Source organism: Salmo salar, chromosome 03, assembly GCF_965601325.2.
Source record: "Salmo salar chromosome 03, fSalSal1, whole genome shotgun sequence".
Classification (NCBI taxonomy): domain Eukaryota; kingdom Metazoa; phylum Chordata; class Actinopteri; order Salmoniformes; family Salmonidae; genus Salmo; species Salmo salar.
This window is the reverse complement of record NC_138293.1, coordinates 52823928-52968106: the sequence shown is the minus strand read 5'-3', so window position 1 is coordinate 52968106 and position 144179 is coordinate 52823928. Positions and strand designations below refer to the sequence as shown.

Sequence of the window (144179 nt, the reverse complement as noted above, 5' to 3'; positions counted from 1 at the left end):
CGGGGGCCACAGGGGACCCGTATGCTGACAGGCAGGGTTTAGGAGGAGGCTGCTGGGCCGGGGCGGAGGAGACTGGAGGGGGAGGTGGGGGAGGGGGCGCAGACTGAGTTGGGGGCTGCTGTCTGGATGGGGCTGACGAGGAGCTGGAGGAAGGGTTAGGGTTGGAGTTTGAGGAGGACGAGGAAGCTGAGGGCGGGGTGTGGGGGGTTCGGGACGACGAGGAGCCCGAGGAGGAGTAGCCGCTACTGGAGCTGGAGTTCTTAGCCCCCTTCCCTAGACCTCCACCTGATCCTGACGAGGAGGCGGCTGAGGAGGTGTACGGGGTCTGGATGATGGGGCGGTACACTTGGTCTGACCGGGGGGAGGGTTTGGGGTCTGCTGAAGGGCTCTGCTCTCCCAGCGGACTGCAGGACACCCCTCCATGCCGGTGGTGGGAGATCTGCTGGTACCCCGATGCCCCACAGCTGAGGTAGTGCTGCAGGGGGTGGGGGGCTGAGGAGGAGAGCTGGGACTGAGCCGGAGAAGAGCGCTGGTAGTGCTTGATCACACTGTCCTGCCGGGGGATGGCCCTTTCCTGGGGTGGCTGGGGCGGTGGGGGGGCGGGTGCCGATGAGAACACAGAGGCGTTGTACAACTGGGAGGACTGGTCCTGGAGCTGGGAGGACAGCAGGTTAAACTGGGGAGGGGGTAGGTGGCGGCCGGAGGAGGAGGAGGAGGAGGTTTGCGGCGGGCCTGTGGGGTCCTGCGACCCTCGGTAGGTGGCGCCCTGTGAGGAGAGTAAGCGGTCGAATCCCAGGCTGGACTGCGAGGGCGTCTTGATGTGCAGCAGGGGGTCATGGGGGGACAGGAGGCCGTTGGACGTGGGGCTGAAGGTGGGGGAGTCCTGGAGGGAGAGCGAGGCGCCAGGAAAGGACCGGCCAGAGAAGGAGGCTGGGTGCTGGTAGGCCGAGATGGAGGAGGAGGGGAAGGAGCCAGACCCGATGAAGAGCTCTGGCTGAGTGTGCATCGCTACGGGAAATGGAGATGGAGAGAAAGACAAGTAACAGATATTATTATAAATGTGCTGCTGTCCTTCATAACACTTAGAAAATGATGAACACCACTCAGTTGTACTTGAGCATGACTCAAGACTGGCTCCTGCACTCACCAGTCTGCCAGGAGGGTGTTCGAAACTGGGAGAGGAGGGAGGAGGCTGAGGGGGGAGGCTGCCGACCCTGGGACTCCAGTGCTGAAATCAGGTTCATGACAGATGGGTCTGGACCAGAGGGACTGGCATGGTGTAGCCCAGTATCAAACAGCCCAGATAAGCCTAGAGGACATAGACACAAAAGCATTTACTCAACCACACACATTTTTCTGTTTATAGTGACTCATCTAAACAACAGTCTAGTGTAAACAAAAACACTTTGATAGAGAGAAAAATGTACATGCTCTCTGACTGTGTGTATAGGACAGGACAATATTGTACTGTAATAACAGGTAATCTAACATTCTATATGACAACCTTTTGGCATCATGCAGAGACCTCAATTTCACATTTCAATCAAGGTTCATATTAGCCCGGCCCCTTACCTAGACTCCGCCCAGCCCCCCATGCCCCGCCCTGTCCAGAGCTGCCAGGATGGTGATTGGTTGCGTAGCCCTGCAGAGGGTGGGGGGTGCCATAAGCCTGGCGATGGAGCAGCTCTGAGTTCGGATGGGAGGACCTAGAACTCCCATACACCAGGCTGAGGAAAGAAGGGAGGAAGGGGTGAGAAATCATGAATTAATGAAAAGTTGGATTATTCTTCTATATCGGGGTTATCTAAATCGAGATCTGCAGTACAGCTGTTTTTTCCCAACCAAAACAACTGTAAACATCCAACAAAATAGTAGTAGTGTGAGGGAAATCAGCAAATGCAAGGCTCTCTGCACAGATAAAATCCTGTTCTAACCACAAAGCCTAAACAACAACAATGCATTCTAGTCCGGTTGACAGTGTCTCCCAGGCTTTGGTGATGGATGACCTTTCTAATCTACCTATACTCTCTTGTAGAGTTGTTTACTTAGGCATACCATACTGTATAAGGTCAATATCGCCCTTTCCAGCCCACACCATAAAATATGAGCCAGTCTTACACTTTACACAGGGTAACCTAACACTCAAAATAAGGTATTGTTCATCAATATCAGCCGCTAAATAGAACTGGGAGCAACATTCACATGAAAGTCTGAATGAAAAGAAAGGTTTTGAACAATCACTCCCACTTCCAATCACTTACTTGCACAGAGGGGAAAAACAACACCCAAACAGAGACGGTGTCCCAAATGGCCTGGTCAAAAGTAGGGCACTATGTAGGAATAGGGTGACATTTGGGATGCAGCAGGGTACCTTTTAGGATGCAGTCAGTCTCAGAGAACAGAAAATCTCCATAGAGTCAAGAAATCAAAGGTTGGGCATTTTCATGAAGTCACCACACTACAGTGCAGTGTAGTCTCTACATTTAAATTCTATTACTTCCTTCATTCATTAATGTGGAATACACTCAAAACTATTATGCATAAAGATATTTATTATTAACTGTTTACTTATGAAGTCCTGTGGTTGTATTTTTGAACTGCCTGATAAACATAGCCTTTTATCAATTAGATGTGCTCACCTCCTGCGTCCTCTCTCATCGGTCCTCTCTCGCCTCCTTTTGAAAAAGGCCAAAAGTAATTGAGGAGAGGCGGCGAGGAGATGGAAAGTGGACGAAAATGGCTCGTATGAAATGAGACTCTCCTTCTCCAATCGCACGTCAACAGGCAAATTAAGTTTACAGGGTGGAATCCGGAATCCCAAATTAAATGTATAAACTGATCAAAACGATTAAGCTAGTGCACAACCTTTTATCAATAAAAGGATAAGTATCATATTATTTTTAAATGTTTGCATGCTTTTTCTTAAAGGGGGTTTGGCAGATTTCAAAACTCTTCCATGAAGGACTCAGGTAGGATACACTTGTGCTTCCTCGCCAAAAGGAGGACATCAAGGAAGGGAGGACTGGATTCTGTTTGCCTGCTAACGAATTTACACACTCTTCGACCACTCATCGGTTTCCGGGCCACGGAGGAGAGAGGACGGAGGAGAGAGGACAGTCTTTTGCTCCAACGAGAAAACCGGAATATCACCCTTCGGTTCTCTTCAGTGTAATGTGATGTTGATTGGCCACCACTCTGTCACCATTCAACCAATCATGTGACTGTGACTAGCCACCTTAGCTGATTGGAATTGCTGTTCCCCAGTCATGCATAGAAAGCTAGCAGCAGAGGCGAGCGGTTATGACTGGACAACAAAGTGATGAGGCGAGACCCATAGTGGTTTCATTGATAAAAGTGTGGTGACTGTCTGAGTGTGTCAGTCGCTGACTCCTCCTCCTCCTCTGCAGCCGTGCTAAGTTTAGCCACGGCTCGGTTAGCATACGCCACTATCTGACTCAGGAATCAGGGGTAATTTTCTCTGAATATGACACGTCACTGTGTTCAGTATTCTTGAGTTTGGCACATCCATATATTCTACTGAAATCTTACTAATATGTTAATTAACAATATAAATATTTATGGCTAAATGCTAAAATAACAAACTGAATCCTAATCCCTAAATGTCGATTTCTATGTTTAAGAAATTGGTTCCATTGAAATGAATGGTTCTGGAACTAGACACTATATACTAGAACCAGACGCGGTCAGGTTCAGTACTTCCACTTTCCCAGAATATATGTACATTGAGAATTCAATGGGCTAAGAAAATGAATCAATAGTATGTATTTAGTTGAGAGCTAATCTCTTGTACTGCTCAGATGCAATTTTCAAATGAGTGCACAACCTCTCCACCTCTTCCCATCCTGTTCTCTCTACATCATCTCCTCTCCTCCTTCAACCTGTCATCTTTTCTCCTCTCCTCCCTACATCTCCTCTCCTCCAAATTCAACCATTCCTTCTTTCTTTTCTTCTCTCCTCTACATCTCTTCTCCCACCCCCTCCAACTCTGTGTCGGGCCATATAACCATGATGGAGTGAGCTGCAGTCCTCAAGATTGTGAAAGAGGGGATGAATAAAGGAGGGGGAGCTATTAATCCTTCATTAAGACTGCTTTCGCAATCAACCCCTGTTCATTTCACTGTGCCGTTCCGTCCAGGCAGGTGTATGATGATAATAGGCTCACTAGTTTAATACACTAGACATTTGTCTTCTACAGACATGCCTGGTACTAGTAAGAGCTGGTAAGAGCTTGGTATGGAGATTCTGAGCTAAACAAATGTATTCTACTGGTATTATTACTATGGTTAGTTGAGTGCAGCAGAAGGCATTTTTTGGAACTCTGCTGTATTTACAATACAATATGATTCAGACTACCAATGGGCCAGACGACCAAAATGTTGTCACGGCTACCTGCAAGCATGTACAGGTATGATACCAAAATAGATGTAACCACTATACAGTCTCATACAATCAATGAACTGATTAAATGACTCATACATATTGGAATATGTTCATTAATTGCACATTAAAATAAAAGGTTTCTATAAACATATTCACTTCAATCTAAATGGCTGAAGATAAAATATTTTGTAACTGCCATCCAATGTTGGTTAGGTTCATTACCCTAGAACAGTAGTAGAACAGTAAAGTAGTAGTAGTTTCTGTTCCTTTACCTTTTTCAATAAAGGCAGCCAGACAATCCCACATTAGGGAGCATGAGGTCATCATAAGAACACCAGGACTACATCAATCTGCCTGTGGGCTTGGAGATGCCCTTGACTCTGGGATTCAGCCATCAAAAAAGAAACTGCTGGCTAGGCTAGATCAGCTGACCCGCAAAAGAACACACACACACACACACACACACATATATATATATATATATATATATATATATATAATTAATATATATACATATATAATTTTGGGGCCTAAATACTCCTTGGTTCAAAGATAGGATACAGTAGTAGGCTACATACAACACTGTCAGTTACCAAGGTTACATGCAACAGCCTATTCTGCATAAGCAATTACTATAGCTTTGAAATTGTTTGTGCAGTGATTTAATCATTTGCATCTTTGATGAACCAATGAGTATTCAGGCCCAAAATAGAAAATATGGTAACACATTATAAGGACAATATAATAAGTGGCACTACCAGTGAATGACACTGTAATAGAGGGCACGATTAGGGCTTTATGCAATTACTCCATGCACACGATCAGTCGGAACGCAACATTTATTTGCCTGTGGGACTAATACTTGAGAATTATGTTACTTACAACCATTATGCAATGGTATTTTGCTCATATTAAATCTTATCGCCAATCTGGAATTTCACAGTATCTGCGTTTAAAAAAAAAAAAATTGTGTTTACTGCGAGCTACACTGTTGGTACATGTAACGTACGCTCTGTAGCAAGATTGATTTGGTTGTCCCGGCGACGACTGGTAATGTGCGTAGCCTTTGAAATGTAAGTAGGCCCCAATTCATTAAAACACAGAGACGAGGAATTTTAAAAGACACACAATGTGAAACATTGTAACATTTCGTTACATTAATAACGTTCTTACAATATATCATTCCCGTTTTAATTCATGCGTTAACGGAAATGAAAAGATGATTGAGATATTTTACCAGTACGCCCGTAAACTTAGCTAACGCGTTAATGTTAGCTGGCTAACGTTCGGTGGTTAGAGTTAAGCAACTGTCTCTCAATACCGCATAACATGAGTTAGCTTAGCTGGGTAGTGAGTTCTAGCAAACATCACACAAGCCATCGTTTTGGCTAATGACATTTGTTGGTGTTTATGATCGATTCTTGTACATTTTACTTTGTAGCCAAAGACCTGCAGCATTGAGTCAATGCAGAATAATTTAACTTGAACAGAACAACTAACGTTAGATAGCAAGGACAACAGTTAGCTGTAACCTTTAAGCTAGCTAACTTTACCCCAAAATGGCTATAGCTAGTAGATGTTTTTCTCGCATGAATGAAAATGCAGTTGGTGCACACAAAAAAGTAATACACCTATCGTTGCACCTGTTAATGATACGCCTATCATCTAAACTTGAGAGTGAAGTTAGGCAGTTACTGTATTACACACGGTGTACCGTTACCAATTTAGCCAAGTTTCCATCAATACAATTTCTAGGCTTAAAGCTATCTATGGGTTATTATCCCAATATAGAAAAACACTTGCACTAACATCCATGCTGCAACTGCTGCTGCTTTAATAATGGGATTTAAGGTACTCGTGGTTGCAGTGAGTTAATTAAAATACCTTACAATTCACTAGCTAGCTGTCACTAAATTGTCACTGTTGTTAGCTAAGTTATGGAAAGTGTTTACTCTAATTGTTTGAGGATAGCTGCATATCTTGATTTGAATTAGCCTACACTCATCATACAGTGTATTAGCGAGAATGCGAGACGATGAAAAAGCAACCCTGCAGCACCACCATTTCTAGCGATTTCATTTGTAGACAGTGTGCTAGCTACAGTAATCTGCCGACAGTAGCCTAGCTACAAACATTGCATTTTGCATCGTCAAATACATTTGGTTTGTATATCTAATTAGCACCAAGCGTTGCTTTGTAAACGTATTACGCAATCAATGCATTAGTAAAGACAACCCAGTATGCATTCATATAATTATGGAATATTGTGAAAAATGCAAATGTTCTTTGCAAATATCATTACATGATTTTTTTTCTTCATGTCTGATTATACACTAGCCAGCTAAAGCTAGCTGTATCCTCCCAAGTCCAACCCATCCCCCCTCTTTTCGCCCCTCTCCCCCTCTTTTTTTCTGTCTCGGTCTACCTTCCGTATCACGTATTAACTCTCAATCGCGTTCCTTGCATTTTCAAGACCCCCCCCAATCTTGCTAATGACAATACTGATAGCCTTGCTATAGCCTACCTGGCGCTTGCAAACAATGTAATCTATATATATAATCGGAGCGATAGAGGGAGCACAGATTGCATTGCCTCTATCGGCATGGGCATTGTTACAGCAAGCTAAGCATATTTATGCATCCAATGTATGAGGGCGCACATGTACGGGTACAAATGCTTACCTTGCCTTGGCCGATCTCTCGTAACTCCATCCCGTACCAGCGCCCAAATCACCGAACCCTGTACCAGGATAATTTCTTTCCATTAAAGAAAAGACGAGAGATGAAGATGGAGAGATAGTGAGGGGGTAGGGGAGGGAGGAGATGTCTTAAATTCTCGCACGCTATCACTCCCTGTGTCCTTTTTTACCCCCTCTGCTCAGTGTCTGTTTATTTCTCCCGATTCACTAGCAAGTCCTCAAGACTGAGACCAGCACGGAGGGGGAGAGGAATGGAGGGGAGGAGAAGGAGGAGGGGGATATGGAGGATACAGAGAGGGGAGGAGGGGGTGGATGGGGGGGTCACACCAACCACCACCACAAAAATCCGGTTTCTTCCTTCCCTCCCCTCTTCAGCTCGCTATATATTTCAATGTCTATTGTCCTTCTAGGCACCACCAGCGATTCAGCTGATGCTAGCACGTAGCCTAAACCAGTCTGTGCACAGCAAAATATTTGGTGCCCATTTATCACTCTAGAATGAAGTACGCTCTCTTACCATCCCGTTCCCTACGTTGTTGAAGTATTGCATTTCTAAATGTATTTGGAATATATATATAAAATGTGGCGATTCTATTATAGCGACAGTGTCTATTGTTTATATTTTTGGCTTGCCAGTTCCCTCTCCAAAATACATTTACACACACCCCCTCCCTAATATTGGTAGCCTAGGCAGCCGATAGTGGGCGCTAGAACTGCACTATTGTGTAGAATTGATGTTCCCAATACACTCGTATCCACCGTGCTTGCCTGACGAATCAAACTGAATTATTTGACTGGTCTCTGTTCGCAGCATACTTCAGTCGGAGATGCCAGGGGTGATGGACGAAAAGTAATCAGCGATTGGATAATCTCTAACCGGCTCAGAAATGAGCTAGCTAGCACGCATAAGGGATTCCATTCCAAGCACAGAGAAGTTATTCTATTTGATGGAACAACATTGTTAGTTTCCCTACAAGCCTTTCATTCTAATATTCTTGAGCTTCAACAGATGCACAGCCTTTGGCAGGGAAATAAAAGTCAGTTGGGAGAGTAGTCTCCCAAATTGAAGTTGTGAGCACAAAGACATATGAATGCCACCATGGAAAAGATAGACAAACAAAAGCCAAATATAAATATGCTGCTGAAACGAACATGAAGGCAATAAGTTCAAAGACCGAGCCACTGTAATTTATACCATACACTTTTACATCATTAATTTCATTTTAATAATGTTAAAGTACCAACCAACAATGGAGTGTACCTCAATAAAATGTAAGATGGGGCTTTATGTAATGAGTACCATTTTATGTGTAATGTGTATATAAAACTGTATTCCTATCATGTAATACTGTGTATAAAATTACCATGTATGTAAAGTTTATGAATAATGTACAGTATATGAAAGAATCTGTCAAATTAAAGTACAATTAAAAAGGAAAACAAGGTTACCTTTGTCCTCCAAAGAGGGGAGTGGATGGGCCAATAAAATAAATACAAATGAAGAGTATGTACAGTGCCTTTAGAAAATATTCACACCCCTTGACTTTTTCCACATTTTGTTGTGTTACAAACTGAATTTAAAATGGTTTAAATTTAGATTGTGACACTGGCCTACACACAATACCTCATAATGTCAAAGTGGATTATTATTATTTTATTTTTTTTACAAATTAATAAAAAATGAAAAGCTGAAATGTCGAGTCAATAAGTATTCAACCCCTTGATTATGGTAAGCCTAAATAATCTCAGGAGTAACAATGTGCCTCACAAGTCACATAATAAGTTGCATGGACTCACGCTGAATGCAATAACAGTGTTTAACATGATTTTTGAATGACTACCTCTTCTCTGTACACCACATATACAATTATCTGTAAGGTCACTCAGTCGAGCAGTGAATTTCAAACACAGATTCAACCGCAAAGACCAGGGAGGTTTTCCAAAGCCTCGCAAAGAAGGGCACCTGTTAGTAGATGGGTATAAAAAAAAAGCACAACAAAATGTGGAATAAGTCAAGGGGTATTAATACTTTCTGAAGGCACCAAGTGGGGTTACACTGTAAAGAGCTTTGGGTGTCTAAAGTGCTATTTAAAGTTCAATTAATCATAATTATTATTAAATGTTTTGCCTTCTTCCATAACTTTTTTTTTTACCTTTATTTAACTAGGCAAGTCAGTTAAGAACAAATTCTTATTTTCAATGACAGCCTAGGAACAGTGGGTTAACTGCCTTGTTCAGGGGCAGAATGACAGGCAGGTAGGTACCTTGTCAGCTCGGGGATTTGAATTTGCAAACTTTTAGTTACTAGTCCAACACTCTAACCACTAGGGTACGCTGCCACCCCCAACTTGAAGACCATGCATTTGTACTGAGACAGAAATTGGTACAAAATACCAAAAAGGTGTACTGTCAAGTTAAATACATTTCTATAGTAAGTTCCTAGGTACCAAATAAAGTAAAAGGGTTGAAGTTTATCTTAAATCAGACAAAAATAAACACATTTAAAATGAAAATAAACTATTCTGTGAACATTTCTGTGAAACTGTGTACGTTTTCAAGATGTGTGTCTACATGTCATTTTAAAAACAATGCCGATATTGGAGTAAACCTATTTTGGGTTAAAACAAGTAACTGAGTAAGGGAAGGCATAATGATAAACTTTCAAGCTGAGTTTGAAAAAGACATCCGATTACCACTTTACATTTATAACGGTTGGTTTTATTATAGCTAATAAAGAAATCATTGATGAGATAGAAATGGTGCCGCGTTGACTTACTAGTCGGAACTAGGAAACTCTAGAATTTCCGACTTCGTTGAACGCGGCACGTGCATAACTACAAACATTTAGCAAGCCAGAAATGTCAGTTTCCTAGATCCGACTACCATTTGAACGCAGCATAAATGCATGTCTCTCGTCTGCCCCTGCAAACTGGTCAGCATACGCGTGATCCAGTCCCTCATCTGATTGGTCAAGTAGGCGGGCCTTCTGACTTTGGCAACGACTACAATATTCGTACCGCGCATCAACATATATTGTAGTAGTCCTCGCGTTCTTTTGTAAAACCAATTATAAATAGACCTGAGAGAATTGAAGAGAGGTTTCGCGGCCATACTAGAATCTTGATGTGAGTGTTACGCGTAATTTTATTCTGAAGACGCCATTTTTTAGAGCGGCTGGTTGGATCGCACGTTAGCACACTCCCTCCCTCTTCCCACTCACTCGCTTTCTCTCCCTCTCCAGTGCGCACACACATACGCATTATCTGCTAATCCAACTCTTTATTAAAGCCTATTTATGTTTCATCTGAAATGTGGTCAGACGGGTGTGACGCAATTGCGGAGCCACCAGAGCAATGCAGAGGCCAAATCATGCGCTGTACCGCATCGCCGTGCGCTTCTCAAATTTTGTAACAAAGCGGAGGGCTCTGTATAGCTCCGCATTGACATGATTGGTTGAGGGTAGGTCCAGTATAAACACTAACTCACTTCCTTGACAAATTCCTTCACAATAGCTCTGCTCAGCTAAGCACAAGAAGTATGGAAGCCCTGATGTCTGCGGAGGCTGCATCGTAGTAAATTCTATACGGCCACCTCAGATGCAGACTGACCATGTACAGCCTTTAGTCATATACACAGAGACCATTCTCAGACAGAATACAGTGTAGCACAGGCCAAAAGGGTACATTTGGGAGCAATGCAAGATACATTTCGATTAAAGAGTGCAGATATATGCAGGGTTGGGCGGATTACATGAAAAATGTAACCGTTACTGATTACGGTTAAACAAAAAATAAAGTAATCAGTACCGTAAAACTTTGGATTACTCATAATGAGTAACGTAATCCGATTACTTTTGGATTACTTTCACTTCTAAAGGCATATTTGAAAACGTTTTTGAAAACGTGCAACTCTATGGAATCTAGATGACTGTCTGATTGACCAGTGGGCTAGGTGCAAAACGTTTTATTCAAATGTTTTGAATAAGAAATGTGTATAAATATAGACTTAAATTCAGAGCGGTCTGTCATGTACCAATGCAGATAGAAACAACGGAGACAAAAACAAACATTAGCCAACATGTTAACCTAAATACTATACCATCTGCTAGTTCATACATATTAAAGGAAATTCCATTAGCCCATTGTTGAAATAGTCCCAAAATGTTTTGCTTGTCATCAATCAAGTTGTCAAGATATGTAACTTTCAAAATACAGAAATCATCCCCGTATGATGCATTTTGTAATCATGGGATTGCTTCTCTTTCTCACGGGTAACCTCTTAACAAGTCTTCATCCCATTCCCTTAATTTCTCTATCTATAACATCCTTCAGCCTTGCCCCCCTATGAACTCCCCTCTTCCCCCGAATAAAAAAAAAGTCCTAAAAACTAGAACTGAGTCAATTACATCTCAATTTCAATCAGTACAGGGATTGAAATGCTCTCCTATTATATGGACATATACCATGTCTATTTCAACAACTCACAGGAATTGAAATGTTCACAGCTGTGCTCACTTATAACTGTCCAGAACTCCAATTGAAGCTTGTAACACACACACACACACTCTTCATGAATGCCCCTTTTTAAAATGTCCTTCCCTCCTTTTCACTGGGTGTCCTCAGTATTCGCAGTAATCTCAGTATTGTCAGATGGGTCAAGAGGTGCTGATGGCGCCCCCCTGTGGAAAAAAGATAGAAAGAAAAAAAACGAGAAATAGGTTGTGACATGAATGAAAGATGCAGACAGACCAGTGATCTAAAGTACTTTAAAGTAAAGTACCCCTTAATTTGTTTTTTTGGGGGGGTGTCTGTACTTTACTATTTATATTTTTGGCAACTTTTACTTCACTACATTCCTAAAGAAAATAAATTTACTTTTTACTCCATACATTTTCCCTGACACCCAAAAGTACTTGTTACATTTTGATAGGAAAATGGTCCAATTCACATGAGAGAACATCCCTGGTCATCCCTACTGCCTCTGACATCGCAGACTCACTAAACACAAATGCTTTGTTTGTAAATTATGTCTGAGTGTTGTAGTGTGCCCCTGGCTATCCATCAATAAACATTTTTTAAATTGTGCAGTCTGGTTTGCTTAATATGAGGAATTTGAAATTATTTTTACTTTTGATACTTAAGTACATTTTAGCAATTCCATTTACTTTTCATACTTAAGTATATTTAAAACTAAATACTTTCAGACTCAATTAGTATTTTACTGGGTGACTTTTACTTGTCATTTTCTATTAAGGTATCTTTACTTTTACTCAAATATGTCAATTGGGTACTTTTTCCACCACTGAGACAGACACACAGTTGACAGACATGCATATTACACATAGTACACAAACCTGGAATACATTCACGCACAGTACACATTCTTAAACTATGGTGGCACATACATACACACCAGTGGAGGCTGCTGAGGGGAGGATGGCTCGATAATGGCTGGAACGGAGTAAATGGAATGGCACCAAACACATAGAAACCATGTGTTTGATACCCATTCCACTCATTCTGCTCCAGCCATTACCATGAGCCCGGCCTCCCTAATTATGGTGCCACCAACCTCCTGTGATACACACACACAGGCCTACCCAGAGTAAGGTGGCGGGGGCGCGTCATGCTGCCCACTGCGGGTCAGGGCTTCGCCGTAGGAGGGCAGACCTGGAGCGATGATCCCAGCCAGAGGCACTGTCTCTGGGGCAGGCTGGCCATCCACAACCATCCTCACTGGAGCACTGAAACAGATGACAGAAAAGTCATACTAGCTTAGGCTACACACAAGTAATGTTGCCCACACACACAACAAATTATGGGAAGACTCAGGGTCCATTGCTTATTTCTGAAATATTGTTGCTGCTATGTAGGGCTATCCGGGATTACATAGGCCTATTTTATCATGTTGCTACTACCTTATATATGCTACTGTAATTCAAAAATAATAAAATACAATGTACTTTATCATATATGTTGCTACAATGTAGGGCTACCAGGGATTACATAGGCCTACTTTATCATATGAAATTTGCTGACAGGTAGGGCAACCAGGCAATAGATGCCTTAGGTTAGGTAGGCTATACTATACAGACTTACACTCTAAGATCGGATACACTAACATACATAGACACAACACACACACTCAATCTTACCTGCCTGCCGTTCTACCAGCTTGTTTCTTGTAACAGTAGCAGCCCAGCACCGTGGCTATGACAGTAGACCCAAGAACAGCCAAGATTCCTGCCACTAGACCCGACACATCCACTCTGGGAGCTGTACCTAAAGAACCAACACAATAAATACATTTGCAATGTACGTTATATTAATATTATAGCCTGTGCGATGATAAATCATCAATGCTAGCATCATCCATAGAAAAACATGAGGACAGTAGTGAGAATGATTTACATTGACATAGTATAGGTTTATAAAGCCCCCCCCAAAAAATATCTTACTGTGACTGCTGGAATATGTGTTCCAAAATACATTCTGGGGAAAATAGAAAATTAAATTAGTCAATTAATTGAACAAGCTTACAGTATTCTTAATGTGTGTAAATAAAACATAATTTCCAACAGACTTTCATGAAAGGTACCAACACATTCACAGCTCCCTTCCCTCACCGTTTGGTCTGTGTCCTCAAACACCTCCCTGGCCTCCTCGTAGGTGCACACCTCCTCTATGCACTCCCTCTCAAGGCTGTCTGGCGTCACCAGCTCCAGGTCCCATTTGTTCCAGAGCAGCGAGCGAGACAGGTACGAGGACGCAGACTGTTGTCCCAGGAACACTGGACCCAGAAAGAGAGAGAAAAGGAGAGACAGACAGCGTGCGAGAGACAGAGAGGGAATAAGACAGACCGAGAGAGAGTGGATATTCATGGGCATGAGATTGAGGTTGATATAATCGCATTGGTGTCAGAGATAGAGGCAGAGCCTCTTTCTCACACACACACTAGCAATCATTTATCACAAGTCTGACCTCGACAGACAAGAGAAAAGTCAGTATTGAAAAGTCAGTATTGAATGGATAACCTCACAATCAGATAGAAATAGAAAGAGTGAAGCAAAAGAACAATTGCCTAACATAGTGGTTCCCAAACTTTTGCACTCTTCTATCATTGGGGAACACCCCTTGCCCTACACTGTCCATGACACAAACTGGTCACACCCCTCTTGTTGGAGGAGAGAATTTTGCACGTTTCAAACTTATTTCCTGCAATTCTATACATTTTTACATGGGGTGGTGACTTTTTGGACATTTTAAAGCACATTCTTGCAATTCTACACATTTTGCGATGTCTTGTATGTGTTCATGTGATAACTGAGTGACAAACATTACAACAAAATCAATGGGCTAAAAAAACGTTTCTGACAAGTTATAAATAGCGCTCTAAAGGTCTGCAATGACAATAGGAAAATTGCTGATTCACTATCCAATCACAAAATTGCACATTGTGCATCCTACCATTACAACTTTCAAGAGAAGTTGAAAGCCCAACATAGTTCCTTAATGCCTCACAGCTTGGGAACCACTGGCCTAATATGACCCTACATGAAAATAAGGTGAACAGACACATTCTCTCCCTCTCAGTGCTAGTGTGCACACTTGAGAGTGTAAGGACAAACAGACTCAGTGGCATGTATTCATGGATGCCAAGGGAAGACAGGCTTCCCCCCCCAAAAAAAATTGACTAAATAAATAAATAACATTAAATAATTAATCTTTAGTCTCTCTGTGTTTCATAATTTTCCTTCAATTTGCAAGAAGAGGCTGAATGTATGTCATCGGAGAAAGCATCAGAAACAGTGCTCCTTTGTCTCTATATGTGATGCCCATCTATTTGATGATGTCGGGTCAAAAAGAGTATGACATTGTTGCCGCCCGTAGCATTGAAAGTAAGGGAAGCCAGCAAACATTTGGCCTCCCTTGAAAAAAAATGATGTATAAAACAATAGCAAATTAGCGCTAAACTAAACTGAGTGAGCTCAACTGTGAATGGTCCTGGCACACAAAAAAAAGTGTCAAGGGAAGCCAGTTTGGATTTGGCTTCACACCAATCAGACAGAAAAATGTGAATTGTTGTCATTGTCCTCCGGTGGCTAGCTAGCTAGCTAAAATTGGCCCTTTCCTAACTTACCCATGGATGGAGAAAGGGATTTGGACTTGTGGTTTTACTTCATTCTCCGTACTGGCCAATGATTATAACAGAGATTCTGATCCAACTATAAATTCATACATTGTGCCCCTGGTCCGAGAGGATGAAAGTTCAATACCTGGCTAGATGTAGTAGGCTAATGTTAACTAGCTCGCTCATTGTTGCCCATGAAGTTAGCGAGCAAGCATTTTAGCCAGGTAGCCTAGAACAACAAAAACTAAAAGACACACACACACACACACACACACACACACACACACACACACACACACACACACACACACACACACACACACACACACACACACACACACACACACACACACACACACACACACACACACACACACACACACACACACAGACAGAGAGAAATCAGAACCATGGACAGCCACATCATATTTAGCTTACGTTGATTGAACTAAATTGTTTTTTGTTATCTTTTAGTTGTCACTGTATTAGACTAAGTATAGGTGATTTGATGATGTTGAAATGTTGAAGTTGAAAGGGTGCTGGAATAGTGGAGGCAGCTCCTGCTTCTTTGCAACTTGCGGTAACTGTCCGTGGTTCTAAATCAATAGTTGTTTTGTAGTCAGAAAATGTCGGAAACATTAACTTACTTGACGATGCTGTAGGTCATGTAACTGTTTGTTACATGCAATATGCTTTGTGGACTTCAGACAGAGGTTACTCTCCGGTTTGTGATGAAACAAAGGTGTGGTTGAATTTATTCTGCCACTGTCTCGGCCTTAGGCCTATATATCACGGTGGCAAGGCATATGAACTAACAGGTTATACAGCAAACAACTCAATTATCACAACACATAGGTTGTAATATGGATTTTTTTTGTCCTGGCTTGGCTTCCCCAGGGATTTTACCCACACACCGCTACTCAACAGATGTGTGCTTACCTTCATTGTGGCTGTAGACAACTCTGGCCCAAGCCAGGGGGAGCAGCGACAGCATGCCAATACATATCTCTGCCAAGCCTGGCATTTCTCAAGCAGGAGGGACAACTGCAACAAAATGTATTTATTAATTATTGCTCAAAATAAATATCCAATACTCAACACATTATTCAGTGATTTTTTTTATGTAAAAAGGGCACCCACACACACCCACACACAACAGAAAAAGGTGATACTGAAAATCAGCCATTTTGTTTGACTATGTCGCCCTCTAGAGGCGCAGGTTTTAGAACGTTTCTATGTAACAAAATTTAATCACATAGGAACAAATACCTACATTGTAGCCCTACTTATAGTAGGTAGGCCTACTGTCTTGTAAATAATAAGGAATATAAAGAAATCACATTTTATTTTTCTATTTTAACAAAATATTTGTTCGGTTGCATTGGGAAAAGAGAAAGCACAATTAACGATAATTAATTAGCATAGCTGTAGTCATATCGATAATAAACAAATGGCCAGTGATTCCAGCCCAATAGTTTTGGTCGAAAATAATTGATCGTTTAACCTAATTCATTAAAACAAGAAAATATTATCCTTACCTTGTGTCCTCGGTGTTTCTGCCTCGAAAATTGTGAAAAACTGAATATTTAATTAATCCTCTATTTACAACTCGCTCACCCAGGCTTTCCTTAACTTAAACAATTACTATGAGCTATTATATACTAATGCAATTGTTGATATTCTAAAAAAGAAACTGTGCTAATTTACGACAGGCAAAACATCTACCCAAATGTACCTGTTAGGCAAACACACTGCCAAAACGTCACTAGACATACCTGTTTTACAACATGCCTTATGCTCATGGGGGTGTGTTGGCAGAAAGAGGGAGTTTACTGAAATCGTGTGCATGTCGGTGTGTGAAAGAGAGGAAGAGAGATCAACCAGGATCCTGGGTACACATATCCCACATGCAAACAGTTGCTATCAAATCACCTTAGCCTAGTAAGTGCCATGATAAAACTAGAATTTTCTGTAAATTAAAACGTTACAGATTTGTTATGTTACGACATTCAATACTATGCTATAGCCACAGGCAGGGGGCTAAGGTGAGGAATGTATGACCCCTGGGCCCTGTCATTGAAACAGGAGCCTTATCGTCCATTCATGGGTATGATGGTAAAATAGATAACCCTTAGAGCAGTGGACTTTGGTATTGTATACTTAATACTTAGATGTTGACTTATATAAATTACAAGCAATATAGACAGCATACATGGTTAATTTTTGACATTTACCTCTGCTTGATCACATTTATCAATAAAAGCGGCCCCTAAATGTTATAAGCTGCTCATCAACAGTAACGTTGGGCCCAGGGTTGTAAAACAGGGGAAGGCGGTCCACCCACTTGTCCCACACTGACCTGATTGCAGCGAGCTTGTATCTCTGCCGCCGAGCTGGTCCGGTGTCTCGGTTATCGAAGCAGATAATCCTGGAAATAATGTGGAAGTTTTCCAGAGACATTGTTGCACAGAAAAGTTCTCTGCCAGTTTCTGCATCCCACAGGGTTTCTGTGGATTCCCCATTGGATCTGAAAACACCAGCAAGGATAAGAACCCCAAAGTATGCATGTAAATGGTCCATCTCCTTTCATCTCTTTCCAAAAACATGCCTTCCCTCCATATTAGTGCAGTCCAGAATGATTTTCTGGATGGTGTCTGACAGTTCAAAAGAAGATTATGTCCTGCACACGAGTAACCGCCATCCGCATCGGCCCTGGTTGCATCCTTATCACATTGGCAGCCATGCGGGTGGCTCATTCCTTGGGCAAAAAGACCATTCAATTTCACAATTTTTTGACATCCATATTTTTCCTCCTGCAGGCTGCTGATGAGCTGGTCCTGGGGCTGGCTGAGGGTCAATCTCATCCTCTCCTTCCAACTCACTGTCAGACTCCAAATTGACAGAGACAAGATCCTCATATTTCTGAAAATTCTTCATCTTCCAAAGTGGAAGACACTCTTTCCATGCTAGTCTCTCGAAAATTCTTCATCTTCCAAAGTGGAAGACACTCTTTCCACGCTAGTCTCTCTCTCTCTCTCTCTCTCTCTCTCTCTCTCTCTCTCTCTCTCTCTCTCTCTCTCTCTCTCTCTCTCTCTCTCTCTCTCTCTCTCTCTCTCTCTCTCTCTCTCTCAAATGATTTCTAAGGCCCTCTGAACAGAGATTATTTTTGCCATGCTGATGTAACAGGGTTATATTGGTGATTCCCCTTGCCACTTTATTGTTAAGCCAATGGGGTTTTGGTTTTATTTTTGTCTTGCCTTCACCTACTCAACATGGCATCTTATTGGCTGGTTTGCGTGGCTTGCTTACGAGGGAGGATGTTTCAGTTAGAATCGTCCCAGTGAACATGCGCCAAACCAGCGGTAAATTGTTGGTTGCAAAGCACTGTAAGTCAAAAGTGATTTTTATACTCCCAGGTGATGATTTTAATGTACAATTTACATCACTTTGTTTGTAAATGTTATTCGAACATCACACATAAGATGCAGCGTTTTTTGGTGAATAATGGTTGTGCATTTTGTTGTAGAGAATTTCAGCTAATACTAGCTAGCAACTTACTGTGTGTGGTGGAGGGGGTTTGTATATTTTGTACAGTGCGTGAGTGCAGAGTTGGATGGTGAGCCGTGCATTGCATGACGTGCAATTTGGTGCTGTTCCTATCAGGTACATTGTTAAAGATATTATATTGTATATTGTAATTGTATTATTTTGGTATAATTTTGTGCTGTTCCTATCAGAATAAAGCTCCATGACTGGTGTTACAAGTTGGAGTTCGTATCGATGATTGATTGTACACAACGCAAGAAGAGTACTGTTACAGTGGTGCCGTGACCGTTCTTCTGGATCGGATCATCCTTCGCTGGATTTCCATCTCAGAACTTCGCCGTGGTTGCCGTTGAAGAATCAGATTAAGACGTTGCTGATGCAGTTTATGGCAATATCGCATTTCGCCACAAGAGGGCGCTACTGCGACGTTTTACTATCGAAATGGATGATTTCTCTGGTTGAGACTTTCTTCACAGATAAACGATAACTTTTGTGTTACTTGTTTATTTGCAATTCTAACGTATATAAGTAGGGTGAGTTTTACCAGTGTACTAGATATAGGTTAGATTTTGACGAGGTAAAAAATATATATATATATATATATATATATATATATATATTTCCATTTTTATTAATGTGTTGATTTCCCATTGTTAAGATGGAAGGTGTTGGGAGAGGTAGGGATTTCCTGACATTTAATCTGTCACCATCTGTTGGTAGGGGTTCAGCCAAAATTTCCGGTTGCTTCTACACCTATGCCTAAACTGGAGGGTTTTGATGATAGTTTATCCATGGAAACGCCCAAGGATGTGTATGAAAGAGTTTTGCCAAATACAGGGAGTGGGGAGGTCTCCATGAATTTCATAGCAGACATAGTACAGCAGATTGGTCATTCCATTGGGGAGAACATTGCCTCCTGTTTGGAGTCAAAGGCAATTGTTGGACATGTTGGGGACAATGTTATGGGGAATGCATGCAGCTCTAGGGGTATGGATGTGTCAGGCCTGAACCTGGTATTGAAGTCTGATATCAGGGAACCAGTGTACTTTCGGGGGGATGGCTCTGAAACGTGCACAGTGCATGAGTGGGAGGATATGGTCATGGTTTACATGCGTAAGAGGGGCGTATCTGGGATGGACCAAGCAGATGAGGTTATGGGTAGGCTTATGGGAAGGGCCCACGTTGATTTATCTAAAGGCCCGAGTCCCATCTTTGACATATTGAAACAACATTTTAGTGACACTGCTTTTTCAAGCATGCCCCTCGCTGACTTTTATGCCACATTACCTCTGACTGATGAACAACCATTCGACTATTGGCTCAGACTGAACAGGGCTATGGAGGTTGCTGAAGATTGTCTAAAGAGACAGAACAAAAGTGTTGAAGTCCCATCTCGTGAGCTCACAGTCATGTTCATCAGACATTGCCCTAACGCTGAACTGCCGCTTATCTTTAAGTGCAAGCCATTACAGCAGTGGACCGCTGCAGATGTTCATGAGAGGTTGGATGAATACAGGAGGGAGCAGAGGTACTCTCACTGATCTAAGGTGACCCCAGCCATCGCAACAATGAAGCAGGAAGTTGGTGCTGTCATGCCAATCACCATGCCTGCTGTGAGTCCCCACATGGAAGTGCATAATGTGTTGCCTCCCCCAGCCCAGACTATTCAGGGCTCAGCTGAGCCGATGGAACGTATCCTTGCAATGCTGGAGCGTGTGCTGGAGCAGATGCCACAACAGTCGGACCGTAAGTTCCAAAAAGGGAATAGGAGCAAATTGAAGTCTAATGGGCCATGTAACGTGTGCGGGGACACTGGACATGATACTTACTTTCACTGCAGGGCCAATCACCTCTGCTTTCTTTGTCATGTAGCTGGCCACGCACGCTCTCAGTGCCCCAAGGCCGCAGCTCTGAGCACAGCTGGTGGAGTCCCTACAGTAATCACTGCTCAGCTCCCGGGAAACTAGTAGGCCTGCATGTAGAAGGGGAGAGTGTTGGGCCTTTTGTAGAGTCCCCATCGGTGAGAGCTGTTGATTTGGAGTCTGTATATAAGTGTTTGTGACGAAATGGAGACTGAGAAGAGTATCATAATGCCGAACACACAGACTTTCCCCATATGATGATTTATTCTATGGCAAGGTGTTAATTGGAGAAGTAGAAGTGAGAGCTATGCTTGACAATGGGTCCATGGCTTATACCTTGAGCTCTAGGGTCTTACCTGAACTGTTGCATGCAGGAGTGTTGAAAAGTCCATCATTGAGTCCTACAGAGGTAGTCTTGGTTGGTTGTGGTGGGTTGAAGACGAGGCCTTTGGGAGTATGTGAGCTGGAGATGGAGGTGTACGGCTGTAGAGTTGCCGTGCCTACACTGGTGGTTGAAGGCCAGAGTGATGAGCTCATCTTGGGCAGCAATCTCCTAAAGCACTTGATTCGCCACCTGAAGACTAATGGAGATCTCTGGAAGAGGGTTTATACTCCTGTGTGTGACGGGGGTGAGGAGAGCAAGCTAATCAACATGATGGCTAATGTGGAGAGATGGAGAGACAGTGAAGTTCCTGACAAAGTTGGAACTGGAATCCTCATCTCTCCCAAGTGGACATTCTCTCTTTCTCCCCTGACCCATCTGTCTATCTCCTCATTTGAATTCCATGCTGTCACAGTTACCAGCCCTTTCAAGCTTAACATCCTTATCATTTATCGCCCTCCAGGTTCCCTTGGAGAGTTCATCAATGAGCTTGACGCCTTGATAAGTTCCTTTCCTGAGGATGGCTCACCTCTCACAGTTCTGGGTGACTTTAACCTCCCCACGTCTACCTTTGACTCATTCCTCTCTGCCTCCTTCTTTCCACTCCTCTCCTCCTTTGACCTCACCCTCTCACCTTCCCCCCCTACTCACAAGGCAGGCAATACGCTTGACCTCATCTTTACTAGATGCTGTTCTTCCACTAATCTCATTGCAACTCCCCTCCAAGTCTCCGACCACTACCTTGTATCCTTTTCCCTCTCGCTCTCATCCAACACTTCTCACTCTGCCCCTACTCGGATGGTATTGCGCCGTCCCAACCTTCGCTCTCTCTCTCCCGCTACTCTCTCCTCTTCCATCCTATCATCTCTTCCCTCTGCTCAAACCTTCTCCAACCTATCTCCTGATTCTGCCTCCTCAACCCTCCTCTCCTCCCTCTCTGCATCCTTTGATTTCCTCTGTCCCCTATCCTCCAGGCCGGCTCGGTCCTCCCCTCCTGCTCCGTGGCTCGACGACTCACTGCGAGCTCACAGAACAGGGCTCCGGGCAGCCGAGCGGAAATGGAGGAAAACTCGCCTCCCTGCGGACCTGGCATCCTTTCACTCCCTCCTCTCTACATTTTCCTCTTCTGTCTCTGCAGCTAAAGCCACTTTCTACCACTCTAAACTCCAAGCATCTGCCTCTAACCCTAGGAAGCTCTTTGCTACCTTCTCCTCCCTCCTGAATCCTCCTCCCCCCCCCCTCCTCCCTCTCTGAGGATGACTTCGTCAACCATTTTGAAAAGAAGGTTGACGACATCCGATCCTCGTTTGCTAAGTCAAACGACACCGCTGGTCCTGCTCACACTGCCCTACCCTGTGCTTTGACCTCTTTCTCCCCTCTCTCTCCAGATGAAATCTCGCGTCTTGTGACGGCCGGCCGCCCAACAACCTGCCCACTTGACCCTATCCCCTCCTCTCTTCTCCAGACCATTTCCGGAGACCTTCTCCCCTACCTCACCTCGCTCATCAACTCATCCTTGACCGCTGGCTACGTCCCTTCCGTCTTCAAGAGAGCGAGAGTTGCACCCCTTCTGAAAAAACCTACACTCGATCCCTCCGATGTCAACAACTACAGACCAGTATCCCTTCTTTCCTTTCTCTCCAAAACTCTTGAACGTGCCGTCCTTGGCCAGCTCTCTTGCTATCTCTCTCAGAATGACCTTCTTGATCCTAATCAGTCAGGTTTCAAGACTGGGCATTCAACTGAGACTGCTCTTCTCTGTGTCACGGAGGCTCTCCGCACTGCTAAAGCTAACTCTCTCTCCTCTGCTCTCATCCTTCTAGACCTATCTGCTGCCTTTGATACCGTGAACCATCAGATCCTCCTCTCCACCCTCTCCGAGCTGGGCATCTCCGGCGCGGCCCACGCTTGGATTGCGTCCTACCTGACAGGTCGCTCCTACCAGGTGGCGTGGCGAGAATCTGTCTCCGCACCACGTGCTCTCACCACTGGTGTCCCCCAGGGCTCTGTTCTAGGCCCACTCCTATTCTCGCTATACACCAAGTCACTTGGCTCTGTCATATCCTCACATGGTCTCTCATATCATTGCTATGCAGATGACACACAATTAATCTTCTCCTTTCCCCCTTCTGACAACCAGGTGGCGAATCGCATCTCTGCATGTCTGGCAGACATATCATTGTGGATGACGGATCACCACCTCAAGCTGAACCTCGGCAAGACGGAGCTGCTCTTCCTCCTGGGGAAGGACTGCCCGTTCCATGATCTCGCCATCACGGTTGACAACTCCCTTGTGTCCTCCTCCCAGAGTGCTAAGAGCCTCGGCGTGACCCTGGACAACACCCTGTCGTTCTCCACTAACATCAAGGCGGTGACCCGATCCTGTAGGTTCATGCTCTACAACATTCGCAGAATACGACCCTGCCTCACACAGGAAGCGGCGCAGGTCCTAATCCAGGCACTTGTCATCTCCCGTCTGGATTACTGCAACTCGTTGTTGGCTGGGCTCCCTGCCTGTGCCATTAACCTGTTAGGGCTAGGGGGCAGTATTGACACGGCTGGATAAAAAACATACCCGATTTAATCTGGTTACCACTCCTACCCAGTAACTAGAATATGCATATACTTATTACATATGGATAGAAAACACCCTAAAGTTTCTAAAACTGTTTGAATGGTGTCTGTGAGTATAACAGAACTCAAATGGCAGGTCAAAACCTGAGAGATTCCTTTACAGGAAGTGGCCTGTCTGACCATTTCTTGAACTTCTTTTCCATCTCTATCTTTTACTAAGGATCTCTGCTCTAACGTGACACTTCCTACGTCGTCCATAGGCGCTCAGAGCCCGGGAAAAAACAGAATGTCGTCATCCCAGCCCCAGGCTGAAACACATTATCGCCTTTCTCAAGTGGCCGATCAAGGGACTCTGGGCTTATGCGCGTGACCCGACCGCCCCCGCCTTTGTGATTTTTTCCTCTGTTTGCTGAAAAGGAGATTCCCTGTCGGAATATTATCGCTTTTCTACGAGAAAAATGGCGTAAAAATTGATTTTAAACAGCGGTTGACATGCTTCGAAGTACGGTAATGGAATATTTAGAATTTTTTGGTCACGAATTGCGCCATGCGCACGACCCTTCTTTACCATTTCGGATAGTGTCTGGAACGCACGAACAAAACGCCGCTATTCGGATATAACGATGGATTATTTTGGACCAAACCAACATTTGTTATTGAAGTAGCAGTCCTGGGAGTGCATTCTGACGAAGACAACAAAAGGTAATCAAACTTTTATAATAGTAAATATGATTATGGTGAGTGCTAAACTTGCCGGGTGTCTAAATAGCTAGCCCGTGATGCCTGGGCTATGAACTTAGAATATTGCAAAATGTGCTTTCACCAAAAAGCTATTTTAAAATCGGACATATCGAGTGCATAGAGGAGGTCTGTATCTATAATTCTTAAAATTATTTATGCTTTTTGTGAACGTTTATAGTGAGTAATTTAGTAAAATGTTAGCGAATTCCCCGGAAGTTTGCGGGGGGTATGCTAGTTCTGAACGTCACATGCTAATGTAAAAAGCTGGTTTTTGATATAAATATGAACTTGATTGAACAAAACATGCATGTATTGTATAACATAATGTCCTAGGGTTGTCATCTGATGAAGATCATCAAAGGTGAGTGCTGCATTTAGCTGTCTTCTGGGTTTTGGTGACATTATATGCTAGCTTGAAAAATGGGTGTCTGATTATTTCTGGCTTGGTACTCTGCTGACATAATCTAATGTTTTGCTTTCGTTGTAAAGCCTTTTTGAAATCGGACAGTGTGGTTAGATTAACGAGAGTCTTGTCTTTAACCTCTCTAGGCTAGGCGGGACGAATTCGTCCCACCTACGTAACAGCCACTGCTATCCTGTGGCGCGATTTTCAAAACCTTAAAAATCCTATTACTTCAATTTCTCAAACATATGACTATTTTACAGCCATTTAAAGACAAGACTCTCGTTAATCTAACCACACTGTCCGATTTCAAAAAGGCTTTACAACGAAAGCAAAACATTAGATTATGTCAGCAGAGTACCAAGCCAGAAATAATCAGACACCCATTTTTCAAGCCAGCATATAATGTCACCAAAACCCAGAAGACAGCTAAATGCAGCACTCACCTTTGATGATCTTCATCAGATGACAACCCTAGGACATTATGTTATACAATACATGCATGTTTTGTTCAATCAAGTTCATATTTATATCAAAAACCAGCTTTTTACATTAGCATGTGACGTTCAGAACTAGCATACCCCCCGCAAACTTCCGGGGAATTCGCTAACATTTTACTAAATTACTCACGATAAACGTTCACAAAAAGCATAACAATTATTTTAAGAATTATAGATACAGACCTCCTCTATGCACTCGATATGTCCGATTTTAAAATAGCTTTTTGGTGAAAGCACATTTTGCAATATTCTAAGTACATAGCCCAGGCATCACGGGCTCGCTATTTAGACACCCGGCAAGTTTAGCACTCACCATAATCATATTTACTATTATAAAAGTTTCATTACCTTTTGTTGTCTTCGTCAGAATACACACCCAGGACTGCTACTTCAATAACAAATGTTGGTTTGGTCCAAAATAATCCATCGTTATATCCGAATAGCGGCGTTTTGTTCGTGCGTTCCAGACACTATCCGAAATAGTAAAGAAGTGTCACGCGCATGGCGCAATTCGTGACAATAAAATTCTAAGTATTCCATTACCGTACTTCGAAGCATGTCAACCGCTGTTTAAAATCAATTTTTACGACATTTTTCTCGTAGAAAAGCGATAATATTCCGACAGGGAATCTCCTTTTCGGCAAACAGAGGAAAAAATCCCAAAGGCGGGGGCGGTCGGGGTCACGCGCATAAGCCAGTGTCTCTTGATCGGCCACTTGAGAAAGGCGATAATGTGTTTCAGCCTGGGGCTGGAATGACGACATTCTGTTTTTTCCCGGGCTCTGAGAGCCTATGGAAGACGTGGGAAGTGTCACGTTAGAGCAGAGATCCTTAGTAAATGATAGAGATGGAAAAGAAGTTCAACAAATGGTCAGACAGGCCACTTCCTGTAAAGGAATCTCTCAGGTTTTGACCTGCCATTTGAGTTCTGTTATACTCACAGACACCATTCAAACAGTTTTAGAAAATGTAGGGTGTTTTCTATCCATATGTAATAAGTATATGCATATTCTAGTTACTGGGTAGGAGTGGTAACCAGATTAAATCGGGTATGTTTTTTATCCAGCCGTGTCAATGCTGCCCCCTAGCCCTAACAGGTTAAATAGCTGTAAAATAGTCATATGTTTGAGAAATTGAAGTAATAGGATTTTTAAGGTTTTGAAAATCGCGCCACAGGCTTCAAGTGGCTGTTACGTAGGTGGGACGAATTCATCCCGCCTAGCCCATAGAGGTTAAACCCCTACAACTCATCCAGAACGCCGCAGCCCGTCTGGTGTTCAACCTTCCCAAGTTCTCTCACGTCACCCCGCTCCTCCGCTCTCTCCACTGGCTTCCAGTCGAAGCTCGCATCCGCTACAAGACCATGGTGCTTGCCTACGGAGCTGTGAGGGGAACGGCACCTCCGTACCTTCAGGCTCTGATCAGGCCCTACACCCAAACAAGGGCACTGCGTTCATCCACCTCTGGCCTGCTCGCCTCCCTACCTCTGAGGAAGCACAGCTCCCGCTCAGCCCAGTCAAAACTGTTCGCTGCTCTGGCACCCCAATGGTGGAACAAGCTCCCTCACGACGCCAGGACAGCGGAGTCAATCACCACCTTCCGGAGACACCTGAAACCCCACCTCTTTAAGGAATACCTGGGATAGGATAAAGTAATCCTTCTAACCCCCCCTTAAAAGATTTAGATGCACTATTGTAAAGTGGTTGTTCCACTGGATATTATAAGGTGAATGCACCAATTTGTAAGTCGCTCTGGATAAGAGCGTCTGCTAAATGACTTAAATGTAAATGTACTAAAAGGGGCTGTGACTCTAGAGCCTATGCAGGAGCACTTAGTCTGGGGCAGACTACGAAACACTCAGAATCTATCAGCTGGCAGTGCTGTTCTCATTGAGCCCAGCAGTTCAAGGTCAACACCAAGGTCAATCCTGGTAGGGAGGACAGTAGCTCTATTGAGGGGGGGATGGGTGGCTCCCTGTTAGAGTGATAAACCCTTCTCAGAAGACACTGACATTGAGACGAAACGCCACTCTAGCCGATGTCTTTCCTTGCATGGCTCTGGAGGACTTTGACTCTTCGTGTGTGAATGATGATTCATCAGCAGCTTTTCAGCAGCAAGTGCAGAGAACGGCTGATATACTCACTGACTGCCAAGATGACTTGACACTGACTGATGACGGTTCCAGCCAACTTCACGATACTGACGGACCTGACAGTTCAAGCATTCCTGAGGTCTTACGTGACTTAGGTTTGACTGATATTGATGTCGACTCCTGTCAAGTGTCTCCTGCTGGTAAGAAGAAAATCATCCAGCTCATAGCTGAGTACCAGTCCATTTTTTCCAGGCACAAGTTGGATTGTGGAAAAGCTTATGGATGTCTTCACCGCATTCAACTGAGTGATGAGAAACCCTTTCGGATGCCCTACCGACGCCTTTCACCAAATCATTATGAGAAGCTCAAGCAAGCATTGAATGAGATGGAAGAACGTGAAATCATAAGGAAGTCTAGTAGTGAGTTCGCATCTCCCCTTGTCCTTGTATGGAAGAAGTCTGGAGACCTGAGATTCTACTGATTTTCGTTTGCTCAATGCTCGCACCATCAAAGACGCACACCCACTCCCTCACCAGGCTGACGCGCTGGCTGCTTTAGGTGGAAATGCCTTTTTCTCGACAATGGACCTTACCTCTGGCTACTACAATGTGGAAGTGCATGAGGATGACCGGAGATTCACAGCTTTTACGTCGCCATTTGGATTGTATGAATACAATCGTATGCCACAGGGGTTATGTAATAGTCCTGCAACCTTTATGAGGATGATGCTAAACATCTTTGGGGATCAGAACTTTCTTAGCCTGCTGTGTTACTTTGACGATGTCTTGGTCTATGCGCCCACTGAAGATCTGGCTATACAGCGCCTGGAAATGGTTTTTGAACGTCTCAAGGCTCACAACCTGAAGTTGGTGCCAAAAAAGTGTAACTTTCTGCAGAGGTCTGTGAGGTTTCTGGGGCATATCATTAGTGCGGATGGTGTAGCTACAGACCCTGAGAAGGTGAGGGCCATTACAGGAGTAACAGAAGCTGATCTGATGGAAGATGGCACTGACATTCCATCTCAGAAGAAATTGAGGTCATTCCTTGGGATCGTGGTGTATTATCAACAGTTCATTGAAAGTTGCTCGACCATCGCAAAGCCTCTCTTTGGATTGACTACTGGACACAAGGCTCCACGCTGGAAAAAGAAGCGACGCTCACCTGTCAGGAAGTTGACGGCTGCCGACTGGACAACAGAATGCAGACAGGCCTTATTCCAGCTAAAGCAAGCCTTACTGGACCAAGTTTTGTTGGCCCACCCCAACTTCGACAAACCCTTTCTACTCTCGGTGGATGCGTCCAGCAACGGCTTAGGTGCTGTGCTGTCCCAGGTGCAGGAACAGGGAGCTACAGCGAGACCTATAGCCTTCGCGAGCAAGTCCCTCAGTTATGCGCAGTCGAGGTGTCCTGCGCACAGGCTCGAGTTCTTTGCCATGAAATGGGCTATCTGTGACAAGTTCCACCACTGGCTACGGGGACAGCAGTTCACGGTATGGACGGATAATAATCCCTTGACATACATTCTGACCAAAGCTTGATGCTTGTGAACAGAGATGGGTCGCCAAGCTGGCACCGTATGAGTTTGACATCAAGTACATCCCTGGAAAAATAAATGTTGTTGCAGATGCTTTGAGCAGAGAGCCCTTCGTACGACCCAGTGCACTCCATCGCCTGACAAGGGTCCCGTACGAGACCTTACTAGCTGAAGCTAACGCTGTACGCACAGACAGAGTGCAAGATGTGTTTCGCTGGTCCAGCCACCCCTTTGACAAAGCCTCTGACTCCAATGAAGTGTTCATTAGCTGTCAGGCTACTGTTGACCCCCCCATCTGGTGCTTTATCGAGACATGAAGTTGCAGCTGTTCTTCATTCACACAGATCTTCTTTGTGGAGAGGGGGAGAAGACCGTCCCGGAGAGAGCGTGCCCATGAGAGTGTTGAGGTTTTGTGTCTTCTCAGAAGTTGGGACAAGTTGACCATGAAGATGGGTGTACTGTATCGTGTTTCGAAGAATGTGGTCACAAAGAAGAAAACATATCTGTATGTGGTTCCAGCCACCATGAAAGCAATGGTGTTGAAGGGTGTCCATGATGAAGCTGGCCACCAGGGCCAAAAGAGAACAGTCTACCTGACAAGACAGAGGTTCTTCTGGCATGGCCTGGAGAGGGAGGTTAAAGCATATGTGAAGTGCTGCAGGAGATGCGTCGTGAGCAAGACTCCTGATCCGGAAGCAAGAGCTCCTCTTGAGAGCATAATAACAGCTGAGCCTCTTGAACTAGTGTGCATAGACTTTTGGTCTGCAGAAGATTCTTCAAACAAGTCCTTGGATGTGCTCGTTGTTACTGACCACTTTACCAAATTGGCTCATGCCTTCTTGTGTCCGAACCAGTCTGCTAAGTCAGTAGCTCATCAGTTGTGGAACAACTATTTCTGTGTCTACGGGATGCCTCGCCGTATACACTCAGACCAGGGAGCCAACTTTGAGAGCGCTTTAATAGCCGAACTGTTGAGTGTTGCAGGTGTTCAGAAGTCTCACATCACGCCGTACCATCCGATGGGGAACGGGTCCTGCGAAAGGATGAATAGGACGTTGGGAAACATGATCCAAGCCCTGCCGACGAGAGCAGAGCACAGATGGCCTCAGGCGCTGAAGTCCCTCACATTTGCGTACAATTGTACAATCCACGAGACCACAGGCTTTGCCCCTTTCCTGCTAATGTTTGGGAGGACGCCAAGACTGCCTGTTGACATAGTCTTTGGCTCTGTCACAGAGAACCCAGAAGTTGTCGACTATGTTCAGTCTTTGAGAGATCTGAAAGAAGCCATGAATACAGCACAGGCATCTGCAGCAAAGCAGTTGAAGAGGCATGCTGACCTTTATGACAGAAGAGTCAGAGGAGCACCAGTGGAGATTGGGGATCGAGTTTTGCTGGCTAACAAGGGGGAGCGAGGAAAGCGGAAGCTCGCTGACCGTTGGGAGGATACTGTCTACCTTGTCACTGGATTGAATGCTGACAGTCACACTTTTAAGATTCAGAACAGCTCCACTGGACAGGAGAAGACGGTACATCGCAACCTGATAATGCCAGTCAACTTTCTTCCTCTTCCCCATGCTGCCGTTGATGAGGGAACCGACATGTCTGGATTAACAGAGTCTGAGGAAATGAGTGACAGCTTTGTGGTCTCAGCTGCCATGGACACTGCAGTGGATGATGATGCTGAGTACAGAACAAGAGTGTGGGTGTCAGAGTTGCCTTGTGAAGGAACAGGTGACACAAGCCTGGAGGGTGATGTGCGATCCTTGGATGCTCAGGATATTCCACCTTTGGATTATGTGGAAGATATACTGCAGCTGGAAGGTCTGCCTCGATCAGAGTGTCTTCAAGAATCTGACCGAGACCGTAACAGTGTAGTGAGTGAGATAATTGACCAGTCTGCTTACGATATCCGTAGTGACTTACCAAACTCGGACCATTCCTTAACTGATCAGTTACGCACTAACTGTGTTGACAGACCCACTATTGCAACAGTACACAACACTGTCACTCCTTTGCAGTTGAAGGTACTCGGGGTCGTATTAGGTCAAGGGCAGGAAGACTATTTAACCTGTTATAGATAGGGGGCAGTATTTTCACGGCCGGATAAAAAACGTACCCGATTTAATCTGATTATTACTCCTGCCCAGAAACTAGAATATGCATATAATTATTAGCTTTGGATAGAAAACACTCCAAAGTTTCTAAAACTGTTTGAATGGTGTCTGTGAGTATAACAGAACTCATTTGGCAGGCCAAAACCTGAGAAGATTCTGTACAGGAAGTACCCTGTCTGACCATTTCTTGGCCTTCTTGATTATCTCTATCCAAAACAGGGGATCTCTGCTGTTACGTGACACTTCCTACGGCTCCCATGGGCTCTCAGAAGGCGGAAAAAAGCGGAATCGTGGCTTTGCAGGCCCTGGCTGAAAAACATTAGGGCGTTTGGATAGTGGCCGGTCAGAGTACTATGAGACTGAGGCTCGTGCACGAGTCGACTCCATGTTTACTTTCTCTCTCTTTGAACGAAAACAACTACTCCCAGTCGGAATATTATCGCTTTTTTACGAGAAAAATGGCATAAAAATTGATTTTAAACAGCGGTTGACATGCTTCGAGGTACGGTAATGGAATACACGAAACGCGTCGGGCGCATAACCCTTCGTCACCCTTGGATAGTGTTGAACGCACGAACAAAACGCCGCTATTTGGATATAACTATGGATTATTTTGAACCAAACCAACATTTGTTATTGAAGTAGCAGTCCTGGGAGTGCTTTCTGACGAAGAACACCAAAGGTAATCAAACTTCTCTAATAGTAAATCGGAGTTTGGTGAGGGTCAAACTTGGTGGGTGTCAAAATAGCTAGCCGTGATGGCTGGGCTATCTACTCAGAATATTGCAAAATGTGCTTTCACCGAAAAGCTATTTTAAAATCGGACACCTCGATTGCACAAAGGAGTTCTGTATCTATAATTCTTAAAATAATTGTTATGTTTCTTTGTGAACGTTTATCGTGAGTAATTTAGTAAATTCACCGGAAGTGTTAGGTGGGAATGCTAGTTCTGAACGTCACATGCTAATGTAAAAAGCTGGTTTTTGATATAAATATGAACTTGATTGAACAAAACATGCATGTATTGTATAACATAATGTCCTAGGGTTGTCATCTGATGAAGATCATCAAAGGTTAGTGCTGCATTTAGCTGTGGTTTTGTTTTTTGTGACATTATATGCTAGCTTGAAAAATGGGTGTCTGATTATTTCTGGCTGGGTACTCTGCTGACATAATCTAATGTTTTGCTTTCGCTGTAAAGCCTTTTTGAAATCGGACAGTATGGTTAGATAAAGGAGAGTATTGTCTTTAAAATGGTGTAAAATAGTCATATGTTTGAAAAATTGAAGTTTTGGGATTTTTGAGGAATTTGTAATTCGCGCCACGCCTATCATTGGATATTGGAGCAGGTGTTCCGCTAGCGGAACGTCTAGATGTAAGAGGTTAAACCAGTGTCAAGACTGATTGAGATTATGAATCAGCAGAAAGTTGGCTCTTGAAGGTTAATATGTGAATAGAGAGGGTCAATGGTATTGACATGTTTTGTTTTTACATCATTGTGACCATGATTAGAGGTTGCAGGATGATAATGTGACGGATATGATAAAGTCTCTTATGGTAGTTTATTTTATTACTTGGATGTTTTAAAGTCACTGAGTGTACTTAACATGTAACAGGCATGTTTACCTATGAGGGCTAAGGGGATTGATCAACCACTTTTCACTCTAATTCTCAAGGAGAATAGTCTAATGACTGGAATATTTAGTGACTGTTTTAAAGCAGGGTCTGCGTCCTCGATATACACAGCTTTACCTTTTAGTTTTCTCTATTAGGTCGTATAAAAATATCAAAAAAAAAAATGTCTTCTCTGGATTATTCTGTACATATGTTGAGTGTCTCTGTACCTGGTATGTTTGCACAGTGTGGTTTTGTATTTTATTATTTTTGTTTGCAAGTGGAATTCAGTAAGGGGGAGTGTAACAGGGTTATATTGGTGATTCCCCTTGCCACTTTATTGTTAAAACCAAAACCCCATTGGCTTATTTTTGTCTTGCCTTCACCTACTCAACATGGCATCTTATTGGCTGGTTTGCGTGGCTTGCTTACAAGGGAGGATGTTTCAGTTAGAATCGTCCCAGTGAACAAGCGCCAAACCAGCGGTAAGTTGTTGGTTGCAAAGCACTGTATGTCAAAAGTGATTTTTATACTCCCAAGTGATGATTTAAATGTACAATTTATATCAATTTGTTTGTAAATGTTATTCGAACATCACACATAAGATGCAGCGTTTTTTGGTGCATAATGGTTGTGCATTTTGTTGTAGAGAATTTCAGCTAATACTAGCTAGCAACTTACTGTGTGTGGTGGAGGGGGTTTGTATATTTTGTACAGTGCGTGAGTGCAGAGTTGGATGGTGAGCCGTGCATTGCATGACGTGCAATTTGGTGCTGTTCCTATCAGGTACATTGTTAAAGATATTATATTGTATATTGTAATTGTATTATTTTGGTATAATTTTGTGCTGTTCCTATCAGAATAAAGCTCCATGACTGGTGTTACAAGTTGGAGTTCATGTCGATGATTGATTGTACACAACACAAGAAGAGTACTGCTACACTGATTGATTGTGGTAAGGAGCCACACATGCAAAGCTATTTATTTATGTCCCTCACCCAATTTGCACCTGGCTGGGGTAGTGTGGGAAAATACTGCATTTTTTACAATGTATCAAAATAATGTGATGTAATAACATTGTGTAGTTTCACACACTACAAAGGGTACGGAGTGTGAGAAAAGCGGGAGACAGACAGGTTCTTGGTGCTATGTTGAAACAGCAGTGGACCCGAACACCACATTTTCATTACCCTCAGGTCCAGTGGACCCGAACACCACATGTAATATAAATGTGCAGGGGGTGCACTCAATGAAAATGTGTTATTTTGCATGTTCTTCACAGAAAATGAGCCAAGGCCAATGAGTCTCAGATTACTAATTGTATCATTTACATTTTTTCAAACATTGAAAATTGGTCCCACAGACCCAAACACTACAAAAGGGTTAAAAGTATTTTATATATTTGTTTAGCTTTTATTTAAGCATAGAAAAATGTTGGAAAGGACAGTGGGCCGGATTCGAACCCATGCCGGCTGTAACCACACATAATATTTCTGAGGATGAACATCAGATAAGCGCATGTTTGAGTACATTGAATTGTCACAATCCCAATTCAAACAGTCATTTTTATTGATCTGTACATTTACATGCGCCTTTTCTGCATTCATCAGTTTAAAAAAAATTCATATTTGACCTCGGCCAAACTGCTTTCCTCTCGCTACTTTGCGTTCACCAATACTGTTGATGAGAAATAGTAAAGTAGAGTGTGTCCAGACAGCCCGTTGCCCTAATTCATTCTGACACATTCTGAGCAAAAACTCAAGATTTGAGTAATAATGTATAAAAAGTGTAACGTGTACAAAAGGTATTTGGTTTATTTCAATACAAAATACACATGGCGGATACTGGTAGATTACAAGGTGCAAGTTTGAGATTCATTGGTATAAGAATACAAACGACTTTCTGCAATACTTTTTTGTGGCTTACTACACTGCATTATTTTATAATTAGGTAAAGAACAATGTGGATCCAACAAACACGGTTCTATTTCACAAATTAAATAAGATAGCCAGCTTTGAGAACCAATCGTCACTAACTCAAATTATTAATCAAAACATCGCAAATATTTTAGGGTCAGTTTTGAGTCCGATTCAACTCACAACATTTGGAGCAGATTAAGAATCTTTCATAACGTTAGATGGTTATCCTGCTTTGTGTGAAATATCGCCCAAGGGATAAGTAGGCTAACTGTTAGTCATATGTTAATTACGTCTATATGAAGGTTTGCAAGACCAGTGCTACATATCCTCTCTAAACAAACAACTTATTTCATGACAGACAAATGTAGTTTACGGAAGTTAAATCAGGAAGGCTGGTCTGACATCTCGGTTAACTTCAAGCATAACAATTTACTTAGCTTCCTATTGTATGGGCATAGTGGGAATGAATACGAACGTATTATCAGCATATCGTCTTCTCTTTCCTATTAGCCACGTCCGGAATGTAATTCACCCATTTACCGTATAGCCTATAAGCACCGCACAATACCCATGCCTCATGCTTGCTGTTCAGCCTATGGGCTCACTCTTGCAATTATCACCGTCATCTCTCTCAACCAATGGGCGTAAATCTTGGGACGTATTTATATGTCAACTTACCCATGGTCTCTCATCAACAGTTCTCAACAGTCTGAAGCTTTTCAACAGATCTTCATTAGCTGAGACGCATTCATTTAATACAATTCAAAAACGAACTCCTTGATGTACATGGCTGGTAGCGGTGTGACATTTAAACATTTGCAAAGAGCATAACAATAAAAATGACTTAAAAAGCAGGCCTACACCTGTATGCATAGATAAAAGTACCTAGACATGCCTAAACATCTACCCAGTCATTTTAATATAAACAATAGCACTTTAGTGTCAAACTACTTTTGCCTACCAGTCCATACATTGAAGTTGTGCAACAAAAATATATATTCTGTGGTCATGGATCCTACACTGTGAAAAAGTACCAGTCTTTCAAACACATCGTTTCACTCTCATTCTGCTTCAGCTCTCACTCTTTTAAAAATCTAATTTGTCGATTCAGTTTAACTGGGCTCCTTTCATTTTCTGTTGTAGGTATGAATGATAGCGCCCTCTAGTTCCTAAATTATCCGTTCCTTCCAGCAATGTCAAATCAGTGACTTCCATCAGGTTGACCCAATGTAGGAAGCTACCCCAAAACACAGTATCTGAGATCTCACTCTTTACCATCCCTACTCTTTCTTTCTTCAGTCTGTAGACTCATCTCTCGCTCTCTTCTCATCTAGCCCAAGGCCTCTCCCTTTACATCCTCAATAATGAAATAACAATACCACAAATACAAAAAAAGTATATAAAAAAAGTTTGAAGATGCTAATTTCTAAGTGTGAATGAAACCATTAAAAAAAATGTATCACTCCACCACTTTGCCCACCATTGCCGTATGCAACCTCTCCCACACACATCCCTACCCAATTCCCCAAACCTCACCATACAGTTTTTTGCATTTCCAAGTGTATATCTCTCCCCTCCCTTGCCAAATCTTCTCATTTCCCTCCAGGTAAGTCAGACAAGACTTGCATCAGTGGTGAGATGAGGGGGTTTTGGTCTCTGTGACAACAGTGCTATGCCATGGGAGGGGGCAGTTAAAGGAGGGTGCAGGGGCAGCCACCGCTCTTCCGTTTTCCTGTGTGGTTTGCAGGTAGAGGGGGACTCTCAGTCTCCTGAAACTTTCTGTTTTTAAAAGAAAGAAAGCATTGGATACTTCGACTCAGGAGTAGGCTATAATGGACACTAAAATGTCTGTCCCTCAACTCTGCCTCTGGTCACCAACTCTTCTAATCATCTAGCTATAAACATGACCTATAATAAAGTAGCTTTCTAGCTGTTAGCTAGCTGTTAACATTACCTTTCTAGCTGTTAGCTAGCTGTTAACGTTACCTTATAGCTTTCTAGTTGTTAGCTAGCTGTTAACGTTACCTTATAGCTTTCTAGCTGTTAGCTAGCTGTTAACGTTACCTTATAGCTTTCTAGCTGTTAGCTAGCTGTTAACGTTACCTTATAGCTCGCACAACCTCCAGGAAGGCTTCGTCTACATTGTAGCGGTTCTTAGCCGAGGCCTCCATGTAATGGATCCTGTTCTCTCTGGCAAAGCCATGGGCCTCCTCTCTGGAGATCTACAGACAGGACAGAGAGAGGTACATGCACTCAGGTTAAAAAGCACCCGCCAGGCCAGCAGCAGTTTCATTTCCTTATTCCGGTAAACTGAGTAAGAGTAAGGTGGTGGTATTAGATCTAGCCAAAGAAACACTTGTAGCCACTCGCCACCTGTTGGCAACTCAAAAGTATTTTCGAGGCCTGAGAATTAGAACCAGTAGGATCTAAATTGGCATTATTATAGCTAGCAGAAGATCTCCTTTAACATGACATTGAGAGTGAGAGTGAAAGCCAGTACCACTCTCGACTGGTCCAGGTCAGCCTTGTTCCCCACCAGCACCATGGGGAAGTCATCCCGGTCCTTCACTCTCAGTATCTGGGTGTGGAACTTGTGGATCTCATTGTAACTGAAAAAAGGGAAGGAAATTGGCCGAAACGAGAACACATTAGGAACTGATCATAAGTGCTTTATGTCCTTAAAAAGGTGCAATCCATTAGTTTAATATATATATATATATATATTTTTTTAAAGCAGCCTTGTGGAGGACTGTCAGGTGAGACTCTTTGCGAGTGTAAATGCCCCTTTAAAGCAAAGAGGCATCTTCATTGGCATAAATCCAACTACTTAGTTGTTTTATTGTATACTCTTATTTTAAATGTACAAAGACAACAGCACAGTGACAAACCTTCATTCAAACATGACAACAAACAATAGAAGTGAGTGGGGTAGACTGGGTCCTACCAGGACACAAAGGACACCCATCGAGCCCTACCAAAGCAAGCCAGGCATCCTGTATAATCTGGCAGGAGTCAAGTCTTGGGGTACAGTTCATAAATAAATAAGGACAATTGTTATATTAGGCCATGCTCTATGGTTTACGCATGTTCTCAGAATGTGAAATCTGTTTAGGTACAATTGCACCAATCCACCTTTCAACTCAGAGGACTACTACAGCAGCTCATTATGCTGCCTGTATTTGACACCATGTCATGAATGCAACTCTTATGAGAGGTGAACCCCTATAACAAGTCTCACTTCCCCTAGTTACTGTAGCGTCACTCTGTGATTAGGGTTGCACAGCCGCAATCAGAAAACACAGTATAGTGTAATACTGACCATGGCTTGAAGGCCTCGACACTTGAAGGAATGAATGATCACGAGTGTACTGCGTTTGCGTCGCAAATAGGGATGTTAACGGTTAACCGTTAAATCGGTTAGCTGCCAAAAATTCATTTGACAAGTCATGCTTATCAGTCTATAGCAGGGATCACCAATTTCATCTTGAGTGGATGGACGAGGGGACAGAACATAATAAAACATTTTAAAAAGTTAGACTGCAAATTCATCACAAGAAGCCAAAACAGATATGTTTGACTAAAATAATAATTTCAAACCTTGATTATATTTGGGAACATTGCCCTGCATAGGGTGCTGTCTTTTGGATGGGAAGTTAAACGCATGTCCTGACTCTGTGGTTGTTCAAAATCCCATGGCGCTTATTGTAGGAGTAGGGGTGTTCACCCCAGTGTCATGGCAAAATGTTCTACCTGGCAACACTCCATCATGGCCACCTAATCATCCCCTCATTCCTAATTGGCATACATCACTCCTCACCTCGCCACCTGATGTGTAGTGAGAGTTCTTGTACAAAAAATGGTCGCCGTGCATCACTGAGGTGGGTGAGTTTCCCCCTACTATATAAAGCACTTTGAGTACCTCAGTTGGTAGAAAAGTGCTATATAAATCCAATCAATTGTTAGTCATTATTATTATTTGAATACGATCATGTCTCTCTATAATGCAATAGATTTCCAAAATTAAAAATCACTTGGAGCTGATTTCCTGGTGTTTTTACAGTCTTATGTCCAAAAATGACAATTCATTTTTTTTAATGTATTTTTTGCTCAGAAAACTTGGGGGTGGGCAAATAAAAACACCCACAGGCCAAATTCAGGCCGCCAGTTAGGGAACCCGGGTGTATAGGTTACTTTGCATAATTTTTCTACATTGAAATTGCCGCATGTGCATTTTCATTAGTCGTCACGCATTCTATTTATTACAAGTGCACAGCATACAGAGAGCATACTTTGAGGAGAGGAATAGCCTATCAGACAGCGCGAGTGTAACTCCTCAAAAAGCCTGTAGGCTACTGGAGTGAAACCTGCTTTGAGAGTCCAGTCAATGCGCAACAAATAACATTTCTAAATGCAACTGCGTGTTAAAAACTTGTGGCCACGATTAAAAAGGAGCTATTTTTATTTCTCAATCTCAACTTGTAAAGCCTCCCATTTGACATAAGTTCTTAATGAAAAATGCCCGGTTCTTGTATGCATGCATGGTATCAGAGAGGAAGAGGCGAAGCGCCAAAATCTGTCCAAAATATTGTCCAGTGCATTTCTATGGGCTTATTTTGGGCCTAAGCTTGTCGCCTGCCTCCTGGCTATGGGACGACTCCCCTTGTTAAAACAGAAACATATGCATCTCGCCATTATATACATATCTCTGATAGTTTCTGTTGGTCACGTCATTTTACTGTTTGGAAAAAATGTCCAAAATGTCTCTGTTAGGGCTAGGGGGCAGTATTTACACGGCCGGATAAAAAAACGCACCCGATTTAATCTGGTTATTACTACTGCCCAGAAACTAGAATATGCATATAATTATTGGCTTTGGATAGAAAACACCCTAAAGTTTCTAAAACGGTTTGAATGGTGTCTGTGAGTATAACAGAACACATATGGCAGGCAAAAACCTGAGAAGATTCCTTACAGGAAGTGGCCTGTCTGACAATTTCTTGGGCTTCTTGTCTCTCTTTATTGAAAACTGAGGATCTTTGCTGTAACGTGACACTTCCTACGGCTCCCATAGGCTCTCAGAACCCGGGAAAAAGCTGAATGATGTAATTCCAGCCCCTGGCTGAAAAACATTAGCGTGTTTGGATAGTGGTCGGTCAGAGTACTATGAGACTGAGGCACGTGCACGAGGCGACCCCATGTTTTTATTTTCTCTCTCTTTGTACTAAAACACAGATTCCCGGTCGGAATATTATCGCTTTTTTACGAGAAAAATTGCATAAAAATTGATTTTAAACAGCGGTTGACATGCTTCGAAGTACGGTAATGGAATATTTAGAAATTGTTTGTCACGAAACGCGTCGGGCGCGTCACCCTTCTTTACACTTCAGATAGTGTCTCGAACGCACGAACAAAACAGAACATAACTATGGATTATTTTGAACCAAACCAACATTTGTTATTGAAGTAGAAGTCCTGGGAGTGCATTCTGACGAAGAACAGCAAAGGTAATAACATTTTTCTTATAGTAAATCTGACTTTGGTGAGGGCTAAACTTGGTGGGTGGATAAATAGCTAGCCCTGTGATGCCGGGCTATCTACTGAGAATATTGCAAAATGTGCTTTCACCGAAAAGCTATTTTAAAATCGGACATAGCGAGTGCATAGAGGAGTTCTGTATCTATAATTCTTAAAATAATTATGTTTTTGTGAACGTTTATCATGAGTAATTTAGTAAATTCACCGGAAGTTTGCGGGGGGTATGCTAGTTCTGAACGTCACATGCTAATGTAAAAAGCTGGTTTTTGATATAAATATGAACTTGATTGAACAAAACATGCATGTATTGTATAACATAATGTCCTAGGGTTGTCATCTGATGAAGATAAAAGGTTAGTGCTGCATTTAGCTGTGGTTTGGGTTTATGTGACATTATATGCTAGCTTGAAAAATGGGTGTCTGATTATTTCTGTCTGGGTACTCTGCTGACATAATCTAATGTTTTGCTTTCGTTGTAAAACCTTTTTGAAATCGGACAGTGTGGTTAGATTAACGAGAGTCTTATCTTTAAAATGGTGTAAAATAGTCATATGTTTGAGAAATTGAAATAATAGCATTTCTAAGGTATTTGAATAACGCGCCACAGGATTCCACTGGCTGTTACGTAGGTGGGACGATTTCGTCCCACCGACCCTAGAGAGGTTAATGAGGGTCAGTTAGTCGGCAGCTACATTTATCAAAATGTGCATCCCTAATGACAAACAGTGACGTTGCCTTCCTGAAACCTTGAGTACTGTAGCCCTGACAAATACTTTAGCTCTGAGGACTTCAGAGTATGTTGTGTAGTTGGGAACACTGGTTTGAATCTACAGTTTGCCTGTGACTTGAGAAACTGTGTACATGCATCCACCCAAACAGACACACCAAACTCTTACCTGCCAGTGTCATTCAGAGCGAACACCAGCAAGAAGCCTTCTCCTGAGCGCATGTACTGCTCCCTCATTGCACCAAACTCCTCCTGACCTGCTGTGTCCAAGACTGACACACACAAAGAGAGTCAGATGTACATACATATGGATAAATATGGATAGTGCATTCGGAAAGTATTCAGACCTTTTCAACATTTTGTGTTCCTCAATCTACACACAATAAACCATAATGACAAAGCAAAAACAGTTTTTTTGTTGTCCTGTTGGACGGTGAACCTTCGCCCCATTCTGAGGTCCAAAGCAGGTTTTGATCTAGGATCTCTGTACTTTGCTCCATTCATCTTTCCCTTGATCCTGACTAGTCTCCCAGTCCCTGCCACTGAAAAACATCCCCACAGCATGATGCTGCCACCACCATGCTTCACCTTAGTGCCAGGTTTCCTCCAGATGTGACGCTTGGCATTCAGGCCAAAGAGTTCAATCTCGGTTTCATCAGACCAGAGAATCTTGTTTCTTATGGTCTGAGAGTTCTTTAGGTGCCTTTTGGCAAACTCCAAGCAGGCTGTCATGTGCCTTTTACTAAGGAGTGGCTTCCGTCGGGCCACTCTACCATAAAGACCTGATTGGTGGAGTGCTGCATGGTTGTCCTTCTAGAAGGTTATCCCATCTCCACAGAGGAACACTGGAGATCTGTCAGTGAATTTTGGGTTCTTGGTCACCTCCCTGACCAAGGCCCTTCTCCCCCGATTGCTCAGTTTGGCCGGACGGCCAGCTCTAGGAAGAGTTTTGGTGGTTCCAAACCTCTTCCACTTAAGAAAGATGAAGGCTACTGTGTTCTTGGGGACCTTCAATGCTGCAGAGATTTTTTGGTACTCTTCCCCAGATATGTGCCTCGACACAAACCTGTCTTGGAGCTCTACGTACAATTCCTTCGACCTCATGGCTTGGTTTTTTCTCTGACACGCACTGTCAACTGTGGGACCTTATATAGAAAGGTGTGCCTCTTACCAAATCATGTCCAATCAATTGAATTTACCACAGGTGGACTCCAATCAAGTTGAAGAAACATCTCAAGGATGACCAATGGAAACAGGATGCACCTGAGCTCAATTTCGAGTCTAATAGCAAAGGGTCTGAATATTTATAAAGTATTTCGGTTTTAAAAAACAGTTAATACATTTGCATAAATTTCTGAAACCTGTTTTTGCTTTGTCATAATGGGGTATTGTGTGTAGATTGATGAGGAAACAAAATAACTTAATACATTTTAGAATAAGGCTGTAATATAACAAAATGTGGAAAAGGTCAGGGGGTTTGAATACTTTCCGAATGCACTATAGATGCAACATAGTAAAAAATGCAGAAGGGGTGCAGTGAAGGCTCACTGACAAGTGCAACCCCCCCCCCCTTTATGCCAGTAGAAATTACGCTTTGACTCAGATTTTCACTTTAAAATGTATGCCAAACAAAAGCCATTGATTTCAAAGTTCAAACAATACAACTCTATGCACAATTTACACATAACATTTCACAAAAACACATTCACTGAAAGAACTGTGCGGATGCAAAGTTTCTAAAACAATTATGGTAAATTGGTTTTATTATGCGACCACGTTATCCAAAAACTTAAATATCTGCTCCCAATTAAGATTCAAAGAGGTGTGCTGAAAGAGTGGGGTGTCAAGTTATGACATGACGCCTTGAGTTTAAAATAAAGTATTTTGGTTATTGAACTACAGTAGAAGTGGATTTACATGTTTTAAATTGAACCTTTACTTAACTAGGCAAGTCAGTTAAGAACAAATTCTTATTTACAATGACGGCCTACACCGGCCAAACTCAGACGACGCTGGGGCAATTGTGCGCCGCCCTATAGAACTCCCAATCATGGCTGGTTGTGATACAGCCTGGAATCGAACCAGGGCGTCTGTAGTGACAATTTTAGCACTGAGATGCAGTGCCTTAGACCACTGCACCACTTTGGAGCCCTGGTCTGTACCATACAGAAATACATAATTATGGATATAAATATCATTCTCTTCATAATGATGTATCCTGGACCATTCAGAGGTGTGGGGAACAAATATAGAACAAAGTGAGGATAAAACAACAGAAGAGGACATGGAGCGACAAAGAACAGTTCAAAAGAGGAAGAGCTTGCATGCAGTGGTGGAAAAAGTACCCAATTGACATACTTGAGTAAAAGTAAAGATATCTTAACTTTCTAGTGACGGGGCAGTATTCGGAAATTCAGATGAATGACGTGCCCAAATTAAACTGCCTGCTTCTCGGGCCCATAACGTAGGATATGCATATTATTAGTAGATTTGGATAGAAAACGCTCTGAAATTTCATAAACTGTTTGAATGATGTCTGAGTATAACAGAAATCATATGGCAGGCAAACACCTGAGAAAAATCCAACCAGGAAGTGTGGAAATCTGAGGTTTGTAGTTTCCAGTTTCCCTATCCAGTATACAGTAACTTAGGGTTAATTTTGCACATCCTAAGGCTTCCACTAGATGTCAGTATTTAGAACATTGTTTCATGCTTCTACTGTGAATAGGGAGAGAATAAGAGCTCCTGGAAGTAGATGAGTGAGAAAATGACATGAGCTCAGTGGCGTGCGCTCCCGTGAGAGTTAGCTGTGTTCCTTTTCTTTTTTGAAGACAAAGGAATCGTCCGGTTGGAATATTATGGAAGAATTATGATAAAAACATCCTAAAGATTGATTCTATACATCGTCTGTAATATAACTGTTTTGAATTTTCGTCTGAACTTAAGGAGAAGTGTATCTATAATTCTTTGAATAACAGTTTAATATTTTATCGTTTATGATGAGTATTTCTGTAAATTGATGTGCTCATTCACCAGAAGTTTTGGGAGGCAAAACATTTCTGAACATTACACGCCAATGTAAAATGGGGTTTTTGGATATAAATATGAACTTTATCGAGCAAAACATACATGTATTGTGTAACATGAAGTCCTATGAGTGCCATCTGATGAAAATCAAAGGTTAGCGATTAATTTTAGCTGTATTTCTGGTTTTTGTGACGCCCCTCCTTGCTTGGAAAATGGCAGTGTGGTTTTTCAAATGCTATGCTTTCGCCGTAAAGCCTTTTTGAAATCGGAAAATGTGGTTGGATTAACGAGAAGTTCATCTTTAAAATGGTGTAAAATTGTTGTATGTTTGAGAAATTTGAATTGAGATTTTTGTTGTTTTGAATTTGGCGCCCTGCTATTTCACTGGCTGTTGAATAGTGTGTCCCGCGGGTGGGAAGCTAGTGTCCCACATTTCCCAGAGAGGTTAATAGAAAATGACTCAAGTAAAAGTCACCCAGTAAAATACTACTTGAGTAAAGTCTAAAAGTCTTTGGGTTTTAAATATACTTAAGTATCAAAAGTAAATGTAATTGCTAATATACGCAAGTATAAAAAGTAAAAATCATTTCAAATTCCTTATATTAAGCTAACAGCACAATTTTCATGTAAAAATAAATAAAACGTATAGAGTGCCCCTGGCTCTCTCCAACACTCTGACATAATTTACAAACGAGGCATTCATGTTTAGTGAATCCGCCAGATCAGAGGCAGTAGGGATGACATGGGGTGTTCATGATAAGTAGGTCAATTTAAAAAATGTTCCTCTTCTGCTAAGCATTCAAAATGTAATGAGTACTTTTGGGTGTCAGGAAAAATGTATGGAGTAAAAAGTACATTATTTAAAAGTAGTCAAAAATATAAATAGTAAAGTACAGATACCCCCAAAAACTACTTAAGTAGTACTTTCAAGTATTTTTACTTAAGTACTTTACACCACTGCTTGCGTGAGTGATTCCCGTAGCAGTGAGCCAAAGCTAATTTGGTGATTTTCAAAAGGATCTTTGGTTTGTAAGTGTAGTGCTCTGAACCAGGCTTGGATTTTGTTGTTTCGGCAGAGCGCCATTCGATGAACATTAAATATAATTTTGATTTTTGCAACTTAAAAAGACAACTCTTCCTCTGTTTACACCACCCCTCGCTACCGCATAGATCGGAACCCCACTGGACCGATCACAGTGGTGGAGAATGTGGGCATCAGAAGTGGTGACAAATTGTTAAAATGGTTGGCTATGTGCACCATTGCGCAAAAGAAAAGCACAGACCTCGAGCATTTAAGTGGCCATGCTGGCTCAGGCAGGGAAGGACAGTAAGCCCAGAGTGGGGACTCATATACCTAGGCTACAAGAACAGGATGATGACATTGAGGCCTATCTGCTTTCATTCAAGAGGTCAGCAGTAAGAGGACTATGGGCCCCGGAGCGGTGGGCAGGAACGCTGGCCCCCTTTCTGTCCGGGTGTGCGCAGGCTGTGTATTTCAACCTGGATCCTGCAGAAGCAGAGGACTAAGAAACTAAAAGCCAAAGTCTTATCCCGGGTACTGTCAAAATCCACAGGCCAAGCGTTTCTACAAGTGGACCGTCGATAGCAACGAATCAGCAATAGCCCAAATGTACCAACTAATATGGCTGACCAAGGGTTGGCGAAAGACGGTGTTGCCGGTGCTGGGATCTTGGGTATGTCATGGCAGTGACCATTTAATGACGAACCCATGCCCACCGAGCCTTCCTCCGGATCAAGGGGCGCACATCCATGTAATCTATCCCCGCAGTGTTGTACCGTAGAGGGAGCCCCGGCCATAAAAGTCCAAGGAGAGGATGCAGAAGCGATGCTCGACTCAGGTAGTAAGATTACCCTAGTTCCGTCACACTTCGTGCAGGAGGGAGATGTGTCAGGAACAGATGTCAGTCTCCTGTATCCATGGGGACACAGTGGCGCAAGTTAAGTTAGTTACGCCGAGGCAAGTAGACTATGAAGGTGTGGGTGGTGAATCACTTACCGGTATCGGTACAGCTAAGGAGAGACTAATCTGTTCGAGAGTTCGTTGCGGATTAAACAGAACCGCCCCAAGCCCGCACCGGTGAGCATAAGCAATGCGAAGCAGTCACTGGCACACACATAGAAAACACATCCCCAAAAGGTGCATACCCGCCGTGCCCCACTGACACTACAGGGAGAAGTCTCTTTTTCACCCAGATCGAGTGCAGGGGAGGAAGAAAAGAAAAATCTAAATCAGAGGCTCAGGCAGCTGTTTCAAGAAAAGACAGGATACATGCTCAGGTCTCTCAACGGAGAGTGGAGGAGACCAAGGGCCTGCACAGGCCCTTGTAAGAATAGATAGCCAAGACTAATTTACCCGATGAGTTGACAGGACAGTTTGGCACCACACAGCTGCAGGACCCGGACATGGTCTCAGCGCAGCGCAGAGTGAAGGTGACGGACGGGAAGCACATGGAGGACATCAATCCCCCTTATTACTGCATAGAGGGCTTACTATACTGGTGGTTAAGAGAAGGGGCGAAGTGCTAGAGCTAAGGTACTGTACCTGGGACATTCACATGTGTTGAGAGGCCACTTGGCAGTAGACAAAACTAAAAAGAGCACATTATGAGTAGATTCTACTGGCCCCGCATTACCAGTGATGTAGAGAAGTACTGCAAGTCATGTGACAAGTGCCAAAAGAATGCCCCCAAAGCCAATTACAGAAACACACTCATCCCACTCCCCATCATTGAAACGCCCTTTGAGCGGATAGCCATGGATATGGTAGGTCCTATTCCGAAATTAGCCCGAGGGCACGATTATATACTAGTGGTAATTGATTTTGCCACATGCTACCCCAAAGCCATACCCCTGCATAATATGTTTTGTTTAACTTTGAGTCTGCAGGTAGTCTAGAGTTAGAGCGTTGGGCAAGGAACCGAAAGGCTGCTGGATCGAATTCACGAGCTGACAAGGTTAATAAATAAATAAATAAATAAATAAAAAATATATATATATTTTTTTAAGTTGTTCTACCCCTGAACAAGGCAGTTAACCCACTGTTCCCCGGTAGGCCGTCATTGTAAATTAGAATTTGTTCCTAACTGACTTGCCTAGTTAAATAAAAAGGTTAAATATATATATATTTTTATGTTTAAATATGTCTACTAAAAGGTATTGCTAAAGAGTTGTTATGTTTTCCCGAGTCGGCATACCCTCTATTTTGACCGACCAGGGATTGCGTTTATGTCCCGCATAATGAAAGACTTTTGTGCCTTGTACCAGGTTAAACAGATACACACGAGCATATCACATCCTCAGACAGATGATTTATGCGAACGCTTGAATAAAACTGTCGATTTATAAAGAAGGTTGTGGAACGGGACGGGAGGAAATGGGACATATTATTACCTCACTTGTTTGCTCTTAGGGAGGTGCCCCAGTCGCCAACGGGCTTCCCCCTGTTTTAACTGTTATATGGGAGGCCGTGCCGAGGGATTCTGGACCTTGCCAAGGAGGCGTGGGAAGCCCATCCGTGTCCCCACAGAACTGATTGAGCATGTCATCCTAATACGAGAACGGATGGCCGCGGTGTAGCCAATAGTGGAGGAACACATGGAGAGCGCGCAGCAAGCGCAACAAAAGCCTGCAACAGGACTGGCCAGACCCAAAGTTTTAATGTAGGAGATAAGGTACTTTTAATTCTGACAGCGGAACATCGGCTCTTAGCGCACTTGAGGGTTCCATACGAAGTAATGGCAAGAGTATCCCCTGTAAACAACAGTTAGGCAGCCAGGTAGGAGAAAACCTGTACAGCCATACCACATCAACCCTGAGTACCATGAGAGAAATTAAGATGTGATGTTCTGCTCTCTACCCGCAGCCCAACAAGATCAACCCCCGCTCGACATGCAGGTAGTGAAGTCGCTGACACACCAGCAAGCGCACGACCTACGGACCCTAGTGGTCTGACACCGGGAAGTATTCTCTTCCCTCACGGAGAATACAAATCTCATCCAGCATCATATATACACAGAGCCAGGCAAGAGTGAACTTAAGGCCTTACAAAATCCATGCTGCGGGACAAACAATAGTCAGAGGTGGTGAGAAAGATGCTGTGTTGGGGAGTTAGAGGCGTCTCACAGTGCCTGGTCAAGTCTGTTAGTTCTCGTTCTGAAGCCAGACGTAGGGGTGAAATTCTGTAATCTGTAACGACTTCCGAAGCCTGAACATCTCCAAATTTGAACCCAATGCCCAGGGTAGATGAGCTGATAGAACGATTGGAAAAGGCAAGCTACATAACTACGCTAGATCTCACATAAGGCTATTGGCAGGTGCCTCTGGCCACAGAAGACAGGGAGAAAAAGGTGCTCTATGCCAGATGGACTTTGCCATTACATGAAATTACTCATCGGGTTTCATGTTGAGGCCGCCACGTCACTGAGGTTAATGGACCAGTTACTCAGACCCCACCAAGCCTAGTGGCCACTTACATCGACGACATGGTGATCCATAGTAAAGAATGGGAGACACCTACATCGGGTACGGGCCGTACTGGGGAGCCTAAGGAGAGCAGGCTTGACAGCTAACCCTAAGAAATGCAGGTTCGGGTTAAGTGAGGCAGAATATCTGGGGTACACTATTGGGAGTGGTGTCATACACTCCCAGACAAAGAAAGTGGAGTCTATTCGGGAGTGGCGAACGCCGGTGCGTAAAAAGTAGGTGTGATCCTTCTTAGGGCTCACAAGTTACTATCGGAGCTTTATACCCAACTATGTCTTTATAGCCGCTCCATTGTCCAACCTGACCAAGAAAGACCTACCCACACAGGTGAGACGGACTCAAGCAGCAGAGATGGCTTTCCAAAAGCTAAAAGAAGCCCTGTTCGCAAAACCAGGGCTAAGAGCACCAGACTTTGGACTTCATTGTCCAGACAGACGCCTATGAGTTGGCATCGGAGCGGTCCTCTCCCAGGGAGTGGGAAAGGTCAAACACCCTTTAGACTACATCAGCTGTAAGCTCTCAGAGAGGGAAAATAAATATGCCACAGTTGACCGAGAAGGGCTGGCTATAAAATGGGCACTCACCTACCTCAGATATTTTCTTCCCAACAGATAATTCACTCTCGCGACTGATCATGCGCACTCACCTGGATGGCAAGAAACAAAGAGAATAACAGTAGGGTATCTAGGTGGTTCTTGAGCTTGCAACCCTGTAACTTCATCATCCACAGATCCGGGGTCCATCACGGAAATGCATGCACGCTATCCCGCCGAGACGCAGTGGATTTTGTTTCCCCTTTCTTGAACCGGCCGAGTGCCATTCGGGGAACATTAAATATATATTTACGAATTTTGCAACTTACAAAGCCAAGTCTTTCTCCGTTCCGCATAGATCGGAACTCCACTGGACCGATCACCGTACACAAAAGGTAGAAATATGCAATATCCTTATTTTGCATAGTTGGGTATTATACTACACACTGGGTATTATTCTAATGAGCTCTGCCCCCAAACAAGAACAGATTTGGTTGGTCCGGACCAGACCAAATCTGAACCAATCATAGACGTCTATGTTTCTCAAGTTTGGACATTACGGTACGGCACAGTAGATATGTTCAGTACAGTACTCTAGTGTGCTCTGCTGTACTAACTTTACTGTTAAAACTTGTGAAACATAGACGTCTATGATTCATTCAGATTTGGTCTGGCCAGGGTGGACTGACCAAATTTCAATTACTTTTCAACATCCATGGAGGTCCAATGTCAGTTGGTGTTCAGTGGTTGAGGATGCTTGTTACAGTATATGGAAAGAGGGTAGGTGGTTAGGTGTCATGGTAGGTGTCAGTAACATGCAGACCAGACCGGACACGTCGCGTGTGCGACCATTGCAAAATAAATGTACACATACATGTTATTCAATCATTGCACCCACACTGCTCGCGGGCGTCTGGGTGGCCAGGCTCCAAAATAGAAATTGGTTCCATTTGTGATGCTCCGGCCTCTCCCATCTCCTCATTGGCATTTAGAAGCATATACCCACGTGCCATCTTCTCATAGGTTTTTAGGAGCAAATACCCATGTAGGTGATTGAAAGATGAACTTAGGTCCACACTCTGGTAGGTTGTAGTAATGCTGTAAAGTTGGTTGCCAACCGCGATATTAAGTCCAAAATAAGAAGAAGCCTGAGGAAAGAGGAGAGATGACGAGAAAGGAATTTGGTTTACTGTTTTATCTGTGGACTAATTGTGGGAGTAGAGGACCTTGTGCATTTCGGCTAAAATAACAACCCAATGTTTATATCCCTGGACAAATTAGCTAGCAACAGCAAGCTAGCTAGCTAAATTGGCATAATTGTTTAATGCTTTTCGACCTGTCCCCAAATTAATATAATTGGTTCAGAGTTTGTTTTGATATTTCAACCGGTGTGTCCTGATCGCTTCTGGTGTGTGTGGACAAAATCAACATGCGTGCGACGGCGGACGTACGCGCAAGCCCAGTTTGGTCAGCATGTAAGAGTTGTGAGAGGTGACATTAACTGTAGAGAAAGAAGAGAGAGTGTGGCAGAAAGATAGAGAGGGAGAGCGAGGGGTTGTCCAGACTGTTTACACAGTCTTGCTTTGACCACCAGACAACAGAAAGAGAAATAAAACAGTTGAGAAATAAAACATGAGCTGAAGATAACAGTATGCCAGTGGAAGGGAGGACAGTAGCAGGTGACCCAACTGTGGACCCAAATGTCCCATATGGCTCAGTTGGTAGAGCATGGCGCTTGCAACGCCAGGATTGTGGGTTTGATTCCCACAGGGGACCAGTATGGGAAAGGGTAAAGAACGTCTGCTAAATGATTCAAATGTAAAAGGTTTGTGAATTCTATGACTTCCCATTTTAGCCAATTCAATCGCAGTACTTCCGTTACTGATTGTTCGGATTTGGTAACAGAATTACACGTTTTTATCACTTAATTCATAAACAAACTTGGTAGCGGTAAAACCCCTATAACTAATTATTAGGTCTACCTTTGCTTGTTACTTACGTGAACTTTCATTATCCTCCTTAGAAAATATCTTAAAGATGTGGGTTTCTGGTAACGGAATTACAAGTCAAGGCAAATAATTTATCGTGAACTAAATATAAAAGTGTTGATATCAATTGGCAGGGGTCTTTACTTCAACATTATTGTGTTTTGATGTATCAATAATACCTTAAATCTGGTAGATGTTGTCTAAGACCCCTTTTCCATCTGTTCGACCAGAAACCAAAGGCTTGATTATTCCTCATTTTTAGGATGGAAAATGGTTAAATGTATACGTCTTCATTTAAAAAAAAATATTGACTTAGCTTTCATTTGAAACTCAATTTGACATGCTCCTATTAACTTCACATTGGTCTTCATAGGTCCTTTTAGGTGTAAATGCCCACGGTTAACCGACTCGACAGAGGCCAACAGGCCATAGTACACTTACATATCCCTTGAATATGAACACAGAAACACTTTTGCTATGGCATAGTGAAAAGACTACACCTTGGCTTAGAGCATAAACATCTGCCAACTGCAAGTTATAACAGAGCAGATGTGGGTGAATCATACAGACAGATTTGGCCTTGCTCACTCACTGGCTCAAGTCGTTTACGCTTTCCCTCTATTCTTGGAGCAAAGAATGTCAGTAAACCTACAGTATGACTTACTGTCTAATCGTGTCTCTTTCCCATCCACTATGCACATTTTGGTGTAGGAGTCCTCGATGGTGGGGTCATAATCCGATACAAAGTATGACTGCGAAAGAGATAGGAGAGCATGGGTGAATACTGTGTGTATTTGTTGTCTGGTAAAATTTGCGATTATCGCTTTGGTGGTTGAGGAAAGAAATGTTTTTTTTTTTAACCAAATAGCCTACACAGCCAGAGAGAGGATAGTTTACACTATTTGGCCTATATGGGTTAATATGCACATATTCAATTACCACTACAACATACTCGTCATGTCAGAAGATATGACAAATTCGAGACAAACAAACACACGGTTGACAATGTTCAAATAGTTGGGGGATTCTCTCACCTGAATGAATTGTATGGTCAAGGCGCTTTTCCCCACACCGCCCCCGCCCACGACGACCAGTTTGAATCTCTCCTCCTCAGCAGACATGATTAGTTTCGTAAAATACTTAACGGTTGTCTATCTTTTGAAAAATGAAATGATAAAACTGACTAGCTGATAGGATATATTGATGACGTGCAATTTTGTAATCCACAGGGGGGAAAAAAATGAAGGTCCACTTCAACGATTGAGCAAACTACTTTTATCAAAGTAGCTCAAAGAAAAACTCGAGAAGGAAGCAGAGTTGGGTTTTTACCTCGGTATTACGCCAATATATTTCACTTAAATTACCTACGATAGGTTATCAATATCTCAAATATAAAAATGTATAGTTCGTTTTCTGATACTATTTCATAACATTGAAAAGCTTACGGTTTTGGTCTGGCCCAGTGTTGTAAACCATCCACAAAAGTAGTCTAACCCCAATAGAGTTTCGTATCACTGCTCCTAAAATGTATAGGTCGCTACATAACCCGGTAAAATAGAAATTAAGTATTATTGTTAAAAATCGAACGGTTTATCGGCCCATCTCTCATAATTTTTGTCGGGTGAAAAGCCTTCCGCACCCGCCTCAAGTAAATTAGGCTATCGATGCCAACTTTGACTCCAGAAGGGAAAAAAAATGAGCTTGATTATCAACTACCCCGTCAAACTTCAACGCGCTTGTCTAAGTTTCATTATCTCTAGATTGATTCATCTACATATCTCTGCAGGAGCATTATATAACAACTTTTGTGATATCTAAGTTACTGGTTTTTTCTTGGCGATGTCTTCATTTTTTCCTCGTCTTCACTGACTTATTTTTTCATCGCTCCAAGGCAACTTTTTTTTCTCAACCAAGAAGGGTTTCTCGAAATCTCATGCGTATGTACAAAATGGGCGTGTCTTAACGACACCGTTTCCTCATTGTATAAATTCTCACGCTTCTCCCTCTTTTCATTAATTAACAAAGGCTCTATTAGAATGAGATACATTCTAAAATGTTTCTTTAATCAACACTGCACGTTTATTCATTAAACTGAAACAATATGGCTTAACCAGATTTTGAATGAGTGAACAATAGTATTCACACATTATGTGTACTACCTTATTTGGCCATTGAGCCCAGTTGTATGTAGGTCTAGCCAGTCATTTGTTTAGTGGGGAATTTTACAACAGAGTGTACATATAGCTAGAGCAGGGGAGTAGACCTAAAAATATCTTTTTGCAATGTATTGGGGGGGGTGTATTGTTCCTTAGCACATGGAATGTTTTATAACCATGTATTTATTTTTTTGTTTCACGTTTAGTACTTTAGCTTATGCATTTGAGCGTATTGTATGATTACCCTCAAACGACTTTAGCCTACCTGTTGAGAATATGAGGAGATATTGGAGGGAAAACTCCTAGCATACAGTATTTTATACTAATAGTTTATGACAGGTAAAGATTTCTTGTCTTCCTTTCCCTCCCTGATTTGCCCATCCCCTCAACCGGATGTGACTCATTTACATGGGCATGTTGCTCATTTTTACCACACCCACATTCACCCACAACCCCTCCTTATTAACCCAAACAATTTGTTGATGTTCAAGGGCAGACTGTCATCTGAAAGTTAAAATAATCCTAACTTTATTTTCAAGACTGCATTCTTGTAATATTTTATAAAATAATTGAATAACCATATCAGTCTGAATTATGAATCAGATGTTTTCCTCATAGGCCTAAATTATTGTAAATGTATGGTGAAATACATGGGAGATTAGTCAGAATAGAAAAGCCAGGAGAGAACAGGTGTAAAATATGTAATCTTTAATGAACACTATGATCCCATTACAAACAACAGTGCCAAAATACCATCCTCAAAATATTAATTTGATAAATAACAACAATAAACTGATCACTTTATTCACATCAATCAATAAATAAAAATCAACATAATCAAGCCTTAATCCATGAGCATTGTGTTGGAGGCATAAACTGCTCCTATATGTAATATATATAGTGCTTTTGAAGGAAGTCAACAATAAATTGGCATTTATAGGACAAAGCATTCACACAGAGCTCTGTGAACATGGTATGGGCAGACAAATATTTTACATGCAGTTATGTTCTTCAGTTCCTCACATGCACACACACACACACACAAATCAATCTCCTGGCATTTATCAGCCCTCTCTCTGTCCTCGCCAGTGGTCTCTTACCGCATCAGCACCTATAGGGCAGAACAGCCTGTCCCACTTTGATCCGGGGGCCGAGCAGAACCCCCAACAGCATCTTCTCCCCCCAGCCCAGCAGCTTGTTGACAGTCAGGTTGAGAGGAGACAGGAGGCCCTGTTCAGCATCCACTCCTTCCTCAGCTTCCACTGCAGATGCAGACAGTTTAGCTGCTGGCAACACCTGCTGGTCAACTATGATACTGTGCTGGTTCAAAACAGAACTGCTGCTCAGGCTCCCAGTTAGTGTCTCCCTCTCTGCTCTTCCCTTGCTGTGGTCCTTCCCTGTTTTTGGAGTTGAGTTAGGCCTCCGCTTCTCCATGCTCTGACAGCGGCTGGGCTCTCTTTTACCCTGGCCTCTTCCCTCTCTCTCTACCTTCACCTGGGTTCGGGAGGAGCAGCGATTGGGCCGACCTGCTGCTTTGACGCAGGATGTGCTCCTCTCTCTCTGTTGTACGTCTGTCTGTGAGGAGGAAAGGGCCACCGCCGAAGGCTTTCTACCGTGCCTTTTTGAACCACTGGTGCCTTCTGACTCCCTCTTGTGGATGGTGTTGGAAGCGCTGGAGCGTGTTGGCTTGTGGCTAATGCTGTGCCTGTTGTTGCTTTCTGGCTCATTCTGGTGGGGAGTTGGGGGAATTGCACCAACGGGAGACAAGGAGAGGGTGAGGCTCTTGCGCTTCTCAGAGAGAGACGCAATGCCTGTTGGGATTTGTAGTGTGTTGGGCTTTGGTGTTGGTGTCGCTGGTTCGTTGGGGCTTGGAGTCATTGCTCCACACGGGCTCTGGGCCTCCCTCTGGTTCTGGTTCTGGTTCAGGTTGAGAGTGAGCGTTCTGAGTTTGCTGGAGAGAGACAGCGTCAGTTGTGACGGCACACTCCTCTGGTCTTGCTGTAGCTTCTCTGATAGACTCTGAGTTTCACATGAATATGAGCACCTTTGCTCTATGTTCTCTGTGTTACAAGTGGAATTCTCATTGTACATATTATGCACTTTAGCAACCTCTAAAAAGTCCTTAGCAACATAGCCATTGTCCTGAATATTCATGATCTGATTGGCTGACAGGGGGACAGAGGAACCGCAGCTAATGTTTTCATTGCTTGACTGCAGGCATGTGTCCAGTGATCTGATTGGCTGGATAGTGGGGTTGCCATTAGAGGCCTTCTGAGCGAGGGTTCCCTGGAAGTGTTGTAGCTGACCCAGAAAATTGAAGTTAGGGGAGATTGAAGGCCTGCGCTCTTTCACAAACCTGAAAGTGAGGAACAGACAAGATTAGATGTGGATGCTTTATATATGCACACACACACACACACACACACACACACACACACACACACACACACACACACACACACACACACACACACACACACACACACACACACACACACACACACACACACACACACTCATTAAAATGCATGAATACATATAGCACAGACAAACACACCTGTAGGCATGGTCAAGGTCCATCCCCAGATTGTACATAATGTAGGCCACAGCCAGGGCAGGGGAGCGAGAGATTCCTGCAGCACAATGAACTAACACAGATCCACCTGATGACATAGCCCCATCTGAGAGAGCGAGAAGAGATAGATAAGTATTTATTTTTATTTTTGTTGAAATCATCCATACTGTACTGCATGACATCATTAAGCCAGACTGCAAACTGTGCAAAGGACACACAGCTTATATCAACTGTCATGAATGGGCTTCCTGCAACAGTAGGCTTGTATCAATTGTCCATGATACTGAATGGGCTGTAACAGCATTCAATATTTCTGAAACCATAGGAGCCTAACTGGCCTGCATGAAACCCTGATCAATAACTTCTCATCACTTGAACTGAGTCATCTGTGTTTCTTCCAGACAGACAGTCGCCAGTGTGTAATGCATCCATGATGATGCAGACTGTGGCATAATGATGACATGCAGAAATGTCCTATCACCTAACCTGTAGGATTTGCCCTGGTCAAATCTCCAATGATGCCTATATGTTCCCCTTATAGTGCACTTTCCCCTTATAGTGCACTAGCTCTATAGTGCACTAGCTCTCTGTCTTGTCGAAAATAGTGCAGTTGCACTATATGGGGAATAGGGTGACATCCATTTGACACATAACTAACCCAATCTCATCATTATTCTCACCGATAAAGCGCAGTGCCTCCGGGATATGGGGCAGCAGGTCATCTCGAAGAGAGTCGTCGATTGGGATGCGAAGGTACTGGGAACCGGGAAGGAAAGTAGGCTGCGGGCTGCAGCGGCTCACGCTTAGCACGTAGGAGATCCCGCGAGCGCCGAGGCAATCCTGCAGCCGAGCAGGGAGAGCACGGGGAAAAGAGAGACAGAGAACAGGCAATATGAACACATTCTAGTCTTCTGGAAGAGCTGCCTTTTCGGTGCATTGTGAAAATACAACGCTTTGGCCAATGACGAGTGCTAGGCTATCAATTCTATTGACTGACCAACTGAATGAAAACATTATTACCTGCGTAACGTCCGTCTCTGCACCTAGGTAAAGATGCGGTAGGATGAGAGACAGCGGTGGACGTTCGCGTGTCCCGTTCTCTCTCTCCCTGTAGAACACCATCTCTGTTCTTTGTGTCTGGAACCGAAACATGAGAGAAAACTTTGTTCATTTCAATATCAAGGGATTACAATTATGTATTAGTCTACAATACATAGGAATCGAAAATAGAATGCATGGAACTTTGACAATAATTTTAACAGTTGCATGAAATATATTAGCATTATTATTGCCATGAATGTTAATTAAGAAAACATTACTTTGGTCTATTGCTGCTGCAGAATGATGTTATCTTTGCATTACGTCATGGATTTTGCAAGTTCACATACATTAGATGATCATAAGAGAATATAAGATCAGACATAAATGATGCAAGCAATATGCAAAAAATATTACATTGTACTTACAGTGACGATTTTCAATCCAAACAAAGATACTGGAAATATCGCACAAATCAACTTGCACACCAAATAATATAATCAAACGAATGGTCTCAAAGCAAATGGATGAAGAATCCAAAAGGATATGTTATGCTTAATTAATAGTATAGCTCTCTCTCTCTCGACTTCTACTCTCGTCCTCGTCCTGTCTGCGACTGTAACATTATTTGTTGTTGTATGTCTATACCTGCGCGAGGGGGAAAGGATGAGGTAATGCGTTTTCTACAAGCTAAGAATAGTACAATTGTATGTGATGTCATTTTCAACCAATCAGCGCCCATGCCGGACTTTGACGCGTGCGCGCGCACGCGCTCCATTTGTTCATCATCATCAATTCGCCTGAAGACCTTGGCTTTTTATTGTGATGAATCGTACCTTTTCTGACGCTATTGTTGCAGAGCCGTTGTAAAAAAACACGCAGCTGCAATACCCCGTGTGCGAAAAGCATTTATTTGTGCAAAATCCAATAATCTCATCCAGTGGCGAATTTAGCATGTAAATCTTGGTGTGGCAAAAAACAAAAAAAAGAATTGGGATGCATGCCAGCACAGCCGCTACACAACACTAAACAATAAATTAATTGCGCTATAACGGTGACAAACGGTGCCCACAAACTGTTAGGTCCTACATAATAAAGCTGTCCCAACAGCAATCCCAACACGTCCACTGCTACACCTGGCTATCAGCGGAGCCTTACTTGTCTGGTAGCGAAACAGTTTATGCAGCCTTATTTACTGCCTTTAAAAAAAACTGCTGATATGGCTGACTTGCTTAAACAAATGCGCTTTCTAATGACAATTGAGATGTACAAACTGTGGCATAAGGGTACGACAAGCAGATAAGGGGAAATCCGTAATTTCGATTAAGACCTTAATGAGCATCTAGGACGGACGCAGTCGATATAACTAGTTGTTCAGCACTTATGAAATGTACAGCAACATAATTCAGAACATGGACGATCTTAGAATGTGCTCCCTGTATACCAAGTCAGAACCGTAGGATAAATAAAGGGGACACATAAGCAGACAATGAAAGCTCTTACAATATTCAATGATTACATTTCTCAAAAACAGGTTATAGGCTAAATGTGCACCAAGTCAGAACAGTAGGCGAAATTAAGAGGTGAAAATATACCAAATTATTAGGGTGAGGCACATGGGCTAATAACAGCTTACTACACAACATACACTTAGTATTACTTTCTTTGTGGGCACCGTTTGTTACCATTATAGTGCAATTCATGTATTGTTTAGTGTTGTGCTGTGTAGTGGCTTTGTTGGCATGCATTCCACTTTTTTTTTTTGCCCCACCAAGATTTACATGCTAAAATTGCCACTGCTTTTAGAACTGCCCCAGTCAATTGTAAGTGCTGTTATTGTGAAATGGAAACGACTAGGAGCAACAACGGCTCAGCCGTGAAGTGGTAGGCCACACAAGCTCAAGCTCACAGAACTGGCGGATGCCAGGAGAATGCTACCTGCCCGAATGCATAGGTGTCAACTGTAAAGCTAGGTTGAGGAAGAATAATGGTCTGGGGCTGTTTTTCATGGTTCAGGCTAGGGCCCTTAATTCCAGCGAAGGAAAATCTTAACGCTACGGCATGCAATGACATTGGACGATTCTCTGCTTCCAACTTTGTGGCAACAGTTTGGGGAAGGCCCTTTCCTGTTTCAGCATGACAATGCCCCCAGTGCAAAAAGCGAAGTCCAAACAGAAATGGTTTGTCGAGATCGGTGAGGAAGAACTTGACTGGCCTGCAGAGAGCCCTGACCTTAACCCCATCAAATCTTTGGGATGAATTGGAACGCCGACTGCGAGTCAGGCCCCAATCGCCCAACATCAGTGCCGACCTCGCTAATGCTCTTATGGCTGAATGGAAGCAAGTCCCGCAGCAATGTTGCAAGATCTAGTGCAGGGCTGCCCAACGCTCTTCCTGGAGATCTACTGTCCTGTAGGTTTTCAGCCCAAGCCTAATTTAGCATATCTGATTCAGCTAGTTAAGGTCTTGTTGAGCAGATAATTAGTAGAATCAGGTGTGTTAAATTAGGAAGAGTGGAGGCTGTTATAGCAGCAAAGGGGGGGAGGGGGCAACTCCATATTAATGCCCATGATTTTGGAATGAGATGTTCGACGAGCAGGTGTCCACATACTTTTGGTCATGTAGTGTATGTGCGAAATGTATGATAATGTATGTGATATCAACAGAAAGGTATATTTTTCTGGGTGACCTTAATATTGACTGGCTTCCATCAAGCTTCCCACTTGAAAAAAAGCTTCAAACTGTAACCAGTGCCTGCAATCTGGTTCAGGTTATCAGTCAACCTACCAGGGTATTTACAAACAGCACAGGAATTAAATCATCAACATGTATTGATCATATATTTACTAAAGCTGCAGAAATCTGCTTTCAAGCTGTATCCAAATCCATTGTATGTAGTGATCACAATATAGTAGCCATATGTTGGATAACCAAAGTTCCAAAGGCTGGGCCTAATATAGTTTATTAGAGGTCCTACAATATGTTTTGTAGTGATTGCTATGTTGATGATGTAAATAATATTTGATGGTCTGTGGTGTGTAATGAGGAGCAAGCAGACACTGCACTAGACACATACAGTGCATTTGGAAAGTATTCAGACCACTTGACTTTTTCCACATTTTGTTAGGTTACAGCCTTCTTCTAAAATGTATTAAATAGTTTTTTTCCCTCATCAATCTACACACAATACATCATAATGACAAACAAAAAACAGGTTTTATACATTTTTGCTCATTTGTAAAAAAAAAAAAAAAATGGAAATATCACATTTGCATGAGTTTCAGATGCTTTACTCAGTACTTTGTTGAAGCACCTTTGGCAGCAATTACAGCCTCGAGTCTTTTTGGGTATGACGCTACAAGCTTGGCACAGCTGTATTTGGGGAGTTTCTCCCATTCTTCTCTGCAGATCCTCTCAGCTCTGTCAGCTTGACAGTTGCTGCACAGCTATTTTCAGGTCTCTCCAGAGATGTTTGATCGGGTTCAAATCCGGGCTCTAGCTGGGCCACTCAAGGACATTCAGAGACTTGTCCTGAAGCCAGTCCTGCATTGTCTTGGCTGTGTGCCTTCGCCCCAGGCTGAGGTCCAGAGCACCCTGGAGCAGGTTTTCATCAAGGATCTCTCTGTAATTTGAGAATCTTGTTTCTGAGAGTCTTTAGGTGCCTTTTGGCAAACTCCAAGCGGGCTGTCATGTACCTTATACTGAGGAGTGGATTCTGTCTGGCCACTCTACCATAAAGGCCTGATTGGTGGAGTGCTGCAGAGATGGTTGTCCTTCTGTAAGTTTCTCTCATCTCCACAGAGGAACTCTGGAGCTCGGTCAGAGTGACCATCGGTCACCTCCCTGACCAAGGCCCTTCTCCCCCGATTGCTCAGTTTGGCCGGGCGGCCAGCTCTAGGAAGAGTCTTGGTGGTTCCAAACTTCTTCCATTTAAGAATGATGGAGGCCACTGTGTTCTTGGGGACCTTCAATGCTGCAGAAATGTTTTGGTACCCTTCCCCAGATCTGAGCTCTACTGAGAATTCCTTCGGCCTCATGGCCTGGTTTTTGCTCTGCCATGCACTGTCAACTGTGGGACCTTATATAGACAGGTGTGTGCCATTCCAAATTATGTCCAATCAATGATCAATGGAAACAGGATGCACCTGAGCTCCTTTTTGAGACTCATAGCAAAGGGTCTGAATACTTATGTAAAGAAGGTATTTCTGTATTTTTTTTATACATTTGCAAACATTTCTAAAAACCTGTTTTTGCTTTGTCATTATGGGATATTGTGTGTATATTGCTGACAATTTTTCTTTATTTAATTCATTTTAGAATAAGGCTATAAGGTAACAACATGTCGAAAAAGTTAAGGGTTCAGAATATTTTCAGAAGGCACTGTACATGAAATTGCTTATTCCAGTTACTAATAAGCATGCACCCATTCAGAAAATGACAAATAACTGCAAAATCCCTGTGGATTAATGAGAAATTGAAAAATTATATGGTGGAGACGGATGAGGCAAAAGGAATGGCAAATAAGTCTGGCTGCTTGACCGTTTGGCAAATGTACTGCAAATTGAGAAAATATGTGACTAAACTGAATAAAAAGAAGAGCGTCACATCTGGAGGAAACCTGGCACCATCCATACGGTGAAGCATGGTGGTGGTAGCATCATGCTGTGGGGATGTTTTTCAGCGGCAGGGACTGAGAGACTTGTCAGGATCGAGGGAAAGATGAACAGAGCAAAGTACAGAGAGATCCTTGATGAAAATCTGATCCAGAGTTCACCTTCCAACAGGACAATGACCCTAAGCACACAGCCAAGACAATGCAGGAGTGGCTTCAGGACAAGTCTCTGGATGTCCTTGAGTAGCCCAGCCAGAGCCCGAACTTGAACCTTTTTATTTTTACAAAATGTATTTCACCCTTATTTAACCAGGTAAGTCAGTTGAGAACAAGTTCTCATTTACAACTGCGACCTGGCCAAGATAAAGCAAAGCAGTGCGACACAAACAACAACACAGAGTTACACATGGAATGAACAAACATACAGTCAATAACACAATAGAACAATCTATATGCAGTGTGTGCAAATGAAGTAATATTAGGCAGGTAAGGCAATAAATAGGCCATAGTGGAGAAATAATTACAATTTAGCAAATAAACAGGAGTGAAAGATGTGCAGAAGATGAATGTGCAAGTAGAGATACTGGGGTGCAAAGGAGCAAAAAAATATATATAAATAAAATCAATAACAATACGGGATGAGGTAGTTGGATGGGCTATTTACAGATGGGCTATGTACAGGTGCAATGATCTGTAAGCTGCTCTGACAGCTGATGCTTAAAATTAGTGAGGGAGATATGAGTCTCCAGCTACAGTGATTTTTGCAATTTGTTCCAGTCATTGGCAGCAGAGAACTGGAAGGAAAGGCGGCCAAACGAGGAATTGGCTTTGGGGGTGACCAGTGCAATATACCTGCTGGGGCGCGTGCTATGGGTGGGTGCTGCTATGGTGACCAGTGACCTGAGATAAGGCGGAGCTTTACCTAGCAAAGACTTATAGATGACCTGGAGCCAGTGAGTTTGGCGACGAATATGAAGCGAGGGTCAGCCAACATGAGCATACAGGTCGAAGTGGTGGGCTGTATATGGGGCTTTGGTGACAAAACGGATGGCACTGTGATAGACTGCATCCAATTTGCTGAGTAGAGTGTTGGAGGCTATTTTGTGAATGACATCGCCGAAGTCAAGGATTGGTAGGATAGTCAGTTTTACGAGGGTATGTTTGGCAGCATGAGTGAAGGATGCTTTGATGCAAAATAGATTTAATTTTGGATTGGAGATTACAAGCACTTCATAAGTGTCAAAGGCTTTTATTGACAATTACATGAAGTTGATGCAAAGAGTCAATATTTGCAGTGTTGACCCTTCTTTTTCAAGACCTCTGCAATCCGCCCTGGCATGCTGTCAATTAACTTCTGGGCCACATCCTGACTGATGGCAGCCCATTCTTGCATAATCAATGCTTGGAGTTTGTCAGAATTTGTGGGGTTTTGTTTGTCCACCCGCCTCTTGAGGATTGACCACAAGTTCTCAATGGGATTAAGGTCTGGGGAGATTCCTGGCCATGGACCCAAAATATCGATGTTTTGTTCCCCAAGCCACTTTGTTATCACTTCTGCCTTATGGCAAGGTGCTCCATCATGCTGGAAAAGGCATTGTTCGTCACCAAACTGTTCCTGGATGGTTTGGAGAAGTTGCTCTCGGAGGATATGTTGGTACCATTCTTTATTCATGGCTGTGTTCTTAGGCAAAATTGTGAGTGGGCCCACTCCCTTGGCTGAGAAGCAACCCCACACATGAATGGTCTCAGGATGCTTTACTGTTGGCATGACACAGGACTGATGGTAGCGCTCACCTTGTCTTCTCTGGACAAGCTTTTTTCCGGATGCCCCAAACAATCGGAAAGGGGATTCATCAGAGAAAATAACTTTACCCCAGTCCTCAGCAGTCCAATCCCTGTACCTTTTGCAGAATATCAGTCTGTCCCTAATGTTTTTCCTGGAGAGAAGTGGCTTCTTTGCTGCCCTTCTTGACACCAGGCCATCCTTCAAAAGTCTTCCCCTCACTGTGCGTGCAGATGCACTCACAAGTGCCTGCTGCCATTCCTGAGCAAGCTTTGTACTGGTGGTGCCCCGATCCCGCAGCTGAATCAACTTTAGGAGACGGTCCTGGCGCTTGCTGGACTTTCTTGGGCGCCCTGAAGCCTTCTTCACAACAATTGAACCGCTCTCCTTGAAGTTCTTGATGATCCGATAAATGGTTGATTTAGGTGCAATCTTACTGGCAGCAATATCCTTGCCTGTGAAGCCCTTTTTGTGCAAAGCAAAGATGACGGCACGTGTTTCCTTGCAGGTAACCATGGTCGACAGAGGAAGAACAATGATTCCAAGCACCACCCTCCTTTTGAAGCTTCCAGTCTGTTATTTCGAACTCATTCAGCATGACAGAGTGATCTCCAGCCTTGTCCTCGTCAACACTCACACCTGTGTTAACGAGAGAATCACTGACATGATGTCAGCTGGTCCTTTTGTGGCAAGGCTGAAATGCAGTGGAAATGTTTTTGGGGGGATTCAGTTCATTTGCATGGCAAAGAGGGACTTTGCAAATAATTGCAATTCATCTGATCACTCTTCATAACATTCTGGAGTATATGCAAATTGCCTTCATACAAACTGCGGCAGCAGACTTTGTTAAAATTAATGTGTGTCATTCTCAAAAGTTTTGGCCACGACTGTACACACACATAGATTTTGTATTGTAGATATGTGGTAGAGTAGTTGCCTGAGGGTACACACTTAATGTATTGTGAAAAGTGTTATGAAGTGTAATGTCATGTAATATTTAAAATTGTATATAACTGCCTTGGAAGCTGCTAATAGGGATCATAATAAATACAATTACAAATAACGTAATCATTCAATCATAGCCTATATTTAGTGACCCACAGTTGCAAGAGGGGAGAAAACACATAATATTGCACAACTCAAGATATATGGGTTAACATGGAAAGTACATGGATAATTTATATTTAGTTAATGTTTTATTTCTGCATCAAGGCTGATCTTTGCTTTGCACAGGGCACACGTTTGCATGTTCACTGTAGCCTAGGAGATGGCCTAGTTCATCCCATTGGGGCATCATGACAAGTTACTCCTCTCCCTGAAGCCCTATATTCTCATTCGGGTCAAATTAAGAATAAGAAAGAATTAATCTAATCTGATCTCAATCCAGTTCTGCGTTTACCCCTGTTAACAGTACAGGTTTATGACTGGGGGAAGATTTGCTAATCCTAAACCTGTGCTTGAAGGCCATTTTAACATGGTGTTGAATTAAGAAAATAGAAATATGACTCTAGAACTTGTCTGTTGTTGTTTTGATTATTGAGGGATAAAAACGCATGCAGGTGCCACTTTCTTCGGCAGAAGCTCGTAATATCAAATCAAATATTTTTATAAAGCCCTTCTTACATCAGCTGATATCTCAAAGTGCTGTACAGAAACCCAGCCTAAAACCCCAAACAGCAAGCAATGCAGGTGTAGAAGCATGGTGGCTAGGAAAAACTCCCTAGAAAGGCCAAAACCTAGGAAGAAACCTAGAGAGGAACCAGGCTATGAGAGGTGGCCAGTCCTCTTCTGGCTGTGCCGGGTGGAGATTATAACAGAACATGGCCAAGATGTTCAAATGTTCATAAGTGACCAGCAGGGTCAAATAATAATAATCACAGTGGATGTCGAGCGTGCAACAGGTCAGCACCTCAGGAGTAAATGTCAGTTGGCTTTTCATAGCCGATCATTCAGAGTATTTCTACCGCTCCTGCTGTCTCTAGAGAGTTGAAAACAGCAGGTCTGGGACAAGGTAGCACGTCCGGTGAACAGGTCAGGATTCCATAGCTGCAGGCAGAACAGTTGAAACTAGAGCAGCAGCACGGTCAGGTGGACTGGGGACAGCAAGGAGTCATCAGGCCAGGTAGTCCTGAGGCATGGTCCTAGGGCTCAGGTCCTCTGAGAGAGAGAAAGAAAGAAAGAGAGAGTTAGAGAGAGCATACTTAAATTCACACAGGACACCAGATAAGACAGGAGAAATACTCCAGATATAAGCCCCCCAACACATAAACTACTGCAGCATAAATACTGGAGGCTGAGACAGGAGGGGTCGGGAGACACTGTGGACCCGTCCGACGATACCCTCGGACAGGGCCAACCAGGCAGGATATAACCCCACCCACTTTGCCAAAGCACAGCCCCCACACCACTAGAGGGATACCTTCAACCACCAACTTACCATCCTGAGACAAGGTCGAGTATAGCCCACAAAGATCTCCGCCACGGCACAACCGAAGGGGGGGCACCAACCCAGACAGGGAGATCATGTCAATGACTCAACCCACTCAAGTGACGCACACCTCCCAGGGACAGCATGGAAGAGCACCAGTAAGCCAGTGATTCAGCCCCTGTAATAGGGTTAGAGGCAGAGAATCCCAGTGGAGAGAGGAGAACTGGCAAGGCAGAGACAACAAGGCCGGTTCATTGCTCCAGTGCCTTTCGGTTCACATTCACACTACAGGGCCAGCCTACACTCAATCATAGGACCCACTGAAGAGATGAGTCTTCAATAAAGACTTAAAGGTTGAGACCGAGTCTGCGTCTCTCACATGGGTAGGCGACCATTTCATAAAAATTTAGCTCTATAGGAGAAAGCCCTGCCTCCAGCTGTTTGTTTAGAAATTCTAGGGACAGTAAGGAGGCCTGCGTCTTGTGACCGTAGCATACGTGTAGGTATGTATGGCAGGACCAAATCGGAAAGATAGGTAGGAGCAAGCCCATGTAATGCTTTGTAGGTTAGCAGTAAAACCTTGAAATCAGCCCTTGCCTTAACAGGAAGCCAATTTAGAGAGGCTAGCACTGGAGTAATATGATCAACTTTTTGGTCTAGTCAAGATTCTAGCAGCCGTGTTTAGCACTAAATTAAGTTTATTTAGTGCTTTATCCGGGTAGCCGGAAAGTAGAGCATTGCAGTAGTCTAATCTAGCAGTGACAAAAGCATGGATACATTTTTCTGCATCATTTTTGGACAGAAAGTTTCAGATTTTTGCAATGTTACGTAGATGGAAAAAAGCTGTCCTTGGAACAGTCTTAATATGTTCATCAAAAGAGAGATCAGGGTCCAGAGTAACGCCGAGGTCCTTCACAGTTTTATTTGAGACGACTGTACAACCTTGAAGATTCATTGTCAGATTCAACAGAAGATCTCTTTGTTTCTTGGGACCTAGAACAAGCATCTCTGTTTTGTCCGAGTTTAAAAGTAGAACATTTGCAGCCATCCACTTCCTTATGTCTGAAACACAGGCTTCCAGCAAGGGCAATTTTGGGGTTTCACCATGTTTTATCGAAATGTACAGCTGTGTGTCATCCGCATAGCAGTGAAAATTAACATTATGTTTCCGAATGACATCACCAAGAGGTAAAATATATAGTGAAAACAATAGTGGTCCTAAAACGGAACCTTGAGGAACACCGAAATTTACAGTTGATTTGTCAGAGAACAAACCATCCACAGAGACAAACTGATATCTTTCCGACAGATAAGATCTAAACCAGGCCAGAACTTGTCCGTGTAGACCAATTTGGGTTTCCAATCTCTCCAAAAGAATGTGGTGATCGATGGTATCAAAAGCAGCACCAAGGTCTAGGAACACGAGGACAGATGCAGAGCCTCGGTCTGATGCCATTAAAAGGTAATTTACCACATTCACAAGTGCAGTCTCAGTGCTATGATGGGGTCTAAAACCAGACTGAAGTGTTTCGTATACATTGTTTGTTTTCAGCAAGACAGTGAGTTGCTGCGTAACAGCTTATTTTTTTTGTTGTTGAGAGGAATGGGAGATTCGTTGTAGGCCAATAGTTCTTTTATATTTTCTGGGTCAGGTTTGGCTTTTTCAAGAGAGGCTTTATTACTGCCACTTTTAGTGAGTTTGGTACACATCCGGTAGATAGAGAGCCGTTTATTATGTTCAACAAAGGAGGGCCAAGCACAGGAAGCAGCTCTTTCAGTAGTTTAGTTGGAATAGGGTCCAGTATGCAGCTTGAAGGTTTAGAGGCCATGATTATTTTCATCATTGTGTCAAGAGATATAGTACTAAAACACTTGAGTGTCTCCCTTGATCCTAGGTCCTGGCAGAGTTGTGCAGACTCAGGACAACTGAGCTTTGGAGGAATATGCAGATTTAAAGAGGAGTCCGTAATTTCCTTTCTAATGATCATGATCTTTTCCTCAAAGAAGTTCATGAATTCATCACTGCTGAAGTGAAAGCCATCCTTTCTTGGGGAATGCTTCTTTTTAGTTAGCTTTGCGACAGTATCAAAAATAAATGCTGGATTGTTCTTATTTTCCTCAATTAAGTTGGAAAAATAGGATGATCGAGCAGCAGTGAGGGCTCTTCGATACTGTCTTTCCAAGCTAGTCGGAAGACTTCCAGTTTGGTGTGGCGCCATTTCCGTTCCCATTTTCTGGAAGCTTGCTTCAGAGCTCGGGTATTTTCTGTATACCAGGGAGCTAGTTTCTTATGACAAACATTTTTTGTTTTTAGGTGTGCGACTGCATCTAGGGTATTGCGCAAGGTTAAATTGAGTTCCTCAGTTAGGTGGTTAACTGATTTTTGTACTTTGACGTCCTTGGGTAGGTGGAGGGAGTCTGGAAGGGCATCTAGGAATCTTTGGGCTGTTGAGAATTTATAGCACGACTTTTGATGATCCTTGGTTTGGGTCTGAGCAGATTATTTGTTGCGATTGCAAACGTAATAAAATGGTGGTCCGATAATCCAGGATTATGAGGAAAAACATTAAGATCCACAACATTTATTCAATGGTACAAACTAGGTCCAGAGTATGACTGTGGCAGTGAGTAGGTCCGGAGACATGTTGGACAAAACCCACTGAGTCGATGATGGCTCCGAAAGCCTTTTGGAGTGGGTCTGTGGACTTTTCCATGTGAATATTAAAGTCACCAAAAATTAGAATATTATCTGCCATGACTACAAGGTCCGACAGGAATTCAGGGAACTCCGTGAGGAACGCTGTATATGGCCCAGGAGGCCTGTAAACAGTAGCTATAAAAAGTGATTGAGTAGGCTGCATAGATTTCATGACTAGAAGCTCAAAAGATGAAAACGTTTTTTTTTTTGGTAAATTGTAATTTGCTATCATAAATGTTAGCAACACCTCCTTCTTTGCGGGATGCGCGGGGGATATGGTCACTAGTGTAACCAGGAGGTGAGGCCTCATTTAACACAGTAAATTCATCAGGCTTAAGCCATGTTTCAGTCAGGCCAATCACATCAAGATTATGATCAGTGATTAGTTCATTGACTATAACTGCCTTGGAAGTGAGGGATCTAACATTAAATAGCCCTATTTTGAGATGTGAGGTATCACTATCTCTTTCAATAATGGCAGGAATGGAGGAGGTCTTTATTCCAGTGAGATGGCTAAGGCGACCACCGCCATGTTTAGTTTTGCCCAACCTAAGTCGAGGTCAATTTGTCAGAACTAATGGTGGGAGGCTTCGGCGTCTCAGACCCCGTAACGGGAGGAGTAGAGACCAGAGAAGGCTCGGCCTCTGACTCCGACTCGCTGCTTAATGGGGAGAACCGGTTGAAAGCTTCTGTCGGCTGAATGAGCGACACCGGTTGAGCATTCCTACAGCATTACCCTCCAGAAGCCATGAGAAAGTTGCCCGGCTGCGGGGACTGTGCGAGCGGATTTATACTACTATCTGTACTTACTGGTGGCACAGACGCTGTTTCGTCCTTTCCTACACTGAAATTACCCTTGCCTAATGATTGCGTCTGAAGCTGGGCTTGCAGCACAGCTATCCTCGCCGTAAGGCAATCGTTCTCCTGTATATTATGAGTACAGCGACTGCAATTAGAAGGCATCATGTTAATGTTACTACTTAGCTTCGGCTGGTGGAGGTCCTGACGAACCACGTCCAGATAAAGTGTCCGGAGTGGAAAAAATAGATGTGATCAGCACAACAATGGACATCGGGAACAGGTGAATAATGTGTTTGGGTATAGGTCACTTTCCCTCCCCCTCTGACCTGTTCATAGAGGAGGATGTAATACCAAATCAGGAGTTCCTTTCTGATTAATCAGGAAAAATCACATCTCATCTCACACTTGAAGACAAAAATGTAATTTATATGTGGATCGAGGGTCGGTTTCCCAAACACATCCCCATTGATCATGTTTTTTAGTCAAGGACTAGGATTAATCTGGGTCCAGGAAAAAGGCTCTATTATGTCGAGATGACAGTGAGTATGGAATCTGTTATCTTTGCATACTTGAGCTGCGTTTACACAGGCAGCCGAATTCTGAATTGGGCAAAATATCTGATGGGTCAAAATACCAATAATTGGGCTGCCTGTGTAAACGCTGCCTAAATTATCTGTAAAGGCCCCCTCTGTGATCTGTTAAGGCCCACTGTGACATACTCCCTTTCATCACTGCGTCAAAGTAATCTTCAACCATTAGGTTGAAGGTACAGGTTGGCAACATGCAGTGTTTGGGAAGCTACTCTGAAAATATAGTTTACCAAGCTACCAATTACTTCACACTGGAAGTTAAGCTACACTAATGCTACCCTCAATAAAAATATAGTTTACTTGACTAAAGTTACTTTGGATGTAGTGAACTACTTCTTCAAACTACTTCATGAAAAAGCATCATATGCAAATCCAATATGTCAGACTATAAATTGCAAGAACAGTTCACTTTGGGGTCATATGTTAACTGTGTTATTTAGCCAATTAAACATAAACAGTTTCAAGTGAGAGTTAGGCAAGTCTGATGCCGAAAAAAAGAACTTATTGCCTACTTCACCCACATTCTATTTTAGCAAAATCATAAGTGTCTAGTTCCAGTAGTTAGCTACACCGCTACATGGCAAACAAGTTAAAACACTACCTAGATTTGAATTTAGTTCAACTACCACCAAGCTACCGGAATATATAATTAAAGTACTAGCTGAACGACAACAGGATCTTTATTTAATATTCAATGTTTATTCAATTATTCAAATTCCATCTACTACTTAGTCAATGTGATGAGTTCTTATTGATAGGACTATGCGATACATCCAACTACGGTTCTGGAGAGCTGCTGTGTGTACAGGCTTTTGGACGTGGAACTGTGGTGCGCTTTGGAAAGAATTTCCTCTTGACGGACATCATAATCACCATCACACACAAACACACTTTCCCATCAAGAAAAAGAGAGCCAGTGGTAGAGTATATGGCATAGTTTTACTTTCACATTATTCAGTACAGAGTAAATCTTAAATCTAACACAGGTATCTCACAGGTTTAACACCGATACACGGGGCTGCATTAGCTAGCGGATACTGCATAGACGTGCACACACACACACACACACACACACACACACACACACACAATGATTCTACAGTTTCCACTACAATGATCAGACTGTGCCACCAATGCTGCATGGGTTAGACGTATAAGTGACTCCTGTTGAAACTAATATGACCATGTCTCATAAAGATAATTTAGGATATTTTTATCACGTGGTACACCAACACACACACGCGATGCCCACCCCTGATGACTCGATCCCGGTAGTTGTGACTGACAGTTGGTCTTTTGAGTTCTCTCCTCCTCCCTCATCTCTAAGAATGGACATGTGGGTGCGTATGTCTGAAATGTGCGTTTACAGATAAGTGCTGTCCAGTGTCTTTGTGGTTGGTTGTGTTTTCAAAGATTAGAATCAATCTATTTGCAGATTGCAATCTTCTCCCAGGTAATACCATAAGGTAAGTATTTGTGACGTGTGTGTGCACAAGCCTGTGCGTGTTTAGAGATCAAGTTCTGAGGTACTCCTCTTTTTTCGGTCAATCCCGGTATCAAGCAGCACTCTACTCTCCAATCCCATCCCTCTTTTCAACACGGAAAAATGAAAAATAACAAATACTAGGCCTCTGCTCTGCCACTTCACTCTTCATGTGAACACGGACTGGCCCACTGCCCTCTAACTCCTTCCAACTACCACCTGACCTCCCCATCAATGGGGCTTGCTCAATGCTGACTTATGCACGACATAAACATTTCATAAGCCATCGTAAAACACCCCATGTCAGCTCTCAACCAATGTTCCCTGCCTCAAGTGTCAAAAAACATTGCTGATCTGAAATAAACAGTTTCCACGACATCTTATAATTCCTTATGTTGTCATACTTACGGTGGTGGTAAGTAGTATTTATGACAGGTTTAAGTCAAGTATCCACCTTATCGCTGTCTGATTAACACTGTAAACAAGACCAGCTACCCTGCTACTCTTCTTCCATCTCGCTCTCCTTTTAGCTGACCCCTCTATCCTATTCGCAGGGTACACACTGCTGGCCCTACTTTCTCACACTACCTTTCACATTCTCACACACACACACACACACACACACACACACACACACACACACACACACACACAACAGAAGCAACACAACATTACATCATTAAAGTAACATACAAAAACTTCAATAACTCCACTACTAATAAAAGGAAAGATGAGACCAAAAAAAAAAAGAGACAAAGGGGTAATTCATATTCCACGAACAGGTACAGAATCATTTGAGTTTATATATAAAGTATGGTTACAAGCCAGAAAGATGGGGTAAGTGTGAGGGGGGTGGTGTGTTTATGTGTTTGAGGGGTATTGATGGACTGAGGTCTCTTGGAACCACCTAAAGTGCACTGGCCATTTCCACTGGAATAAAGAGGGAACTGTAGACTTGGGAATGTGCCGGAATTCTTTTATGGAATATTATATCTCAGGGATTATACGAGAGGCCCTTGGGATGTATGGGGGGGGGGGGGGGGGGGGGGTCTGGGACAGCAGAGGGTGGAGAAGAGATGGGTTTGGGGTGAAGGTGGGGGTTTAGAGTGTCGATTTGGACCTTTACACAGAAGAGTCCCATTTCCTTAGTGATTTAGTTTTACCGGACCCTATTCAGATACTTTACACAGACACTTAAGCATGTACAAATATACGCATGTATGTGCCTACATGTGAGAGTATCTGGGTGTGTATTACACATGAATGCGTGTGTGTGTGTATGTGTATGTAGAACTGGTCCTCCCATGCAACTCTCAGGAATAGTCTAAGGTTGAAATGTCGCGGAATCGATGCACAGAATTTTCCACCCTCCCCATGCATCACACACGCCCCAAGTCCATGAGCCCCCGGGGCTTAAATAGACAGGACGGAGAAAAACAGGACACACACACCAGCACGATTCTGAAACACACACAGTCATACACTTACGTTCACAGGTAAACACAGAAAAAAAACAAGAATTGTAGCGCCGATGATAATAAACAGTAATAATAATAAGAATCGGAATTATAATCCTGACAATAATAATAAATGTCAATGATAGGGCAGTCGTGTAAGTGGCAACGGCTGCTTTTCTTTCCCTTATGTAGGTATTTTTCCTTCTCGTTGATTCTTTGTTCTTGGCAACCTCAGGATCGGGGAGTGGGAGGGAATGAAGTGGATGGGGTGAGGGGAGTTGAAACGCTGGTCTCGGTGTGTTGGGTGTCTAGAGCGTGATGATGATGATGGCCTGGGTCGCGTTGGGTGGGTTCTAGACTCAGGGTTTTAGAACTGTTCTGCCAGGAGGTCACAGACGCGCTGGGAGACAGTGTCCTTGCTGCTGCGCAGAGTCAGCCGGTACATCTGACAGAGAGAGCAGACACAGATTTAACATGGGTAAACGTAAACACACACACACACACACACCCTTAAACATGAATTAACATACAGGGTGGTCAGTAAAGTTCAAACCACATAATATATATATATATATATATATATATATATATATATATATATATACACAGTGCCTTCAGAAAGCATTCATACCCCTTGACTTACTCCACATTTTGTTGTGTTACAGCCTGAATTCAAAATTGATTAAATATTGTTTTTTCAAACCTATCTACACACAATACCCCATAATGAAGTTGTATTTTTTTTTTTTATGTTTGCAAATTGATAGAAAATGAAATCTCTCACTTATATAAGTATTCACACCCCTTTGCGATGACACTCCAAATTGAGCTCAGGTGCATTCAATTTCCTTTGATCATCCTTGATGTCGCGACAACTTGGTTGGAGTCCACCTGTGGCCAACTCAGTTTGGACATGATTTAGAAAGAAACACTCTATACAAGGTCCCACAGTTGACAGTGCATGTCAGAACATAAACTATACCATGAAGTCCAAGGAACTGTCCGTAGATCTCCGAGACTGTGATGAGGTATATATCTGGGGAAACGGCATACAACTATTTCTAGGGTGTTGAAAGTTTGCAAGAGCAGTGGTCTCCAACATTGGGAAATGTAAAAAAAATATTGAACTACCCAGACTCTGCCTGAGCTGGCCGTCCGACCAAACTGAGCAGCTGGGCAAGGGAGGTGACCAAGAACCCAATGACCAATCTGAAAGAACTACAGAGTTCCTTAGCTGAGATGGGAGAACCTGACAGAAGGACAACGGTCTCTACAGCACTACACCAATCTGGGCTTTATAGGAGTGGCCAGAAGGAAGCCACTCCTAAGAAAAAGGCACATGACAGCACACCTGCAGTTTGCAAAAAGGCACTTGAAATACTCAGAGCATGAGGCAAAAGATGATTCTGATGAGACAAAACTGTATCTCTTTGGCTTGAATGGAAAGCGTTATGTCTGGAGAAAACCAGGCACAGCTCGTCACCCGTCTAACACCATCTCTACCGTTGAAGCATGATGGTGGCAGCATCATGCTATGCGGATGCATTTCAGCAGCATGGACTGGGAGTCTGGTAAGGATAGATGGAACAATGAATGGTGCCAAATACAGGCAAATCCTTGATGAGAACCTGCTTCAAGAGTGCAAAAGATTTTAGATCGGGGCGAAGATTTACGTTCCAACAGGACAATGACCCTAAGCATTCAGAGAAAGCAACGCTGGAATGGCTTCAGAACAAGAATGTGAAAGTCCTTGAGTGGCCCAACCAAAGCCTAGACTTGAATCCCATTGAAAAGCTGTGGAAAGACTTGAAGATTGCTGTTCACCGCAGCTCCCATTTAATTTAAGAGCTTGAGAAAATCCCCAAATCCTGATGTGCAAAGCTGATGACATACCCAAGACGACTCAAAGCTGTAATTCCTGCCAAAAGTGCTACTATAAAGTATAGACTCAGGGGTGTGAATACTTGTGTAAATGAGATATTTCTGTATAATTAAAAACCTTTTTTTTTTATTACTTTATGATTTTATGGGGCATTGTGTGTGTATATGGGTAAAAAATATATATTTAATCCATTTTGAATTCAGGCTGTAACAATAAAATGTGGGATAAGTCAAGGGGTATGAATACTTTCTGAAGGCACTGTATATATTGGATCATCTAAAAGTTTAACACGAGACGAGGGTAGAATGGAGTTACACTGAAGACACATTATGAACCTGGAGTCTAACACTGCGCACACAGAGAGAGAGAGAGAGAGAGAGAAACAGAGAGATAGATAGAGAGAGAGAATGAGGAGATTCAAGTGTTAAATTTTGGGGTGTCAGTGAGAAAGTGCGGAAGAATCAATGTGGAGGGAAAAGTGATTGAGAAAGTGTAAAAAGGGTGTGAAAGAGAGAAGAGGAAGAAAGAGAGCGAAAGAGAACAGGGCCAGTTGTGTGTTACCTGCTCGCCAGGCTTGATTTGCAGCAGCACACAGAAAGACACAGACAGCAGTGAGTGATGCAATGAGAGCAGCACAGAGAAGGACAGACGGACTCTGTGTGTGTATATGCATGTACATTTGTGTGAGTGTGTATGCATGTACATTTGTGGTGTGTGTGTGTGTATATATGCATGTACATTTGTGTGTGTGTAGTGTGTGTGTGTTTGCGCGTGCGTACCTGGGCCTGCGCATTGGGTTCCAGTCTCAGCAGGCAGCCGACCTGTTGGGCCTTGGTCTGGATGACTCCGGCACACACATAGTTCTCTGGGTTAGGATCCACATTCTCCAACAGGGCTGTCCCCAGGCCCAGCAACTAGAGACAAGAGAGGGGGGGGGAGTAGGATGTGGTAGACATTCAGCAGGAAAGGGAATTAAATGAATATGCCTCAAGTGTGTGTGTGTGTGTGTGTGTGTGTGTGTATGTATATATATATATGTGTGTGTGTGTCTACCTTGGCCTTGAGCACTTCTGTGTCCATGCCATGGCTGGCCTTGAAGATCTTTTGTGCTTCTTGCTGGGGCCTGAAAAGAGAAGAAAAGTCAGAAACACACACACACACACACACACACACACACACACACACACACACACACACAACCCCCTTACATGCTGGCACCCTACACACACAATCTCACTCACTGGCTGAGTTGTTTCCAGCGCTGGAAGAAGTCTGCGGCGGCCATCTCTGTGGGTTGGAAGAACTTGTTGATGGTGACAGGCAACTTGAGAGAGATGTTCTGCAGGGCTCCCCCATACCTGAGAGGAACACACACAACTTTATAAACTGAAGACGACAAAACAAAATGTGTGTGTGTATATGTTTGGGATACTACTGATCTTGCGTTCGTGATTGCGAGGTGTTTGTATTGTACGTCCTGTGTAATAATCTGGGTGCGCGCGTGTGTGTACCTGAACTTGATGTTGAGCAGCGGAGCATCAATAAAGTCAGTCAGACACTCGATGTTGATGACCTGCTGCACCTGTGCTCCTCCCTCCACTAGGGGTTCCACTGTTTTGGTCTGCACGTTGAGCTGTGGGAAAGCCAGTCAAGGAGCCAGGACTAGAGACCACACGGGGGACTGCATATTGAATATAGCTATGAGTGTTAAATACATGCAAGTATAGCCTGCAACCCAAGGGACACACATAGTAGTGTTGCACAGTATACTAGAACATGAAAAACAGTTCAGTACTAGAATATGTTACTTTACTGGTTAAAGAGACAGCTTATTTTATAAAAATACTTCTATGCAAATGTTGATCAGCACAATAAAATAAGTCCCAAATGTAAGGGAAACAGATTGTTTATCATCTGTAGCCTCATGAAATCAGCCAAAACAAACTCGACAACTCAATGCATGCACACACTCATATTGAATACGCATTCCCCTGTATTGTGAATATGCTACATCATGATTTACCCAGTTTATTAATCGAGATTTACCATTCAAATGAATGATTACCATTATGTTGATATGTAGTTAGATTGGTAAAAACAAAGTCACATATATTGTATGATTGTATAATTGATTCATTAAAGGGGAACGAAAACACTTAGTTAAGCTAATCAAAGAGATCCACTAATACTAAACATCTGCATTTAACATGCCTACGGAGCTGTGAAGGGAACGGCACCTCCATACCTTCAGGCTCTGATCAGGCCCTACACCCAAACAAGGGCACTGCGTTCATCCACCTCTGGCCTGCTGGCCCCCCTACCTCTGAGGAAGCACAGTTCCCGCTCAGCCCAGTCAAAACTGTTCGCTGCTCTGGCACCCCAATGGTGGAACAAGCTCCCTCACGACGCCAGCGGAGTCAATCACCACCTTCCGGAGACACCTGAAACCCCACCTCTTTAAGGAATACCTAGGATAGGATAAAGTAATCCTTCTAACCCCCCCCCCCCCTTAAAAGATTTAGATGCACTATTGTAAAGTGGTTGTTCCACTGGATATCATAAGGTGAATGCACCAATTTGTAAGTCGCTCTGGATAAGAGCGTCTGCTAAATGACTTAAATGTAAATGAAACATCTCTATTGTTAGGATTTTGACATTGAACAACGTTTATTAGAGGTATGGGTAGGCCTAGGGCTGTGGCAGTCATGACATTTTGTCAGACGGTGATTGTCAAGCAAAGAACTGCCAGTCTCATGGTAATTGACACATTTAGCACCAAAAATCTCAAATTTGGACTCATCAGACCAAAGGACAGATTTCCACCGGTCTAATGAACATTGCTCGTGTTTCTTGGCCCAAGCAAGTCTCTTCTTATTGGTGTCCTTTAGTAGTGGTTTCTTTGCAGAAATTCGACCATGAAGGCCTGATTCACGCAGTCTGCTCTGAACAGTTGATGTTGAGATGTGTCTGTTACTTGAACTCTGTGAAGCATTTATTTGGGCTGCAATTTCAGAGAGGCAGTTCATTCTAATGAAGTTATCCTCTACATTTTCCAGATTGACTGACATTCATGTCTTAAAGTAATGATGGACTGTCATTTGTCTTTTCTTATTTGAGCTGTTCTTGCCATAATATGGACTTGGTCTTTTACCAAATAGGGCTATCTTCTGTATACCACCCCTACCATGTCACAACACAACTGATTGGCTCAAACGCATTAAGGAAAGAAATTCCTCAAATTAACTTTTTACAAGGCACACCTGTTAATTGAAATGCATTCCAGGTGACTACCTCGTAAAGCTGGCCAGTAAATTCAGGAATTCCTGCCAGTGATGCAACAAATATGCCAATATGGCGATTTACAGTTACAGTTAGCTGGTGTTCTAAAGCCTGTTGTTTCCATTCCCCTTTAATGCATACATGTCTGTCTATGAAAAATGTTGATGTAAAAAAATAAAAATGTAATGACATTGATCTTAAAATTTGTCCTAATACTGAACAGAGCAGAAGCAGAGTTTATCTGTCTGCTAATATGCCTTCTTTTTTAGCTGTGGTATCATTTTGGTATTGAGTATTGTGATGGTATCGCGTATTGTGATACTAAACCTGGTATCAGTATCTAAGTCAAAATTCTGCTATCGTGACAACATTAACACATAGTGTGCAAGATAGGGGTGTGTGTGTGTGTGTGTGTGTGTGTGTGTGTGTGTGTGTGTGTGTGTGTGTGTGTGTGTGTGTGTGTGAGAACAGTATTTGAAGGATATGAGACTGCAGCTCCCCTGGGCAGCTGACTGTGGTGCTAAAGCTGACAAACTGCACCGAGGTCTTATTGCCATAGAACAGATACATCCTCCCTAGAAAAAACAAAACACACACACGTTAGAAGATATTATGTCAAGTTGACACATTTAGGTGACATTTCCAAAATAACACATACATGTTAAAATGCATTATGTATTGTTATGTATACTCCCTTATTCAGGCTATAATGCAGCATTACACACCAACTCATTCCAGTTTATAATGCATTATAATTCTTCATACCTACAGTACAACATGTATGGATATAATCGGTAACTCACCCATCCCATCAGTAAAAGCACTCTACACACACAGTAGCCAAGTTATGCATTATGCTCACTCACCCAGCATCGAATGCATTATAGAAACTGAAGCGTACCTTACCACTGAATAAAACATTCTGTATACTAAAATGGACATGACAAAGCTAGGATGTGAACACAAATACTAAATGACGCCATCTATTACATTCTGTGCACGCTCAGACGTACTTACCAAAGCTATAGAATAGTACAGACATTAGTTCAATAAGGTGACAGCATATAGGCTAATGTGTTTCACATGGGACTGATCTGCATGAAAAGGGTTAATACCTCAAGGGAAGAATCCTAACTTGAAACCCACACACAATGCAATCTCCCAGAACTCACATCAATGTGACAAAGGTGACTTAGGATTCAAGCATCTCCCCGCATTGTCTAGTAGCCCAAACTCACCCAGGTTCTGGCGGTACTCAGACTTGATGCCGATCTGAAGCAGCTGGTTCTCAAACAACACACCGTTGTTCTTACACACAAATCTGACAGGAGAGAGAGAGGGAGAAAGTGCGTGTGTGAGTGAGTGCGTGTGTGAGGGAGCGAGAATGAAAGTGTTAGGATTTATCATCATGTATCATTAGCTGTTTATAAAATGTCAATCATGTGGTGGTCCATACACTACCTATAAGTTACTGGAACTCTTCAGTCATGCCATCCTATCGCAATATCAATTCACTTTGCAGGCAAACATATACAGTTGAAGTCAGAAGTTTACATACACCTTAGCCAAATACATTTAAACTCAGTTTCACAATTCCTGACATTTAATTGTAGTAAAAATTCTCTGTCTTAGGTCAGTTAGGATCACCACTTCATTTTAAGAATGTGAAATGTCAGAATAATAGTAGAGAGAATGATTTATTTCAGCTTGTACTTCTTTCATCACATTCCCAGTGGGTCAGAAGTTTACATACACTCAATTAGTATTTGGTAGCATTGCCTTTAAATTGTTTAACTTGGGTCAAATGTTTTGGGTAGCCTTCCACAAGCTTCCCAACAATAAGTTGGGTAAATTTTGGCCCATTCCTCCTGACAGAGCTGGTGTAACTGAGTCAGGTTTGTAGGCCTCCTTGCTCGCACACGCCTTTTCAGTTCTGCTCACAAATTTTCTACAGGATTGAGGTCAGGGCTTTGTGATGGCCACTCCAATAGCTTGACTTTGTTGTCCTTAAGCCATTTTGCCACAACTTTGGAAGTATGCTTGGGGTCATTGTCCATTTGGAAGACCCATTTGCGTCCAAGCTTTAACTTCCTGACTGATGTCTTGAGATGTTGCTTCAATATATCCACATCATTTTCCTGCCTCATGAAGCCATCTATTTTGTGAAGTGCACCAGTCCCTCCTGCAGCAAAGCACCCCCACAACATGATGCAGCCACCCCCGTGCTTCACGGTTGGGATGGTGTTCTTCGGCTTGCAAGCCTCCCCCTTTCTCCTCCAAACATAACGATGGTCATTATAGTCAAACAGTTCTATTTTTGTTTCATCAGACCAGAGGACATTTCTCCAAAAAGTATGATCTGGCTTTTTTATTGCGGTTTTGGAGCAGTGGCTTCTTCCTTGCTGAGCGGTCTTTCAGGTTATGTCGATATAGGACTCGTTTTACTGTGGATATAGATACCTTTGTACCCATTTCCTCCAGCATCTTCACAAGGTCCTTTGCTGTTGTTCTGGGATTGATTTACACTTTTCGCACCAAAAGTACGTTCATCTCTAGGAGACAGAACGAGTCTCCTTCCTGAGCGGTATGACGGATGCGTGGTCCCATGGTGTTTATACTTGCGTACTATTGTTTGTACAGATGAACGTGGTACCTTCAGACATTTGGAAATTGCTCCCAAGGATGAACCAGACTTGTGGAGGTCAACACATTTTTTTTCTGAGGTCTTGGCTGATTTCTTTTGATTTCCCCATGATGTCAAGCAAAGAGGCACTGAGTTTGAAGGTAGGCCTTGAAATAAATCCACAGGTACACCTCCAATTGGCTCAAACTATGTCAATTAGCTTATCAGAAGCTTCTAAAGCCATGACATCATTTTCTGGAATTTTCCAAGCTGTTTAAAGGCACAGTCAACTTAGTGTATGTAAACTTCTGACCCACTGAAATTATGATACAGTGAATAATCTGTCTGTAAACAATTGTTGGAAAAATTACTTGTGTCATGCACAAAGTAGATGTCCTAACCGACTTGCCAAAACTATAGTTTGTTAACAAGAAATGTGTGGAGTGGTTGACAAATTTGTTTTAATGACTCCAACCTAAGTGTATGTTAACTTCCGACTTCAATTGTAGATGTATCTTACCACACGTGAATGACTTAACATAAGATGTCATTGACATCTACACAGTTTATGTTTTGTGTCAATCCTGTAGGTTGTTAGATACCTTTGCTCAAGAGTGATAGAACCAAAAACAAGGTAGACCCGCCGGAAAGAGAGAGATAGGGAGAGAGGAGGAGCGAGCGAGCTAAAGCTCTTACTTGTTGAGAAGCTCGTCTGACTCGGGCAGAGGAGGGGCAGGATCCTCAGAGGCCGCAGAAGGGGGAGCAGAGCTGAGAGGAGGAAGGAGGGATGGAGAAAGGATGAATAAGGAAAGGTGGATGAGAGCACCAAAAGAAAAGACAGGGGGTGTGAGAGAATGTAAAATGTGTTTGAAGGGGACAAAATGAATTACAGATAGAAAAAGGAATAAAGAGAGAGGGAGGAAGAAAGAGACAGTGAGTGTGTCGAGGGAGACCCAAAGCAGTAAGGCATGACAAACAAAATGGAGGAGGAAGAAGAGAAAAAGCAGAGGTGGGTTAGTATGAGCAATAAACAATGAGAAGTATTTTGCTGGTACATGTGGTACATGTAAGTTTGAAGAAACACACAGCATAGGTAGGCTACAATAACATAATCCAACAACCCACATGCAATAGAGGGTATGTGTGTCCATGTGACTAGTCTAAGGTTGAAATGCCTGTGCAGCCTCCCTAAATAGCTTTAGTTTAGATAAGAATGACAGTGTTCATGTGTGTTTGGGTGCAACATGACAGTCAGCCATCTTATTACTGGCCCCTTACTCCGAGTCACCAGGACCCTCCACCAATGGGGAGTCAGAGGCCTCGGGAGCGTGAAGAGCGCTGCCAATGTCCAATCACAATCGAAGACAAGAGACACACATTGGCGGTCCAAGCGCGCGCACACACACACACACACACACACACACACACACACACGCACGCACGCACGCACGCAAAAACACAGAGTGGGAAATAGAAAAAGGGAAGGAGAGAAAGTAAGAAAAGAGAAAGACAGTCACATACACAGCAAGATAAAAAGAGAACAGACAAGATTACACATATAAGACACAGAAGAAACAAGAAGAATGACTGATAGAAAGACCAAGACAGAGGATCCGCACATATCACAGACTGCAAGCACCACAAGAATAAAACAACAACGCTCATTTTCAAGAGCTAGCTTCATATTCAACCACAGTGCATCTGGATAACTAAGAAACATAACCACACCACAAACATCAAGTTGCCACTAATATAAGGTCAGTTTTGAACTTCTCCCCCATGGAGGGGGGGGGATCTATGGGAGTCTTCTAGTCACAGGGTGAACATTCACCTCAGGAAGCCGTCGTCATTCACGCCGGCAGAGGAGGCAGCAGGCCCTGCCTCTGAAAACACATCAACCAATAGGCTGCCTGCACTGGGAGCGGCCCCACTAACGGGAGCGGCCGAACGAAGGCCAAGCAGATCCGCTGAAGGGGATGGGGTGGACTGGAAGACAAAGAGAAAGATGGAGAGGAGAGAGAGGAGAGAGAGAGAGAGAGCGATCAAGAAACAACAATTGTATAATAGCAGTGCTTTGAGAATATATTGCTCAATATTAAACTAAATCCATTACAGTGATTGTTTTTTCTAACGCAATCACCATCTCTTTCAATTGCTGCCAGTTTTTGAATGCAAGTGATTTATGCCATTGTGCTGCGTCTTGCAATTGCTACAAACTCATTTTCCCTTCATAGTACAACAAAGATGACAAGGGTGAGGGGGTCTATTAAGATGGTCAAACCAAGGATCATTTAGCTATTTGATTTTGAATTTTAGGACCCATTTAGGTATAATTATTATTTTAAATTATTTTTATGAAACATTGAATTTGGCCTTACTGCTATTAGCCCATAGAAACACATTGAATAACAGATTCATGGATAAAAAAAAATAATAAATAAACAAAAAATGAAGTTTGTTTAAAAGTGTCTGTCTTGTATGTGAGAGATAGGTGGACACCTGCTTGTCGAACATCTCATTCCAAAATCATGGGCATTAATATGGAGTTGGTCCCCCCTTTGCTACAGCCTCCAGTCTTCTGGGAAGGCTTTCCACTAGATGTTGGAATATTGCTGCGAGGACTTGCTTCCATTCAGCCACAAACGCATTAGTGAGGTCGGGTACTGATGTTGGGCGATTCGGCCTGGATCGCAGTTGGCGTTCCAATTCATCCCAAAGGTGTATGATGGGGTTGAGGTCAGGGCTCTCTGTAGGCCTGTCAAGTTCTTCCACACCGATCCCAACAAACTATTTATGTATGGACCTTGCTTTGTGCACGGGGGTACTGTCATGCTGAAACAGGAAAGGGCCTTGCCCAAACTGTTGCCACAAAGTTGGAAGCACAGAATCATCTAGAATGTTAATGTATGCTGTAACGTTAAGATTTCCCTTCACTGGAACTAAGGGGCCTAGCCTGAACCATGAAAAACAGCCCAGACCATTAGTCCACCTCCAACAAACTTTACAGTTGGCACTATACAGTCCGGCAGCGTTCTACTGGCATCCGCCAAACCCAGATGGTGAAGCCTGATTCATCACTCCAGAGAATGTGTTTCCACCGCTCCACGGTTGGCATTGCGCACGATGATCTTAGGTTTGTGTGCGGTTGCTCGGCCATGGAAACCCATTTCATGAAGCTCCCGACGAACAGTTATTGTGCTGACGTTGCTTCCAGAGGCAGTTTGGAACCCGGAAGTGAGTGTTGCAACCGAGGGCCAACGATTAGTTAGAATTTTTTGGAGACGAACTGACTTGGAAAGATGGCATCCTATGCCGGTGCCACGTTGAAAGTCATGGAGCTCTTCAGTAAGGCCATTCTACTGCCAATGTGTGTCTATGGAGATTGCATGGCTGTGTGCTCGATTTTATACACATGTAAGCAAAGGGTGTGGCTGAAATAGCCGAATCCACTACTTTGAAGGGGTGTCCACATACTTTTCTATATATAGCGTATAAGAAAGATCAGGATTTAGTTTTTATTTATTTTGACCCATATTTAAGTCTCATCTTTCCGTAGAGTGGTTCGGACGCTACAGAGATTTTCAGGTTGTCTCATGGTCTCACAAACACCGTTGTAGCTTGGCCACCTTCCACTGCAGAAGGCCGCCATTGGCGGATGCAGTGGATTGAGACGCAGCCCATGCAAAAAACAGACGGATTTTGATCTGGATTTTTTTTAACGCTAATTCGATTTCCAGAGGGTGCGCGGACATCGACTCTAGGGGTTTAATGCACTTTTTTTTTGTAGAGAATAGGTGCCATTTGGGATGTAGATACAGTATATTGAATTGGATGCTCACAGCGTTAGAGGCTGCGATGGCAGCGTCGCCCCCCCTGTCCCCTCCACCGTTGAGCTCTCCTCTCTCCTTGCCGTCCTCCAGCTCTACCGACACGGCACCCGGACCCTTCTTCTTCTTCAGCTTGGCCAAGATGGATGACTCCCTCTCTGGGAAGGGAGGCATCTCCTCCAGCACAGTAGCCTGAAGAGGGGGAAGGAGGGAGAGGAAGAGGGGAAGGAGAGAAAGGGAGAGAAAGGGGGAAGGAGAGACAACATTCTTTGACCAGGCAAGTAAATAAACAAGGCTAATGGTAGCTGTTGTTATGTGGTTACAGTTATGACAATGTGATTAAACCAGTCACAGTTATGGTTTACATTTGGAACACAACCACAGCTGAACACTGCAAGGTTATATTGTTGCTGCTCTGTGGCCTGCAGTCAAATCGAAATGTATTCTACAGTGCCTTCAGAAAGTATTCATAACCTTTGACTTTCTCCACATTTTGTTGTGTTACAGCAACATTTTACAAAATTAATTAAAAGTGAAAAGCTGAAATAACTTGAGTCAATAAGTATTCATCCCTTTTGTTATGGCAAGCCTAATTAAGTTCAGGAGTAAAAATGTGCTTAACGAGTCACATAATAAATTGCAAGAACTCACTCTGTGTGCAATAATTGTGTTTAGCAAGATTTTTTGAATGACTACCTCATCTCTGTAACCCACGCAATTATCTCCAAGGTCCCTCAGTCGAGCAGTGAATTTCAAACCCAGATTCAACCACAAAGACCAGGGAGGTTTTCCAATATCTCGCAAAGAAGAGCACCTAATTGGTATAACTTTAAAAAGCAGGCATTAAATAAATGCATTCTGTTTGCAACAACGCACTAAAATAATACCGCAAAAAATGTGGCAAAGCCATAAACTTTTTATACAGAATACAAAATGTATTTTTGGGGGGCAAATCCAATACAACACATTACGGAGTATCACTCTCCATATTTTCAGGGATAGTAGTGGCTGCATCATGTCAGGCGTAATCATTAGAGTTTTTCAGGATTAAAAAAGAAACGGAATGGAGCTAAGCACAGGCAAAAATCAAAGAGGAAAACCTGTTTCAGTCTGCTTTCCAGTTCCACCTGACAGGACAATAACCTAAAACACAAGGCCAAATCTACTCTAGAGTTGCTTACCAAGAAGACAGTGGCTGAGTTACAGTTTTGACTTAAATCTGCTTGAAAATCTATGACCAAACTTGAAAATGGCTGTCTAGCAATGATCAACAACCAATTTGACAGAGCTTGAAGAATTTTGAAAAGAATAATAGGCAAATATGGTACAATCCAGGAGTGCAATTATCTTACAGACATACGCAGAAAGGCTCACAGTTGTAATCACTGCCAAAGGTGATTCTAAAATGTATTGACTCAGGGGTGTGAATTTGCAAAGATATATAAAAACATGTTTTCACATTGTCATTATGGGGTATTGTGTGTAAATGGGTGAGAAAATAAATTTTGAATTCAGGCTGTAACAACAAAATGCGGAATAACTGAAGGGGTATGAATACCTTCCGAAGGCACTGTAAGTGCATTTAAAATGCCAACATAATTTGCAGTAAACAATAAAAAGTGAAAGAGATCAGTAAAATAACAAAAACACATGCAGAGCTGTGGTAGCCTGACGCCTCACACTAAATTCTTCCTCTGCTCTGTTCGCTACAGAGTCTGAAACTGCTACCGTAGAAGTCGTTTGCATGACTTTAAAATGAAGGCCGTTGTACAAAACAAATTCATCAGCGATTGGATAGTGTAACAAATCTAACCAATCAGAGTATCAAAGTTGATAACGACATCTTGTAGACCGGCTCTGGCCCAACCCATCAGTTTCTGGGACCAATCAGAACGGTAAGAACGTGTTCACATTCTAGAAATCGTCGGGGAGAGTGGCAAATCCAGACTCTTTGTGGAAAATAAACGTCAGTTGGTCAGCGCGATATGGATGGGTAGCCAGGCAAGAGCTGTGTGTGCAGTGGTAACACTCCCTGGCACAGTCACATATACATCTCTCCACTGGAGACCAGGGTTCAATCCCCGTGCCCACCCTTCCAAACTGTCTCAATAAACCTGTCTCAAAATCCCCAGTCCTCACCAGGACGTCAGTGCTGGCGATGGAGGAGAGCTTGAGGTACTCTACGGCCCTCTGCTGCAGCTCCACGTCAGAGTTCCTGATCTGGCTGTCGGAGCGAAGCACCTCCTGGATGGTGGCCTTGGTCTCTGGGAACAGGTTGATGAACTTGATGTAAGCAGAGAGCAGCAGGGCGCGCGTGGGCACCGAACACAGGTGGAACTTAGAGTGGAGCAGGTTGAACTGGACCAGAGGGCTGGAGAGAGGGATGAGAAAGAGGGAGGAGAGAGAGAGGGAGGAGTGAGAGAGAGAGAAAGAGTAGAGTGAAAGTGAGAGTGAGAGGAGCGGTAAAGAGTTAAAATGATAGTGGGAAGAGAGGATGAGAATGGAGAAGAGGAAGGAGAGAGAAGGATGACAAAAAGGTAGAACCATAAAAAGAAAAGGGAAAAACCTCATTAATACATCAGAAAATAAGAGTAGCCGCATATTTGTGTGCGTCTCAGGTTGATGTCACTGGTGTGGGAGAGGCCACCACTCACCTGGAGCGGGGGTCCCCGGCAATGAGGTTTCCAAACTCTCCCAGGATGTACCCCCCCACCTTCACCATGTTCTCATGACAGGCTGGGGCCTGTAGAGCCTGGAGAGGGGGACAGTTAAAAACGTAAGTAATTTGAACAGATTTTACGATAGCCAAATGCTATGGGTCTTCAGAGCCGTGTTCATTAGGCACCAAACAAGGACAAATGACTCAAACAGGGAGGACTTATATATATATAAAAAAGGTTTTGATTTGCAATAGTTTTAAAAACATTTTCACCCTAATGTACTCAACCAGGGAATATGATTGAGGAATTTCCAAGTTGAGACAAAAAGAGCACATTGGATCCAGACGTATCCGTCTTGGGGAGCCCCTACCTCGAAGACGGTCTTGGCGGCGTAGCCCTGCACATCGTCGCGGTTGATGACAATCTGGATGACGCGGTACCACACCTCCTCACTGACGTAGTCCCCGGCAATGCGGATGAGGTTAAGGATGGTGTCAACATACCATGAGTAGTCCACCGCATACTTCTCTGCCAGGATGGCCACCTTCAACACCTGGGAGAGAAGGGAGCAGGGGTTCTCAAACCTTTTTGGCCCACGACCCCATATTGACATCTGATAATTCTCGCAGCCCCACCCATGTGATTTTTAAAAGGTTTTATTAACAGCCAAGTTTATTTATTTATTTGGAGCTATGGCAGTCAATTGAAAAACATTCCAACAGTATTTGATTGTCTTCTCAACTCACCATCACATACTTTTAATGTAGAGCAGTCAATTGCAAATTAGTCTGACAAAATGCATCTCATATCACCACCACTAATGAGATGGGTGTGCTTGTTTGTATTTGTATTTATTATGGATCCCCATAAGCTGGCTTCCATTAAAGAACACCCTCTGTGTTGCATGTCGCGTCGGAGCTTCTCAAAGTCAAGGGGCGTGGTCGACAGTGCGCACCTAATCTCTGCTTTCACATCCAACCTGGATCGATATTTGGTTTTAATGCAGACGAGAGCACTCAATCCAGCTTCACACAGATATCAGCTGGCGAAGGGTAGTCTACCATGAGTTTTATGGTGCTTTCAAGACAACTGGGAACTCGGATCATTACGTCAGTGATCTTTAGCTCAGAAAGTCAGAGCTCTAGAAAGAGGCACGAATTCCCGAGTTGGTTGACCGTTCAAAACTATTTTTCCCCAGTCGGTGCATCCAAAAGTGCTCTTCCAAGCGTTGGAGGTGAGCAGTCATCACTTGTGTGGGACACTTATTGATGCTGTTTTCTGTTATTTTATTTTCATTACACAGAAAGTCAACCGAGTCTGTTTCTTTTACATCCATTGTGAATGACAGCAGTTCCTCTCTCAATGCGAAAAATCTTTCCAACTCTTTCCCTCGATAACCACCAAGACTTGGTGTGAAATTGAACACTGTCATGCACTGATCTCATTTTTCCACATAGTTTTGTGAACAGGAGTGCAGGCATTGGATGTGGTTTGATGTAGTTCACAATCAAAGTTACCTGCTACAGTATATCTCAGAGATCTCTGCTTAGCTCTCCTGCCGCCATTTGCGCTCAGTGTACCATACAATGTGTTCATAAGGCAGAGGGAGACTCATTACTAACTAGAGTGCAGAGGCCTGCCCCCTGGTTTCCTGATAAATGAAGCCCCATCTGTGCAAAAGCTCACCATTCGATCCCATAGGGAATCTGTTTTTGGTCAAAATAGCCACGCAGCACACTGAACATCCCCTATGCTGTTTCATGCTTGGGAATTGAGACAGAAAAATATGTCCTTGTGAATAGCATCCCACGACATGTATAGCGAACAAAAGGCAATGCATGGGCATCTCGGCCCTCACAGCTAAAGTCCATTTGGAAAGCATAAGCTTTGAGTTGTTCAGTCAGAGTTTCCTCTTGATTGCTAGCAATAGCATAAATTCTTCATTTAACATTGTTATCTGACAAAGGTATTGATGTGAGTTTCTGTGCCTCCCCATACACTATTTTTACTATATCAATTGCGGACGGTACAATTGAAGTCGGAAGTTTACATACACTTAGGTTGGAGTCATTAAAACTCGTTTTTCAACCACTCCACACATTTCTTGTTAACAAACTATCGTTTTGGAAAGTCGGTTAGGACATCTACTTTGTGCATGATACAAGTCATTTTTCCAACAATTGTTTAGAGACAGATTATTTCACTTATAATTCACTGTATCACAATTCCAGTGGGTCAGAAGTTTACATACACTAAGTTGACTGTGCTTTTAAACAGCTTGGAAAATTCCAGAAAATTATGTCATGGCTTTAGAAGCTTCTGTTAGACTAATTGACATCATTTGAATCAATTGGAGTTGTACCTGTGGATGTATTTCAAGACCTACCTTCAATCTCAGTGCCTCTTTGCTTGACATAATAGGAAAATCAAAAGAAATCAGCCAAGACCTCAGAAAAAAATTGTAGACAACCACAAGTCTGGTTCATCCTTGGGAGCAATTTCCAAACGCCTCAAGGTACCACGTTCATCTGTACAAACAATAGTACGCAAGTATAAACACCATGGGACCACGCAGCCGTCATACCGCTCAGGAAGGAGACATGTTCTGTCTCCTAGAGATGAACGTACTTTGGTGCGAAAAGTGCAAATCAATCCCAGAACAACAGCAAAGGACCTTGTGAAGATGCTGGAGGAAACAGGTACAAAAGTATCTATATCCACAGTAAAACGAGTCCTATATGGACATAACCTGAAAGACCGCTCAGCAAGGAAGAAGCCACTGCTCCAAAACCGCCATAAAAAAGCCAGACTACGATTTGCAACACGGGGACAAAAATCATACTTTTTGGAAAAATGTCCTCTGGTCTGATGAAACAAAAATAGAACTGTTTGGCTATAATGACCATTGTTATATTTGGAGGAAAAAGGGGGAGGCTTGCAAGTCGAAGAACACCATCCCAACCGTGAAGCACGTGGGTGGCAGCATCATGTTGTGGGGGTGCTTTGCTGCAGGAGGGGCTGGTGCACTTCACAAAATAGATGGCTTCATGAGGGAGGAAAATTATATGGATATATTGAAGCAACATCTCAAGACATCAGTCAGGAAGTTAAAGCTTGGTCGCAAACGGGTCTTCCAAATGCACAATGACCCCAAGCATACTTCCAAAGTTGTGGCAAAATGGCTTAAGGACCACAAAGTCAAGCTATTGGAGTGGCCATCACAAATTCCTGACCTCAATCCTATAGAAAATTTGTGAGCAGAACTGAAAAAGTGTGTGCGAGCAAGGAGGCCTACAAACCTGACTCAGTTACACCAGCTCTGTCAGGAGGAATGGGCCAAAATTCACCCAACTTATTGTGGGAAGCTTATGGAAGGCTACCCCAAAAGTTTGACCCAAGTTAAACAATTTAAAGACAATGCTATCAAATACTAATTGAGTGCATGTAAACTTCTGACCCACTGGGAATGTGATGAAAGAAATAAAAGCTGAAATAAATAATTCTCTCCACTATTATTCTGACCTTTCACATTCTTAAAATAAAGCGGTGATCCTAACTGACCTAAAACAGGGAATTTTTACTAGGATTAAATGTCAGGAATTGTGAAAAACTGAGTTTAAATGTATTTGGCTAAGGTGTATGTAAACTTCCGACTTCAACTGTATGTCAGTCTCTGCAATAGTGGGGGGTTTCATAGCGTAGCGTGCCCAGCCATTCACGGTGGGAATGATTGAAGTGCAACGAGCAAGTGCGGCCTTTTCCCATGATCTAAGGGCGCTCTCTAGTTTAATTTGATCTTTTAGATTCTAATAATTTTTATTTAGATTAAGGTTAACCACATTATAATGATTTTGAGACAAAGACGATATTATATATGTATATATCTTTTTTGAATTTAGGATTTTAGAAATTCTCCCACGACACCAGTTTCACATCAGGCGACCCTGCTTTGGGACCGCTGGGTTACACACTCTAACACAGACACATAAGCGCAAAGACACATGCAGGCATAAACCCAGAGGCACTCAGAGGGGGAAAACATACAATAGACACACAAGCAGACGCGTACCATCTCCTCTCTGATGGAGTAGTCGGCTGTCTCCAGGTAGCTGAGCATCTCGGCAACGATCTGTTTGGCGTTGCTACGGTCACACATGGCGTAGAGCAGGTCAGCAGCCCTCTGGCGAACACTCACATCCCTTTCAGTCTGGAGAGAAAACGATAAGGTATAAAATTTGTTACAAACACCAGCAAAGTACTTAAAACAAAGTGTTAATTTTTTTTAAAGTAGTGTCTCGTCTGAACAGAGTGTGCGTGTAACGTGTGTTTGACAGAGACAGACCTTGAGTGCGTTGATGACGGTCTCGATGTGGGTCTTGACAGCCTCATGGGAGAACTCAGAGCTGGCCAGGGTACACATGCTCTCCAGAGCCAGGTAGCGCAGGTTGGTCTCTCTGTGCTGCAGGAACTGACCCAGCTGGTTACAGGCACGCACCAGCAGGTTGGGCTCACTGGAGAGGGGGAAGTAGGAGGAGGGAGGAATTAAGAGTAAGCCACACCACACCATAATCAAATCAAACTTTATTTGCCATATGCGCCGAATACAAGTGTAGACTTTACCGTGAAATGCTTACTTACAAGCCCTTAACCAACAGCGCAGTTCAAGAAGAAGAAAGTATTTACCAAGAAGGCTAAAATAAAAAGTAATAATAAAAAGTAACACAATAAGAATAACGAGGCTATATACAGGGGGCACGGTACTGAGTCAGGTTGCAGGGGTAAAGGCTAGTTGAGATAATCTGTACATGTAGGTAGGGGCAAAGTGACTATGCATAGGTAACAAACAAACAGCGAGTAGCAGCAGTGTACGGGGGGGGGGGGGGGGGGGGTCAATGTAAATTGTCCGGTGCCGATTTTTAATGAATTGTTCAGCAGTCTAATGGCTTTGGGGTAGAAGTTGTTGAGGAGCCTTTTGGTCCTAGACTCCGGTACCGCTTGCCATGCGGTAGCAGAGAAAACAGTCCAATTGCCATTCTTTAGGTTTAGGATGAGAAAGAGAGAAATAGAGACAGAGAGAGAGACACAGAGAGAGAGGGAAAGAGTAGAAAGAAGAATATAGTTTGTGTGTGTGTGTGTGTGTGTGTGTGTGTGTGTGTGTGTGTGTGTGTGTGTGTGTGTGTGTGTGTGTGTGTAAAAAGTTACGTTGTGTTACAGGCTGAAAATGTATAAAATATATTTCTCTCTCACCCATCTACACACAATACCCCATGAAAAACAGTATTCAATAAAGCATTCAAAACATGTTAGAATCACCTTTGGCATTGATTGCATCTGTTAGTCTTTCTGGCTAAGTCTCTAAGAGCTTTGCACACCTGGATTGTACAATATTTACACATTATTGTTTTTAAATTCTTCAAGCTCTGTCAACTTGGTTGTTGATCATCGCTAGACAGCAATTTTCAAGACTTGCCATACATTTTCAAGCCGATTTAAGGCAAAACTGTAACTAGGCAACTCAGGAACATTCAATGTCGTCTTCGTAAGCAACTCCAGTGTATATTTGGCCTTGTGTTTAGGTTATTATCCTGCTGAAAGGTGAATTTGTCTCTCAGCGTCTGTTGGAAAACTGAACCAGGTTTTCCTATAGGATTTTGCCTGTGCTTAGCTCTATTCCATTTATTTTTATCCCCCAAAAAACTCAGAGTCCTTGCCAATGACAAGCACACCCATAACATGATGCAGCCCCCACCATGCTTGAAAATATGAAGAACGGTACTCGGTAATGTTGGATTTGCCCCAAACATAACGTTTTTGTATTCAAATCAAAATGTATTGGTCACATACACGTGATTAGCAGATGTTATTGCAGGTGGAGCGAAATGCTTGTGCTTCTAGCTCAGACAGTGCAGTAATATCGAACAAATTACACAACATATACCCAATACACACAAATCTAAGTAGGAATGAATTAAGACTATATACACATTGACGAGCAATGTCACAGTGGAACGAACTAGGATACAGTCGAATAGTATAGAATACAGTATATACAGTTGAAGTCGGAAGTTTGCATACACCTTAGTCAAACACATTTAAACTCAGTTTTTCACAATTCCTGACATTTAATCCTAGTAAAAATTCCTTGTTTTAGGTCAGTTAGGATCACCACTTCATTTTAAGAATGTGAAATGACAGAATAATAGTGGAGAGAATGATTTACTTCAGCTTTTATTTCTTTCATCACATTCCCAGTGGGTCAGAAGTTTACATACACTCAATTAGTATTTCGTAGCATTGCCTTTAAATTGTTTACCGTAATTTCCGGACTATTAAGCGCACCTGAATATAAGCCGCACCCACTGAATATTTTTAAATTGTTTATTTTAAACATAAATAAGCCGCACATGTCTATAAGCCGCACCCACTGAATATTTTTTAATTTTTAATTTTAAACATAAATAAGCCGCACATGTCTATAAGCCGCAGGTGCCTACCGGTACATTGAAACAAATTAACTTTACACAGGCTTTAACGAAACACGGCTTGTAACAAAAATAAATAGGCTTTAACGAAACACGGCTTGTAACAAAAAATAAAACATTTGCAGTAAGCTTTAGTTGTCTTTTTGCACTGAGTCAATTCCTCACGCTGCTGTTTCCAACGTCTTATCATCGACTCATTAAGACCAAGCTCCCGTGCAGCAGCTCTATTTCCTTTTCCAACAGCCAGATCAATCGCCTTCAACTTGAAAGCTGCATCATATGCATTTCGCCGTGTCTTTGCCATGATGAGGGTGACAAAATGACTACCATAATCAGAATGATGGGAAGTTTGAGAGCGCTCGATTTAACCTAAACAGTAAACAAAAAAGTTGTTTGACCTTAACCAGTTTGGCAATTTCATTGGTCTAATGAAAGCTTCATGCCGCCCAAAAACTGAGCACGTCACAGAATGTGTTTTTCTGGAGAAAAAAAAATTGAAAGCGGGAAAAATCCATATATTAGCCGCGTCATTGTTTAAGCCGCGAGGTTCAAAGCCTGGGAAAAAAGTTGCAGCTTATAGTCCGGAATTTACGGTAACTTGGGTCAAAGTTTCAGGTAGCCTTCCACAAGCTTCCCACAATAAGTTGGGTGAATTTTGGCCCATTCCTCCTGACAGAGCTGGTGTAACTGAGTCAGGTTTGTTGGCATCCTTGCTCGCACACACCTTTTCAGTTCTGCCCACAATGTGATGGCCACTCCAATAGCTTGACTTTGTTGTCCTTAAGCCATTTTTCACAACTTTGGAAGTATGCTTGTGGTCATTGTCCATTAGGAAGACCCATTTGTATCCAAGCTTTAACTTCCTGACTGATGTCTTGAGATGTTGCTTCAATATATCCACATCATTTTCCTGCCTCATGAAGCCATCTATTTTGTGAAGTGCACCAGTCCCTCCTGCAGCAAAGCACCCCCACAACATGATGCTGCCACCCACGCGCTTCACGGTTGGGATGGTGTTCTTCGGCTTGCAAGCGTCCCCCTTTATCCTCCAAACATAACGATGGTCATTATAGCCAAACAGTTCTATTTTTGTTTCATCAGACCAGAGGATATTTCTCCAAAGAGTACGATCTGGCTTTTTTATGGCGGTTTTGGAGCAGTGGCTTCTTCCTTGCTGAGCGGCCTTTCAGGTTATGTCAATACAGAACTCGTTTTACTGTGGATATAGATACTTTTGTACCCGTTTCCTCAAGCATCTCCACAAGGTCCTTTGCTGTTGTTCTGGGATTGATTTGCACTTTTCGCACCAAAGTACGTTCATCTCCAGGAAACAGAACGCGTCTCCTTCCCGAGCGGTATGACGGCTGCATGGTCCCATGGTGTTTATACTTGCGTACTATTGTTTGTACAGATGAACGTGGTACCTTCAGTCATTTGGAAATTGCTCCCAAGGATGAAGACTTGTGGAGGTCTACAATTTTCTTTCTGAGGTCTTGGCTGATTTCTTTAGATTTTCCCATGATGTCAAGCAAAGAGGCACTGAGATTGAATGTAGGCCTTGAAATACATCCACAGGTACACCTCCAATTGACTCAAATGATGTCAATTAGCCTAAAAGAAGCTTCTAAAGCCATTACATAATTTTCTGGAATTTTCCAAGCTGTTTAAAGGCACAGTCAACTTAGTGTATGTAAACTTCTGACCCACTGGAAATGTGAAACAGTGAACTATAAGTGAAATAATCTGTCTGTAAACAACTGTTGGAAAAATTACTTGTGTCATGCACAAAGTAGATGCCCTAACTGACTTTCCAAAACTATAATTTCTTAACCTGTTGGGGCTAGGGGGCAGTATTTGCACGGCCGGATAAAAAAACGTACCCGATTTAATCTGGTTACGACTCTTGCCCAGAAACGAGAATATGCATATAATTAGTAGATTTGGATAGAAAACACCCTAAAGTTTCTAAAACTGTTTGAATGGTGTCTGTGAGTATAACAGAACTCATATGGCAGGCCAAAACCTGAGAAGATTCCATACAGGAAGTCCCCTGTCTGACAATTTGTTCTACTTCTAGGGCATCTCTATCAAAAATACAGCATCTCTGCTGTAACGTGACATTTTCTAAGGCTTCCATTGGCTCTCAGAAGGCGCCAGAAAGTGGAATGACGTCTCTCCAGTCTCTGGGCGAAGAACAGTAACCAGTTTAAATCGGGTACGTTTTTTATCCGGCCGTGCAAATACTGCCCCCTAGCCCCAACAGGTTAACAAGAAATTGGTGGAGTGGTTGAAAAATGAGTTTTAATGACCCCAACCTAAGTGTATGTAAACGTCCGACTTCAACTGTACATATGAGATGAGTAATGCCAGATATGTAAACATTATTAAAGTGACTAGTGTTCCATTCTTAAAAGTGATTTCTAGTCTATGCCTATAGGCAGCAGCCTCTAATGCACTAGTGATGGCTGTTTAACAGTGTGATGGCCTTGAGATATAAGCTGTTTTTCAGTCTTTTGGTCCCGGCTTTGATGCACCTGTACTTACCTCGCCTTCTGGATGATAGTGGGGTGAACAGGCAGTGGCTCGGGTGGTTCTTGCCCTTGATGATCTTTTTTGGCCTTCCTGTGACATTGGGTGCTGTAGGTGTCCTGGAGGGTGGGTAGTTTGCCCCGGAAATGCATTGGGCAGACCGAACCACCCTCTGGAGAGCCTTACGTTTGTGGGCGGTGCAGTTGCCGTACCAGGCGGTGATACAGCCTGACAGGATGCTTTCAATTGTGCATCTGTAAAAGTTTGTGAGGGTTTTAGGAGACAAGACAAATTTCTTTAGCCTCCTGAGGTTGAAGAGGCTCTGTTGTGCCTTCTTCACCACACTGTCTGTGTGGGTGGTCCATTTCAGTTTGTCAGTGATGTGTACACCAAGGAATTTGAAGTTTTCCACCTTCTCCACTGCCGTCCCGTCGATGTAGATAGGGGGGTGCACCCTCGGCTGTTTCCTGAAGTCCACAATCATCTCCTTTGTATTGTTGACGTTGATTGAGAGGTTGTTTTCCAGGCACCACACTCCCAGAGCCCTCACCTCCTCCCTGTAGGCTGTCTCGTCATCGTTGGTGATCAAGCTTACTACTGTTGTCGTCTGCAAACTTGATGATTGAGTTGGAGGCGTGTTTGGCCACACAGTCATGGGTGAACAAGGAGTACAGGAGGGGGCTGAGCACGCACCCTCGTGGGGCCCCTGTGTTGTGAGGATCAGCGAAGTGGAGGTGTTGTTTCCTACCTACACCACCCGGGGGTGGCCCGTCAGGAAGTCCAAGACCCAGTTGCACAGGTCGGGGTTCAGACCCAGGGCCTCGAGCTTAATGATGAGCTTGGAGGGTACTATGGTGTTGAATGCTGAGCTATACTCAATGAACAGCATTCTTACATAGGTATTTCTTTTGTCCAGATGGGATAAGGCAGTGTACAGAGTGATGGCGATTGCATTGTCTCTGGATCTATTGGGGCGGTAAGCAAATTGAAGAGGGTCTAGGGTGGCAGTAAGGTAGAGTTGATATGATCCTTGACTAGTCTCAAAGCACTTCATGATGACAGAGGTGAGTGCTATGGGGCAATAGTCATTAAGCACAGTTACCTTTACCTTCTTGGGTACAGGAACAATGGTGGCCATCTTGAGGGATGTGGGGACAGCAGACTGGGATAGGGAGAGATTGAATATGCCTGTAAACACACCAGCCAGCTAGTCTGCGCAAGCTCTGAGGACGCGGCTTTGAATGCCATCTGGGCCAGCAGCCTTGCGAGGGTTAACACTTTTACATGTTTTACTCATGTCGGCCACGGAGAAGGAGAGCCCACAGTCCTTGGTAGTGGGCCGCGTTGGTGGCACTGTGTTATCCTCAAAGCATGTGAAGAACGTGTTTAGCTTGTCCGGAAACAAGACGTCGGTCTCAGTGACGTGGCTGGTTTCTCTTTTGTAGTCCGTGATTGTCTGTAGACCCTGTCTGTAGTCCCTGCCACATACGTCTCGTGTCTGAGCCGTTGAATTGCGACTCCACTTTGTCTCTATACTGACGTTTAGCTTGTTTGATTGCCTTGCAGAGTGAATAACTACAGTGGCAAGAAAAAGTATATGAACCCTTTGAAATTACTTGGATTTCTGCATAAATTGGTCATCAAATTTGATCTGATCTTCATCTAAGTTACAACAATAGACAAACATAATGTGCTTAAACTAATAACATACAAAGTATTGTATTTTGCTTGTCTATATCAAATACATCATTTAAACATTCACAGTCTAGGTTGGAAAAAGTATGTGAACCCTTAGGCTAATGACTTCTCCAAAAGCTAATTGGAGTCAGGAATCAGCTCTGATAGCCTTCAGCAGTACCCTTATCCTACTCCTCCTCTGTTCCTCTGGTAATGTTGAGGTTAACCAAGGCCCTGTTGCCCCCAGCACCACACCTATTCCCAAGGTGCTCTCATTTGTTGACTTCTGTAACTGTAAAAGCCTTGGTTTCATGCATGTTAATAGCAGAAGCCTCCTCCCTAAGTTTGTTTTATTCACAGATTTAGCACCCTCCGCCAACCCTGATGTCCTAGCCGTGTCTGAATCCTGGCTTAGGAAGGCCACCAAAAATTCTGAAATTTCAATCCCCAAATACAAAATTTTCCAACAAGATAGAACTGCCAAAGGGGGCGGTGTTGCAATCTACTGCAGAGATAGCCTGCAGAGTTCTGTCATACTATCCAGGTCTGTGCCCAAACAATTTGAGCTTCTACTTTAAAAAACACCTTTCCAGAAATAAGTCTCTCACCGTTGCCGCTTGTTATAGACCCCCCTCAGCTGTGCGCTGGACACCATATGTGAATTGATTGCCCCCCATCTATCTTCAGAGTTCATACTGTTAGGTGACCTAAACTGGGATACACTTAACACCTCGGCCGTCCTACAAACTAAGCTTGATGCCCTCAATCTCACATGAATTATCAAGGAACCTACCAGGTACAACTCTAAATCTGTAACCATGGGCACCCTCATAGATATCATCCTGACCAACTTGCCCTCTAAATACACCTCTGCTGTCTTCAACCAGGATCTCAGCTATCACTGCCTCATTGCCTGCGTCCGTAATGGGTCCGCAGTCAAACAACCACCCCTCATCACTGTCAAACGCTCCCTAAAACACTTTCTAAATCGACCTGGCCTGGGTATCCTGGAAGGATATTGACCTCATCCCGTCAGTAGAGGATGCCTGGTGCTTTCCTCACCATTTTAAATAAGCATGCCCCATTAAAAAAATATAGAACTAAGAACAGATATAGCGCTTGGGTCACCCCAGACTTGACTGCCCTTCACCAGCACAAAAACATCCTGTGGCGTACTGCATTAGCATCGAATAGCCACCTCGATATGCAAGTTTTCAGTGAAGTCAGGAGCCAATATACACAGTCAGTTAGGAAAGCTAAGGCAAGCTTTTTCAAACAGAAATTTGCATCCTGTAGCTCTAATTCCAAAAAGTTTTGGGACACTGTAAAGTCCATGGAGAATAAGAGCACCTCCTCCCAGCTGCCCACTGCACTGCGGCTGGTAAACACCTTCACCACCGATAAATCTACGATAATCGATCATTTCAATAAGCATTTTTCTACGGCTGGCCATGCTTTCCACCTGGCCACTCCTACCCCGGCCACAGCTCTGCACCCCGCGCAGAAAGTTTACCAAGCCCCCCCCCCCCGGCTACTTCTTCACCCAAATCCAGACTGCTGATGTTCTGAAAGAGCTGCAAAATCTGGATCCCTACAAATCAGCTGGGCTAGACAATCTGGACTAGACAATCTGGACCGTCTCTTTCTAAAAGTATCTGAGATCCCCAAAGATTGGAAAGCTGTCGGGTTCATCCCCCCAATTCAAAGGGGGGAGACTCTAGACCCAAACTGTTATAAACCTATAGCCATCCTGCCCTGCTTTTTGAAAATCTTCGAAAGCCAAGTTAACAAACAGATCACTGACCATTTCGAATCCCACCGTACCTTCCCCACTATGCAATCTGGTTTCCGAGCTCGTCATGGGTGCACCTCAGCTAGGCTCAAGGTCCTAAACAATATCATAACCGCCATCGATAAAAGACAGCACTGTGCAGCCGTCTTCATTGACCTGGCCAAGGCTTTTGACTCTGTCAATCAACGCATTCTTATCGGCAGACTCAATAGCCTTGGCTTCTCAAATGACTGCCTCGCCTGGTTCACCAACTACTTCTCAGATATAGTTCAGTGTGTCAAATCGGAGGCCCTGTTGTCCGGACCTCTGGCAGTCTATGGGGGGGTGCCACAGGGTTCAATCCTCGGGCCGACCCTTTTCTCTGTATATATCAATGATGTCGCTCTTGCTGCTGGTGATTCTCTGATCCACCTCCACGCAGACGACATCATTCTGTATACATCTGGCCCTTCTTTGGACACTGTGTTAACAAACCTCCAAACGAGATTCGATGCCATACAACACTCCTTCCGTGGCCTCCAACTGCTCTTAAATGCTAGTAAAACTAAATGCATGCTCTTCAACCGATTGCTGCCCGCACCTGCCCACCCGACTAGCATCACTGCTCTGGACTGTTCTGACTGAATATGTAGACAACTACAAATACCTAGGTGTCTGGTTAGACTGTAAACTCTCCTTCCAGACTCACATTAAGCATCTCCAATCCAAAATTAAATCTAGAATCGGCTTCCTATTTCGCAACAAAACCTCCTTCACTCATGCTGCCAAACACACTCGTTAAACTGACTATCCTACCGATCCTTGACTTCGGCGATGTCATTTACAAAATAGCCTCCAACACTCTACCCAATAAACTGGATGCAGTCTATCACAGTGCCATCCGTTTTGTCACCAAAGCCCCATATACTACCCACCACTGCGACCTATATGCTCTCGTTGGCTGGCCCTCGCTACATATTCGTCGCCAAACCCACTGGCTCCAGGTCATCTATAGGTCTTTGCTAGGTAAAGCCCCGCCTTATCTTAGCTCACTGGTCACCATAGCAACACCCACCCGTAGAACGCAACTCCAGCAGGTGTATCTCACTGGTGATCCCCAAAGCCAACACCTCTTTGGCTACCTTTCTTTCCAGTTCTCTGCTACCAATGACTGGAACCGATTGCAAAAATCACTGAAGCTGGAGACATATCTCCCTCTCCAACTTTAAGCATCAGCTGTCAGAGCAGCTTACCGATCACTGTACCTGTACACAGCCCATCTGTAAATAGCACACCCAACTACCTCATCCCCATGTTATTTTTTGTTGTTGCTCTTTTGCACCCCAGTATCTCTACTTGCAAATCATCATCTGCACATCTATCACTCCAGTGTTAATCCTAAATTGTAATTATTTCACCTCTATGGCTTATTTATCGCCTACATGTGTTATTACTGTACGTTTGTTTATCCCATGTGTAAGTCTGTTGTTTTAATCGCACCGCTTTGATTTATCTTGGCCAGGTGGCAGATGTAAATGAGAACAACTGGCCTACCTGGTTAAATAAAGGTGAAATAAATCAAAATAAATAAATAAAACCTGGAGTCCAATCAATGAGACGAGATTGGAGACGTTGGTTAGGGCTGCCTTGCCCTATAAAAAAAACTCACAAAATTTGAGTTTGCTATTCACAAGAAGCATAGCCTGATGTGAACCATGCCTCGAATAAAAGAGATCTCAGAAGACCTGATTAACAATTGTTGACTTGCATAAAGCTGGAAAAGGTTCCAAAAGTATCTCTAAAAGAATCAGTCCACGGTAAGACAAATTGTCTAAAAAAAAAAAATTTTAGAAAGTTCAGCACTTTGCTACTCTCCCTTGGAGCCGCCACCCTGCAAAGATGACTGCAACAGCACAAAGCTCAATGAGGTTAAGAAGAATCCTAGAGTGTCAGCTAAAGAGTTACAGAAATCTCTGGGACATGCTAAGATCTCTGTTGATGAGCGAGCACGCACGCACGCACGCACGCACACACACACACACACACACACACACACACACACACACACACACACACACACACACACACACACACACACACACACACACACACACACACACACACACACACACACACACACACACACACACACACACACACACACACACACACACACACACACACACATATATATATATATATATAGGAATATCCACAAGAGCTGTTGCCAGAGAGTTTAATGTACATTTCTCTACCATAAGCCGCCTCCAACATCGTTTTAGACAATTTGGCAGTACGTCCAACCGGCCTCACAACCACAGACCACATGTAACCACGCCAGCCCAGGACCTCCACATCCAGATTCTTCACTTGCTGGATCGTCCAAGACCAGCCACCTGGACAGCTGATGAAACTGTGGGTTTGCACAAACAAAGAATTTCTGCACAAACTGTCAGAAACAGTCTCAGGGAAGCTCATCTGCGTGCTCGTTGTCCTCACCAAGGTCTTGACCTGACTGCAGTTTGGCGTCGTAACAGACTTCAGTGGGCAAATGCTCCTTTGATGGACACTGGGGAAGTGTCTTCTTTACAGAAGAATCCCGGTTTCAACTGTAACGGGCAGATGGAGGACAGCGTCTACAGCGTCGTGTGGGCGATATAAAGGTTGTGAATAGATTGCCCCATGGTGGCGGTGGGGTTGTGGTATGGGCAGGCATAAGCTACGGACAACGAACACGATGGCATTTTATCGATGGCAATTTGAATACACAGAGATACCATGACATGAACCTGAGGCCCATTGTCGTGCCATTCATCTGCTGCCATCACCTCATGTTTCAGCATGATAATGCACGTCCCCACGTCGCAAGGATCTGTACACAATTCCTGGAAGCTGAAAATATCCCAGTTCTTCCATGGCCTGCATACTCATACGTCACCCATTGAGCATATTTGGGATGCTCTGGGTAGACGTGTACAACAGCGTGTTCCAGTTCCCGCCAATATACAACAACTTCGCACAGTCATTGAAGAGCAGTGGGACAACATTCCACAATCAACAGCCCGATCAACTGAACACGAAGGAGATGTGTCGCGCTGCATGAGGCAAATGGTGGCCACACCAGATACGGACTGGTTTTCCGATCCACGCCCCTACTTTTTTTTTTAAGGTATCTGTGACCAACAGATGCATATCTGTATTCCCAGTCATGTGAAATCCTTAGATTAGGGCCTAATGAATTTATTTCAATATTTTAGTTTCCTTACATGAACTTTAAGTCAGTAAAACCTTTGAAATTGTTACATGTTGCGTTTATATTTTTGTTCAGTGTATATGTGAGAAAGAGAGAAACAGAGAGAGAGAGAATGAAAGAAGAAATATACAGAGAGAGAGAGAGCTACTGAAAGAGTGAGAGAGAAAAAGAGATACAGGAAAAAGACAGAGCGAGAAGATGAAGAAAGACACCTAGAGTGACAGACAGCCTCCTCACCTGTCGTAGTGGATGATGAGTGAGATGGCCTCGAACAGGATGGCGTTCTTGGCGTTGGAGTGCTGAACCTTTTTGGACTTGGGCGGTTCCTGGGCCTTGTTCAGGATGGTCTCCAGACACTCCACCAAGCGGCCCTTCACGGCGCCATCCTCTGGCGGGGGGTAGCACTGCAGCAGGCGCAGCAGTTTACAGGACAGCCACGGGGCCGGGACAAAGTAGTAGGTGTAGTCCTGCAGGTCAGTGGAGGCCGACGACACAATCTGGAGAAGGAGAAAGGGAGGAGGAGAAAGAGAGATGGGTTGAAATCCTGGCGATAGAGATAGTGAGGCAAAGGGAGAGTGGATCGCTGGGCTGACATACATGATTTTATAGGTATACATGAACACGTGCGCACATACGCGCGCACACACACACACACACACCCTGCTCAGACGAGAAACAGCCAGGGATACACAGGTTTTGAACTCATCTGGGTTCTTCGAGCTGAGACAGGTGATGAGGGAGATGGCTGCCGTGACAACACCCTGCGAGAGAGAGAGAGACACACGCTTATCATCAGAAACAACAGTAACACCTAAACGGCATAAACTTCAATCTTACAGTCTCAATGAAGTCAGTAGTAAGGTTCCAACATCCATGCCAGCAACCGGATGCATACAGTTTTTAGGCGAAATGGAAGAGAGCCTGTTGCGTTCAACATCAGCTTTTGGACATTAACAAGGCGACACTCCATCTTAACTCCTCCTCCACATTTACTGTATTGCTTGAACATTTTTTTTTTCTCTTCTCATCAAGACCAGTATCTGAGGCATCTATTTTCAGGCATTTACTTTACTTTAAGTTACTTTGGCTGCGTTTAGACAGGAAGCCCAACTCTACTATTTTTTTCAGCAATTTGTCTTTTGACCAATCAGATAAGCTCTGAAAAAGATCTGATGTGATTGGTAAAAAGAGTAATTAGTGGGGGGGGGGGGGGACATCTGAATTGGGCTGACTGTAAACAGAGCCTAAGAGTGGTATTCTAGACTAGTGTGGATATTGTAACAGAGCTAGCTAGCGCCACCTATTGGCCTGGAAGATAAATGCACTAGCATACCTGATAAATCAGGGGTGTATTCCTTAGTGTAACAAACTGCTTTGCAATGGAAAACGCATTACAACGAAAGCAAACATTTTGTAACGAAAGCAAATGTTTCTAATTAGACAATTCAGTTTAGTCGCTCCCCGTTTTTACTGTTGGCTTCCTAGTGAATACACCCCAGGTTTGCTAGTGTTGGGCTAGAGCAGAAATGTATGGCCCGTCTCTCACCATGTGCTGGTCGTTGAGGAGGTGCACCACCCGGGAGGTCCACTCCCCCATCAGAACCAGGTCTGGGGAGGCCTTGTACAGACGCAGAAGACACAGGGCAGCAGACTGCTTCACACTGTCCATGGTGTCGCTGGCAATCACATCACAAACACAATGCTCACTATAAAGGACTACTAGTCTCCAACAACTCGGGTCGTGGAAAGATATTGTCTGTACCGCAGATTGTATTAATATGCTATAACAGCGTGATTAGACAAAGAAAATCATGTCCTCAGTCCCCCTCCCCTTTCTTCCATTTCCTGCTCCGTTCTCCTCACCCTCCCTTCCCTTCCCTTCATCCATCCTTCTCTTCCCAACCTCTCCCTTTGACAAATGTTGTTGTAAAAAGGCCTATAAGAATACAATTTGACTGACTAATTGCTCTCTCCCTCTCCCCTTCTCCCTCATTACTCCTCCCTCGCCATTCTTACCCGGCCACCAGAATGCGTGGGATCTCTCCAGCGAAGGCCTCGGCCATCTCGCGGCTGCCCACGTTGGCGATGCAGTGCAGGGCCAGGCACATGAAGGTGGGGTTGCGGCTAGACAGGTCGTTCTTGATGGCGTTGTTGATGAGGCGGATCAGCTCGCTGTTGCTGTTCACCAGCACCGAGATGAACAGGTAGCCCTGAGAGGGGAGAGAGAGGGAAGGAGGGGGGAGGAGAGAGGGGGTGAGGCGATACATTGGAGGGATGAAGTGTAGGGGACAGAGGATGCAGGATGGAGGGAAAGGAGGGAGTTGGGTCATCGGAAGAGAGATGAATATGATGAAAAGTGGAGCGGGCAGGGGAGTGAAAGAGGAAACGTGTGTAGGGAAGCAGAGACAGAAAGAAGGGAAGGAGGGGAAGGGCGGAGAAAAAGAAGAGAGAAAGTGAGCTGTAGGGAGTGATGGCAGGACGCATTGTGGAGGGTTCATCCCTCCCTACAGTAGTCGTCTACGTCCCAAATGGCACCCTATACCCTATGGGTCCTGGTCAAAGGTAGTACACTATATAGGGACGCATTTGAGACACTCTTTCATGTGGCTGAGACTCAGAGACGGACTGGGCCATCATTACGATGCAGTCTCACGGCCTGAGCCTGAACCGTGGCTGCCTGCCACTACCTCTCACATCATATTCCTTCCATAACACACTCATTCCCTTCGGAAAGTATTCAGACCCCTTTACTTTTCCCACACTTTGTTACGTTATAGCCTTATTCTAAAATGGATTTAAAAAATAAATCCTCAGCAATCTACACACAACAGCCCATCATGACAATGCAAAATCAGAAATACCTTATTTACATAAGTATTCAGACCCTTTGCTATGAGACTCAAAATTGAGCTCAGGCGCAACCTGTTTCCACTGATCATCCTTGAGATGTTTCTACAACTTGATTGGAGTCCACCTGTGGTAAATCCAATTGATTGAACATGATTTGGAAAGGCACATACCTGTCTATATAAAGTCCCACAGTTGACAGTTCATGTCAGAGCAAAATCCAAGCCATTCGGTTGAAGGAATTGTCCGTAGAGCTCCGAGACAGGATTGTGTCGAGGCATAGATCTGAGGAAGGGTACCAAAACAATTCTGCAGAATTGAAGGTCCTCAAGAATAGTGACTTCCATCATTCTTAAATAGATGAAGTTTGGAACCACCAAGACTCTTCCTAGAGCTGGCCCCCCAGCGAAACTGAGCAATTGGGGAGAAGGGCCTTGGCCAGGGAGGTGACCAAGAACCCAATGGTCACTGATGATCTCCAGAGTTCCTCTGTGGAGATGGGAGAAAGGCACCTAAAGGACTCTCAGACCATGATAAACAAGATTATCTGGTCTGATGAAACAATGATTGAACTCTTTGGCCTGAATGCCAAGCGTCACAGCTGGAGGAAACCTGGCACCATCCCTACGGTGAAGCATGGTGGTGGCAGCATCATGCTGTAGTGATGATTTTCAGCGGCAGGGACTGGGAGATTAATCAGGATGGGGGAAAGATGAACGGAGCAAAGTATAGCGATATCCTTGATGGAAACCTGATCCAGAGCGCTCAGAACCTCAGACTGGGTCGAAGGTTCACCTTCCAACAGGACAACGACCCGAAGCACACAGCCAAGACAACGTAGGAGTGGCTTCAGGACAAGTCTCTGAATGTCCTTGAGTGGCCCCGCCAGAGCCCGGACTTGAACCGGATCAAACATCTCTGGAGAAACCTGAAAATAACTGTGCAGCAACTCTCCCCATCCAACCTGACAGAGCTTGAGAGGATCTCAAATCAAATCAGATTTTATTTGTCACATACACATGGTTAGCAGATGTTAATGCGAGTCTAGCGAAATGCTTGTGCTTCTAGTTCGGACCATGCAGTATCTAACAAGTAATCTAACCTACCAATTTCACAACATATACACACAAGTGTAAAGGAATGAATAAGAATATGTACATAAAAATATATGAATGAGCGATGGCCGAATGGCATAGGCAAGGTGCAGTAGATGGTATAGAGTACAGTATATACATATGAGATGAGTAATGTAGGGTATGTAAACATTATTTAATGTGTCATTGTTTAAAGTGGCTAGTGATACATTTATTACATACATTTTTTCATTATTAAAGTGGCTAGAGATGAGTCAGTATGTTGGCAGCAGCCGCTCAATGTTAGTGATGGCTGTTTAACAGACTGATGGCCTTGAGTAGAAGCTGTTTTTCAGTCTCTCGGTCCCCGCTTTGATGCACCTGTACTGACCTCGCCTTCTGGATGATAGCGGGGTGAACAGGCAGTGGCTCGGGTGGTTGTTGTCCTTGATGATCTTTTTGGCCTTCCTGTGACATCTGGTGGTGTAGGTGTCCTGGAGGGCAGGTAGTTTGCCCCCAGTGATCCGTTGTGCAGACCTCACTACCCTCTGGAGAGCCTTACGGTTGTGGGCGGAGCAGTTGCCGTACCAGGCGGTGATACAGCCCGACAGGATGCTCTCCATTGTGCATCTGTAACAGTTTGGGAGTATTTTTGGTGACAAGCCAAATTTCTTCAGCCTCCTGAGGTTGAAGAGGCGCTGCTGTGCCTTCTTCACCACGCTGTCTGTATGGGTGGACCATTTCAGTTTGTCTGTGATGTGTACGCCGAGGAACTTAAAACTTTCCACCTTCTCCACTACTGTCCCGTAGATGTGGATAGGGGGCTGCTCCCTCGGCTGTTTCCTGAAGTCCACGATCATCTCCTTTGTTTTGTTGACATTGAGGTTATTTTCCTGACACCACACTCCGAGGTCCGTCACCTCCTCCCTGTAGGCCGTCTCGTCGTTGTTGGTAATCAAGCCTACCACTGTAGTGTCGTCTGCAAACTTGATGATTGAGTTGGAGGCGTGCATGGCCACGCAGTCATGGGTGAACTGGGAGTACAGGAGACGGCTGAGAACGCACCCTTGTGGGGCCCCAGTGTTGAGGATCAGCGGGGTGGAGATGTTGTTACCTACCCTCACCACCTGGGGGCGGCCCGTCAGGAAGTCCAGGACCCAGTTGCACAGGGCGGGGTTGAGACCCAGGGTCTCGAGCTTAATGACGACTTTGGAGGGTACTATGGTGTTAAATGCTGAGCTGTATTCCTCTTGTCCCGATGGGTTAGGGCAGCGTGCAGTGAAGAATGGTAGAAACTCCCCAAATACAGGTGTGCCAAGCTTGTAGCATCATACCCAAGAAGACTCAATGCTGTAATCGCTGCCAAACGTGCTTCAACAAAGTACTGAGTAAAGGGTCTGAATACTTATGTAAATGTGATATTAACTTTTTTTTATTAGCAAAAATTTACCAAAACCTGTCTTTTGCTTTCACATTATGGTGCATTGTGTGTCGACTGATGAGGGGAAAACATTATTTAATCCATTTTAAACTCAGGCTGTAACGTAAGAAAATGGTCTGAATACATTCCGAAGGCACTGTATACAGCAGTTTTCAAAGGAAACAGCCTTAAACTTAAACTAACCAGTTATATAAAAGAAAACTTGTTCCCAAATGTGTTACTTGATTGTAATAGAATTAAGTATTTCTACATATCTACTCACCCATCTATCCATTCACCCGTCCCTCCCTTAATTAGCCAGACACCCTATCCTCAGACAAAAAAACACTCTCAGCAATTACACAGCAGAATAAGCTACAGAGGAGAGGCATTTCATTTTGTTGAGCAGCAGCATAGAAAGACATGACCCAGAATATTTGGAGTGTATTGTGACTGTAGGCTAATGTACTCTAATGCTAAATATGGTCCTGATTGAGTGAATTGCTATGCTGTTGGGGGCCTAATGCTCGTCTCCTGTGTCACTATGGCTACGTCCCGATTCTCCACTCTTTTCCAGAAATGTGCACTTGCACACTCCCCGTCACTGATTTAAAAGCATGGATTTGGTGTAAGCATTGGCTGGAGGGAGTTTCCACTATTGTCAAATCCATGTGAGAAACTGTGCAATTGTACACTTCGGGAGAAGGGTAGAGAATTGGGACTTAGCCACGTTTTGTTTCTAATGCTGTCAAGCCATATATTTAGAGAGTTAAAGAATTAGAATCCAAAATACTTGTCATGAATTGATCAATTTAATGTTCAATGGCGCAAACATGGAAGAACTCCCTACGGCTCTGTCGGCTAGTGTCTCCCACTGGCTGCCACTTAATGTATGTTCTACTTTGACGAGGGTGAGAAAGTTCAATAGCACTTCATTTGTAGTGATTGCTATCACAGGCTTACATAATACTGTCATTGGAATGACAGTGTGTTAGGGGCCTACATATATCGTCACTGGATTGATATTGGCCCAACCTGATGCAGATCTTATGCCTCATAAGTCTTTACATGCAACCACAAATCATCATTATCAAGGTTATTCACTTAGATTATTGATCCACTTGAGTGATGCTTTGATAAAGATTTGATAAAGTTGAGTATTGTGCACTCTAAGAAGATTCTGACTGACCTACTTGGATGCATATTGGATGTCATATTTTCCCTAGGCTATATGATGAAGTTTACATACACTTAGGTTGGAGTCATTAAAACTCGTTTTTCAAACACATCACCCATTTCTTGTTAAACTATAGTTTTGGCAAGTCGGTTAGGACATCTACTTTGTGCATGACACAAGTAATTTTTCTAACAATTGTTTACAGACAGATTGTTTCACTTGTCATTCACTGTTTCACAATTCCAGTGGGTCGGAAGTTTACATACAGTAAACTCCCAAGGATGAACCAGACATGTAGAGGTCTACAGTTTTTTTTCTGAGGTCTTAGCTGATTTTTTGGATTTTCCCATGATGCCAAGCAAAGAGGCACTGAGTTTGAAGGTAGGCCTTGAAATACATCCACAGGTACACCTCCAATTGACTCAAATGATGGCAATCAGCCTATCAGAAGCTTCTAAAGCCATGACATCATTTTCTGGAATTTTCCAAGCTGTTTAAAGGCACAGTCAACTTAGTGTATGTAAACTTCTGACCCACTGGAATTGTGATATAGTGAATTATAAGTGAAATAATCAGTCTGTAAACAACTGTTGGAAAAATGACTTGTGTCATGCACAAAGTTGATGTCCTAACCGACTTTCCAAAATGATAGTTTGTTAACAAGAAACTTGTGGAGTGGTTGAAAGTGTATGTAAACTTCCAACTTCAACTGTACACACCAGAGCACGCAACTACCTGACCAATACAAGAGTTGAAAAATTGGTGGCCATCCGGGCAAATTTGAGGCTTTTTGAGCCTGACAACGAGCCATCCTCAACAAGGTTGGAAAGTGACAGTGAAGATGAGGCCGCAGAGTCTAATGTTCAAGAGGTGGACATAGAGGAGGTCCAGGGAGAAGACATGCAAGCCTGAGAGGAAGACAACCAAAGCTTTAGTTTCTAGACTATCATTTTACAGATGTATGTTGAAAACGTTTTTGGGAGATGCAATGGATCATTGGGGATCATTCACTATTCCCTTTCTTTTGTTGTTCAGTGAAATCATCCCATGTGAAGAGTTCTCATTTAATTAAAGCTCAATTCGAAACTAAAATTGTTTTTTGTATTTCTATTGGAAGGATTTAATCATTTGCAATTATGTCTACTTATGATAAGGTAAAAGGTTTATGTTTCTGTCTCCATATGATATGGTAAATATAACCAATGCAAAAAACATCTACATTTAAATGGTATTAATATTAATTTGCATATATTTCGATTAATTCCCACAGAAAGTTTCCACCTCTGAATATTCCCCAAAATGTGCAACCCTAAACGTGGCTGTTAACTTTTGCAAATCTATGCGTGATCCAGACCACTCGTAGAGCAGCAAAAGGGCATCGTTACGCCTCGAACATACCTACAGTGTCATTGCGCAAAATGGTATGCAGCATCATCTGGATATGTGTGCAACAAAAGTTTAATATTCACCTTCTGCTGCCATTTCTGTCAAGCCGTCTACGCATACAATTTGAGTTGCCAAAGTATTTGCAATTGACAAACATGGATAATATTAAGCTTCAAATGAAAACCGAGATGACTGCATTAAGAGACAGCCTATATAGGCCCATGTAGCCCATTTCAATCATATTGAAATCAATTGAGTTCTATTTTGCGACTAGGCTACAGTCACATTTTTGGCCTCAATGTGTTTCATGATGTGTGACATTTGCACAATGATGTGACCCATTTGTGATTTAGTGCATCATTATTGGGTAAGCATAATAAAAAGGTACCTCAATAGCCTATTTGCAGTCAAAGGTGGTAAAATCTCCATAGCTGTGGGAAGTAGGGGTGTAGTAGTGCACTGGGCCTTTACTAGTCCTTTATTAGCGGACCGATATAGCAGTCTGTACTGCGGGCAAAAAAGAGAGTAGCATTGCTTTTCTTTCGGTCCTATCAGTATCGACACATGGTCTAACGACGCAGTTAGAGAACGTTCTCTATACGTGCTTGTTTGGGAAACACTTAAAAAGTTGGCTCGTAAATAACAACCTGGCCTTCACAATCACCCGACCTCAACCCAATTGAGATGGTTTGGGATGAGTTGGACCGCAGAGTGAAGGAAAAGCAGCCGACAAGAGATCAGCATATGTGGGAACGCCTTCAAGATGGTTGGAAAAGCATTACAGGTGAAGCTGGTTGAGAGAATGCCAAGAGTGTGCAAAGCTGTCATCAAGGCAAAGGGTGGCTACTTTGAATAATCTAAAATTTAGAATATATTTTGATTTGTTTAACACTTGGTTACTACATGATTCCATATGTGTTATTTCATAGTTTTGATGTATTCACAGTTATTCTACAATGTAGAAAATAGTACAAATAAAGAAAAACCCTGGTATGAAAAGGTGTGTCCATCTTTTGACTGGTACTGCATGTAATGGGGAATTGATAGACACTCAGGCAAACAATTCAAACAATGAAGGTGTACAAATTGGCAGGAGAGAGCGCATACTGGAGAGAGTCGTGCATTGTGCATTTTAGCCACACTGACCTTCTTGGACTGTGCAATCCATGCGGCCTCCGCAATGGATTAGTTCACTGAGATGGGCGTTAATCAGACAGGTGTCTCGTGTGCCATAGAAAAAAATACATATATATATTTGCTACTGCTCAACTAAAAACAAATCTCGGTCGACCAACAGCCTATCAACCAAACAATTGACCAGTCGACTAGCTGGGGTCATCCCTAAAACGTTCACACCCGTAATTTGAGACGTAAACATTGTTTTGTCTTAAGGTGCATTGGAGAGTTCCTCCACCAAACACTAAAGAGCCATGATAAAATCATTTAAATTATATCCCCCTGAACCTGGGTTGTGTGAGAGTGAATAGAGTTACAGTGACCACCTTCTGCCCCCAGCTGTGCCCTGGACACCATATGTGAATTGATCGCCCCCCCATCTATCTTCAGAGCCCGTGCTGTTAGGATATTGACCTCATTCAGTCAGTAGAAGATGCCTGGTTATTCTTTAAAAGTGCTTTCCTCACCATCTAAAATAAGCATGCCCCATTCAATTTCTTTTTTAACCAGGAACAGATATAGCCCGTGGTTCACTCCAGACCTGACTGCCCTTGACCAGCAAAAAAACATCCTGTGGCGTACAGCATTAGCATCAAATAGCCCCCGCGATATGCAACATTTCAGGGAAGTTAGGAACCAATATACACAGGCAGTTAGGAAAGCAAAGCCTAGCTTTTTCAAACAGAAATTTGCATCCTGCAGCACAAACTCCAAAAAGTTCTGGGACACAGTAACGTCCATGGAGAATAAGAGCACCTCCTCCCAGCTGCCCACTGCACTGAGGCTAGGAAACACTGTCACCACCGATAAATCCACTATAATTGATCATTTCAATAAGCATTTTTCTACAGCTGGCCAGGCTTTCCACCTGGCCACCCCAACCCTGGTCAGCCCTGCACCCCCCACAGCAACTTGCCTAAGCCTCCCCCATTTCTCCTTCACCCAAATCCAGATAGCTGATGTTCTGAAAGAGCTGCAAAATCTGGACCCCTACAAATCAGCAGGGCTAGACAATCTGGACCCTCTCTTTCTAAATGATCAGCCGAAATTGTTGCAACCCCTATTACTAGCCTGTTCAACCTCTCTTTCGTATCGTCTGAGATCCCCAAAGATCCTTCAAAGGGGGAGACACTCTAGACCCAAACTGCTACAGACCAATCTGGTTTCTGAGCTGGTCATGGGTGCACCTCAGCCACGCTCAAGGTCCTAAACGATATCATAACCGCCAACGATAAGAGACAATACCGTGCAGCTGTATTCAGCGACCTGGCCAAGACTTTCGACTTTGTAAATCACATTCTTATCGGCAGACTCAACAGGCTTCTTGGCTTCTCAAATGACTGCCTCGCCTGGTTCACCACTACCTCTCAGACAGAGTTCAGTGTGTCAAATCAGAGGGCCTGTTGTCCGGACCTCTGGCAGTCTCTATGGGGGTGCCACAGGGTTCAATTCTCGGGCCGACTCTTTTCTCTGTATACATCAATGATGTCACTCTTGCTGCTGGTGATTCTCTGATCCACCTCTACGCAGACGACACCATTCTGTATACTTCTGGCCCTTCTTTGGACACTGTGTTAACTAACCTCCAGACGAGATTCAATGCCATACAACTCTCCCTCCGTGGCCTCCAACTGCTCTTAAATGCAAGTAAAATTAAATGCATGCTCTTCAACCGATCGCTGCCTGCACCTGCCCGCCCGTCCAGTATCACTACTCTGTACTGTTCTGACTTAGAATATGAGGACAACTACAAATACCTAGGTGTCTGGCTAGACTGTAAACTCTCCTTCCAGACTCACACTAATCCACAATTAAATCTAGAATCGGCTTCCTACTTCGCAACAAAGCATCCTTCACTCATGCTGCCAAACATACCCTCGTAAAACTGACTATCCAGCCGATCCTTGACTTCGGCGATGTCATTTACAAAATAGCCACCAACACTCTACTCAGCAAATTATATGTAGTCTATCACAGTGCCATCCGTTTTGTCACCAAAGCCCCATATACTACCCACCACTGCGACCTGTATGCTCTCATTGGCTGACCCTCGCTTCGTCGCCAAACCCACTGGCTCCAGGTCATCTATAAGTCTTTGCTCGGTAAAGCTCCGCCTTATCTCAGCTCACTGGTCACCATAGCAGCAACAACCCGTAGCACGCGCTCCAGCAGGTATATTTCACTGGTCACCCCCAAAATCAACACCTACTTTGGCTGCCTTTCCTTCCAGTTCTCTGCTGCCAATGACTGGAATGAATTTCTAAAATCACTGAAGCTGGAGACCCATATCTCCCTCACTAACTTTAAGCACCAGCTGTCAGAGCAGCTCACAGATCACTGCACCTGTACATAGCCCATCCAACTACCTCATCCCCATACTGTTATTTATTTTTTTGCTCCTTTGCACCCCATTATCTCTACTTGCACATTCATCTTCTGCACATCTATAACTCCAGTGTTTAATTGCTAAATTGCAATTATTTTGCCTCTATGGCCTATTTATTGCCTTACCTCCCTTAACTTTACTCATTTGCACACACTGTATATAGATTTTTTTCTCTATTGTGTTATTGACTGTATGTTTGTTTATTCCATGTGTTGTTGTTTGTGTCGCACTGCTTTGCTTTATCTTGGCCAGGTCGCAGTTGTAAATGAGAACTTGTTCTCAACTAGCCTACCTGGTTAAATAAAGGTTAAATAAACATTAAAAAAAAAAATAGATGACATATTTCTTACTGTAAACATCAGAGGCAAGTCGCCACAGTATTTTTCTATGTGAATGTTCCACAATGTTGTACCCCACTGAATGTGCAATGTGGCATGTAAAAATGAAACCACTAATCTGACATGGCAAGATTATCAAGGAAGGAAAGTTAGGAAGGAGGACGCATTTTCAAAGTATTCAAACCAGACCAAAGGCTACCATTGTGAAAGAGTTTGTACTGAAACACACCCAAGAGTTAAATCTTTTTATATACATATCGTATAACCCAATAGTCATACATACCGTGACATATATAACACTACTTATAAGACTTTTAATAGTCTTTGATCTGGCAATTGAATGTTCCGGTCAAAATAGCTGTATACCAAAGCAGAGCTTGACCTTCCAATGAATGACACTAAGTTCAATGATCTGTTGTACTGCAAATATAGACAGAGAAGACTAGGACCCCAGAATGGGTTAAGTAAATGCACCAGTGTAGGTTTAGTATCAACATTGAAAGAACCGTTTATGAGAAAAAGAAATACAGTGGCAGGCAACCAGTACAACCAACTGACAAAACAGAGACTGGGATATCAAGAGAGAGACAAACAGACAATGAGAAACGGAGTGCCACAAACTGAAAATATACAGACAACCCACACAGGCATACATAGCCACAAGGGCACAGCACACATACATGTTTCATTCATACACACACGCACGCACACACACGCACATTCATACACTTCACTTACGATCTGTTTCTCTGTGTACTTGTTGGAGCTGAGCAGGTTGACAGCCTCCATGTGTCCAAAGTCGATGTCATGTCCCAGCAGGAAGATGAAGAGCAGCTTGCAGACATACTTCTTCTTACTATAGCCATCCAGTGCCTTGTCCCCCTTGAACTTGGAGCGGATGTTGGCCAGCTCCTTATTGATCCGCTTGATCTCCGCCTCCTTGCTCTTACCTGGGGAGGAAGTGGGGCAGCAATTTAAGTTTGGATTCAAGTTTTAATACTTTATTGCCATACCAACCAAAGTTGTAAGGAATTAGATTTAATGTGGCTCATTAAAAACAAGGACAAAAAGATGCACATATACATACCAGGGATCGACATTCAGGTAAATTTGCCAGTGGCACACCACAAGAATGTGAATGGCGCGAGTAATTTCAATAGCAGGTGATTTTAATCTTTAATTTCTGGGCTGATCAAGTAGTCTATAGAGTTCATACAGACATTGGCAAGTCAAATTGAAGGACTTTTTCAAGTGCTTCATTGTAATTTTCAAGGACCTAAATTGTATATTTAATTGTTGTAATAGACCCCCCCCCCTACTACATTCGTATGCATTACAACTAAGAATAATGCTTTTTTTTAATTAGGCCTTCCCAATGGCATTATACGTTGACATTCACATTATTTTTTATATTCTAAAATATGTCAGAATAATGTGGACATGGCCTGGCTAAAACAGTAGGGCTGACCCCATTTAGTCGACTGGCCGATTGTTTTGTCGATAGGCGGTGGGTCGAACGAGATTTCTTTAGTCGAGCAGGCCTAATTGATTTTTTAAATTGTAAAACTTTATTTCAAATTTTTTTTTTTTTATTTTTTATTTTTTTTTTTATTTTATTTTTTAAATCGGGCAGAAAATACACCGGTATGATTTGCGCCTGTCTCAGTGGACGAATCCATTGATGAGGCCACGGGGATGGCACAGTCACTCAAAGTGTGATACTGAAATCATATTTGGTTATTATGTAAAAATAATGGTGCAACACTAATCAATCTAATATTATTTTATAACAAATGTGCTTTCTCCCGAGTTGGATAGGGTCGCTGTTCGCGGTTCTGAAACAATCTTCAGTGCACCGTAGAATTGCTGCCTTTCCCTATGTTGCTATTTGCATAATAGCAAAGTTAACCATCATATTGGAATTGAGAACCATGTGTCGGAGCCAGCAGCAGCAGAGACGAGGAAACAGCCCTTGCCTTAGCCTAATTGTCTAAGAAAATTCAGGAGATAGGAAACCCCAATTGAATTAGGTCTATAATCAATAGCCTAACAGTTAAATGTGCCTGGCTTTATAAATCATCCATATACAGCGTATTTGGAAAGTATTCAGATCACTTCCCACGTCCCACAGTTGACAGTGCATGTCAGAGCAAAAACCAAGCCACGAGGTCGAAGGAAATGCCCGTAGATCTCCGAGACAGGATTGTGTTGGGGCACAGATCTGGGAAATGGTACCTAAACATTTCTGCAGCATTGAAGGTCCCCAAGAACACAGTGGCCTTCATCTTTCTTAAATTGAAGAAGTTTGGAACCACCAAGACTCTTCCTAGAGCTGGCCAACCGGCCAAACTGAGCAATCAGGGAGATGGACTTTGGTCAGGGAGGTGACCAAGAACCCGATGGTCACTCTGACAGAGCTCCAGAGTTCCTCTGTGGAGATGGGAGAACCTTCCAGAAGGACAACCATCTCTGCAGCACCCCACCAATCAGGCCTTTATGGTAGAGTGGCCAGACATTAGCCACTCCTCAGTAAAAGGCACATGACAGCCCACTTGGAGTTTGCCAAAAGGAACCTAAAGACTGAAGATTGAACTCCTTGGCCTGAATGCAAAACGTCACGTCTGGAGCAAACCTGACACCATCCCTACGGTGAAGAATGGTGGTGGCAGCATCATGCTGTGGGGATGTTTTTCAGCAGCAGGGACTGGGAGACTAGTCAGGGTCGAGGGAGAGATGAATGCAGCAAAGTACAGAGAGGTCCTTGATGAAGTCCTGAGTGCTCTGGAGCAGGTTCTCAGACTGGGGGGAAGGTTCACCTTCCAACAGAACGACAACCCTAAACACACAGCCAAGACAACACAGGAGTGGCTTCGGGACAAGTCTCTGAATGTGCTTGAGTAGCCCAACAAGAGCCCGGACTTGAACCAGATCGAACATCTCTGGAGAGACCTGAAAATAGTTGTGCAGCGACACTCCCCATCCAACCTTACAATACATTCATTAAAGAATTGACAACACACTAAGTGTGTGCCCTCAGGCCCATACTCCACTACCACATATCTACAATCCAAAATCCACGTGTACGTGTGTGTATAGTGCATATGTTATGTGTTTGTATGCATGTCTGTGCCTGTTTGTGTTACTTCACAGTCCCTGCTGTTCCATAAGGTGTATTTTTACCTGCTTTTTAAATCTGATTCTACTGCTTGCATCAGTTACCTGATGTGGAATAGAGTTCCATGTAGTAATGGCTCTATGTAGTACTGTGCGCATCCCATAGTCTGTTCTAGACTTGGGGACTGTGAAGAGACCTCTGGTGACATGCCTTGTGGGGTATGCATGGGTGTCCGAGCTGTGTGCTAGTATTTTAAAAACAGACAGCTCGGTACCTTCAGCTTGTCAACACCTCTTACAAAAAGAAGTAACGAGGAAGTCAAACTCTCTTCCACTTTCAGCCGTGGAAGATTGACATGCATGTCACTAATGTTAGCTCTCTGTGTGTACTTTTAAGGGCCAGCCGTGCTGCCCTGTTCTGAGCCAACTGCAATTTTCCCAAGTTCCTCTTTGTGGCACCTGACCACACGACTGAACAGTAGTCCAGGTGTGACAAAACCAGGGCCTATAGGACTTGCCTTGTTGATAGTGTTGTTAAGGCAGAGTAGCGCTTTATTATGGACAGACTTCTCCCCATTTTAGCTACTGTTGTATAAATATGTTTTGACCATGACAGTTTACAATCCAGGGATACTCCAAGCAGTTTAGTCACCTCGATTTACTACATTTCCACATTAAATCATTACGAGATGTAGTTGAGGTCCCAAATACAACACTTTTTAGTTTTGGAAAAATGTAGGACTAACTTATTCCTTGCTGCCCATTCCGAAACTAACTGCGGCACTTTGTTAGGTGTTGCAATCATTTCAGTTGCTGTAGTAGCTGACGTGTATAGTGTTGAGTCATCCGCATACATAGAGCCAGTTGCATGTCATTAGTACAGTAGCCTTGCATAACCACCATCGAGCTGTAGGCCTAAGAGTGCGTCCTGTTTAGTATTAATACCATAACTTACAGTAGCTTATATATTTAAATATATGCCTAAGTATCAATGAATCATTCATTTATGGTCAGAACATTTTTTTTTTATATTGTAATCTAACAGCAACTGTTTGGCACACACAATACTTTTAAACATTTCGACCTAATGATGAGGACGACTTTTTTGTTGTTGTTGGGGACATCCCTAATAGACATCTTGCTCTCAACACAGACACACTATTGAAGTCTGTCCATGTGGTGGCTAGTCAATCTCTCCATTTGAGATGTTGAAGAGTTCTTGAGGGGTTATTGTATCATGTTTTTAAATGAGAAAGCAACCAGAAATCAGATTACCTTTGTAATGGAACGCGTTGTATGGAAAACCTAGTTGAAGCCAACAAATCAAAATCAAATTTTATTTTATTGGTCACATACACATATTTAGCATATGTTACTGTGGGTGAAGCGAAATGCTTGTGTTCCTAGCGCCAACGGTGCAGTAGTATCTAACAATTCACAACAGATACACACAAATCTAAAAATAAAATAATTAAGAAATATATAAATATTAGGACGAGCAATGTCGGAGTGGCATTGACCAAAATACAGTAGAATAAAGTATATACATATATGAAATGAGTAAAACAGTATGTACACATTATTAAAGTGACTTGTCTTCATGGATTCCGATTGGTCAGACCAGCGTTGAATAGATCTTAACACTACCTGTTTGAGTTTCTGTCTATAAGAAGGGACGAGCAGAATGGATTCGTGATCTGATTTTCCCGAATGGAGGGCCTTGTAGCCACCTCGGAAGGAAGAGTAACAATGGTCCAGAGTTTTGAATGGCGAGTACTACAGGCAATGTGTTGATAGAACTTCGGTATCCTTTTCCTCAAATTTGCTTTGTTTAAAATCCCCAGCTACAATAAATGCAGCCTCAGGATATGAGGTTTCCAGTTTGCACAAAGTCCACTGTAGTTCCTTGAGGGCCGTCACGGTATTGGCTTGAGGGGGAATATACACGGCTGTGACTATTACCGAAGAGAATTCTCTTGGAAGGTAATAAGGTCGGTATTTGATTGTGAGATATTCTAGGTCGGGTGAACAAAAGGACTGGAGTTCCTGAGAGAGCCATGATTCCGTGAAACAGAGTATGTAGATCCTCGCCCTGAGCTCATCTACTTTATGGTCCAGGGACTGAACATTAGCGAGTAATATACTCGGAAGCAGTGGATGGTGTGTACGCCTCCAGAGTCAGACTAGAAGTCCACTCCGAATACCTCTTCTCCGCCGGCGGCGTCTTGGAGCAAAGGATCCAACAAAGGATCTAATTTGGGAAAGTTGTATTGAGTTACCACCGCTCTGATATCCAAAAGTATTTTGACTGTATGTTATAACACAAAAAAACTTTCAGGGCTAATAATCTAAGAAATAACACAAAAACAAAATACTGGAAAGTTGCTTAGGAGTTAGAAGCAGAGCTTCCATGTCTGTCGGCTCCATCTTCTGATGTTGTCTTGCTCAATATAACCGCACATGGCTAACGCAACAGAGTAACGCAAAAAACTCAAATTGAAATGCCTGGAAACATACGAAAGCGGCTACAGCACTCATAAAAACTGATCAGAAATGAAAATCACAAAATAATTATAGTGGAGCAGTAGAACTTCTAAATCAACTATGATAACTTCAAGGACCAAATACCATATGGAAAAGTTAGATTTTCAAGATGGGCTATTCCATGATGACAATTGCACATCGCAAATATTTAACCAAGACTTTGAACTTTTTAAATACCTGGTTTGCATACCCATTCTTGCCTTAGCATTTACTGCTAGATATCACTTGGAACATATTTCCTACCGGTGTTGGTCATCGGTGAGCTGCTCCTTGCAACAACCAGCTGTTTGAGAGCTGCGTGCGCTCTTTGTCCAACAGATTAGCTCAAACAAGGCTGTGTGTGCAGTGCATGTGTACACAATCAACATAACGAACTACCGGTTTCCGGAACTCATTATTGATTTTTTTGCTCATTGTAGAATTGCTCAGAAAGTAACTTTTTGGACCCGAATGCCAAAAAATTCAAGAGATAAATGTTATTCAAATTTTACATACCCCACCATACGATTACACATCCACGTCTTCATCACTGCAAAATATAAAAGGTTGAGACTGATCTAATTTAAAAGCCTACAAACAGGGTTGTGAAACTATTTTATAATGTCTGGATTTAAAAAAAAAATCTAAGTGAATGTCGTTTTTAACCTTTAACATCAATTATCTAAAAAAACATTTAAAAAACACATTTGCATATGTTGTAGCTTAAACCCTATTTTACATAATCTAATAGGGCTGCACGATTTGGACAGAATATCTAAAATATCAATTGCGATTACAAAATGTGACCATCAGACATGTTTAAAACAATTTAAATTATAAGTCAAAGTGCCATCACTTCTAAAATGAGATCATATGAATGAATACATATTGTGCTTACTGAATACAAAACCAAATTAAATAAAGCTTTTCCAACACTTTAATAAGCGACATATGATATATTAACAAACATACTTTTTTAACATGGTCATCAAAATATTGAGTGCTATAAGCACAGCACTTACTAATGAATTGATGAATTGCATGAGTTCCTATTTTACCATTATGAGTTCTTAAATAACCTAAGTTAATTATTTAGTCAGGCACCAATTGGCTGCAGGTTGAATAGGAAGCTTATGATTGTGTCATTATAAGTAGGCTCAATCATTATTATAATTGAAATTATAAGTCAAAGTGCCTTATTAAAATCATGTAATACCGATTGCAAGGTGCAGCCGATGTCCAAAACATTGGAGTCTGGTCCAGTCATTCAACGCAATATTTCACCTTCTCCCTTAATATATATTTTTTTTCCAGTGTTGGGATTTCGACTTGGAAGAAATATCTGCGAGATGGAATCTTCCATCGCATGGCCAGCTTGCTCATCATCTTCTTTTAGCAGTCTTTGCTGTGTGTGTAAATATGAACAATGTCTTTGGCTATCTGATAGCCTCTGATTTCTTTGACCCCGTTTTCTCCCCAATTTCGTTGTATACACTTGGTAGTTACAGTCTTGTCTCATCGCTGCAACTCCCGTACGGACTCGGGAGAGGCAAAGGTTGAGAGTCGTGCGTCCTCCGAAACATGACCCAACCAAGCCGCACTGCTTCTTGACACAATGCCCACTTAACCTGGAAGCCAGACGCACCAATGTGTCGGAGGAAACACCGTGGACCTGGCGACCATGTCAGCGTGCACTGCGCCCGGCCCACCACAGGAGTCGCTAGTGCGCGATGGGACAAGGACATCCCTGCCGGCCAAACCCTCCCGTAACCTGGGCAATGCTGGGCCAATTGTGCGCTGCCCCATGGGTCTCCCGGTCATGGCCGGCTGCAACACTGCCTGGACTCCAACAGCTTCTGTGATTTCTACGTGTGCAGAATGTTTTTCGTAGGGAGTTATACTTGAAAACACATGGGCCTGTTTAAGAGGGCAACTCCACCACTAATTTTCATTATCTCAGCACAATACCAGTGTCAACATATGCAAAAATGTTTTTTGTAGAAAAAAATATAGTTAAAAAAAGTTTGACCCAATTACATCATCAAAAGTTTAAACATTTTAAAAACAGTGATTTTCAAACACTGAGATTCGTGGTGACTTTGGGAGCAAGAAAATAGCCCCCTTGGGGTAGAAACTCGTTGCAAGTTTTGAAAATCCTACCCTGTGATGTCACAGAAGCATTTTTTTTAGGACCTCTCTGCTTATATTTTTAGCCACAGATCATAGAAACGTTTTCACAGTATGCAGACACTTGTTTGGTGCTGGAGGTGATGAATATTAGGTTGAAATGTGGCAGAATTGCCCTTTAACCTAGGTGGCTGGTTGCGGCTCTAGGGCTGCTGTCGGGCGCTTTTTCTTACCATGCAATCATCGTAAAGTAGGGGATGGTTATTCTTCAAATTATTTAATAAAAGGTGTCGTGTTGGCTCTTGTTGTCGCCACAACTCTGAAGCACTTTTTGCACAACACTTGCATTTGGGTAACATCGGTCTGCCTGTAGCCAAAATACTGCCATACCACTGAAGATGCGCCCTTTTTTGGCACCAAATCAACATTCTTGTTAGCACTAGAAGCACTCATGTTTCTGACACACCCTATGATGTAAAGCCACATAGTTTCCAAACCTCATACAGTAGTCTTTGGTAAAGCCCTTTCTCTCCTCACCAGCATGCGCTTTATGCGGGGACGCTTGTGATTGGCCAGCATGTGCATGCAGTGTCCACTTGTGATTGGTCAGCGTCCTCTGTGCATGTAGAGTCTAGCGGATGTCATTGGAGGTACCGCAGTCTAGTCTTTGTTGTATTGACATTGTCAAAGAACAGAGAAAATTGCAGATTCTTGCGATATGGTTATTGCACGTCAATATTGCAATTTCAATCTGAATTTGATGAATCATGCAGCCCTATAATCTAAGGTTGTGTTGTGCCCATAAATGTACTAACATTTGAACAAAAATGTACATTTCAACTGGTACCACAAAGATGGTTGGAGGTCCGCACATCAGAGAATGTTGACATGAATGGGAATATATGTTGTTTTGAATTATACAGTCAAGCCTCTTTAGGAATCCTATTGAAATCATAGAAATATAGATAATTGAATAGACATGACCATTAAGTTAACATTCGACGGTGGGTGGACCGGCAGTTTGTGGTTATAATAACAAGTTAAAATGTCAGTTCAATTTAAATGTCAATGGTTACCAGCTGAATTGCAGTGGTCTGAAAGGATAGGTCCATTCTATGAATTACATTTCTATGACTTGGGCCCAGTTTTTACTGATCTGGTGAATGAATGAAATTGTATTTTGTGTCAATTCGCAACCCATCCGTAATGGGACTAATTGACACAAACAAACATTACAATAATTCACTGTGGTAATTCAGTGACAATTCTTCTTCCAGTGTTCTCTGCAGTGTGCATCGCATAAAGAGTGAAAAAATGTAAGGTATAAATCAATACATTATAGTAAATAAGGCTATCCAAACAGTAATTATATCCCTAGAGCAGTAAAAGAATATACATGCATAAATAAATACAGAAAAATTAAACAGAAGGCATTTGAACTCAGTAGCCTAGTAGGCTAATCTAACCAACTCTGGACAGTAGTTGTAGCATATGTCATAGTAATAAATCAGCTGTAAAAAGTGGTTTTATATGAGCTATGATGGGACCAGATTTTTTCTAATTAGGTCATATGGTAAAACAAAAACAAAAAATGTGGACAAACTCCTGGCCCTAGGGAGGATGAAAACATTAAAATCCTTTACATATACAACAACTGCGATTGGACAATAAAACTATCATGGCTGAGCTAGCTTTATACAGGGTTGCATCGTGTAGGCCTTTGCATCTGTAATTAAAAAGATACTCATACACTATATCATTACTATTGTGTTGATTGTGTTGAAGAGAGAAAAGGCCATACTGTACAAATCAGGAGGACTGATGGGAAGAGGACAAGAGGTGGGACAAAGGAGCGACGGGGAGGGTGTGAATAAGGGTGAAAGTCAAGATATTAGTGTGTGACTGTGTGTCCATTTCAAATAGAGGCAGTCCTTGCCATGGCAGTTTAGACACTAGACTAAGGTAAGGTGTGTGCTGTTTGAGTTTTCCAACTTTTCGATCTAGACTACTATGTCATATTGTGATCTCAGACAGCAGTCTATTCCAAATCAATCTCATGTTAACCCCACAACAACACTAGCAGTCTTGCAACCTTTTCAAGTCCTGTTCTTGGTTTTCTGTTGTTTATCATGTTTGAAAGAGGAGGGGCAAGGTACCCTAAATGCCCCCTTAACGAAAAAAGATTGCAGTCAGAGCCCAGTATAACTTTAGTACACTGCAGTATACCACGTCCAAAATAACATTTTTATTTACTGCAATAATTTTGAAGTGTAACTGCAGTTAGACTGCAGTATAACTGCGTCCAAAATACCACAGTTGACTGCTGTCACTGCACTTTTTTGTAAGGGCCAGCTTTACATGGCTGTAAGCGAGACACTGTCTAGTACTCTAAACGCCTGCATTTTCCCTTACAAAAAAAGATTGCCGTTTAGAAACTGCAGTAAAAGTTCACTAACTGCAGTCAACTGTGGTATTTTTATTGCAGAATAACTGCAGTAAAAAAACATATATTGGACCCAGTGTTTGCAGCATAATGCAGTTATACTGCACTCTTACTACAGTTATACTGCACTCTGACTGCAATCTTTTTTCATACGGGTTAATGTGCACAAGGTGTGTGTGTATTTTGAGTGAGTGAGAAAGAGTCTTCTGCCCTATCATGACAGTGGCTATGAAAAATGTCAGTGTCACGCACATTAAATGTATAATGTATGGATCGAAAGTATTTGTGTGTGCGCGCTATGACAGACAATGCACTCAGCATAGGCCAGGCCTATAATTAGAAAAACTGGATTAGCAACATGTGTATATTATTCCAACTATTAACAATACCTTAATGGAATTAAACTAGGTAGGCGCAAACACATGATCGACTACTATGCTGCGAGTGGCGACCAATTCTAATCGACCCAGTCGTTCATCTGGCTGGTTTAGCTACTGTAACGTTATATCTGAACAGCGATACAACATAACTGTCCATCCAGTATTGCTTCATTTCGCCCTATGCGACTGCCTGATAAATGTATTATCACAAAAAACCAGAGCAAAATTGACCCTGGTGGCCCGTCGCGATATCAACAGTCAGCTACCCTGCTTCTGTTCGGGTGCAGGTGACGTGAACAGCAGTGGCAACATCTAATGAGTAGCGGCCTAGTAGTATGCTACGAGTCTGACACAACACAACATCACGGTCGACCGTGTATCATCACAAGCACACTAGTAGGTAGCGCAAATGGAAAAGGGATGCGGTGCAGCAGCAACTGTGACCGCGAATGACCTCTCCATAGCTATAACCCCCTCCTATCTCCTTACCATCTAGGTTAGCTAGATGTTTCACTTTACACCACTACATTTCAGGGCACACTTGCAAACAAATGTATGTCGACCAAATGTCGTCCACCATGCAAATGTTTATAATAACATGTGACGTTGAAAAGCTAATCAATGATGGAGAAAAAAAAAATACACTTACAATTCCGTATGTCCGAAATGAACACCGCTAATCCGCGCATCCCATCTCCCTTCGACACAGCCGGCATTTTTACTCGTTTCTCTGTCCTCACTCCGGCCTTTCTCGTAGAAAATGAATTGTCGACGGTCAGCTATCAAACGTCAGCTGGTGTTACAGTACAGTGTATGTTACCTTGTTTCCTAGCTAGTTAGCCAGCTAACCAACTTTTAACAGTTTCTTTCCTTGGCGTTTTACCAAAGATAGCACGTTTATAATAGCTTGTTAGCACATTTGCTAGCTATGTAGATTAGCTAGTTTGGATGGCCGTGCCGTGGATCAACTCAGCAAGCCAGCAGTATTGGTTACTCCAAGTGTATCCGTGTTAACTAGCCGACGTTTCCGCTGGCTAGCAAATTCATTCAAACCTTTCCTTCGTTCACGAGCAGATGACCGTTAAAGTACACTCAGTTGTAACTAACTATATTTACCCGCTAAATATATTAAAGTTATATATACAGGTATCAGAGAAAAAGCAGAATGCCAAAAAATAGCGACTCGGTCTGATCTTTGACTGTCAGTGAGTCACGCACGGCAAGCTAGCTAAACAGCTAACGTTAGCTGGCTAGCTAGCTATATCAAACGTTGGAAAACATCACCAGTTGACCGTGATCAGTCAGCACACAATCGTATTTCCACGATGTATCTATTCCAATAATGACGTGTGTCTGATGGCTAAACGAAGACAATTCGATGTCGTCAATAATTTATGTGAATTCGCTACTCGGTAGCCTTGGACAAGGCTCGTGACAGCACAAGCAGCGCGACCACTAGACGTGTTCGTTTTGCGCAGACTCTGGCGCTTCTTTTTCGCTTGTCTCGCACTCACCAGTGTTGTAAACAACATTCGCGTGAGCAGCAATAGTGGAATCAGCGGTTTGCCTTCAAAATAAAAGTCCCCCATTGAAACTAATGAAACATAAACAATCTGTGAAATCATGCCTCAGTTATGGACTAGATAATGCTAAACAAGGTTGCAATATTGTTATATAAATTCAACAAAAGACAATTATTAGTTAATTTGACCCCAAAAAGTTGACAAAAATATTAGCATCTTAGTTCTTATTGCAGGACTCTGAAACCACTGAAATTAGCAACATTAAGCTCACCAGTCAGCCTGTATATTGAAAATTCATATTGCACTGTGCAGCCTAACCTATGGATTGTACACCGATTAAATGGGGTATCACCATAGTGCCCTCTAAGCTCACCACAAAGCTCACAGCCCTGGGACTGAACTCCTCCCAATGCTACTGGGTCCTGGACTTCCTGACGGGCCGTCCCCTGATTGTGGTCTTCAGAAGGAACCAGGCTGGGCACGGCTCCATCCTCATCAATGAAGCCACCTGGAGATGGTCAAAAATGTCAAGTTCCTTGACGTACAAATCTCAGAGGAACTGAAACGGTCAAACCAGACGGACATCGTGGTTAAGAAGGTGCGACAGCGACTCTTCAACCTCAGGAAGCTGAAGAAATGTGTCTTCTGCGAGGGCCCTCACAGTTTTCTACAGGAGCTCCATCAAGAGCATATTGTCGGGCTGCAACTCTACGGCAACTCTACTGCTGTTGACCGCAAGGCTGGACAGAGTGTGGTACGCTCAGCCAAACGCACCATTGGGTGCACATTTCCTGAACCTCCAAGACCCCTACAACACCAGGTGTCGCAGGAAGGTAAAGAAGATCATCAAGGACCTCAAAACCCGAGCCACAGCCTGTTCCATTACTCAGATGTGGGCAGTATAGAAGCATCATGTCAAAAACTGTGACTGGCCAATAGCTTCTAACCCCAGACCATCAGGCTGCTGAATAGTCACCACTAGGCAGCTACATGCTCCCCCTGTTCCCCTCCTGCCCCCCAGACTTCCTACCCCTGCAACCCTGTGCATCTGACTAAGAAACTAATGTAATCTAATCTATCAGCCTATTCAGTGACACTCAAAGAACAGAACTGTGTAGAGTTTACACAAATATTAGCGTCTTAGCTCTTATTGCAGGACTTTGAATGTGGGAAATCAACTTCCCAGTCTGTCTATTGTGTGTATTGGACATTCATATTGCACTGTACAGCCGAAACCAGTGGTCATCAATTACCCCATTATTTCTATTTCTACTTTGCACTTTCTTCCACTGCAAATCTACCATTCCAGTGTTTTACTTGCTATATTGTATTTACTTTGCCACCATGGCCTTTTTTGCCTTTACCTTCCTTATCTCACCTCATTTGCTCACATTGTATTTAGACTTATTTTTCTACTGTATTATTGACTGTATGTTTGTTTTACTCCATGTGTAACTCTGTGTTGTTGTATGTGTCGAACTGCTTTGCTTTATCTTGGCCAGGTCGCAATTGTAAATGAGAACTTGTTCTCAACTTGCCTACCTGGTTAAATAACGGTGAAATAAATTAATAAAAATAAATTAATAAAACCTTATCGATCTTCAAGGCATTCCTAGTCGATCATCAAACATTTCTGTAGAAAAGCCAATGATAAAGGCTTGCGCTCCTTCTTTTTATTATTTGTGTTGCACTGTTGGCGGTCGGTGCACTTGATTCAGAAGCCCTGGCACCGGGTAGGCAAAGTGTTCCCATTATTTAACCATTTAATTTGTCTGAAAAGATTAACTCTGCCTGCCTGGAGGACCGGGAGATCTGTTGGTAAATCGAGTGTGCCTACTGCGCTGGCCAATCAGATAGCTCAAATCACACTGCCTACAGCTTTTAAAACAATGACCAGAGGGACACTGTCAAAGAATACAGCAAGAGCTGCTGTTTTTATAAGTGAGTTCATGTTTAAGTTTCTATTCAGCACTGTTTTTATTCAATACTATTACAAAACATAAAACGCTCATGTCTACAGTCCAATATGAATGTTAAATAGGCACAATAGGCTGTATAATCAGCTGATTTCCCACAGTTAACGTTCCCCAATAAGAGGTAAGACACTAATATTTGTATAAACTCTACATAGTTGTGATCTGTGGGTGTCACCGAGTAGACTGATAGCTCATTTCATGGGTGCGCGATCCATAGGTTAGGCTGTATAGTGCAATATGATTGTCCAATACACACAATAGACTGACTGGAAAGGTGATTTTCAAAAGTCAAAGTCCTGCAATAAGAGCTAAGCCGCTAATATTTTTGTAAATTCTACATCGTTGTGTTCTGTACATGTCACTGAGTAGGCTGATACCCAATTTCATGGGTGCAAAATATAGGTTAATCTGTACATTGCAATATGAATGTTCAATAGACATAGGTTGACTGGTGAGCCTAATGTTGCTCATTTTAGTGGTTTCAGAGTCCTGCAATAAGAGCTAAGAAGCTGATATTTGTGTAGACTCCAACAGTTGTGTTCTGTAAGTGTCACTGAGTAGGCTGATATCCCATTTAATGGGTACATAATCCATAGGTTAGGCTGTACAGTTCAATGTGAATGGCCAATAAACACAATAGACTGACTGGAAAGGGGATTTCCCACAATCAAAATCCTGCAATAAGAGGTAAGACACTAATATTTGTATAAACTCTACATAGTTGTGATCTGTGGGTGTCACCGAGTAGACTGATAGCTCATTTCATGGGTGCGCGATCCATAGGTTAGGCTGTATAGTGCAATATGATTGTCCAATACACACAATAGACTGACTGGAAAGGTGATTTTCAAAAGTCAAAGTCCTGCAATAAGAGCTAAGCCGCTAATATTTTTGTAAATTCTACATCGTTGTGTTCTGTACATGTCACTGAGTAGGCTGATACCCAATTTCATGGGTGCAAAATATAGGTTAATCTGTACATTGCAATATGAATGTTCAATAGACATAGGTTGACTGGTGAGCCTAATGTTGCTCATTTTAGTGGTTTCAGAGTCCTGCAATAAGAGCTAAGATGCTAATATTTGTGTAAACTCTACATAGTTGTGTTCTGTGGGTGTCACTGAGTAGGTTGATACACCATTTCATAGGTGCACAATCCATAGGTTATGCTGAGCAGTATATATAAGTATGCCCCAATGCAATTCTGAATTGCAATTATATATATATATAAAACAGCGGCCTCCCGAGGGGCACAGTGGTCTAAGGTACTAGCTGTGCCACTAGAGAACCTGGTTCGAGTCCAGGTTTCGCAGCTGGCCGCGACCGCGAGACCCATGGGGCGGCGCACAATTGGCCTAGCGTCGTCCGTGTTAGGGGAGGGCTTGGCCGGCAGGGATGTTCCTGTCACATCGTGACGGGTCAGGCGCAATGCACACAATGCACGCTGACACGGTCACCAGATAGGTGTAAGGTGTTTCCTCTGACACATTGGTGCTTCCGGGTTAAGCGGGCGTTGTGTCAAGAAGCAGTGCAACTTGGCTGGGTTGTGTTTTGGAGGGCGCACGGCTCTCGACCTTCGCCTCTCCTGAGTCCATACGGAAGTTGCAGCGATGGGACAGGACTGTAACTACCAATTGGGGAGAAAAAGGGGTAAAAAATAAATACAATTAAATATATATGTATATACATAACAACATTCCAACCTTTCTTTGTTGAATTATCTAGTCCAATTGTGCCATGACTATACTATTTTTATCAGTTTGAATCAGTTTCAATGGGGGACATTTATTTTGATGGCGAACCGCCGATTTCACTATTGTTTCTCACACTAATGTTGTTCACGACATACACAATAACTCATTGGTGGAATGTTGACGATTTGCTCATCTCAAAGTTGGACCCTTGGGTGGCACAAAATCTGCCATATTTAAATTACTTTAAGTGCATTTTTTTACATGGCATATTATTTTAATGACAAAGATTTGAGAGAAATAATACAATTGTTTTATAAATGGAGTCTGGCTTTTTAACTGAAGTAAGTTGGTTTCTTGCCCCCCAATATAAATGTGTCCATCCTTTGCCTTTCACCTTTCTTTTAATCTTATTTAAGTTTTATTTAACTAGGCAAGTCACTTAAGAACAAATTCATATTTACAATGAAGGCCTAACTTTCCTCTAGTCATAGCAGTAAGCTCAATGTTACTAGCTGGTACTACTGCTATGCCTCATCAATAATGTCTGCTCTGCACTTTCTGCAAATACTAAACAAATGAAGCGCTTGACCAAATTGAAACTAAAGCCTAATATTGAGCATACCAATGAAACCGTCCTCTGGGAAAGGTGGTGGTCAATATTTCAATCTTTCAGATGAGACCTCCAACTGAAGATCTGTTCTGACTCTTTTAGGGCCAGTTTTCCAGAGCATTGCTGGACTTAAAATCCCTTGACACCTCTGATACCATATTTGCTTCAGTGTCCCTAGCCTGTTGGCTCCACTGCAACGCTTCCCTGTTCAAATAAAGGTGCATAAGAACATTTGCAATTGCAAGTGGGGCTCCGGAGTGGCGCAGCGGTCTAAGGTACTGCATCTCAGTGCTAGAGGTGTCACTACAGACCCTGGTTCGATTCCAGGCTGTATCACAACCGGCCATGATTGGGAGTCCCGTAGTGCGGTGCACAATTGGCTCAGTGTCATCCGGGTTAGTGTTTGGCTGGGGTAGGCCATCATTGTAAATAAGAATTTGTTCTTAACTGACTTGCCAACAACTGAGACATAAGTGACTATTAGACATGTGACTAACAGAAATTGAATAATGTGTCCCTGAACAGAGTACAGGCCTCGGTGTAACGTTCATTCCTTAAACGATAAACGTGAATCTGACCATCAACCCGGTGAGACAAAACCATGACTCGTCAGTGAAGAGCACTTTTTGCTAGTCCTGTCTGGTCCAGCGATGGTGGGTTTGTGCCCATAGGCGACAATGTTGCCGGTGATGTCTGGTGAGGACCTGCCTTACAACAGGCCTACAAGCCCTCAGTCCAGGCTCTCTCAGCCTGTTGCGGACAGTCTGAGCGCTGATGGAGGGATTGTGCGTTCCTGGTGTAACTCGGGCAGTTGTTGTTGCCATCCTGTACCTGTCCCGCAGGTGTGATGTTCGGATGTATCGATCCTGTGCAGGTGTTGTTACACGTGGTCTGCCACTGCGAGAACAATCAGCTGACCGTCCTGTCTCCCTGTAGCGCTGTCTTAGACGTCTCACAGTACGGACATTGCAATTTATTTCCCTGGCCACATCTGCAGTCCTCATACCTCCTTGCAGCATGCATAAGGCACGTTCACGCAGATGAGCAGGGACCCTGGGCATCTTTCTTTTGGTGTTTTTCAGAGTCAGTAGAAAGGCCTCTTTAGTGTCCTAAGTTTTCATAACTGTGACCTTAATTGCCTACTGTCTGTAAGCTGTTAGTGTCTTAATGATGTTCCACAGGTGCATGTTCATTAATTGTTTATGGTTCATTGAGTAAGCATGGGAAACAGTGTTTAAACCCTTTACAATGAAGATCTGTGAAGTTATTTGGATTTCTACGAATTATCTTTGAAAGACAGGGTCCTGAAAAAGGGACGTTCCTTTTTTCTGGGTTTATTTTGCGCAATGGCACTGTCGGTGTGTTCGAAGCATGAACGCTGCGCCACTCGGGAGCCCCTAGTGGTCATATACTTAGTTATTGACGAGCACTACCTACATGATAGATTAAGCAAAGATCTTAATCCAATAACCTTTCTTTAGACAGAATTGTAGCAGTTTTAGCCAACCACAATCATAGCTGAATTTGAGGTTAAAGTGTGAACCAATGAGAAATATTTATGCGAAACTGGGGCTGTCGTATGGGAGGTGCCAGCAACACGGATCCAATCAGGAACCGTATTTTGCGTCAAAGGGTGGGGGCTCAAAGGTGTGCGTTTTAATACCACTGTAAGTCTGCATCCATGCCCACACGGAATTGAAATGGCGGAGACTACGGACAGAATGGAGGTAAGCGCAGTGGTGTAACACATTTTAAACTACGTATAATTTGTTTCTGTAGTTTGAAATGTAAGTATTTTCACTAAGCTAAAGTAACTATATTTCCAATGTCATTGTAGCCGGCGGAGCCTGTTAGTTCAGAGAACACACGCACTTCACTATCAAAGCATCCATTTTAGCCAGGCACCCTACACGGCAAGGCTCATTCATTTGTCGTCACGTGTTTGCTAGCACAGCAAACTCTTACTTTGTATACGCGGTTGTCATATAATTCTAGTTACTGATTTATGAATATATTTGGGAAATTGATTAGTAATGACAGAAGTATATGTTGTGTGATCCATCGCTAGCTCGCACATCGGGGTTAGACCGCATGGGCGCTAGGTTAGCAATGCTAACCAGCGTTTCACAAAGCGAATCTGGCTCATTTTGCCGGCATTTTATTTATGTAGCTCAAGGTCCGTCTTAATCCAAATGCGTTTCGTTAACTACATACGTTAATAATTGTTAGTCATTGGTGTTAACTAGTTAGTTCTAATCTGTGCTTCTAACGTTACCTAGCCGGCAGCCCGGGAGGAGTTATTAACCAATATTTTAACTCGATTTATTTGAGTTAGTTTGTGTCCTGCCAATCCTTGAATAAGGCATAGCTCATTTAATTAGTGGAGCTCGCTAGTAACGTTATGTTCAGTGCGCCCCATTCGATTAACTCTTTCTACTTTTTTAGTTTCTGTCTCAACGTTACATGTAAGTCAGTGAAGGCCTAAATCACCATGTGCTTTCTCTCCCCCTTTGTGCTCGGAGAAAATAATACTTCATGCACTACACTGAACTTGGGTTTAGCTACAACTACGTAAATTTAACACCACACACCCGTACTTCCAATTGTATCTAATTCGTTGGAAGTATTGTACAATGAACTTAAGTTTATTTTTTTGAGCAACTTAGTCAATACTAAACACCATCTATTCAATGGTAATTTTATATCGGCATGTTCTACCTGGCTGTAACTGGTTTGGCTGGACCACCTTCATACATGTCAAATGGTCATTGCCAGTCTGGGGTTGGTTGTGACTGGTATCTCTTTTGGTGAGATTTCTCAGGGGGAGAGCTCGGCCAAGCCAGCAGCAGAAGACATGACTTCTAAGGACTACTACTTTGACTCATATGCCCACTTCGGTATCCATGAGGTAGGTATTGCCGAAAAAAGTCATTTAAATGTTTGTTTGGTGAGGAAATTGGTACCACAACCAAGATGGTTGAAATGTAATGTAAATGTAAAGACCCATGTTATGCTGCTATGAACCAAATTGTGGTCAGCCCATCTGAAAAAATACAATGAGGCTATTGAGATGGGTGGTACATTGTCAAATGTTCAAGCATGTATATTTCCCAGTTGGAAGGACTCACCTCGTTAAGCGTTGCCTTAACTAATCTCATGTCCTGCTCTGTAGGAGATGCTGAAAGATGAGGTGCGCACCCTGACCTACCGGAACTCAATGTTCCACAACAAGCACCTGTTCAAGGACAAGGTGGTGTTGGACGTGGGCAGTGGGACTGGCATCCTCTGCATGTTTGCAGCCAAAGCGGGGGCTAAGAAAGTCATAGGCGTAAGTACCCCCACCTTGTTTGCGAACGGGGAGGAGACTCATACCTCGTTTATTGCCATGCACTGTCAAGTCTGTAGTACTTTCAGAACTTGTGATGCAGCTTCACCATTCTTTGTGTGACATGTCTCTATTGTCATACCATATTGTGTATGCATACCTGTTTTTATCTCACAGATGTGAATGCTTTGCATCAAGACCTGTTTTATTTGCTTTATAATGAATGCATAGAAAGCCCATGAATTCCCAGTAGGCTTCAATTGCCTTGATGGGTTCACAAAAGGACACCATGGTTCTGGTTAGTTGTCATTACCTGAGACACTCAAAGGCCTGCTCTCTAATCCCTGCTTTTGTTTTCAGATTGAGTGCAGCAGTATTTCTGACTATGCTGTGAAGATTGTCAAGGCCAACAAAATGGACCATAGTAAGTCAATACTTCCCCCTGCCACTTCAGTTTTCAGTCACCCTTTACCTCAAGCCAGGTTGAACCATTGTAATGTTATGGCTATTTAGTTGTAACTCATCCCTATTTTCTCCCCATTCAGTTGTGACCATCATCAAGGGGAAGGTGGAGGAGGTGGACCTCCCTGTAGAGGGAGTGGACATTATCATCTCAGAGTGGATGGGCTACTGCCTCTTCTATGAGTCCATGCTCAACACTGTCATCTACGCCAGGGACAAGTGGCTGGTATGTTCCAGTCAGTATATTTAATTAGTACGTTATGGAATAGACTTAAATGCTTGTTTGAATGTCTTAACTGCTCTCATTCTCTATATTGAAATCTTCAGGAACAAGTGGCATGTGTTAAACTGTTTGGCCATATACCAAGGCTTTTAGGAGATTAAGTTCCTGACTTGCTGTGGAATTGACCATAAAGTAAACCTCATTCCAGTGGGTCTCGCCAGCAGCGTTGCTGGGTTGACTTATTGGGAACATTTCAGATATTATAGCGCTGATGTAAACTAAACTGTCTTCCTTACCATGTATAAATGCATGTGCTGTAACAATATTCAGTCAGATCAAATTATGCATTTTTGAAGTGTATTGTATTAGTTACTTTCTGTCTGGAGTTGGCTTCCCTCTTTGGAGGCTCAACACCCCATGCAGACTGATGTGCACACCCCACAAGCAGTCATTGTGCCATGATTCCACACAGCCACTAAATGTCAGGCCTCTGAATAGCCTGTTAATCTGTCATTCCTAACTGTATTAACCTGCCATGCTCTTTTCCCCTCTTCCTTTCTCTCTCCCAGAAACCAGAGGGCCTGATTTTCCCAGACAGGGCTACCCTGTATGTCACAGCCATTGAGGACAGGCAGTACAAGGACTATAAAATCCACTGTGAGAATTCCTCTAAATTTTGGGGTAATGTAGTTGGTGCGAATTGGCCAGCGTTGTATCCATGTTTTTGGTTCGAGAGGAGATAGTAAAGGGACTTTGTCATTGGATTCTGTGGTCAATGACTTATCGAAGCAGATTCAGAACACTCACCGTTGAGTTAGTCAAAGGAGCCAAAAGCATATTTTAGACTCTGCAACAATTTGTGATATAACATTTACTTGTACTGTGTTTTTATTAAGATCACTATATTGGTCAATTGCACAAGGTCCAACCTAAATGTTACTATTGCTTTTAATCCAAATGCTCCAAAAGATGGAGAGGTGCAGGGGATGCCACACTGGGTCCCTGGGGAGTTAAATGCCTTGCGCAATGGAATCTAGGATTTGATACCAGCAACCCTCCAGTTGCTGGTTCGCCTCTAATTGCTAGGCTACCTGCCACCCCTGTAGTAGTTGTCCATATCAGCTCTGCTCTAGCTGGCTAACAAGTCTGGACTTTGAAGTGTGCACTTCTAGACCTAGCAAAGCTAACCATGTTCTTTGAAAGGAAAGACTAATGCCCAGACAACAATTTAATATCAAGTTGATTTTTAAACTTGCCATCTGCCCAGGTGTGGTGGTAACCCAATATCTTCTCTGTAACAGGGTGGGAGAATGTGTATGGTTTTGATATGTCCTGCATCAAGGAGGTGGCCATCAAGGAGCCCCTAGTGGATGTGGTGGACCCCAAACAGCTGGTCAGCAGCGCCTGCCTCATCAAGGTGAGTCAATCACACTCAGCAGCCTCCCCCAAAACACACAGTTCTCTGACCCCCCCCCCCCCCCCCACTTGGAATCTGATTACTTGACTGAACCTATTGTGACTTTTCGTGTCAACACCACATCTCCACTTAATCCCACCAGTTCAAACAGGATTTTGCATTTCTTGTCATCGGAGTCTCACGTTGTTTCCCCCCCCCCCCCCCTCCACATTGTCCCCAGGAGGTGGACATCTACACAGTGAAGATCGACGACCTGTCCTTCACCTCGCCCTTCTGCTTGCAGGTGAAGAGGAATGATTACATCCACGCTCTCGTCACGTACTTCAACATCGAGTTCACGCGCTGTCACAAGAGGACGGGCTTCTCCACCAGTGAGTCTAGGCTCAGCCCCCCCCCCCCCCCCCAGTAAACCTTCTGCACCACAGTAATAGATTTGTTCACTGAATCCTCATAAATGAAGTCTATGTTAAATGACAGGCCAAGTCATCAATAGTTGAGAATAAATGTAAGACAGAAACTACGGCGCAGAAACAATCTGGTTTTTAAGGGATATTTTGTTACGTGAAGTCATATTAAACCTGTCCTGTTTCTCCTCTCCCCAGGTCCAGAGTCCCCCTACACCCACTGGAAACAGACTGTATTCTACCTGGACGACTATCTGACTGTGAAGACTGGAGAGGAGATCTTCGGCAACATCAATATGAAGCCCAATGTCAAAAACAACGTAAGAGGAAAAACCTCCCCGTCTAAGTTTGTTAGGACACTTTTTTTAGTCTCCAAGCCCACTTTTTTTTATTTTTTTTTATTAAACCTTCTGTTGGTTTGAGTGTCTTGTAAGTCTGTTTACCCCCTCCTATTTTTCTTGGGTATAATTTTCCCAAACTAGAAATGATTACATTTCTCTGTTCTGTCTCATGGTGTTCCGTACTGTTCTTTGGTTTAAAGCTGGGTGCTTATCCAGTGTCCACTCTTTTTAACCTGTTTTTGTATGTCTTTTTTTTGTTTGCAGAGAGACCTGGACTTCACCGTTGACATAGACTTCAAGGGTCAGCTCTGTGAGGTGTCCAAGACCTCAGAGTACAGAATGCGTTAGGTGCCCTCTTCTCCCACACCCCATTGTGTGTTTGTGAAAGGGGAGTGCTGAAGGAAGATCAGGGGTCAGTGTGTGTCTGTATGATCACTTAATTCTCATCCTCCAGAACTTGACTAGTACTCCTAAGCAATGTTTGAAATATTTTTTTCTTGCTTTCTTGTAATGTTTGATTAGATGTTCTGAGGTTTAAAACGTCAAAGACCAGTGGAAAGACATGGCGAGTCATTGTGCAATAGTCACTGAAATCATGTTTTTACATGTCTAAGTTCAGCTCGTGATCTTAGCCTGTGCTTAAACTCAACAGACACTGACCCCCCTCACCTGCCTGTACATAGTGTTATTGTTCAGTCACATTGGCCTCTGTTGTACAGGCACGGATCTTGTTGACATGGCAACCCCCCCCCCCCCCCCCTTTACATAAGAAGCGCCTCCTGTGACAGGTTTGTACCCCCCCGCCAGCCAATTAGATTGTCTGTTGGGGGGGGGTGCAAGTCAGCCATTGGTGTATTTTAAATTCCAAATGAGAGTAATTGAAGGAAATCCTCTCCAGGCTGTAAAAAGCAGTTGTAGCTGTGATATCTGACTACCATTCAGCTCATCTTGAATCATCATGTCTGTTTGGATAGCTCTGTGCTGATGACCTCCCCTTTCACGAGACTGACGGTAAGCAGTTTGTTCTCATCCAGCAGGTGTGGGTGATGTAGTCTAACCATGGAGCAGTTATAATTTCCCCAATTCAGATTGGTCTTTTCTCAACCTGTTCCCTGTTCTAGCAATCAGAATTCATAAAAGCCCTAGTGATGTATGGTTTATTGGGACCACAAGGCATCCATGCTTGCCAGTGCTGGACTAAACAAGATCCCTTTAACCTGTTGTCGTCCCTGCCTGGATTCAATAGCATTGGTTTAGCCAATCCCAGGGGCCCTTGTTTGCTGGATTCGGTCTGGTTTGCCCTCTAGTGCAAAGTGCAGCACGTAATTCTGAAACAAATGTATTGCCAGACCGCCAGCCAGAAGGGGCCGATGTCAACCTCTGAGATTGGTCATCTCCAGTGTGGGCTATGCAGGGTGGAGATGAGTTAGACCGGTCTGTTTCATGTTACGTTTTTTTGTCCTTGCTGATTTATGTGACTTCTTGAGTGTGGACCATCACGTTTTTTCTCATCTTTTTAAAAAATAAAATAAAAAAGAAATAATTTGTCCTGTCTATTTTTGCCCTTCTGTTCAGGTAAAATTGATAAGGTCTTTGGCAATTGGAATAGAGTTGGCTCCAAAGAAACATTTTCATAAATAGTTTTGCTTAAACTTTTCAGGCTTTGTATAGTCATTGATTAAACTACACTGCTCAAAAAAATAAAGGGAACACTAAAATAACACATCCTAGATCTGAATGAAATAATCTTATTAAATACTTTTTTCTTTACATAGTTGAATGTGCTGACAAAAAAATCGCGCAAATAATCAATGGAAATCCAATTTATCAACCCATGGAGGTCTGGATTTGGAGTCACACTCAAAATTAAAGTGGAAAACCACACTACAGGCTGATCCAACTTTGATGTAATGTCCTTAAAACAAGTCAAAATGAGGCTCAGTAGTGTGTGTGGTCTCCACGTGCCTGTATGACCTCCCTACAACACCTGGGCATGCTCCTGATGAGGTGGCGGATGGTCTCCTGAGGGATCTCCTCCCAGACCTGGACTAAAGCACCCGCCAACTCCTGGACAGTCTGTGGTGCAACGTGGCGTTGGTGGATGGAACGAGACATGATGTCCCAGATGTGCTCAATTGGATTCAGGTCTGGGGAACAGGCGGGCCAGTCCATAGCATCAATGCCTTCCTCTGGCAAGAACTGCTGACACACTCCAGCCACATGAGGTCTAGCATTGTCTTGCATTAGGAGGAACCCAGGGCCAACCGCACTAGCATATGGTCTCACAAGGGGTCTGAGGATCTCATCTCGGTAACTAATGTCAGGCTACCTCTGGCGAGCACATGGAGGGCTGTGCGGCCCCCCAAAGAAATGCCACCCCACACCATGACTGACCCACCGCCAAACCGGTCATGCTGGAGGATGTTGCATGCAGCAGAACGTTCTCCACGGCGTCTCCAGACTCTGTCACGTCTGTCACTTGCTCAGTGTGAACCTGCTTTCATCTGTGAAGAGCACAGGGCACCAGTGGCGAATTTGCCAATCTTGGTGTTCTCTGGCAAATGCCAAACGTCCTGCACGGTATTGGGCTGTAAGCACAACCCCCACCTGTGGACGTCGGGCCCTCATACCACCCTCATGGAGTCTGTTTCTGACTGTTTGAGCAGACACATGCACATGTGTGGCCTGCTGGAGGTCATTTTGCAGGGCTCTGGCAGTGCTTCTCCTGCTCCTCCTTGCACAAAGGCGGAGGTAGCGGTCCTGCTGCTGGGTTGTTGCCCTCCTAAGGCCTCCTCCATGTCTCCTGATGTACTGGCCTGTCTCCTGGTAGCGCCTCCATGCTCTAGACACTACGCTGACAGACACAGCAAACCTTCTTGCCACAGCTCGCATTGATGTGCCATCCTGGATGAGCTGCACTACCTGAGCCACTTGTGTGGGTTGTAGACTCTGTCTCATGCTACCACTAGAGTGAAAGCACCGCCAGCATTCAAAAGTGACCAAAACATCAGCCAGGAAGCATAGGAACTGAGAAGTGGTCTTTGGTCCCCACCTGCAGAACCAGTCCTTTATTGGGGGTGTCTTGCTAATTGCCTATAATTTCCACCTGTTGTCTATTCCATTTGCACAACAGCATGTGAAATTTATTGTCAATCAGTGTTGCTTCCTAAGTGGACAGTTTGATTTCACAGAAGTGTAATTGACTTGGAGTTACATTGTGTTGTTTAAGTGTTCCCTTTATTTTTTTGAGCAGTGTATATATATATATTATAAAAATCCCTACCATGGATAGTATTGGGTGTTCCATTACTCGACTCCTCTATGGGAACTGTGTAATATTTAGAGGAGCATGGAGTACTCTTGGTGTCTCGGAACATTTGGTTATCAATATACAGTTTATTGACTATGAGAGCTATACGTTTCCCCTTTAATCTATTCTCCTTGAAGAGTGGGTACAGAACTTTTCACGTTCTGCAATTTCATTCTGGAACTGATCATTCATGCTTATTTTCGTGCCAGTTAGTCTTTTACCCAGGCTTTTAACCATTGTTTTATCTTTAAAGAATGAAAATTTGGCAACGATTGGGCACTCATATCTCTGTCCTAAACGGTGTACATGTTCAGTTGGATTTTGTTGACAATATTGCCTGGGTTCTGTAGTTAAGTAAGAAATAATTATTTCACCACGATTTCAGGATTTTCGCCTTCTTTTTCTTCCATACCAGTAAGTACCAGATTTTACCTCATAGATCGAGTCTGTATGCCAAGTAAGGCTTCACTTGAAAACATGTTTTCCTTTTTAAGTTCATTAACGTCCATTTCCATCTTATTGACTGTACCTTTTAGCTTGTTTGTTTCCATCTCCATTGTCGCAGTTTTTTCATCACTAATCTCGAGGCTCGCCTTCAACTCCTTTAGATCTTTACTGACTAATTCAAGTATGCCCAGTTTATCATTTATCGACATTAACAGAGTGGTTTCCACCCTTGCAATTCTGGTTGGTGAAAAGCATAAATTATCTGTGTCCGCCAAGGAGTCGCGTTTTCTTTTGGGGATTGGTTCTCCATGTTTACTCTCCGCCATGTTTGGTTGTTGTTTGTTTTGGTAATATTGGTCAATACATTTCCCTAGCCTTATAATTTGTTTTGTGTTGTTATCCAGATTGAAGGTTATTACCCACAAGTATGTGGAGTGAAGTGCTAATATATAGTTAAACTTACAGATATTGAATATTATGTTTTATGAGGCGATCTGCACCGCTGTGTTCAGTCCGCCATCTTGCCCTGTTAATCAATTCTAAATAGTCAATAGTCTGAATGTTAACATGTAACACAAGAAGGAAAGCTGTAACGTTACGAACAAACAAGATAAGTCACAGTAAAAAACTATCTGTAGTAGAGAAGGGTTTTTTCCCCCATCCAACAACAATGACAATTAATGGATTGGCATTGATTAGAAAGTAGACCCGACAAGCCCACGAACCAATCCCAGAAGACCTTTTCCTTTCTGCGTGGTAACATGGGTGCTGGTTTTGCTCAAGAACCAATGGAATCGCTCTCCATGATTCAAAATCCAGGCCAACGAATTAATGCATAATCTATCTTTTGACTAAAAGTGTGCCACTAGTGTATATTTGGTATTTCAAAATGTTCGGTGGCGGTAAATACAAACAATTAAACTGTTCTTTAGTTTCAAAATCCTACCGTCGCCATTTTTTTTACTATCACATTCGAGGGAGGATGGTTACTAACTTGTTGATGACATTGGTCTTTCCATCTTCTTCTGTGAGGGTTTAAGAGGTGCCGCAACCTACTGTAAGTAGCATGCATCTCTCTTTTGGCAAAGTTGTAGGAGAGTATACATCATAGACTGTAGCAACCTATGTATATCTAATGCAAATAACATTACTTCGCAAAGGAGGGGAAAAAGGGTGTGGTTCGAGTTTACCCGCCACTATCTGGGGTCACAGTTCAAAAGGCTGACATCCTCCAAAATTAAATGACTATTGATTCCTAAAGTATAGCAATGTAGGCTAATTATTGAAATCTACTTTGCAAGTTGCAACACATCAAATCAAATCCAACTTTATTTGTCACATGCGCCAAATACAACAAGTGTAAACCTTACTGTGAAATGCTTACTTACAAACCCTTAACCAACAGTGCAGTTCAAGAAGAGTTAAGAAAATATTTACCTAATAAACTAAAGTAAAAAAGAAAACGAAAAAATAAGAAAAAGTAACACAATAACATAACAATAACAAGGCTATATACAGGGAGTACCGGTACCGAGTCAGTGTGTGGGTGTACAGCTGAGTTGAGATAATTTGTACATGTAGGTAGGGGTGAAATGACTATGCTTAGATAATAAACAGCAAGTAGCAGCAGTGTACAAAACAAATGGGGGGAGGGGTCAATGTAATAGTGCAGTGGCCATTTGATTAATTGTTCAGCAGTCTTATGGCTTGGGGTAGAAGCTGTTAAGGAGCCTTTTGGTCCTAGACTTGGCGCTCCGGTACCTTTTGCCTTACAGTAGCAGAGAAAACAGTCTATGACTTGGGTGACTGGAGTCTCTGACAATTTTATGGGCTTTCCTCTGACACCACCTATTATATAGGTCCTGGATGGCAGGAAGCTTGGCTCTAGTGATGTACTGGGCCATTCGCACTACCCTCTGTAGCGCCTTATGGTCAGATGCCGAGCATTTGCCATACCAGGCGGTGACGCAACCAGTCAGGATGCTCTTGATGGTGCAGCTGTAGAACTTTTTGAGGATCTGGGGACACATGTCTCTTCAGTCTCCTGTGGGGGAAAAGGTACTATCGTGCCCTCTTCGTCAGCAAACTTAATGATGGTGTTGGAGTCGTGTTTGGCCACGCAGTCGTGGGTGAACAGGGAGTACAGGGGGGGACTAAGTACACACCCCTGAGGTGCCCCTGTGTTGAGGATCAATGTGGCAGACGTGTTGTTGCCTACCCTTACCACCTGGTTTAGTTTTTGCTTGTAAGCAGGAATCAGGATATGTATGCTGACTATGGATTCGATTTGAACATATTTTGAAGCAATAAACAGGCCATGGTATTACATTTTATTAAATTAAAATGTAGGCTGTGTATTAATGGTGTCAATACAATAGAATAGAATGGGTTTCATGACCATAGACAATTTCACCCTTAATGACAGTAATCAACACTGTTTGAAGCGGTTTAGGGAATGACATCTCTTTAAGAAAGCAACTGGAACAGTTGATAGGAACAGTTGATATTGTCTCGAAAATATAGCCTAGTATATAAAACTAATGAAAAGATGTAGGCTTTTAATGGCTATAAACTATAAATTATTATAACTTTTGTGTCAAACTCAATTATTGTTAATGCATTGTTTCCTTGTGTGTGGTTATTTTGTTTTTAAATTGGAAAATAAATCAAATTAAATTTAAATCACAAAAAATGTAGGCTAAAGTTTATAGAAAACAACAACAGCTTGTAGCCTCAGGCCTGCTGTGGTTAGCTGGAAGGTGGCAGGCTGAATTTGAGATTAAAGAATTTCTGGCTATTGTCTTTCAAATTAACTCAGGGCTGGATGGCTTGCCTAGGATGTATAAGCGGTCCTCTGAGTGGAGGCTAAATGCCAGAAATGCAAAAGCGGCCTGCTGAGGGCTTATAGCGGCCCTCTGAATGGGGGATACCCGCCAGAGATGCAAATCACGTCTTGATGACTAAAGTGTCTTATTAGGAATTTTCTCTATGTGGCCATAGGACTGTTTTGCTAGCACAGACTGGAATATGTTCATCTGATTCATCTGATGGCATTGAGGAGTATACCACCTCAGTCACCGGCTTCATTAATAAGTGCATCAATGACATCGTCCCCACAGTGACCGTACGTACATATCCCAACCAGAAGCCATGGATTACAGGCAACATCGGCACCGAGCTAAAGGCTAGAGCTGCCGCTTTCAAGGAGCGGGACACTAATCCGGACGTTTATAAGAAATCCCGCTATGCCCTTAGAGGAACAATCAAATGGCATCAATAAGCGTCAATACAGGACTAATATTGAATCCTACTACACCGGCTCTGACGTTCGTCGGATGTGGCAGGGCTTGCAAACTATTGCGAACTACAAAGGGAAATCCAGCCGTGAGCTGCCCAGTGACGCGAGCCTACCAGACGAGCTAAATGCCTTTTATGCTCGCTTCGAGGCAAGCAACACTGAAGCATGCATGAGAGCACCAGCTGTTCCGTACGACTGTGTTATTACGCTCTCCATAGCTGATGTGAGTAAGACCTTTAAAAAGGTCAACATTCACAAGGCCGCGGGGCCAGACGGATTACCAGGACGTGTACTCAGAGCATGCATGGACCAACTGGCAAGTGTCTTGA

At 43.1% G+C, this 144179-nt stretch overlaps 6 protein-coding genes across 12 annotated transcripts in view; 1 reads left to right on the top strand and 5 right to left on the bottom strand.

Annotated features, from left to right (window-relative positions):
* Positions 1 to 7601, bottom strand: part of prr12b (proline rich 12b) — a 30907-nt gene extending 23306 nt beyond the window's left edge. The window contains exons 1-5 of one of the 2 annotated variants that reach the window (XM_082973575.1): positions 7083 to 7601; positions 4674 to 4828; positions 1573 to 1727; positions 1148 to 1309; positions 1 to 1008 (exon numbers count right to left, since the gene is read on the bottom strand). The exon at positions 1 to 1008 is cut by the window's left edge and continues 3392 nt beyond it. In XM_082973575.1, the coding sequence (XP_082829701.1) occupies positions 1 to 1008; positions 1148 to 1244 (1105 nt within the window). In that variant the 5' untranslated portion in view covers positions 1245 to 1309; positions 1573 to 1727; positions 4674 to 4828; positions 7083 to 7601. The remainder of the gene's footprint in view (positions 1009 to 1147; positions 1310 to 1572; positions 1728 to 4673; positions 4829 to 7082) is intronic. The other variant, XM_082973574.1, reaches the window with a different exon arrangement.
* A 3445-nt stretch (positions 7602 to 11046) lies between these two features.
* prrg2 (proline rich Gla (G-carboxyglutamic acid) 2) lies at positions 11047 to 17003 on the bottom strand. The gene is made up of 7 exons (XM_014192255.3): positions 16768 to 17003; positions 16169 to 16273; positions 13725 to 13888; positions 13557 to 13590; positions 13254 to 13380; positions 12699 to 12842; positions 11047 to 11777 (listed from the first exon to the last, which is right to left on the bottom strand). The coding sequence occupies exons 2-7, from the start codon at positions 16251 to 16253 to the stop codon at positions 11705 to 11707; spliced, it is 627 nt and encodes a 208-aa protein (XP_014047730.1). The 5' UTR covers positions 16254 to 16273; positions 16768 to 17003; the 3' UTR covers positions 11047 to 11704.
* Positions 17004 to 34383: 17380 nt separating this feature from the next.
* Positions 34384 to 52755, bottom strand: rras (RAS related). Its single transcript, XM_082973573.1, has 6 exons — positions 51861 to 52755; positions 51491 to 51578; positions 40945 to 41047; positions 37014 to 37122; positions 36617 to 36735; positions 34384 to 36292 (listed from the first exon to the last, which is right to left on the bottom strand). The coding sequence occupies exons 1-6, from the start codon at positions 51945 to 51947 to the stop codon at positions 36205 to 36207; spliced, it is 594 nt and encodes a 197-aa protein (XP_082829699.1). The 5' UTR covers positions 51948 to 52755; the 3' UTR covers positions 34384 to 36204.
* A 920-nt stretch (positions 52756 to 53675) lies between these two features.
* Positions 53676 to 57239, bottom strand: si:ch211-195b15.8 (uncharacterized). Its single transcript, XM_014192252.3, has 5 exons — positions 57024 to 57239; positions 56578 to 56694; positions 56238 to 56397; positions 55540 to 55663; positions 53676 to 55338 (listed from the first exon to the last, which is right to left on the bottom strand). Exons 2-5 carry the CDS (start codon positions 56677 to 56679, stop codon positions 54087 to 54089), a joined length of 1638 nt encoding a protein of 545 aa, XP_014047727.1. The 5' UTR covers positions 56680 to 56694; positions 57024 to 57239; the 3' UTR covers positions 53676 to 54086.
* A 13188-nt stretch (positions 57240 to 70427) lies between these two features.
* ap2a1 (adaptor related protein complex 2 subunit alpha 1) lies at positions 70428 to 126316 on the bottom strand. 3 transcript variants are annotated; one of them, XM_082973570.1, is made up of 22 exons: positions 125470 to 126316; positions 114972 to 115183; positions 104447 to 104640; positions 103977 to 104106; positions 103090 to 103191; positions 102668 to 102927; positions 91061 to 91229; positions 90788 to 90925; positions 87089 to 87271; positions 86713 to 86810; positions 86198 to 86429; positions 84071 to 84250; positions 82063 to 82217; positions 81510 to 81569; positions 80928 to 80999; positions 78847 to 78929; positions 78095 to 78183; positions 75841 to 75965; positions 75571 to 75687; positions 75383 to 75452; positions 75109 to 75243; positions 70428 to 72892 (listed from the first exon to the last, which is right to left on the bottom strand). In XM_082973570.1, exons 1-22 carry the CDS (start codon positions 125534 to 125536, stop codon positions 72815 to 72817), a joined length of 2949 nt encoding a protein of 982 aa, XP_082829696.1. In that variant the 5' UTR covers positions 125537 to 126316; the 3' UTR covers positions 70428 to 72814. The 3 variants fall into 3 exon arrangements, with proteins under 3 accessions (XP_082829696.1, XP_082829697.1, XP_082829698.1); XM_082973571.1 differs by lacking the exon at positions 81510 to 81569; XM_082973572.1 differs by lacking the exons at positions 80928 to 80999; positions 81510 to 81569.
* Positions 126317 to 132242: 5926 nt separating this feature from the next.
* prmt1 (protein arginine methyltransferase 1) lies at positions 132243 to 138340 on the top strand. Of its 4 annotated transcripts, none has more exons than XM_014192163.3 (10): positions 132243 to 132350; positions 133445 to 133531; positions 133796 to 133951; positions 134309 to 134372; positions 134494 to 134636; positions 135203 to 135314; positions 135935 to 136050; positions 136271 to 136421; positions 136653 to 136774; positions 137060 to 137436. In XM_014192163.3, the coding sequence occupies exons 1-10, from the start codon at positions 132324 to 132326 to the stop codon at positions 137141 to 137143; spliced, it is 1062 nt and encodes a 353-aa protein (XP_014047638.1). In that variant the 5' UTR covers positions 132243 to 132323; the 3' UTR covers positions 137144 to 137436.
* Positions 138341 to 144179: the final 5839 nt, after the last annotated feature.

Bases quoted from the DNA above. Each gene is read 5' to 3' on its own strand.
- prrg2 (XM_014192255.3), bottom strand. From the start codon at position 16,253: ATGCCAGGCTTGGCAGAGATATGTATTGGCATGCTGTCGCTGCTCCCC. The intron at 13,889-16,168 runs GTAAGCACACAT...TTCTGGGTCCAG, and splicing joins TGTCTACAGCCACAATGAAG to TGTTCCTGGGACAACAGTCT. The intron at 12,843-13,253 runs GTAAGATTGAGT...CATCTGTTTCAG, and splicing joins GCTGGTAGAACGGCAGGCAG to TGCTCCAGTGAGGATGGTTG.
- rras (XM_082973573.1), bottom strand. From the start codon at position 51,947: ATGTCTGCTGAGGAGGAGAGATTCAAACTGGTCGTCGTGGGCGGGGGC. The intron at 37,123-40,944 runs GTAAGAGTTTGG...CCCTTTTTTCAG, and splicing joins GCTCTGAATGACACTGGCAG to TTACAATGAGATCCACAAGT. The intron at 36,293-36,616 runs GTAACGTTAACA...TTTTAAAAACAG, and splicing joins GAGGTTGTGCGAGCTATAAG to AAAGTTTCAGGAGACTGAGA.
- ap2a1 (XM_082973570.1), bottom strand. From the start codon at position 125,536: ATGCCGGCTGTGTCGAAGGGAGATGGGATGCGCGGATTAGCGGTGTTC. The intron at 81,000-81,509 runs GTAAGGGGCCAG...TCCTCCTCTCAG, and splicing joins GAGGGTCCTGGTGACTCGGA to CTCTGCTCCCCCTTCTGCGG. The intron at 75,688-75,840 runs GTACACACACGC...TGTTCCTCTCAG, and splicing joins CTGCTCAACATCAAGTTCAG to GTATGGGGGAGCCCTGCAGA.
- prmt1 (XM_014192162.3), top strand. From the start codon at position 132,324: ATGGCGGAGACTACGGACAGAATGGAG. The intron at 132,351-133,435 runs GTAAGCGCAGTG...TCTTTTGGTGAG, and splicing joins AGACTACGGACAGAATGGAG to ATTTCTCAGGGGGAGAGCTC. The intron at 134,373-134,493 runs GTAAGTCAATAC...CTCCCCATTCAG, and splicing joins GGCCAACAAAATGGACCATA to TTGTGACCATCATCAAGGGG.
- si:ch211-195b15.8 (XM_014192252.3), bottom strand. From the start codon at position 56,679: ATGGTGTTCTACAGGGAGAGAGAGAACGGGACACGCGAACGTCCACCG. The intron at 56,398-56,577 runs GTAATAATGTTT...GCTCGGCTGCAG, and splicing joins CAGAGACGGACGTTACGCAG to GATTGCCTCGGCGCTCGCGG. The intron at 55,664-56,237 runs GTGAGAATAATG...TCGCTCTCTCAG, and splicing joins GGAGGCACTGCGCTTTATCG to ATGGGGCTATGTCATCAGGT.